Source organism: Elephas maximus, chromosome 12, assembly GCF_024166365.1.
Source record: "Elephas maximus indicus isolate mEleMax1 chromosome 12, mEleMax1 primary haplotype, whole genome shotgun sequence".
NCBI classification, from domain to species: domain Eukaryota; kingdom Metazoa; phylum Chordata; class Mammalia; order Proboscidea; family Elephantidae; genus Elephas; species Elephas maximus.
In genome coordinates, this window is record NC_064830.1 from 36,295,881 (window position 1) to 36,414,720 (window position 118,840).

The following is a 118,840-nucleotide window of genomic DNA, read 5'->3' on the forward strand; positions in this document are numbered from 1 at the left end:
TTCCTGTTTTATTCCAAAACTACTTGGGTGTCTTTTAGAAAACATGAAGATGAGAAATATGTTTGGAGGTGGTTAATACCTGCATGAAAAAGACAACAGAACAAAAATTGCGTTCTTTTTTCTACTGCTCTTATTAGATTTTAATTTTTTCATTTACACGATCACTGAAAACTAGATAGTGTATTAATGTTAAGTAAAAACATAGGACTAGGAGACTAAGATTACAGAAATAAACGTATTTCCGGTGTAGGAAAATGGACAGATTAATAGAACAAACAAAGCCAGAAATGACCCCAAATAGGCTTTATATTTAAAGGCATTTCACATATATGGGGAAAGGATAGACTATTCAAATGAGTGTTGGGAAAATTAATTATTTGGGGAATAATATAGTCAAGATCCCTACTTGACAGAATACCTTTATTCCAGGTGAATTAAAAAGTTAATATTAAAAAGTTAGACTCCAAAAAAACTATTAGAAAATGTAGGTAGTTTTCTCAGAGTGAGGCAGACCTTCCTAAGCATAAAGAAAGGGGAAAAAAATGCTAAAGTGTCTGACAATTGACTACAGTACATAAATTAAAAGGCAGAAAGAAATTTGCCACATGCCAAACAGTTATTATCCTTAACATATACAGAACTTTCTGCTCAAATGTTTACTGAGCATCACCTATGTGCCAGACACAATTTTTAAAACTGGAAGAACAGCAAAGAATAAAAAGAACCGAAACAAGAAAAGCTCCTGCACCCAGGATGCAGGAGAAAAGATCCACTGATCTAGAGAGAACAGATAGAAGTAAAAGCCATCCGCCTCTGGGGGAGGGTTAGGAAACTCTTCTGCCCCCATGGATCTGGCAAAGATCCATTGCTTCTGAAAGTAGGAGTAGAAGCAAAAGCTGCCTGCCCTTGGGGTGAGGCAGGGAACCCTCTCAGGGAGGATCTTGCACTGACACAAAGCAGAAGTCAGCTACCACCATGGGAGTTTCTCTCACTAAAGGTCACCCACAGATAAACAGTAGAGTTTGTCATGGTGTAAAGGGCAATAATGCTGAAAAAGTCCCATACCCAAGGTCTAGGCACACAAGCATAACAATGTCTGAGTCTGGACCAGAAGAAATGAGAACCCCCCACTGCTCCTACCATGCACCTAGCATTCAGTAAAAAGCAACAGCAGTCTACCCCTAGGAAAGAAGCAAGAGCAAGGAGAGAGACTTTGTTCTGTGGTGCAGATGTGTAGGTTCTGCTGAAAGCTAAGGATGGAGCCGGAGTGCGTGCACACACACTAACACAAACCACACTAAGCACAAGGTAGCAGTAGTCCATCACTGGAGCAATTTGAAGTCTTTGAGGCCTTGAAAGTAATGATAACCATGACGAAACCCAAACCCAGATCAATTACTGACTAGATTGGTTCAATTCTCCAACACTAATGGCCTGACAGAGGAAGAGGAGTGTCTATTTCTAGGTGTAAATATTATTTACAACAGTCTCTACTGTTCTTCCACACATGATGACACATATTCAGTCAAAATTTATGGGGCAAATAAAACAAGAAAAAGAGACAAAGCACTCAACAGAACCAGACCCAAAGATAACCCAGATGCTGGAATTATCAGACAGGTATTTTATATTAAAATACGTCTGATTAATATGTTAAAGGATCTAGAAGAAACATTGAACAACATGCATAAACATGGAGAATTTCAACAGATGGAAACAAAAGAAGCTAATGAAAATGCTAGAAATAAAAAGCACCATATCAGAGCTGAAGAACTCCTTCAGTGGATTAATCAGACTGAACACAGATGAGCAAAGAATCTGGACTTGAAGATAAATCAATAGAAATTATCAAATTAAAACACAAAGAGAAAAAAGTGGGGGGAAAAAACAGAAAAGAGTATCTGAGAACTGGAAGGCAATAGCAAATAATCTACCAGGTGCGCAACTGGAGTCTTACGAGAATAAGAGAATAAGGCAGAAGAAATATTTAAAGAGATAATGGTTACAAATTTTCCAAAATTAATAAAAGACATACAAACCACAAATCCAAGAAATTCAGATAACCCCAACCAGGATAAATACAGCACACTCAAGACACACACATAACACTCCTAGATACAACATAGTTGCACTGCTGAAAACTAAAGACAAAGAGAAAATCTTGAAGACAGCCAACAAACACAAGAAGGGGATTACAGAGAAAAATAAGTGATAGCATATTTCTCATTAGAACCTATGTAAGTCAGAAGCAATAGAACATCTGTAAAATACTGAAAGAAAAAAAAAAAACTAAACCCAAACTTCTATACCCAGTGAAATATTCAAAAATGAAGGTGAATAAAATACTTTTTTGAACAAAAGCTGAGAGAATTTTTTGCATTCAAATGTATACAAACATTCTGGGCTGAGCTAGCGTCTTCAACAACAAATTCTACCAAATATTGCAATAAGAAGTTCCTATTTTACACAAACAAAGACAAAACAGATGTTTTATGAGGCTAGCATTACCTTGTTTCCAAAACCCAGCAAGGAGAGTAATGAAAAAAAAAAAAAAATGGCAAACCAAACTCTCTCAAAACATGTATATGAAAATTCCAAACAAAATATTACTAAGTTGAAACCAACAAAATGTAAAAAGGACAATACATTGTGACCAGGTTAATTTTGTTCCAGGAATACAAGGTGAGTTTAACATTAGAAAAAAATGTAATTCACTACACCAGAAAGTTAAGAAAAAAAACTCTCAATAGATGTAAAAAAATCATTTAATAAAATTCAACTCCCACTCTTGATAAAAATCCCTAGTACAAGGGGAACTAATTTTTTTTATTATCATAAAAATATATATAACATTTGCCAATTTAATGTTTTTCATATGTACAATTTGGTGAAATCAATTATATTAATCATGGTGTGCAACCATCACTAATATCTATTGCCAAATTTTCCATCACCATAGAAGAAACTCAACACTTCCTAAACAATGACTCTCCCTGGTAACCACTAATAAACTTTGGTCTCTACACATTTGCCTAGTCTATTTATTTTATATAAGTGAGATCATGCAATATTTATCCTTCCATAATTTACTTCACTCAGCATAATGTTTTCAAGGTCCATCCATGTTGTGTCAGGACTTCACTTCTCTTTACGGCTGAGCAGTATTCCACTGAATGTATACACCACATTTTGTTTATTCATCTGTTGATGGGTCATTTGGGTTGTTTCCACTTTTGGCTATTGTGAATAGTGCTGCAATGAACATTGGTGTACATGTATCTGCTTGCATCACTGCTTCCAAGTCTTTTGACTACATATCTAGGAGTAGAACTGCGGGGTCAAACGGTAGTTCTATGTTTAACTTTTTGAGGAACTGCCCAAGCTGTTAGCTTTCTTATCTTTACCTCCTTAAAAGGTGTCTCTTACAAAGAGGGTCTTATTTTTAACCCAGTCTGACAATCTCTGACTTTTGAGTGTTTAGTTCAGTCACATTTAATGTCATTAGTGATATAGCTGGGCTTAAGTCTGCTCTTACTATTTCTATTCTCATCAAGATGTCACCTTGAACACTAAGGTGCACCTGACCCAAGCCATGGTATTTTCAATCACATCATGTGCATGTGAAAGCTGGACAGTGAATAAGGAAGACCAAAGAAGAATTGATGCCTTTGAATTGTGGTGTTGGTGAACATTATTGAATATACCACGGACTGCCAAAAAAACAAACAAATCTGCCTTGGAAGAAGTGCAAGCAGACTGCTCCTTAGAAGCAAGGATTCCAAGACTGTGTCTTAAATACTTTGGACATGTTGTCAGGAGGGATCAGACCCTGGAGATGAACATCATGCTTGGCAAAGTACAGGGTCGGTGAAAAAGAGGAAGACCGTCAACGAGGTGGACTGACACAGTGGCTGCAACAATGAGCTCAAGCATAACGACTGTAAGGATGGCACAGGACCAGGCAGTGTTTCATTCTGTTGTACACAGAGTCGCTGTGAGTTGGAACCGACTCAACGGCACCTAACGACAACATCTATGCTTTATTCCTCTTTTTTCCTGTCTTCTTTTAACTTAACCAAATAATTGGGTTTTTTTCTCTATTAGTTTTCTTATTTGTTTTTTAAATAAGCTTTACTGAGGTGTGATTTAATGATTTACTTTTTTTAACTTTAAAGAAATTTCTTAGGAACTGATATCTCTTGATATAAAGACACATAATATAGCAATTTCTTCAGTTCCACTGTTTTTCTTCTGTTAAGTGAACTAAAGTAGAAATTAATGCCTTATTTTTTTTTTTAAATTTCATCATTGTGAAGAACATAAGGAGTTTTGACAAATGTAATCATCACCAAGATCAAGATATAGAACATTTCTATCACCCCCCCAAATTTCCTTTGTATTCCTTTAAAGGCAATGCCCTCCCCTCTTTCTGACCTAAGGCAACCATTGATCAACTATTATTATAATTTTGCCTTTTCTAGAATTTCATTTAAATAATACCACACAGTATGTTGTCTTGGTGTTTGCTTTTGAGGTTATTCATGTTGACATGTATCAATAGTTCAATTCCTTTTTATTGTTGAGCAGTATTTCACTGTACGGATTTGTTTATACATTCACTTGTTAGCTTCTTTCTGTTTTAGGCTATTATGAATAAAACTTTCACGCACATTTGCATGCAAGTCTTTGTGTAATATATGTTTTGGCTTCTGTTGGGTAAGTTCCTAACAGTGGGATTTTTTTTTTTTTGTTTTATGGTAAGTGTATGTTTAAATTTCCAAAAACTTCAAAACTTTTCCAAAGTGGATATGCCATTTTGCATTTTCACCAGTAATGTATGAGAATTTCAGTTGCCCCATATCTTCACCAACACTTGTTTTGTCAGCTTTAGCCCTTCTAGTGGGTGTATGGTGTATCTCATTTTTCTCTATGCCCATTGCCATCGAGTCAATTCGGACTCATAGTGACCCTATAGGACAGGGTAGAACTATATTCTAAAATTTTACGAACTAGAAAATTTAACTTTTCCAAAACAAGAAATGAGTAGCTAACTAAAATAATAACCCTAAGCCTCTTAAGTGTACTTTTTTTAAAATAGAGAAAGCTATTAAGAACTGATAGCTCTGGTTATGAATGGTTATTTATGGTACAGCCATTTCTTTAGTTTCCTCAATTTGTTCTGTTAATTCAACTAAAATATAAATTAATGCTTTTTATTTTAAAAAAGTTATTGACACTATTTTTTTTTGTTCTATACGCTTAGGCATTTTTGAAATTTTATACCATGAACATATGTTACCTTTATACTCAGAAAAAAAAAAAAAAGTTAATTTCCTAAAGGAAAAAAAAAAAAAAAACTGATAGAATAGTCATAAAATTAGACAGTAGGGGGCAACATAATACTGCTATTTTCATTTTAGAAACAGTATCTTCGGGCTAAAATATCATCAAATTCCATACTCTTGATTTTCTCTGAAAGGTTTGGGAACAATTTTTACCCTCATTTTTAAATGAAAACCCTGCGTGACTTCTAAGGAATAATTCACTGAAACCACCAGTAGTTTAACTTTTCTTTTTTTCCTATTTGGTATCAAAAGTCCTGATACCTTTGTAACTTTTTTTTTAATCCTATTTGGTAGCAAAAGTGGTATTCTGCATCTATTTTACCTTCTGCTCCCTTCTTCCCTCACCCCCTCTGGAGCCCAACACCCTCCCATCCAACTCCCACCAAAACATGTAAATCAATAAATCAATACAAAACAAAACTCCATATCATCATCCATAAAATAAGATAAAGGAAACTTGGAATAAATGCAATATTTAGTCCAATATTTATTATTTTTTTCACCCAATGCACATAAAACTTAGAATCTCACCTCTAGGGATATATTTCAAAGTGTATGCTACCAAAACAATTTCTAATGAAATTAGCATTTATATATGATAGCAGGTCAACTATGCTATGCTGCTTGGTAGGCACACTGCTTATTTGTATAGCTTTATCATTGGGTTCTACTGTTTCAATACTTTTACTTACTATACTTTAAAATATAACAATTCAGGGCAAGTTATGTGATAAAGAACAACTCAGCATTACCCAAAAGGATTCAGTTAATGTTTAATGCAAGAAAAAACATTCTAACTGTTTCATTATACTGTCTTCAATATACTGCCCAATTCTGTCTATCCAACTTCCCTCTGAGTATTTGTTTTATCCGGACAATTTTGATATTCTTTTCCTCTTTCACCAGGGAGGATGTGTTGGTGTCTTTATCTTGACATTTCCTTCATGTTAAATAAAACCAGTTGGGTCAACTCATACCATGGGGTTCTCTCTCTAGTATCATGTTTGAGCAAGATAAAGGTCCCCAAGACATAATGGCAGACCATTAAACCTTCCACTGATAAAGACCCAGTCATAAGCTTTTATACTAGTAGAAATGATGTGACTATCATATATATATATATATATATATATATATATATATATATATATATACATGATGTTTAAGAGGTTGTTTTTAAGGATTTTGGTTTCTGCATCAAAATAAGGAGTAGGGACAGCAACTCAGAATCTACCTCTAAATAATTAGTTAGATGAAAAATTCTAGGGCTCAGACAACATGGAATTAGCGGCAAATGAGAAGGCTCCAGGATAGAGATCACAAAAGATACTTAGGAAAGGTGTGAGGTGTCAACAGCTGATTTTGGAATAGAAACAAATGGGAGTGTAATCAAGAAGTCACAATAAGGGCTAAAGGCAAGACAATCTAACTGAGTTCTCAGCTGATCTTGGACAGCCAAGGGAAAGGGAAAGAAGAGGTATTCAGGCATCAGACCACAGACGAAGAATCACAGCTCTGCACATGCGGTCCTGTGGGAACCCTTCACACTGATGGAGCCATCCCTACAACCCTGAGAAATTTTTTTTTTCATTGATGAAGCAGGGAATGTTGTCATTCCTGAGAACAGAAAGCCTAGAGAAAGATGTAATTTAAGTTCGGCAAGAGATATATTCCCTTGGGTAGACCCATTTCTTAGGATATGATTTGCTGATTTGGGGAACAGCATTCCATTCTGCTACAGAAGAAAACAAATCAGGTAGATGAAACTTACTGTGTTAAGCATAGACAAATAATTCAGTGACTTGTAAGACATGTTAGACAAAGTGTATAAAGCATATCATGTGTGACCATAGATAGAAGGAAGGACCAAGAGATACCTACTATTCACGAGGTACTGAAAATACAAAAGGCACCCCAGGCACTAAATATTCATAACATACTAAGTATGCAGGAGGCATAAGAGGCCCTCAATATTTGTGAGCTCTTCATTCAGTTACCTATTGGTGATACTTATTCTGACCTGCCCTCTGCCCAAGAAGTATAAATAAAATCCATGGTTCCTTAGCAGGGTAACTGGCAAGCTACAGCTGTGGCTGAGACTCTTCTATAGAGCAAGTGTGTACTGCTGGCCCCAGGCATGTTCCACCTGACTGAGTCCCCTGGTGCAAACTCCAACCCTAGTCCTCTTCATAAACACACATCAAGGGCAGGCTGATGCAAGGCATAGTGAGAATCAGGCATAAGAATATTTTATAATCCAAGATTCAGATACTGTGGTCTTTCCACCCCAGTAGCAATGGGCTCAAGCACAGCAACGTCTGTAAGGATGGCGCAGAGCCGGGCAATGTTTCGTTCCATTTTATATAGGATTGCTGTGAGTTGGAACTGACTAGACAGCACCTAATAACAATCACAACAACAATATCTATTCCGAGTTCACGTGGGCTCTAAATCTCTTTTCATAGCTCATTATTCCCAGTCTCTAACAGGCTTAACTTGTCTCTAAAGGAAATAAACAAACATCATATTCAGACAGTGAAATAACCTAAGTATTGTAGCTGCAATAACAATGCTGCATATTTTTCTTTATTCATTATCTCACTAAACATCAGCTAAACCTCAGCAGTCTTGATGAAATAATGTCAAACTCTAGTGTTTAATCACAAAATGAAACAACATAAGTTCAGGAGAATTAAATGGAGGACAACATCAGCAATGTAGAATAGGTAAGAAATTACTCATTATTAATTACAATTTTTTCCCTTTAAAGTAATGATAATGAATAAAAAAAAGCACACACATACATATACCAAGAAAGAATCATTCCCCACAGCACAAGAGTTGTTTAAATGAAGGGTACAGCTTACTGGCAGTGCTTCAACTCTAATTATAACCCAAAACAGACATTTCTATATAAATTGATATCATTACAAATAGAGAAAATTTTTCTGCACAATAATATGAAGAGTAGATACCATCTCTGGGACGATACTAAAGGGTAGATTAAAAAAGGACAAATAAGACTGTTAGAGGCAATTCAATTTGTAAAACTATTTAAAGGGCCTTCTCCTTCCTTCTGAAAACAAATTAGAGAAAGTATTCAACACTATAGCTAGAGATAGGGCTCATTTCAGTATTAAAATTGTTCAATCTTTTTTTAATACAGGTTGTGTCATTCCCTAATTTCAACTTTGCCCCACTTCCATGCTTCCCCTCTCATTCCCCAAAGTGTTTTATGAATTAGTAACCTTGAGCTGTGCAAAAAAATTTTTTTCTTATTTGGAATATTTCTGTACTATCATGTAATGAACCCCAAGATAGATTAGATACACAGATAATTAGATAAACAGATATAAAATAAGGCAGATTACCATAAATTGTATATTAAAACCAACCTCATTATTTCATAATTATACTTTTGTACAAAAATTAATATTATCTTGTTATTAATAGATAATTTTATATAAAAATACAACCATGAAATAATGAGATTATTTCCATATAATGCTTATAGGAATCAACCTTATTATACATGAGACTAAGATTATGTATATATGTAGTCTTATATATACAGACTGATCAACACTAGCTATGCATATATGTTACATATATTTACAGTTATATGCAATTGTATGTTTCTTTATCCAACTGGACTATGGCATAAGGGACAGAAGGTGTAGTTACTTATTTCCTGAGCCAGAACACAGTGCTTACACACACTGCACATCCAGAATTGGTATTCCGTAATTGGGCTCCCAGTGGCAACACAGGTTGGCAGTTTTCCTTCTCCACTGTAAAAATAAAAGGAAAAACAATGAATTATACTTTCAAACTTACAATTAGCCCAATTTAATTTACTTATCACACTTAAAAGTTGGAGAACAAAGAAAGTTTCAAGATAAACTTCAAATAAAAAATTGTCTTACAACGAGAAAATAAAGCACTAGTACACTTGTAAGACTAAATAAAATAGGGTATAACGTTAAGGTAAATTATTTCAAAATTTAATGCTTTAATTATTATATCACACTATTATAAATACATACATATATTGGACATTAGAAGTCCATGCTTCTAATGAGGTAGAAAGACGTCTACTGGTTACAATTAGCCTACCCTTCAAGAAGGCTGTCCAGTTCAGATTTTCTGTTATCTTTTGGAGTATGTTTGGTGAAGATTTCTAGAGCAAGATCTTCATATTGGTGTTTCTGTTCTGAACTGAGGGAATCTAAAGATTCCAGTTTAATAAAAGCTTTTGAACAGGTACCAAAAGCTCTACCAGCACAGGCACAGAGTGCTAACAGGGAGTAGATCTCAACAGCAGGAATAATATCTTCATAGTCTCTCAGGTGAAGAGCTAGGAAAGAGATGACAATTCGGATTTTTAAAGGTAATCACAATTTCGTGAACATGCATGGGCAAGAATCCACATTAAGGTATTTTAGTTTAACCGGCATGAACTTTAACAAACTAAAACGATGGGAGACAGGGGACTAGTAAGAGGAAGTAAGCTACATGATCTCCAAGTTTCCTTAAAGCCCGTTTACAGCTCAAATCCTACAAAAATAACAATGACCAAATGATTCTCATGGCTGTGCCACTTAGAAATATATACACAGAGCAAAAAATTCTGATGTCAAAATACATATCTTTTCTTCCCTCTAAGTTAGAAATTCCTGTGGCATTCCAGAAAAAGTAAATTAACATTGTACTATGTCATAATTCTCAAGATATCATGCTTCTTTTTGTTAAAAAAAAAAAAAGGCAGAGAGGTATAAAATTGTTTCCTCTTTGTATTTCTTTGAACAGATTATTGTTTTTTTGTTTGTTTTATGGCAACGAGAGAACTTTGGGAAAAGAGAGGTGAAGATGTACCTCTAAATTGCTGGTTCAGACTATTTTGACAGCTGCAACATCTTATTTTCAGCTTTTCTATACTGAAGCTATAATCTCTTTCTTAAAAATGCACTATAGAGTTAATATCAAATTCGTAACCAAATTATATCTTTTTCTTCTCTAGACCTTACAATCTTAAAATTATCTTCCCATAGTTTAAGTAGTGGAAATTTCATAAAATGACTAAGGTTAAAACAATATACTCATGTATTTTACAATTAGATTTCTATACATTGGTTTGGGGGTCAAGTGCTTAAAATAAAGCTTAATGGAAGAAATTTTAAAAAATATCTTCAATCAGTTACTATAAAGAATACCCTCCAATCTTACATGTGGATATAACAGGTTCACAGACAATAATGTACAGAGCAAACATTAATTCAGATCATTTTATCACTGAAAGATAAACATAATAAAGCATATATGGATATCTTCTTCTACCAGTAAGCATAGAATCTCAAATTAAAAGTCTAATCTTTCAACATAAATTTAAAAATTATACATAAATTGTATAAATACTATTTTAAGTACTACATAATGTATTATGAATATTATATTAACCAGTTAAAATTAAATAGAAAAAAATTTCAGTCCCTTTGCTACTAATAACAAAAAATAGGGATAAACTAAAAGAGAAATGTCCATAGAATACAAGAAGAAAACTAGGGAACTTTTTAGAGAAACATACATAAACAAAAGATTTTTTAAAAAGATGTTTCTGAATGAGAAAACTCAATATTATAAACACGTCAACTGCCCCAATATTAACATATTTAATTAATGGAATTTCAATCCAAAATCCAATGGAACTTCATTGAGGCTCTCCTTACCCTCGAAAAGATTCTAAAATTAATCTGGATGAATAAATACAAGAGAATACCCAAAAAGTTTTTCAAAAAGAAGAGTAAGAAAAGCAAGCTTAACTATCAGATATTAAAATACAAAAGTAAAGTAAATGAAAGGAAGTATTGGCAGCAAAAAAGAGGAATAGAAATTAGTATTCTAGGAAGGGATTAAGAGTATGTATAAATTTAATTCATGAAGGTAGAATTTCAAATCTGTGAGGAAAGAATACATTTTAAATAAATGGTTTTAGGATAAGTAAGAAGCTATAATAAAATATAACATTTAATAACCTTGAAATGAAGGATTTCCTAAGCTTGAATCCTAAGTGAAAAACATAAAGGAAAAGATTGATAGATAGAACTATATCAAAAAACACTATTAATACGATCATCATGGCTACCACTTATTGAGGGCTCACTATATCCAGGCACTATAATAAATGAATTTTCTTTTCATGAATTTTCTCACTTAATCTTCAAAACAACTCTTTAAAGGATAGAGTATTAGTATCCCCACTTTACACAAAAACAAACAGAAACTTAGAGAGGTCAACTAATGAAAACTTTTAAATGCTAGGGGAAAATCAATATATATGACAGAAGATTACTATATATAATCTATGAAGAGTCCTTATAAAACAATAAAAACACAAACAATCTCTACAGAATTCCAGAAATATTCAAACAAAAGAATTACTCTAGAAGGGTTTTTTTTTTAAATCATACCAGTATAATATAGATTAATGACATACTAGGACTTTTTTTTTTTTTTTTTTTAGGACATAGGGTTGCTATGAGTCAGAATCGACTCAATGGCAATGGGTTTGGTTTTTGGGGGGGGATGTGCCTCTCATGATGATATGAGTTGCCGATTGATGATTTCATTGTGGCCTAGCCAATGTGATACAAGGAGGAGAGGTGAGTCGTAGCAATGCTTGCAGCACTGTCATGGCCAATCTGAAGGAGCTGTGATGGCTTAGTCATTCATAGGCTTTGGCTTATAACATAATTTTCATAATAATGCTATTTTTAGGGTTAATATAGCTAAACTCTAGGATATTATTAATCCAGAAGAAATCAAGATCTTGATACCACAAATGGGCCGATAAGTACATGAAAAGATGCTCAACATCATTAACCATTAGGACAGAGTAGAACTGCCCAAAAGCGTTTCCAAGAAGCAGCTGGTGGATTCGAACTTCGACCTTTTGGTTAGCAGCCAAGCTCTTAACCACTGCACCACCATGGCTCCCATTAGTCATTAGGGAAATGCAAATCAAAACAACAATGAGATACCACTTCACACCCACTTACCTTACCTTACCCGTTGCCATCAAGTCAATTCCAACTCATTCCTATAGAACAGGGTAGATGTTGCCCCATAGAGTTTCCAAGGAGCACCTGGTGGATTCGAACTGCTGACCCTTTGGTTAGCAGCTATAGCAATTAACCACTACACCACCAGGGTTTCCTTCACGCCCACTAGGATAGCTATTATTAAAAAAAAAAATTGAAAACAACAAGTGCTGGTGAAGATGTGGAGAAATTAGAACCCTCAAGGTTCGTCAAATGGTGCAGCTGCTACAGAAAAGAGTTTGGTGGTTCCTCAAAATGTTAAATATAGGATTACCACATGACACAACAATCTCACTCCTGGAACTGAAAGCAGGAATGCAAACAGATACTTGTCACGAATGTTCGTTGCAGCACCATTCACAATAGCCAAAAGGTGGAAACATTTCAAGTGTCCATTAACAGATAAATGCGTAAACAAAATGTGATATATATATATATATATATATAATTTATCTAGTCATAAAAAGGAATGACGTCTTGATACATGCTACAACATGGATGAACCTTGAAAACATTATGCTAAGAGAAATAAGCTAGACACAAAAGAACAAATATTGTATGATTCCACTTCTATGAACTATCTGAACTATCTAGAACAGGCAAATTCATAGAGGCAGAAAGTAGATCAGAGGTTACCAGTGCCTCAGGGAGGAGGGAGTAAAGACTTATTGTTTAATGGGTCTAGAATTTCTGCTTGAGGTGATGAAAAGTTTTGTAAGTAGACAATGGTGAAGGCTGCACAACACTGTCAATGTAATTAATGCCACTGAACTGTATACTTAAAAATGATTAAAAAGACGTATTTTATGTTGCATATATTTTACCACAATTTTTTTTTAAAATCCTGATACTGCATGGAAACCCTGGTGGCATAGTGGTTAAGAATTCAGCTGCTAACCAAAAGGTCGGCAATTCAAGTCCACCAGGCGCTTCTTGGAAACCCTATGGGCAGTTCTACTATGTCCTACAGTGTCGGTATGAGTGGGAATTGACTCTACAGCAACAGGTTTTTTTTTTTCTTGACACTGCATGTAAATAATCTTCTGATATAAACTGTAGTACATAAATACCATGGGATATTACGTGGCTAATAAAAATGATGACATGGATCTATATTTACCAATGTGCAAAGATAAACTACAGCATGCCGCTGGGGAAAAATACAAGCTCCTGAACAACATGCATTGTAAGATACTATTTTAAGTAAACTATATATAATTATATAGGCATGCAGAGATGTCTAAAGGAAGTTCGCCCCAATGGTAACTGTGATTATCTCTGAGTAGCTAGGTTTTAAGTTATTTTACTTTTTTCTTTGTATTTTTCTGTTATGTTTGAAATTGTTAGATAAGTATCATTTTTTTTTTAAATTAAAGGCTATAAAAATATATCTACATATGGGAAGATTTTACAACATACTATCATGTTTTTTTAAAAAAAGAACACAAAATTATGTCCTGTTATACTCCCAATATTGCAAAAAAATAATAATAATAATTTAAATGTATGTGTGTGTGTATTCAAAAAGATACGGACTAGGCTATTGAAAGTGTTTGAATGGATAGAATAACGAATGCTTTAAATATTCTTTTTTTGCTTATCTCAAACTTCTGATTTTTCTGTGAACTGTAGGTAGAGCCAAGTATTAAGAAAAAGAATTTCAAAAACAGAAATGCACAAAGCAAGATACATATAGCATAATCTCAAACATGTAAGAAGAAATCCCTAAGAAAAAAATGTTAAAACTAATTTAAAGGCAAACTGAAAGAGTTTATCCTTCATATTCCGTTGATAATTTTTCAGACATACTGTACTCATTATGTAATAGGCCCACCTGTCTTCAGTGCAGTGTCAACGTATCCCTCATAGAGCTGCCTCTGCGCAAGGATAAAGAAGTGGTAAGCCTCAGCCCCTCTCCAAGCGTTGTCTGTGAAACGACCAGCTGTAGACAGAACTTCCTCTTCCAGCAATCCAGCCAAAGCAGAAGTGGCCTACAAGTAAAGACCACCCACATTCTCTGTCAGCACAAACACATACACAGGATCAACTACCACATAAAATCATAACAATGAAGATAACGTCTGAAATTGTTATACACCGAAACACCTACCTGAGCAGATGTTATCATTACAAAAAATGTCATTAAAGAGTTAATTTTTCCACTGTAATTCATTGTGTTAAATTAGAATTATCAGATTTTATGACGGAATTTTAATAAGAGATTCATCTATATATTAAAATAATATATTCTAGGAAAGTTTTTAAAAACTCACTGATTAAAAAGGATTATTTACCAGGTGAGTAAAATTTTTTAACAAAAATAAATTAAAACAAAAGACAGACCAATCTTACAGAAAAAATATTTAATATTTTTAAGTAGAAATTTCTAAATTTGAGTACTAATTCTATTCATTTTCCTCATATCATTTAAGAATATAAATGTAAACATGCAAATTAAATGACATCCATAAACAGAAGTTTGATAGTTTTTTTTTTTTCCCCCCTTAAACACTTCACATGAGTCAGAATCAACTTGAAGACAACAGGTTTTAACATTATTTAATGTTCTATTTTACCTCTGAACTCTTTCCTTTCACTTTTCCTTGTTGGGCATTTTTCATCTGTTCATGGTATTGCTCTATAAGTAAAGCTGACAGTACATACAGCTTCTTAACACGTAAAGGTTTAGTTCTTTTCCTTGCTTCTTCATCTGCAATCTTGAAAAATTTTGAGGAATATACTTAATACACATTTGTACAAATATCATTTTCAAAATTAACTACATCTTGATCCTCCAAAAAGAAGAAAAGTAGTAGGGTGGAATATCGCATATTACCTATTTATAAGAAAATGTAAAAGTCCATATTTTTTTCCCTAGAACTTATTTGTACTTAGCTCTCTTCTTAGTATTTAGCCCTTAGAAATAGAACTCAAGTCAATGTTAGAAAATGACAAGTCCTGTTAAATAACTAAATCAGAACGAAAAAAGTTTTCATGGAATGGGTAATACTTTTCATAGCCCAGAGATATTTAACATAATGTTCCAAGCACACAGATACAATGAAGTTAACATGGTGCATATTCAGAAGTTTGCATTTATTTTAACAATTTTAAGGAAATTTTTTACTTTTTTATTAAATCAAATGAGAAAACAGAGTACAATGTATAATTTACATACTTTAATACTATACTAGTCTTCTTCCCTCCAAATGCATATTATGAAAACTGTAATGTTTTTAAAACTCACACATGTAAAAGAATTCAAAATTCCTTTGATTATCAGCAGGATTTAATTCCCAGTGAAGGGACTTTGCACTTTGTGGTCCCTGCAAATTCCATAATGCTTTGTTAACTTCAGTATTAAGTAAATACACAATTGTTTAGGTATCAATAAGATGCTAGTAAAAATAATACCAAGAAAACATTCGATTATGTTGTTGTTAGGTTCCGTCGAGTCAATTCGGACTCATAGCGACACCACGTAAAATAGAACAAAACACTGCCTGGTCCTGCGCCATCCTCACAATCATTGATGTGTTTGAGCCTGTTGTTGCAGCCACAGTGTCAATCCATCTTACTGAGGGTCTTCCTCTTTTTCACTGATGCTCTACCTTACTAAACATGATGTCCTTCTGCAGGGACTGGTCTCTCCTGATAACATGTCCAAAGTACGTGAGATGAAGTCTCGTCATCCTCACTTTCAAGGAGCACTCTGGCTGTACTTCTTCCAAGACAGACTTGTTTGTTCTTCTGGCAGTCCATTTTCAATATTCTTTATTGAAATGTTCTATAATATTCAATGTTGCTGGCCAACACCATAATTCAAAGCAACAATTCTTCAGTTTTCCTTTATTCATTGTCCAGCTTTCACATGCATATGAGGCAATTGAAAATATCACGGCTTAGGTCAGGCGCACCTTAGTCCTCAAACTGATATTTATGGTTTTCAACACATTAAACAGGTATTTTGTAGCAGATTTGCTCAGCGTAACACATTGTTTGATTTCCTAACTGCTGCTTAAATAAATAAATAAATAAACAAACAAATAAATAAATTTTATTTTTTGCTTCCATGGGCATTGATTATGGATCCAAGTAAAATGAAATCCTTGACAACTTCAATCTTTTCCCCATTTATCATGATGTTGCTTATTGGTCCAGTTGTGATGATTTTTGTTCTCTTTTATGTTGAGGTGTAATCCATACTGAAGGCTGTAGTCTTTGATCTTCTTCCATAAGTGCTTCAAGTCCTCTTCATTTTCAACAAGCAAGGTTGTGTCATCTGTATATTGCAGGTTGTTAATGAGTCTTCCACCAATCCTGATGCTACATTCTTCTTCATCTAGTCCAGCTTTTCAGATTATTCACCTGGCATACAGACTGAATAAGTACGGTGAAAGGATGCAACACTGATGTATACCTTTCCTGATTTTAAACTGCACAGTACCCCCTTGTTCTGTTCGAGCAGCTGCCTCTTGGTATACATACAGGTCCCACACAAGCACAATGAAATGTTCTGGAATTCCCATTCTTCGCAATATTATCCATAGTTTGTTATGATTCACACAGACAAATGCCTTTGCATAGTCAACAAAACACAGGTAAACATCTTTCTGGTATTCTCAGCTTTCAACCAAGATCCATGACATCAGCAACGATATCCCTCATTCCACGTCCTCCTCTGAAGCCGGCTTGAATGTCTGGCAATTCCCTGTCAATGTACTGCTGCAACCATTTTTTAATTATCTTCCACAAAATTTTACTTGTGTGTGATATTAATGATATTGTTTGATAATTTCCGCATTCTGTTGAATCACCTTTCTTTGGAATGGGCGCAAATATGGATTTCTTCCAATCGGTTGGCCAGGTAGCTCTCTTCCAAATTTCTTGGCATAGACAAGTGAGCACCTCCAACGCTGGAACCATTTGTTGAAACATCTCAATTGGTATTTTGTCAATTCCTGAAACCCTGATTTTTACCAACTGAAGAATGTAACTTGGACTTCTTCCTTCAGTACCATCGGTTCTTGATCATGTGTTACATCCTGAAATGGCTAAATGTTGACTGATTCTTTTTGGTACAGTGACTGTGTATGCCTTCCATCTGCTTTTGATGCTTTATGCATCATTCAATATTTTTGCCCATAGAATCCATCAAAATTGCAACTCAAGGCTTGAATTTTTCTTTCAGTTTTTTCAGCTTGAAAAATGTCAGGTGTGTTCTGGCCTTTTGGTTTTCTAACTATAGGTCTTTGCACATTTCATTATAATATCTTACTTTGTCTTCTCAAGCTGCCCTTTGAAATCTTACGTTCAGCCCTTTTACTTAATTTCTTCCATTCCCGGTAATTACTCTACACTCAAGAGCAAGAGCAAGTTTCAGAGTTTCTTCTGACATCCATTTTGGTCTTTTCTTTCTTTCTTGTCCTTTTAATGACCTTTTGCTTTCTTCATGTATGATGTCTTTGATGTCTTCTCACAACTCATCTGGTCTTTGGTTATTAGTGTTCAATGCATCAAATTTAGTCTTGAGATGGTCTCTAAGTTCAGGTGGGATATATACAAGGTTCTATTTTGGCTCTTGTCGGCTTGTTTTATTTTCTTCAGCTTCAACTTGAACTTGCATATGTGCAATTCATACTCTGTTCCGCCGTTGGCCCCTGGCCTTCTGAGTGATGATACTGAGCTTTTCCATTGTCTCTTTCCACAGATGTAGTCAATTTGATTCCTGTGTTTTACACCTGGTAAGGTCCACGTGTGCAATCGCTGTTTAAGTTGCTGAAAAATGGTATTTGCAATGAAGAAGTCGTTGGTATTGCAAAATTTTACTATGTGATCTCTGGTATCCTTTCTATCACCAAGGCCATATTTTCCAACTACCAATCCTTCTTCTTCATTTCCAACTCTTACATCCCAATCACCAGTAATAATGAATGCATCTTGACTGCATGTTTGATCAATTTCAGACTGCAGAAGTTGGTAAAAATCTTCAGTTTCCTCATCTTTGGCATTAGTGGTTGGTGTGTAAACTTGAATAATAGTTGTATTACCTGGTCTTCCTTGTAGGTGTATGGATATTATCCTATCACTGACAGTGTTGTACTTCAGGGTAGATCTTGAAATGTTCTTTTTGATGATGAACATAACACCATTCCTCTTCAATTTGTCATTCCCGGCATAGTAGGGCCATGTAATTATCTGATTCAAAATGGCCAATACCAGTCCATTTCAGCTCAGTAATGCCTAGGATATCGATCTTTATGCATTCCATAAATTCAGTTATAGTAATAATAAAACAGAGGGGTTTTGCTGTAACAAATACTTGTTTACAAAGAAAATGGAAAATGTGTCCCTTAGCATATAAGAAAACATTTGTAACTACAACAAACCAAATACCCACCAAGATTATTATATTACCTTAAACATCAGTTGAGCAGCATCAAAAAAGTAATTGGCTTTCCGATAGAGTTCTATGGCATCAAGAGTTTTATTCTTTTCCAATAAGTGAGATGCATACCTAGCTAGCAGGGATCCAATTTCTTTCATACTATGATTTTTAGCCAATTCAACAGCTTTGTTCCACTGGGGCGGGAAGGGGGACATACCATTCAGTTACTCAAATATTCCAGCCACACATGTCATAAAAATTCACACAATAAAGCTTTAAGTATATAATAATAAATAACACCATTTCCTAAAAACTGGTATGTTTTCAAATCATTTACATCAAAATCTGGCAATTATAAACTAAATGTGTCAAAATGATTAAATTATTTAAGATTTGTTTAAGAAGTGCATCTTAAAAGGAAAGCTTTAAAGTTTATATAATCACATTAATCTTATAATTCTATTTTTTCACAAACTATGAGCAAGAAGAAGATATACTTGTTTATAATAAAACAAAATACACAATTTCAGTTAAGAAAATGCCCTATCAGATTTAATGCTGAAAAGCTATTTTTATAAAACAAGTGGAGCTTTATAAAACACTTTAAGAAAAATACTTAAAAGAATACAGTACCACTTTGTGGACTGAGAGTCAATCATTTCTATTATAATTCTGCACTTTAATTTTAGTTAAATTTCAGCCCTTAAAAATATCAAATGCATGTTTTCTATAAAGAGAAAGGAAAATAGATTTGCCAAAATAAATATTAATAAAGTAACTCAATTGTTTCCTCTGGAAACAGCCATTAACAACTGGTCCTTCACTGAAGGCAAAATCCAACCCTAATAAAATGTAGAAAATTATGAAATTACTTCCAGACAACAACTTGCCAAACTAACAGCACAGGGTTTGTTCGTGTTCCCATATTGAATTAGTCTGAGTGGGTCATCATCCATAATGGTCACACTTCAAGAGGTAAGTGCAAACTCCAACACTTTCTCAGTCTTTGAGAGAATATCTAGTTCCCTTCACAAAATTCATCTCAAGCTCTCTAACCCTCACACTGGCCACCATTTTTAAAGGATAACTAGGGTGACTTTAATTTTGCTTTGACTTAAAAATTCTTCAGAGAACAATCTGCACAGGATCGTAAGCTTCAGGTCCTTACTTGGTTGAGATGTACACAGGTATCTACAGCTGCCTTTGGTTGATTACATTTTAAAAATGCCATCACAGCTTGTTCACACATTCCAACTCTCACAAACATTTGTGCTATTTCCTGTAGGAACAAAATATTACTTAAATTATTTCATAGATCAAGGGAATCACTTATATTTTAATTTGACAAAACTTTATATGATCTTAACAATCTTAAATTTACTGGTTGCTGTTGTCAGGTGCCATCAAGTCTATTTTTAATTCATAGCAACCCCCTGTGTCAGAGTGGATCACCGGGTCTTTCTCTTACAGAGCTGGGGCCCCCGCCTGTGTTCAAGTCGCCAACCTTTCAGTTAGCAGCTGAGGACTTAACCATTGTACCGCCAGGGCTCCTTACATTTACTGGTAGTTACAGTGATTTTTCTTTTAAATAGACATGGGGCAGAAGCTACAACTCAGAAAGGATGCTAAAGCATCATCTTCTACAAAACTAGCGCTTCACTGGCTCATGATGTGAACCCGATTTTTAATCAAGTCCTGAATATACTATACTCTTATTCTCTCAGTTTACTAGCTAGTTTACAGAAATGTCAAGTTCCAAAATAAGTCCCACACCAGTAGGTGGGAAAAAAACAATCCTTTAAGGCAACTGCTGGTATACTCAGCATTGATCATTAATTAGAGGCTTAAGGGAAGCCTCAAGTTCACAGATCTCTAAAACACCTCTATAAACAAATGCTCTAGAGTTTACCATCATCAGTTCAGGAAGCTGGACCCAAAACAGAACTCCCATGGAGAGTGATGGAAGGGAGGAAGAACCACACAAAAAACTGATCATATTGCTTGGTTGCATTCTCCATTTCCAGAAAAACTTTTTTTTTTTTCTTTCTGAATATCTAATTGGCTGGAGTTTTTCTCTCCCTGCCCCCACTTCTGAAATATTTTGGGAGATATCATAAAAGCACATCTTTTTTAAAGTAATGGTTATATTTTTCTGATTATAAAGTAACACATTCTTATAGTAAAAAAACTTAAGAGAACAAAAAAAAAAATTAAAGTTACTCATAATCTTGCTAGTACTTGTATATAAACCTATTGCCATCAGGTTGATTCCCACTCATAGCGACCCTACAGGACAGGGCAGAACAGCCCCATAGAGTTTCCAAGAGCACTTGGCAGATTTGAACTGCCGACCTTTTGGTTAGCAGCTGTACCACTTAACCACTACGCCACCAGGGTTTCCAGTCCTCATATACAGCCACTCTCAATATTCTGGTGTAAATTCTTATTATTCTTGTCCTACGTATGTCTGCATGCATGTATGTATGTGTGTATGCACTGTAATTATACAGCCACTCTCAATATTCTGGTGTAAATTCTTATTATTCTTGTCCTACGTATGTCTGCATGCATGTATGTATGTGTGTATGCACTGTAATTATTACATATACATAGTTACGTATCCTGCATTTCTCACTTAAAGATTATGTACATTTTCCCTCACTATTAAAAATTTTTCCAAAACTTGATTTCATATTTGCAGTACTACTTAAAGATTTGTATTATTTTAATTATTATTATACCTATAATTTTTTAGTATTTACTCAGTAATTTTTTTTTAATATTGCTATTCTGAATACTCTACAGCAATTTTATTTATTTATATATTTTGCTTTATCAGACACACCTAACAGATGATACTAATGTAGGATACACTATCACCACACCCAGGGTTATAAGGAATTTGTTTCTTTCTCATTCAAGAAAATACATAGGATTGACAATGTCAAGTGAGAATCCTGTTATTACAAAGATAACTGCTCTAATTCAGAGAAAAATGTATTATCAGAATTGTCCGGGCTCTGTAGTTAAGACTTGCTCACTCTATAGGTATTGTACAGCTCAATGATTTACATTTTGGATAAAACAAAAAAAACACAAACTCATTTACATTATTCAACAATTAATTTAAAATAAAACAAAACTCATTGCCGTGGAGTCCATTCCAATTCGTAGTGACCCTATAGGACAGAGTAGAACTGTCCCATAGGGTTTCCAAGGAGTGGCTGGTGGGTTTGAGCTGCTGACCTTTTGGTTAGCAGCCTCTCTCTTAACCACTGTGCCACCAGGGCTCCACAATTAAAGAGGCTTAAAAAATGATCTTTTTAAGCCTCTTTTAATCTTTTACAATTAATTTTAAAAAGCTTAAAAAGAACATTGAAAACAAAGTTATACAGAATTCCTTCAGTGTCTTTTTTTTTTAACATTAAATACTTTATTGTTAGTATAACCTAATAGGTCAAACTATTTTTTTAAACTTTTGTTATAGCAAATTTCAAACATACATACACACATACTACTCCCCCATGCATTTTGGATTATTTTGAAGCAAATCCTTGACAACACATCATCTCATCTGTAAATAGTTCATGTATTCGGCTAACTTTTAAAGGCAATTTTAGAAAACTGAGGAGACTATACAATACTATGATCACATTACGGTAGTAGGAATATGGCTGATTTTTCTCCCCATTTTCAAGAAGTCTCTACTATATTGTTTTAATAATTAAAATAAAAGCATCATTCCATGTCTAAGAAAGTATAAAATTATGGACTAATTAGAATATTCCCTGACTGCCACATAAGAACCTTATAAAATAACCTAACAACTCCAAAAACTAAAATTTATAATACATACTGGAAGTAATTTATTGTTTTCTGGAAGCGAGTTTGCAAGAGTCTCTAACCCCTCATAATCTTCTAACATATAGTAACATTCGGCTAAGCGTTCCTGGTTCCGGCCTTGTACATAATATTGTACAGCATTCAACCTATGCAAAGAAAAAAAGAAAACTTTTAAAACTAATGTGAATCTCCTGTAAATAAGCACTTTCACCAAAAATGTTCCTTCACTGGAATTACCAGTATTAGTATTACTCTATTCATCATCTTCAGTTACAGAATACCTTGGGGGTGGGGGGGCGGGGAACCACGATCTAAAGAATGGAGCAATGTTTAGTTGCAATGTTCTTTGAATATTCATAAGAAATTTTGTTTAATCTGGTATACAGCTGTAGTATTCCCTAACACCGACATAAACAGATAGGCATATTGATTAAAATGAAAACAATGAAAGCCAATAATTACTAAAAATAATCCATAATAAAAAAACAAATATAAAAAAACTTTTTTTTTCAGTGATAAATCGTACAGTGCTTAGAATTGTATACTATCATCTCAAAGAGTTCAAAGCTGCTCACAGTTCCAGTTAAGCACAGGTTTTGTGAGTTTGGAAACTCCAAAGTTTTACATTGCTCATCCTACAACTTTTAGGATCTCTTGCTCACCAATGTGAATCTAGGGCTATTGGTATTTTAGGATCAAGGAGGATGGTCTTCATTTTCTTTGCATGGTTTCACAGAGAGGTGCTCAGGCGGCTACAATTTAAAGTGCTGCATGAATAGAACTGGTGGTCTAGACAGCTTACATACCACTTTTGTCGATCTGCAAAGTAGTCTCCAATGGCATTATGGGCTTGCTCAAGGAGACTGTCATCTGCATCACCAGATCCAGTTTTCAGGAGTTGGAGGACTCTAAACCAATCTCCTAACTTCAGCCGGAGGCCAATAGCAAGGTCTCTACAAACAATGGCATTCATTCATTCATTCATTCATTCAACAAGTACACTTTTTATTAAGTTCTTACTATGTGCTAGGCATAGTTCTAAGTGCTGAGAATACATAGCACTGAATTAGACTGAGAAGGTAACTCTCTAAACATTTCAGAACTTTTAAATGGTCTTTAAACATGACCATAAAACTTAGCCTGACTATATATAGAGGTAACGGAAAGGACCTGGAGTGGAAAAAAGGAACAATTTTCTGCCTTTTACTTTTCCCCAACTTCTAATTTTTTTCACAAAATAACAATTTAAATAATAATCATTTATTTCCACCATTTTCTTAGATATGATCAGATTTATCTCAAAATCTAGGGCAAACACATGCTTGGTTTTATATTTCTATTCAGGGCTTTAGTGTTGTATTAGGGATCAACCGTTAAGTACAAATAATACTAATGAAAACTAGACATAATGTTTACAGCTACAATGAAGTTCTTACATTATTTTATATAAGTCAAAAATGAAATATAAAGAATAAAACAATATCTAAATACCTTTACTTTTGATTGTATGTTCCTTGAGAACTGAAAATTAAATAATGGCCTAATTCAAAAAAAGGAACCGAAATAACGAGCTGAGTAATAATGATAAAAGCCACCCAGTATCTGAAGTTCTATTGTATTTTTTTCCTACCAAATGAAAAATCTCCCAGGGTCAGTCATTAACAGGTGTACAACCTGGGGGAGAAGAAACTCGAACCTGCTGCTGTCAAGTCAATTCCAACTCATAGCAACCCTATAGGACAGAGTAGAACTGCCCCGTAGGGTTTCTGAGGAGCAGCTGGTGGATTCGAACTGCCAACATTTTGGTTAGCAGCCGAGCTCTGAACCACTACACCACCAGGGCTCCCAAATTATAAACCGTAAATTAATGAGGGGTATGTGGAATATCTAGGCTGTAATCCAAATTGAAAATAATTTTCTAAACAAAATAGTGTAATACATTTAGTCTATTTTCTGTTCCCCTAGTTGTGGAAAAAAAAAAAAAAACAGGAACTCTGGAAATGTTCCAGTATACATGGGCCTTGTTACCTTCTGTCCAGATCAAGATACATCCTTTCAGCCTCTTCAAACCTGCCAAAATAGGCAGCAACTTCAGCCTGCTTCATTGACTCACTCTGTAGATTGCCCAGGAGCTTCACAAACTTAATGCCTTGATAGTCTTTGCAGCGCACAAATGCTTGCTCTGCAGTTTGTAAGTCCAGTTTCTGAAGTGCTGCTTCAGCCAGTAGGCGCCTTTATTTAATAAAAAAAAAAAAAAAAGACACAAAAAGCCTATTGCAAATTGCTGGTAATCATGTCTTGAACCAGAATTCAACTATTTTTTCTGTTGTTTTTTAGCAAAACATGGTAAGAAGTGATTATTTTACCATATGTAGACATTTTTCATATAATAGCATTTTTTTATGCTAAGTATTTCCAACTCTAAAATGAATTTCTATATTTTAAAAAGAACAACAAAAATGAAGGTCATCCCCATCAGGAGGCTAGGATGAAGAGATGAGACTTTAAAAGCATACACTACAGGTGTATGCTTGGGGAGTTATTTTGTTTTGTTTTGTTTTTTAAATACCAAAGTCGGGGATGTGGATTGTCCTCTATGAATTGAGATGCATCTTCAATTCCAACTTTCTCAATCAACGCTCGACTATCTCGCAGGGACCGAATTTCAAAGTTAATGATATAATCCTTGTTTGGATGTTCTGGATTCTAAAAGTAAAGATGAAGAGAATGGAATTTCAAATCGTTGCCTTTAGAATATGTACTCTTTTTATAATAAAAAAAGAAACAAGGAATGCACCATATAGTGATCAAAAACAGAGAAGAAAGGAATGTCCATGTTTAGAGTCTTTTGAGTTATGTGGAAAACACCCCAAACCACAAGTAAAGGTCCTTCTGTGGCTATCGTGTTGCCTGTGGGCAATGGTAGACGGGACCCCTTACAGTTACATGTCCTAGTTTCCTTCAGTTCCAATTGTTCTTTCCCCAAAGTGCTACTCCCTTCTGTTAAAAGTGCTGCTGCCCCTCCACTGGAGCAAAAACCACCATACGCCACAGCGTCTACTCTCACTCTTTCATCAGTTGTACCCTGCCACGTCCCATTAGGTAGCAGGCAAACAAACAGATGAAAGGAAAGAAAAAGAACCAGTTCTCACCACTACTTTCCTTTTGTAATTTAGCAGGCTGACCAAATTGAAAAAAAAAAAAAAAAAGCCAGTCTTACAGAAAAGAGCTAGCTAACGGCCACAGAAAGGAAACAAGCAGTTATAAACAACTCATTGATATTCTGTATATTCCAAGTAATGAAAAAAACAAAGCATAAGAGACGATTAGTACTCCATGTATGAAACAACAGCAATGATTTCCAAAACTCAGAGTTCTCTGAGAAGATAAACTAAGCCACCCATGTCACCTTTTGACCTCCCAACTAAACCATTATAACTAGAAAATGAAGTCTTTAGGAACTCCAGGAAAATAGAGCTCATATGGGAAGAGCATGAGGTTTGGATTCTAATTCCTAATTCCATTGCTTACTAGCTCTGTGACTACTCATTCCCCTCCCTGTCGACCCAGGAACCAGGACTGCCTTCACCAAATATAAACCCAACCATGTCGCTCCCTGCTTTACTCCCCCACTGACCCAGCCCCCGGTTCCCAGTCTTATTTCTGCCAGTACTGCAGATGACACACAGCAGCTTTGAAGCCAGGCAGCTCGGAGTCAAATCATGCCTTTACCCACTCCTAACTGGGTGACACTGGCAAATGATCCTACCTCTGCAAGTCTCAGGTTCCTCATCTGAAAACATGGAGATAATAATCAAACCTACTTGCTGGAGATGTGAGGATGAAATGAGATAACATATATCAAGCATTTAGCACAATGTCTAGCTATACTGTTCACATTATTCGGTCCCAGAACTGACCTAGAGCTCTCTTGCTTCAGACTTTTGAACAGACACACCTACACTGGCAGAATCACGGGACCTCCAAACGCTTTCCTAACCAAGCTAGCAAAAGAAATTTAACTTTTTTAATTACCTTTAATATCTCATCCAAAAGAACAGATTTAATTTCTAAATCCTCAAAGTTACAAATATACCCAGAAGTCTGAATGGGTTCCTGTAAAGACAAAAACAAATGTTATGTTTAATTACAGAAGAATTTCCCTCCTTTAACATATCACGTTTAATTTTATTATCAAAATTTGCAAATGAACAGGAAAGTACAGAGAATGTTACCAACTCCCATACGCCCATCACCTACGTAATTGCTAACATTTTTGTAAAATATGCTTCATTTAATTTCTTGACTAAAGTTTTCTTTTAAGTAAGTAAATTAAAGATATCATGATATTTCAGCCCTAAATACTTCAGTACCTATCTCCAAAAGGTAAAGACATTCTCTTACATGACCACATTAATATTATTACATCTAACAATTAATATTAATTCCCTAATGACATCTAATATCCAGCCTAAATTTTCCCAATTAATCCAAAATGTCTTATATAGCTTGATAGTTTTAATTTATGGGATTCAACATTAAATTTAATTCTTAGAAAAAATCAACAAACGCTAACATTTGTATCTTAGGGAGCCCTGGTGGCGCAGTGGTTAAAATGGTCAACTGGTAATGGAAATGTCCGCGGCTGGAAATCATCAGTGGCTTTGAGGGAGGAAGATACGGCTGTCTGCTTCCATGGAGATTTACAGCCTTGGAAACCCTAGGAAGGCGCTATGAGTTGGAATCTACTCAACAGCAGTGAGTTTGGTTTTTTGGCATTTAATATTTGTATTTAAGTACCTATATCAAAGAAGTCCTATACCCTATAATAAGGTTTTATTTGGTAAAGTGTAAATACATGAGTTTGTTACATGTCTCTTATCCTAGTGTTATACACAATAGAAACTAGATTTGTAGAGATAATGTATTTGTATAACTTAAAGCAGCTGCCCTAAATTCTTGGCAGAAAAAATAGATATAAATATTATATAAATAAAAACAAACTCTCAATGTACTTACTACCTCTAAGAATGCTATAAAAGAAATATGACGATGTTGTTTGGTAACTGAAATAATACCAGAGCCTAAAAAAAAAATCTGCATTTATATCATCATAAAATAGGAAACAACCAAAATCAAAATGAAATAATATACCATATTTACATTTCTGAAAGTTAGCCCTTCATATAGAAATAACGGCAGAAACCACAGAAATTGTAATAAAAAGAATACACCAAGAAAGATTAAAGAAAGAGGTAGAAATTGAGTCACATTTAGCTTGAGCTTAGTATGTCTATGTTCAAGAATAAGGCTCTTGCATGCACAGTATATGTGTTGGTAAGGTTTTAAAATGCATATTTTCTTTTTAAAAGCACAAATTGTTAAGGGTCAAATTACATGAAAATTTTTATGAAATCTTGTTTTCTCAAAAAAAAAAGTTCATATGGCATAAAAAGAATATGCTTTTATGAGCAATAACTCTAAAAGAATCAGAACAAAATTTGATTCAAAAAGAAAGTATACGTAATGAGATATTGGTGGCATAGTGGTTAAGAAGTACAGCTGCTAACCAAAAGGTCAGCAGTTTGAATCCACCAGCTGCTCCTTGGAAGCCCTATGGGGCAGGTCTACTCTGTCCTACAGGGTCACTATGAGTCAGAATCGACTAGATGGCAACAGGTTTGGTTTTGGTTTTTCATGTGGTAGGAGCCCTGGTGGCATAGTGGTTAAGAGCTCCTCTGCTAACCAAAAGGTTGGCAGTTCGAATCCACCAGCCACTCCTTGGAAACCCTAGGGGGCAGCAGTTCTACTCTGCTCTATAGGGTTGTTGTGAATTGGAACTGACTAGGTGGGAACGGGTTTGGTTTTTTGGTTCATGTATTAATTATTTCGATACTATATGTAAACCAAATATACTTTAATAAAAATGTTTACCAGAATTTTTGGCTGGATAATGTAAACCAAGTAAGATAGTTAAAAGAAAAATAGTCATAAGAGATGATCTGTAGATTAAAAACAATACCATTTCACCTAAAGCACAATGAAATGTTCAAAAAAAAACCAGAAATAGAAATGGAGAGTGTTTGAGTGAGAGAGAGATCAAAAACTAAGAGTTTCCAAAATAAACTAACAATATTGGTACATAAGTACATATTTACAAATATCTAGGTAACTCAGATTTTAAAAAATTCAACTTCTGCTTGAATCACTTCAACCAATTTTCATTTCCAAAATTTGGTAGATAACTAGTCACATTTCATTTGAATATGAAGTTATAGACCAGCGGTCTCCAAAGCAGGGTATACTTACCCAGACAGTATGCAAGATACTTATTTTTATCAAAACAGTTTTGAAAACTTTACTAATGTATAATATAACAAGGCACACTGGTATCCTTATTCAGTATATAAGCCAGAAGTTTCCATAACTGTCATGGATTAAATTATGTCCCCCCAAAAATGTGTGTATTATGGTGGTTAGGCCATGATTCCCAGTTTTCTGTGGTTGTCTTCCAGTTTGTGATTGTAATTTTATGTTAAAGATGATTAGGGTGGAACTGTAACACCACCTTTACCCAGGTCACACCCCTGGTCCAAAGTAAAGGGAGTTTCCCTGGGATGTGGCCCGCACTACCTTTTATCTCTGAAGAGTTAAAAGGAAAGTGAGGCAAGCAGAGAGTTGGGGACCTCATGGCACCAAGAAAGCAGCACCAGAAGCAGAGCGCATCCTTTGGACATGGGGTCCCTGTGCCTGAGAAGCTCCTCAACCAGGGGATGATTGAGGACAAGGACCTTCCTCCAGAGCTGACAGAGAGAGAAAGCCTTCCCCTGGAGCCGACGCCCTGAATTTGGACTTGTAACCTACTAGACTGTGAGAAAATAAATTTCTCTTTGTTAAAGCCATCCACTTGTGGTATTTCTGTTACAGCAGCACTAGATGACTAAGACAACAACATACAATATAACAGGTATCCTGAGGTGTCCTTACTTATCCATTCAATTTTAGCATATTCTGACATACTGCTAAAGTTTGAATGGGCCTAATTAAGTGGATTTAGGGATTATATTATCTAGGTTTGGCAAACCCTCACAAAATGAAGTTAAAAAACTTCCTGCAGAGAATTTGTGAATTAAAGGTAATGTTAATAACGTAAGTGTAAGCAAGCAAGAAAAGGCAGAACTGACACCTTCGTACTCCTAACACAAATTTTTGGATCAGATACAATACATAGTAAAAACAATGACAATCTAATCAGAGCTGACAAAAGGTCACCTAAAAACTCAAAATTATCAAGCAAACTATTTGAAACATGGGAGTTGTATCCTGTAACAAAAGCTTACTCTAATAAAGTGTGTATTAAGCTTCAGACACTAGCTAATGATTATACGTAACCACAACAATTAGCATGACATTTTAAAATTAAGTTTGTTTCATTCTTTTAAAATTTATCTTTTTCTCATTGTTTTAAGATTTCTATTTGGGGACATGATTCATAAGGTACTTGTATTAATTTAGGAGGCCATGTATGTAATTTATAAACAAATAAGTATGCATGCATTGGGGCGTATTCAAAAGTTCATATATCCCTGGCTTGAAAGGGAGGAGAAAAGGTAAAAAAAAAAAAAAAATGCAAGCTAGTGGATGAAAATGTGAAATATGAAAGGAATATGAGCATGAAGTAATAGCACCAATGACAGGGAAGACAGAGTTCTTCTACTCAGAAAAGTAGAAGAACTGAATCAGTACCTTGAGTGGGTTATTGGAGATGAAAACGGTCAAGCAGGAAATTTCATCATTAGGTACTCTTTTTCTAATTCTCATGTGGTAAAAACATATTGCTATTAATCCTCAAACAATAGCTTATCTCCAGAAGAGACATACTATTCTATAGCTCTGCAGATCCAGTAAGTTCTCTATTTTGATGAGCATGTCCTTACATGATCAATGAGCAATGAAAGGAGTGAATAGGAGAGTTAACCAACCAAGCAGTGACCACAGTGAGCCAGTGTCCTCACAAAGAATGAAAGAAACAACACAGCATGGTTTATAAAGAAATCTCGTCAATGGTGAGGTTGTAAGAAATTCATCTAGCTCTAAATCTAACAGAAATTGAACTATTCACCTAACCAGAAAATAAACTCAAATGAAAAAAAGGCAGATTTTCTGTCAAAACTACTTAAAAAACACGTTCCACCAGGCAAAGATTTCACTTGGTACTAGACTGACCACGTGTGCTACACACATATTATCAACAGCCAGGGACAATACTCTCATTTCTCCAGGCATACTGATTTCTGACTTGGGGTTAGTGGGGCCAAGGATAGGGAAAAAATCCTAACATTCGAAAAGAATCTACTCTCGTCCTCAAGGTCATTCTGTGATTACTTGTCAGATTTCCACACTGTGGCAAGAGTCAATCTTCTCTTTGGCCCCTGAAAGGGGCCTGAGCTTACAGGTCAAATCGAGCATCTCTGAATGCCTTTCATTTGGACCATTACTCAAAGTCTAAGAATTACAAGAATCCCTAAAATTCCTGAAAGCTTTAACAAAGCCTTTGAGAGTAATTTATGCAGGTCATTTGCCAATTCAAAGATTCCAGTATAGCTCAAATGGGGAAATAAGAAAATAATTTACGATATTAAAGGATCATATAGTTTCCCACTAAATAAATTACTACAGAAGATCACTGGCAGCTCAGGGCCCAAAGCGTGCAATTTCTTCCCCAGAAGGAAGCAATAGGTTCAAACAGAAACTAATGACATAAAGCATTTATTAACTCATCTCTTATTATTTACACTAATTGGGGACAGCAAAAGCAAAGAAAATTCCAAATTTAAAATCCATTAATAATTCAAAAGTTGTTTAAAAGATTTATCTTCTTTTAACAATGTTTTGATTAGCCTGCCATTCAAATTATTTTGTATTTCCTAAACACAACATCTAACATTTGGTCCAGAAGCATACTAAATGACAGGGAAATGCAGAGCCCAAATATTAGCTGATGTGAGCCATGAATAGAAAATCAAAATACAACTATAAAAATGATTGAGAATGGGGCTTGACACCTGTCTTAGTTATCTAGTGCTGCTATAACAGAAATATCTCAAGTGGATGGCTTTAACAAAAAGAAATTTATTTTCTCACAGTTTACGAGGCTGGAAGTCCGAATTCAGGGTACCGGCTCTAGGGGAAAGATTTCTTTCTCTGTTGGTTCTGGAGAAAGGTCCTTGTCTCTTCTGAGCTTCTGCTCCTGGGCAATCTTCATGTGCTTGGCATCTCTCTTTCCCATCTCTCTTTGCTAGCTTGTGTTTAATCTCTCTTACATCTCAAAAGAGATGGACTGAAGATACACTCTACACTAATACTGCCTCATTAACATAACAAAGACAACCCATTCCCAAAAGAGATTAAAACCACAGGCATAAAGGCTAAGATTTACAACACACATTTTTGGAGGACACAATTCAATCCATAACATACCCAAGTGACAGTAGATTAATTACAGTTCACAAGTATATATTCCTACCAATATCTGGGTAAAAAAGAACACAGATTAGGCGGTGACAGAGCAAAGGTAAAAATAAATAGGTCACAGCGTGCACATTATAAAGTGGATAGGTAGGCAGAAGCAAATAAAAGAACAAGGTGATTTCAAAACTGCATTTTTTCTCTTTGCTAGATTGGTTTAAGAAATTTTAGTAAATAAGGCTGCTAAAAAACAAAAAACCAAACCCGCTGCCATTGAGTCGATTCCAAATCATAGGGATCCTATAGGAAGAACAGAACTGTCCCATAGGGTTTTCAAGGAGCGGCTGGTGGATTCAAACTGCCAACTTCTTGGTTAGCAGCCTGAGCTCTTAACCACTGGGCTACCAGGGCTCCAAATAAGGGCTCCAATAAGGTTATTACCATATTTTTACACAAATAACACATGCCTTCTACGTTTGTTTGCCCACCGTGCCCTCCCCCACTCCCACAAGGCACCCTCACAAGCACTGCCATGCCAATCCTCTTCCGCGTGTTTCTGTTAAAAAATTAGCATAGCTCTCTTACAAAAATACCTCATGTGGGGAGGGCGCAGCTGGCAAACAAAAGCAGACGTTTTGTTTGTATAAAAACATGATAAATTTCTTTAACTGACTTAGGCAAGGGCAAAATAAAAAAGATTATACAGTGATCATGGTTCTATCTTTAAAAAAAAACCAGATAAATGCTTAGAAAGTGGCTTTCAGAGAAAGTAGCAACTATTTTAAAGGTGAGTATTATTTCCACTTAAGACCAAATATTTAAAAATTCCACAGAAATGTTTCTATTTATTTTCAGATATTTGTGCAGCCAACACCAACAAATTCTTGAAGAAACAAAGGGAAAATATCCAGGTTTTGACATTTGGCTCATTGTTTATGTATTACTTATGCTCATTTCATGATTTTACCTCAGGGTCCAAATTTCTGAAAACATACATTCTTGTCTTCTCCATCATTGCAAACAAATCAGGATTATCTTTGGCCCACTTCATATCCCAGACATCTTTTCGCTCCAATTTTAACAACTCGCCAATTACTTGCTGTCCTGTACTGTCTGTTACCCGAGCATCCAAGTCAAAGAAAGTCAGAACTCCTGAAATGTCTATGATAGCAAGACGACTAAAAATAATAAAAATGGATAAGGGGAAAAAATGCAAAATTATTACCAGTAATTATAAACATAATTACTTACAACCATTCTTCTTCAAAATCAGTTCATCAGAAGCCTGGGAATAAGGTAGTAATGGCTTTATAATAAATATATGGTTTAAGCTTTTTTTTTTTTAATAAATTTGACAGAATTTATGGATTACTTTCCATTTTGCTTCCCTGTAAGGAAGCTGTATCCAAAGAGATTCAACCAACTGATTTACAAATATAGACTCAATATTCAAACTTTAAGAGTAAAATATTATACTAGTATTTCCATATGCTCAATCAGAGAAAGACCATGAAACTAAACTCAGGATAGTAAAACCACAATGAACTATAAGACGAGCTTAAAACAAACACATGTTTACATTTATTACATAAATTCAGCAATCTCAATTAATAACTTCTAAGTCTAACATTGATGGCACCTAACAACAAGTCTAACATCTACGTGAGGAGACATTTCAGGCTTACCTAGAGTTGCAATTCAAGGATAACTGGTAGGCTTGACAATTAAGGGAATACTTTTGAATCAAACCAACATTAGGAAGACTGTATCTCTGAATGGTGCCAGATTCACGACCCTATGGAAATTACTTTTGATTACTAAAGTATATTTTCCATAATAATATTGAGCTACAACTACAGATCTCTATGTTCACACATTTGTTTCAGAACCAAAGTGATGACAATTCTGAGTCATGTTAGTGAGTAGCATACATTAATCTCCTAATTTAATTAAAACCTTTTTAATAAAGCTGCTGAAGGTGGCCCAATTTTTTTCATGTAACGTTCAAGAAAGTAGTCAGAAACCTCACTCTTGGTACTCTACAAATTCTTGCATCACAGGGAAGAATTTATTAGGTTAATATTCAGAGTACATTAAAAGCTAAATCATAAAGCACCTGCTGAACTGAATTTTATAAATATGAAAAATCACTGTGAGAGCAACATATGAAACAGCTGTTACTGGAAGTCTAGGTTTTTAAGCGATACCTTCTATCTGATAATAGTTTTGGCAAGGGAACAAGATGCTACAATGAACATTAGCTTAAATAAGTTTAAAAAAACAGAATCCACACCCATGTTCATTGTAGCACCGTTTACAATAGCAAAAAGAAGGAAGGAATCAAGGTGCCCATCAACGGATGAATGGATAAATAGATTATGGTATATTCACACAATGGAATACTATGCATCGATAAAGAATGATGAATCTGTGAAACATTTTATAACATGGAGGAATCTGGAAAGCATTACGCTGAGTGAAATTAGTCAGTTGCAAAAGGACAAATATTGTATGAGACCACTATTATAAGAACTCAAGAAATAGTTTAAACAGAGAAGAAAATATTCTTTGATGGTTACAAGAGGGGAGAGGGAGGGAGGGAGGGAGGGAGAGGGAGATTCGCTAATTAGATAGTAGAAAGGACAACACACAATACAGGAGGGGTCAGCACAACTGGACTAAACCAAAAGCAAAGAAGTTTCCTGAATAAACCGAATGCTTCAAAGGCCAGCAGAGCAGGGGTGGGGGTTTGAGGACCATGGTTCCAGGGGACATCTAGGTCAACTGGCATAATAAAGACTATTAGAAAACATTCTGCATCCCATTTTGAAGAGTGGTGTCTGGGGTCTTAAACGCTAGCAAGCAGCCATCTAAGATGCAACAATTGGTCTCAATCCACATAAGCAAAGGAGAAATAAAAGCACCAAAGACACAAGGTAAGTATGAGCCCAGGAGTCCAAATGGGCTACATAAATCAGAGACTACATCAGCCTGAGACTAGAAGAACTAGATGGTGCCCAGCTACAACCAATGACTGCCATTACAGGGAGCACAACAGAGAATCCCTGAAGGAGCAGGAGAGCGGTGGGATGCAGACCCCAAATTGTTGTAAAAAGGCCAGACTTAATTGTCTGACTTAATTGTCTGACTGAGACTAGAGGGACCCCAGAGGTCATGGTCCCCAGACCTTCTGTTAGCCCAAGACAGGAACCATTCCTGAAGCCAACTCTTCAGACAGGGATTGGACTGGACTATAACATAAAAAATGATACTGGTGAGGAGTGGGGTTCTTGGATCAAGTAGACACATGAGACTATGTGGGCAGCTCCTGGCTGCAGGGGAGATGTGAAGGCTGAGGGGGACAGAAACTGGCTGAATGGACAGGGAAACACAGAGTGGAGAGAAGGAATGTGCTGTCTCATTAGGGGGAGAGCAACTAGAAATATACGAAAAATAGAAGTATATAGCAAGGTGTATTTAAGGTGTATTTAAGTACATAGCAAGGTGTATGAGAGACTGACTTGATTTGTAAACTTTCACTTAAAGCACAATAAAAACATAAAAAAAAAAGAAAATAACTTTCTATATAACTTAGTACAAACCATAAGGTTGAAAGATCAACAGTAAGTACAACAGACAGTACAGAGCTCTGGTTTTCAGCTCTTCTGTGCCCCAAGGCCATTGCAATGGGACAAAGTGGCAGGCTTCCCATGGCCAATCTTAACCTTTTTTTTTAATCCGAGCAGCTTTGCTTCTCTAGCATGATTCTCAAGAGGTGCCTCTCAGAAAGTGAGGAGGGAGGAGGGTTTTTAATTTATAAAAAGGAGGTGTGGGTTTTTTAAGATTTAATACATTAGGGTACTAAACAAGATTTTGTTTGGGAAAAAGCAGGGTGGGAAGTTCCTGTGGCTTAAAGCATTTGAAAAAAATAATGGTTCTAAAACCTGTTTCCATTTCAACAGTGGAAGGCAGTTTTAAATACAGAAGATAGTTTCACCATTATGTTGCTTAGAGGTAGACTCTGTCATCTAGAAATTCAATTTCTGTGATTGATTTGAGTTGCTTTTTTTTCAAATGTCAGAAATACATCTAACCTAACAAAAACCTTACCATACATCAAAGAATCAGAAAACAGGAGATTCCATAGACTTGACTATGAGACAAATTACTTAAAACACCCAACAAATTCATTTAATGATAAAAAATGAATAGTATGCTCCTAAGCTATTTTTCACCATAAGATTAGCTAATAGCAAAAGGAACGTAACTAGAACTGGGACTGTACACTATTAAGCCTCTGTTTATACAATTCAGATTCATAACTCTGCCAGCATTACTGTATTAAAGTAAACACTTGTTCCTAAAACTAATATTTTCAAATGCCAGAGCTCAAGAAAAGACACTATAACATTGATTCTATTTGAAAAACTCAGCACAAATTTACCACGGACTTGTCTGTTCTACTGGCTGGCAAACACACCACCTCTTCAGTCTAAGTCTTATAAAAGTGGCTGAGTGAAAGTACTTTCTCCAATGTAAAATAGTAGGCCACACAGAGGAAGACACTTTCCAAGACCAACTACCACCATCCAGTCCACCTCACATCCTCCAATTCTTTATAGGGCTCAGTCGATCTGATGTTACAAACTCTAAAGGTACTTTATCTTCTCAGGGGCCAACATCCTATTGCTTTTATAAACAGCTATTTTTTGTAAATGATAACCAATTTGAAGGGTATGTTTCAAACTTTTCTCATTTCTTTTGTTAGACTAGTAAAACCTGGGGTGCCAACAAGTTGATATTTAACTCCAAAACACATTATATTACCCTATTTTTATAATTTAAACAACTATTCATAAAATAATTTTTTTACAACTTACCACAATCAATGTTTTATCAGATGCAGTTATGGCACAAATTGGATCTCTTGTTCCCTAAAAAAAGGTAATCGATTGTTATTCTTCAACAAATATTTATTGAATGACTATTCCTATACAAGGCAGTAAGCTATTCATGAAGAATACTTCAACAATATATTTATTAACTGATTCATTTACTGATCTCCTACTATGGGCCAGACATTGAACTAAGCACTGGAGATACAGGGATGAAATCTTTGCCTTCAGATATTACTCAAAAGTCTCCTGGAGAAGACAGTGAATGGAATGCCTAATTACAATACAACATGATAAAAGCAGAGTCACCAAAACAACAGTTTAGCTGAAATAGTAAAAAAGTCAACCTTGAGCATTATGCTTTCTTAAGAACCATCTAAAAAAAAGAAAGAACCATCTATATGGGATCAAACTGACAACAGCAACTCAAAAGATTACATAGGAGCCATAGGGGCAGTGAGTTTATGTTAATGGAGAAGAACAGCTTAGAAAAGAGGGTAAGAATGGTTGCACAACACAAAGAATGTAATCAATATAACTAAATAGTACATGTAGAAACTGTTGAATTGGTGTATACCTTGCTGTATATGTTCCCAACAAGAGAAACCAAAAAAAATAAGTAGAGTCTCACACAAGGTGGTTATGAGAGCATCTAACTTACATTGAGGAAGGAGCATCTAACTTACACCGAGATGAGCAGGGGAGCAAGCTCTGAGCTTAGTCTTAAAAGATGAACGGATGACAGAAGGACCAGCACATGCAGAAATGAGGAAGGGTAAAACAGCGTGGCACTACAACAACCTGAACAGGTCTCAAGGCATCATGCTGAGTGAATAAAGCCAATTTCCAAAAGTGATATATGATTCCACTCACAAAATATTGTTCAAGTGACAAAGCTACAGAGATGGAGAAGAGATTAGTGGTTGCCAGGGGTCAGGGACAGGAGTGGGAAATAGATGTAAATATAAAAAGTAAGTAGCATGAGGGTGTTCACTTGTGGTAATAGACCAATACTGTAACTTGATTGTGGTGACAGTCGCAGAAATCTGCACAGGAGATAAAATTACATATATTACACGCATGCATGAACACATGTGAAAACTGAGTAAGATCTCTAGTCTAGTATTATACCAAAGTCAGTTTCCTGGTTTTGAAACTACAGTTATATAGGTGACAACTGTGAAAAGTTGGGTGAAGGCCACATGGGGTCCTATGTACCATTTTTGCAACTTCCTGAAAGCCTAAAATTATTTCAAAATCAAATGTTAAAAAGAAAAAAAAAACCATGGTCTAGTCAGGAAACAGCAACTTGCTTAGCACAGCTGATACCTGGAAATATGGCAGAGAAGAAAAAGTAGGCTGGGGAGAAAGTAGCAGCTGTGAGTATCTATATTTTATCCTGACAAATACAGGAACTTACTGAAGATTTATATTGGGGCAGGGCCTTTGTGTACCATGATCAGGTTTTTATTATAAAAAGACTGTTCTAGCTATCAGTATGATAAATAGATTGGCATGGTAGGTAGAGAAAGGGAGGAAGACTGAAAGTAGAGAGATTTTCTGTGCTACCCAATATGGTAGCCACTAACCACATGTGGCTATTTGGATTAAAATCTAATTAACATGAAATAAAACTTAAAATTCAGTTCCTTAGCCACATCAGACACATTCTGGGGGCTCAACAGCCACATGTGGCTAGTGACTACCATACTGGACAATGCAATATAGAACATTTCCAACATCACACAAAGTTCTATTGGGCAGCGCTTAATGGAAAGTATTGTATTGATCAAAGTAAGAAGTAATCACAGACTGAACTGATACAGGGATGGAAAGGAGATCAATTTGAAAGAAATTTAGAAGACTGAATCAACAGAACTTGGTAAGATACAGACAGCAAGAGAAAAAGAGAAATTCCCATGACTCTTAGGTAGATGGTGGAGCCGTGCCCTGAGATACAGAATGTATACGGAAAAAGAGATTTGTAAGGAAGAAGAATTTAGCCTCGGAAAAGTTAAATTTCGGGTTTTTTGAGCCATACAACTGAAATAGCCATAGACAATATCCATAGAAATGTATTATCTAGAGACTGAAAAAACTCAAGATTGGAAATATAGATACTGCGGTCATCATCATGTAATTGAAGGTGTAGATTTCAATCAGAATTCTAAATGAGAAAAGTAGATACACTACAAGTAGACATGAAGAAATACCACAATACGAGACGGGTAGATAAGCCCTTGACAAAAAAGAGTAAAAAGGGAAAGTCAGCTAAATATAAAATCAGGAGAGTGGTTTCATGAAAGCCAAGAAGAAAAGAGTGACCAAAATATTAAATTTATATACAGATTATGTAAGAGAAAGACAGAAAAATGCCTATCAGACTTAGCAATTCAACACCTTTCGAAACCAGAATACAATGGAGTAAAGACGGAATCAGAGGTGAGGAAAAAAAGATGAATATAGATCATTCTTTAAAGCAGCTTAGCCATGAAGGATGAAGAGATAAGGCAGTGAGTGACTGGAAGAAGATATGGGTTGACAGTGGAGGTGGCTGTTGTTATTGTTTTTAAAATGAGAAAGATTTCAATATATTTATTGATCAATTTGAAATTTTCTGAAAGTTCCCTGATCGAAAGAACTGTTCCTCATTCTTCACTGAATCCTCAGAAGCTAGCCCAGTGTCTGACACATAATAGACATTTGACAAATACTTGTTTAATAAATGGATGAACATAGAGACTATTAGATGGACTCTTACATATTCTATTAGATAGGTCACTAGGTCTGCAGTTAAAAGATCCAAGCTTGAATCCTGACTTTGCCACTTAATCACCTACTTTATGACTCTAAGTCAATCAGTTATTTTCTCTAATTATGGTTTTTCCACTTGATGAAATGGAGAGGAGACTATGTGCTCTTTTCGCCGTATAGAGTTGTGAGGCTCAGATAAGAAACTGGGCAGGAAAGAGCTTTATAAACAATAAGGCAATGATTTAAATACTCTTAAAAAATCATACCAAAAACAAAACTGTTCACTAAAGTATTTAATTACATTAGCTTATAAACAAAAGCATTTTTCCATAAAAATACACTGAATTATGTTATTTTCAAAAATATGGCTACTTGCTAATATGCCAGAAGTGACAGACCAATATACAATAAATAGATAGGTAGAGGGAAAAAGCGGAAAAAGGGAGGAAGGAGGGAGGAAGGGAAAGAGAGAACAAAGGAGAAAGGCCAGAATTATGTTCCCCAATATTTTCAGATACTACACTTCTCTAATTTTCTAATTTTCAATCACATCATATGCATGTGAAAGCTGGACAATGAATAAGGAAGACCGAAGAAGAATTGACACCTTTGAATTGTGGTGTTGGCAAAGAACACTGAATATACCACAGACTGCCAAAAGAATGAACAAATCTCTCTTGGAAGAAGTACAACCAGAATGCTCCTTGGAAGCAAGGATGGCGAGACTGTGTCTTACATACTTTGGACATGTTGTCAGGAGGGATCAGTCTCTGGAGAAGGACATCATGCTTGGCAAAGTACAGGGTCAGCAGAAAAGAGGAAGACCCTCAGTGAGGTGGATTGACACAATGGCTGCAACAATGAGCTCAAGCATAACCATGATTGTTAAGGATGGCACAGGGCCGGGCAGTGTTTTGTTCTGTTGTGCACAGGGTCGCTATGAGTAGGAACCTAACAACAAGTAACATTCTAAATAGTATCACATTGGCTACTTAATAATATTATTTTAGTCTAAGAGTTTTCAAGTTCAAGAAAAACTCTTTGAGAATAGGAATTTCTTTAAAGAATCAGTAGAGTAATATGCTAGTTACTGCAAGCAAATTCTTTTTCAGGTCTCAAAATAAACTTACAATATTTCAAAGTCTACAGGTACTAAGATTTGCTAGCAAAAATAAAATCACCTACTTGAATGGCTTTACTATAATCAAGCACCCCATCGACTGATCCAGAGGGAGTATCATCAACATGATAAATTCTGTAAAAAAGACCAGAATTTCAAAGAAAGTATAAGTGAGGATTATACTACTTCATAATCTCTAGAACAACTGAAGGTTTGGGTGACAACAATAAATATTGTTATTTAATCTAAATGTCCTGATTATTTTAAAGAGTTCTGAACACAGCTATATCTTATAAAGGGAGACACTATCAGTTGTTTGCTGGTTTTGCAAGTGATATGTTCCTGGAAGTTGTGCCAAATCTATATTTGAACATTGGATCATATTTTCCCAATGAATTTCATTAAAACTTGAGATATATCTTACCTTAATCTCAGCTAAACATCAGTCAGGAGTAACTTTTAAAACACTAAGTTTCTTTATTGTTTCTCCATAATTTCCTTGTCATCAATGTGTTCATAAAACTTAAGTATATTTGAGAAACTCTAATTAATGGAATTTTTGTTTGGGAGTAAAGACTCCTTCCCTACTGTCTCCTGTGTTATAAAGATGCACCACCTCCTACCATCTCTCTGATACCTGTGTTATAATAATATTTATTCATACTGCATTGTCACTGCTGATTTACATGTCTCCCTCACTACATGATGATTTTCTTGGAGGCAAGACTATATCTCCAGTGCCTGGCACAGTACCACATGTTGTCAAGTGCTCTACAATGTCTCTGGGTAAATATTAAAATGAATAGAGGTGAATAAGGAAGAACACTGTAGAGTAGCTGCAAGGCCCTGGGTAAGTTACTTAACTTCTCTGAGCCTCAATTCCTCCATCTGTAAAGGGTAACAATTCCTACTTTGCAGGGTCTTTGAGAAGCATAAATAAAATGATGTTTGTAAAGCACATAAGCATAGAGCCTGACATAAAAGGGGTTCAAGAAATGGTAGCCATAATATAACCCCCCCAAAATCATGTGATTTTCTATCTTAAAAATACCATCCAATTTTATCATTGTTAATTTAAAATCAAAACTGTGCTTTCATCAATGTTACATGGAGATTAAATTTTAAATAAATTTAATAGAAATATAGAGTAAAAGGAAACCCTGGTGGCATAGTGGTTAAGAGTTCAGCTGCAACCAAAATGTTGGCAGTTTGAATCCACTAGGCACTCCCTGGAAATCCTATCAGCCAGTTCTACTCTGTCCTATAGGGTTGCTATGAGTTAGAATCAACTCATTGGCAACGGGTTTGGTTTGGTTCTATACAGTAAAACCTGCAAAGCCGGAACCTGTGTAAGGTGGCAACCTGTCAGAGAAGGAAAACTCAAGTATTTTCCACTAAATAGAGAGCAAGAGAAAAGTAGTAAGACTACATCCTGTCAAAGGTAGAAAACTTCCCAGACCTAGAAAAAAAAGGCAGTCCCATCAAGCTCCAGCTCTCACGGGTTTCATTGTATTAAATATGCAGATACATGGCGTACCTCTAAATTGGTGTAACTTACATCCAGTAGCTATTTCTATTTACTTATCAAGAATAAAACAGTCAAAGATAGTTAAAATAGAAGATCCTTTGAGAGATCATTCAGTCCAACTCCCTCTCTTACAGCAAGTAAGCTACAGAGCAGCAGACCCGAGCACAGCGGTCCAGAGTCAGATAAACTTGGGTTCGTGTCCCAACTCCATTTATCAGTTGGTAATAATTTAAACTCATGTGTCCTTTCTGTAAAACGTGAATAACAAGAGTACCAACTGGACTTGGCATGATACGTGGATATAAGAGGTACTCAATAAATGATGGCTGTTATCACCATCAACAACTATATTTTATAGATGTGGAAATGAGGTCCAAGGAGACCCTGCCCAGAGTCATTAAAACTAGTAAGTATATCCCAGACAGGAATACAAGGAAATGCTGTCTTTTTTACTTAAACAAAAACCAGCATCTCTATGGAGAGGGTAGACTTTTTTGCCCCAACTTTGTCCGAAGATCCACCTTCTCCCTGCAAGTTAAAGGTCTCTTGCTTATTATTGCTACCACTGCCATATGCTGTTCTTGAAGAAGCCAAAGATTCTTTCATTCTTTGTCTTCCTGCATTATCAACAAGGCAAGATAAGCATTTACCAACTTTTTTTTTTTGCTTCTACATGAATTCACATAGCAAAAATACTTTTACTGGGGACATAACTCCTATCTTAGTTTTAGTACATAAATGAGTCTTAAAGGGAAGGGGAGGTTGCATTAAGATCTCAGGTGAATGTGTAGAAAGAAGGTGATGTGAAAAAGCAACCTGGAATTTCTGCCATGATCCCCACCCACACACACATACATATCTCCCCTCATTAAGAAATCATTAGATTAAAATACCTGAAAAAATACTTTACACTTAGGGTAACAACAAAAGGGCAACAAACACAATATTAATAACATAATATGGCTCACAAAACACAGTAAATGCATCTTCACCTTGAGACTTACTACAGGGACTCTCTCCATCCTGGCTCCTCACCTCCCTATGTGACAGCCCTTTTTACCCCACTTACAGAAGTAACTCTAAGCCCAGGCTCCATGGAATCCAAGGCAAAAGAGAGAGAAGCCAAGACCCCAGTTCATCCCACCTAAAGACTTCTCCCAGAGCTGGTCTAAACACCTGCCTCTCCTACAGTGATTGATGCTAACACGATCTCACTCTCTATTTATAGAGACCTCTATCCGTAACCCATAAGCAAAATCTTTAGTTAGACATCCAGACTTAACCAAGAAATCGTTTCAATATAGCATAATAACTCTAATATGGTAGGAGTGGGTGATTTCCTTATAAAACCTCAGATTTCCACTCTTTATCTGTAAGGGCTTCTTTTATTTTTTTTACTATCTCTCCTATTAACGAGCCCTGGTGGAGCAATGGTTAACCATTTAGCTGCTAACCAAGAGGTCAGTGCTTTGTTTGAATCCACAAGCCGTTCCATGGGAGAAGAGACCTGGCAATCTGCTCCCACAAAGATTACAGTCTAGAAAACCCTACAGAGCAGTTCTACTCTGTTATACAGGGTCACTGTGAATCAGAATCAACTCGATGGCATACAACAACATGTCTCTTTTGATAAATTTAAACAGATAAATTTGAAAGACCTTCAAATTAATGGAGAAATGTTATTGCATATAATCAAAACAATTTATAGTTCACAAACATAATCCATAATTAACTATGTCTTAAAAACATGATATGGTTGAGCTACTAAAAAATACGTATCAAGACATATACCTTTCTCTCCCTTCTTTTCGAGATCGCACGATCTGATTAATTTCCAATGCTGTGAGCTTCTTTGCCACACGATATTGCCAGATATAAAATGCTTCTTTTGAAGCTGCTATCACATGCGTTTTGGTCATTGCAACAAATAATGGTACTATTAAAGAGAACATTAAGACAATTAAGTAATAGTCACATAAAATCACAGAATGTTTGTGCTATAAAGGCCCTCAGTGATCACTGACTCCAATCCCTCATCTTACAGACAATACACTCACACATAGTCTCAAAATACTCACAGTCTGTGAAATAAGAAAAGAAGCAAGAGCTGGTCAGCCCATTCATAAAAATTAACTCAAAATGGATTATAGACCTAAATATCGGAGCTAAAACTCCTCTATAATACTTAAGAGAAAATCTTTGTGAACTTAGGTTAGGCAATGGTTTCTTAGATACGACACCAAAAGCACAAGTGAAAAAAGTAAACACAAACTGTACTTCATCAAAATTACAAACATCTGTACTTCAAAGGACACCATCAAAAAAGTGGAAAGACAACCCACAGAAAATATTTCCAAATTATATACCTGATAAAGGACAAAATCTAGAATATATAAATAACTCTTATTAACTCAATAATAAAAAAGACAAATAACCCAATTAAAAAATGGGTAAAGGAGATATACCAATAAGCCATATGCCAATAAGCACATAAAAAGATGTTCAACATCATTAGCCATCAGGGAAATTCAAGTCAAAACCACAATGAGATACTACTTCACACCCATTTAATAAGTGTTGGGGAGGCTATGGAAAAATCAGAACCCTCAGACATTGCTGATGGAAAAGTAAAATGGTATAGCCTTTTGAAAAACAATTTGTCAATTCTTCAAAATGTTAAATATAGAGTAATCATATGGCTGAGAAATTACACTCATATGTCCACACAAAAACTCATACACAAACGTTTATACTGGCATTAATTATAGTAGCCAAAAAGTAGAACCAACCCAAAAGACCATCAACTGATAAATGAATAATCCAAACGTGATATACCTATGCAAGAGAGTATAATTCGGCCACATAAGGAAGAACGTACACTTTACAACATGGATAAACCTTGAAAACATTATGCTAAGTGAGAGAAACCAGATACAAAAGACCACATATTGTATGATATCATTTAAATGAAAAGTTGAGAACAGACAAATCTATAGAGATAGAAAGATTACTAGTTGCCTAGAGCTGGGGGTGACGACAGGGGAGTGACTGCTAATGGGTACAGAGTTTCTTTGGGGGACAAAGATGTTCTAAAATTAGGTTGTGGTGATGGTTCCACAACCCAGTGAATATATTTTAAAAAACTGAATTGCAAATTGCATAGTGTATGAATTATATCTCAATAAAACTGTTTTTTAAAAAAAGCTTGTCGGTTTTTATCTCAATTCCAAGCTTAACTCTACTGTAAAAATTATGACATCCAGAATATAGCAAAATTTATGTTTAATCTTTGAAAGTGTTAAAGTACACAGTTTTCCCCAAAGTAGGTATATAACTAAAGAAGAAAATGAAGTGTGAGTTATCCTATCTGGTTTTCTTCATAAACAGCCCTTTGTGACAGTTTTTCATGCCTATATTCCTCCTTCTTACAACAGATTTGCTCTGTCTTGATCATAAAATTTGAAGCAGGTTATGAAATTATGCATTTCCTTAGTAGGACTTCAAAGGCAAAAGATCTAATATTTATTCACTTTCATTCCAGCCTTAATAAATTTCAAAGTATTTTTAGTTCTATATTTTAGTATTTTCCAGCATCTTATACAAGGTGGGCAATCCACATATGTGGAAGTATTTCATACTTAAAGACCACAAATAAGAATTTATAAAATATCTTGTGCTCAGTAGTTACTACTTTCCCATACTAACTAAAGATTTACTATATTTTTAATATAAATATTTAAATCTAACAGCAAGAATATAATAAAGAGAAGGGAAAGCACCAACACCTAGAAAACATTCTGTGATTATAACAGATGCTACCACCGGTAGGCCTGAAGGCATGAGAGAAACCAAGAGGACAGAGTGACGTAGAGGAGGCTGTCATTGAGAAGAATAGTGACCTCCCATTACATTAAAAAAAAAAAAAAAACAGCGTCAGCTCCACAGGGAATGAGCCAGAGGAATAAATAGCCCCACTCTCCTATGGCCACTGGCCAATCAAAAGCCATGGAATGGAATGAAGCAGGATGAAGAAGGGTGGTAGGGTTTGGAGGGACAGATGGAAAGTATCTGTGAGATAAGAAAGTATAAGATACAAGATTCTCTTAATCAAGTCAGTTAGCCTTTGTGGGTCCTTACGATGACGTGCCTCTTTGGTAAAATAAATCTGATAACAAACACTTCATAGAGTAATTTAGAAATTTAAAAAATATAATCAATGAGAAAATGGTGGGTAATTATAAACTTAAAACTTTAGAAACTGCTACCACCTGGTTTTTAAATATTTAAAAGTAAACTATTTGAAATAGAATACAAAAAGTACACTGTAAGTAGAGATTTGAGTTAATCCTAATAAGAAAAATATCTATATTACATTGCTTTTGAACTGTTAATAATTTATTGAGAACAACTGAAATTTATTCAATGACATCTTAGCATAATTAAAAAGAAAAAAAATATAATGCCACAGAATAAAATGTAGAAATCAGTAGTCTAATTGCAAAACTGCTCAAAAATTGACAGAGAAAGTTCAATAATAAGAATGTTTCAAAGCAAGAAATAGATTTGAAACCTTCTTGTGTCACTCTGGGTCAGAGTGAGGAAAACTCTTTGGCCCACCACTGCTAAACCGTCAAGGCTATTAGTGTATCCAAAGCCCTGACTTCCAACTTCTTACTGAACACCTCCAGGTAGGTGGCTCACAAGAACCTCAAGTTTAACGTGTTGACCCCAACCTCCTTTCCTGAAACATTCTCATTCCTGAAATCATCTCCTTCAAAAAAAGAAAAATGTTCCTTTCTTCTACTAAAAAAAAAAAAAAAGAAAGTTAAAACCCTTGCCAATGAGTTGATTCTATTCCCTATCAAAATAAATGATACTACCATTTAACAGTCATACACATGCAAAGCCTGGGGTCATTCTAGACTCTACCCTAAAAGTTGCCCCCACATGTAATAAAGTCACAAAGCCTATTATTTCTATTTTCATACTATCTCTTGACTCTCCCACCCCTCCTCCCCATCACCCCTACCATTGCTGCTTTGTTCAGGCCTTTCTCATTTCTCACCTAGAATACTGCAATCCCCTCCCTCCTGGTCTCCTTTCCTCTGATCTCATATGTGTTATAATTCTACCTTTAGAAAATTCTCCCAAGTTCTTTCCTAATTTAGGAATATATTCTTCTAAACAAATAACTTTTCTTTGTTCATTTCTTAGAGAATATTTAATTGTTCCTCTATTGTGTGCCGGGTGCTGTGCTAATTACTTCACATACATTAATCCAACATCCTTTTATGAAGTAGATAGTCTCATCAAATCCATCTTATAGACGAAGAAACGAAGAATTACAGAAACAAAATAACTAACTTGCCCAAGGTCACAAAACACAGAATAAGCAATATAAAATTAAGCACACATACAAAACATTAAAGAACTCATGAAGGTTTGTTCTAGTATCTGTTTTCTAAATTTATAATTTAAAAATTATAAAACATAATTTTCCTATGTATAAGTATCATGCAAAATAATCACTAATATGGCCAGAATAAAGGAATGATTGTTAATATAAGCTATCATTTATGGAGTTTTTGCCACAGTCCAAATAAAGGACATTTAAAGCAGCAAGAGACTTTAGCAACTAAACAAATAATTAGAAGATGATCTAATGGTATGATGTCAGTTTCGTAGATTAACAGCTCAGGGATCCAAATTCAAAAATGTTTATATGCTGGACAACTCAGTACGATTGAATCATATTTTAAAAATTTATTTGTCATTACAATAATGAAGATTTTTCTACTCAAAATGTGTTCCATCACTGAGCTCCGGAGGGAGCTAGAAGCCTTTCCTTTGGGCAACAATTCACAGCCAGTCCTGGAGAATGGCAGCAAAGCCTAAGGGAACGCACGTTCAGCTGGATGATTAACACACCAGGCCCAGGTTTCACTCATCATTCTCTGAGCCTGTCCTCACTAAATCATTAAGCATCTGCTAAATATCTAGTAAATACTACCATCAATACTCTGATGCTGGTAACTATTACGCCCTTAAAAAAAAAAAAACCATTGCCATGGAGTTGATTCTGACTCATAGCAACCCTATAGAAACCACAGGGTTTCCAAAGAACACTTGGTGCCAACCTTTTGATTAGCAGCTCTAGCTCTTAGCTACTATGCCACTAGGGTTTCCGTTATGCCCTTAGCATAATTTTAAAGTAAGTTCACAACTTGGGCCAAGTTATTTAACCATTCTGTGCCTCAGTTTCTCAGTGAGGGTAATAATAGTGCCTGCCTCATAGGCTAGTTGTAAATTAAAATGTGTTTAGAAGAGTACCAGGCATATATTAAAAAAATAAATATTGGCTATTATTATTATATGCCAGGCAGGCACTATGTCACGCTTTATATTTATTATCTTTTTTAGTTTCTCAAAACAGCTCTATAAGGTTGTTATTGCTATTATATTCAAATTAGAGTAAGTAAACTGAGGTTCAGGAGAATAAGCAATTTATTTTTTTTTTTACAGAATTAGCAAGTAGGTTAGCCTGGGATTCAATTCTGATAAGTCTGACTCTTACCTTAACTATCTTACCTTGACCCACTAATATTTTAACTTTGATTTAGTCAGGCTAATGAAAAACCCTTGTGATTATTTAGGATGTTTCAAAAAGAAAGGAGAATGAATATAATTTACAATTGCAGGTAAATATTGACTAGATAAATAGTTTTAGATGCTTAGGAAAAATTTTATTAGAAAGCAGTTAAAGTTTGTAAACTTGTAAGGTAGAAGGTAAGAGTCAGACTTCTCAGAATCGAGTCCCAGGCTAACCTACTTGCTAATTCTGTGGTCCTGGATAAATTGCTTATTCTCTCTGAACCTCAGTTTCCTTACTCTAATTTGAACATAATATCAATAACAACCTTATAGAGCTGTTTCGAGAAACTAAAGAATAAATACAAAGCATAACAGTGCCTGGCACATAATAATAGTAATAGCCAATATTTATTTATTTTTTAAATATATGTCAGGTACTATCCTAAACACATAACAAATGTTAATTTACAACCAGCCTATGAGCCAGGCACTATGATTACCCTCAATAAGAAACTGAGGTACAGAGTGGTTAAATAATGCACCCAAGTGGCACAGCTAGAAACAAGTGGAAAATAGCTGTGATAAGATAAGACAGTACAAGATGTAAGATTCTCTTAACCAGTCAATCTGGCTCCAGAATCTGCACTCTCGACCAGCCATGGCGCATTGGGTCTCATTAATGGTTGATCAGTGTTAGGTGTGGCTGCCGTGGTTTTTACTTCTATCATCAATGTAGGTTTTAACAATCAAACCACATACAATCCTCTAGTCATTTCTAAAAGCAAAAACACTCTTGATTTTTTTGGTTTAATACAAATGTATCTGAAATACATGTTGTTTTGAATTCACACGGTAGTTATTTCAGCAAATTCACAGGGTAGATAATCCTATCTACATAAATTATGCTAGATTTTTATTAAGAGAGCCATCTCACCCAGACCAAGCTCCTAGGAAGAAATAAGATCACTGTCCAAAAGAAGAGTGGGAAAAAAAAAGAAGTTTAAAATTTTCTTTTAAGAGAAATTAAAAAAGAAAAATGTCACTTCAAATAAATTTTAACAGATAGAATGTTTTAGGAAAAGAATATAACCAGGATAAAAGTTAAAAAAAAAAACCTCATGCCCTTCTCAACTACTCAATATGGGCGGGGGGGGGGGGGGCGGGAATCTAAATAACTAGGAAGATTATTAGAAAATAATTAAAAAGAAAATAATTATGCTTCTACTAATTGAAATTTGTAACATTAATAGATAGTAGTTATGAGCCAAGCAAGGATGTAAAATAACTTAAAACAACTTAGGAACTGACATATAAGCAAACCCTGCTTGTAATACTTGAATGCCGAAGCCTGAAATAAATGCCCACATTCATATCTCTACGGTTTTACCCTCTGCCTTTCCTATGTATTCATTTCCCAGCCTTTTCAACAACTGGCAAGCTGAGATTGCACTGAAATGTCTTCATCAAAATAACTTTCTTTGGGATATGTAGAAAACTTAGTGCACATATCATTTGAAAGCTGCCTACAACACTACTGCCAAAATGACTGCTGCACAGGCAACCTTGACTTCCCAGCTACTTTTCATGTTTTCATTCACCTGCAAATGCTGTTTGCTCTCCTTAAAAACGCTATGCCAAGAAATACTTATCTTTCAAAACTCAGCTCAAAAGAAACCTTTAAGTAGAAGAAATTGTCATCATTAATTTTTTATCAGCTCTGGCACCCAGTATGGAACCTGAAACAGTATAGAATCTGAATATTTATTGGTGATTCATTAAATAAATTATCATTTTCTATTTACATGATAGAAAATAAACATTTTCCATGCATTCGACAGATATTTCGGTATTAGATAGTGTTAGGCAGTGGGAATACAGAAATGAATAAGACACAGATACTGCTTTAAGAAGCTCAAAATCTAGTGGGGAAGACAGATAAGAAATATTAATAGTCACAGTGCAGAGTAAGCAGTACACTGATAGAAGTATACCAAAGGAATTATGAGGGCTCAAAGGAAGAACACTAAAACAGGGTGCCTAATTCCTATGTGTATAGTACAGTGGGGATCTACAAACTGAATTTCCTGTAATAATACATAGAGTTCTTTTAAATGTTCCTACAGGGATTGTCAGGATGAAGAGTAAAGCAAAACAAAAATAATACTTTCCAGGACAATACGTCACAATAATTTTTTTTGTTTGTTTTAGCCTGTGGTCCTCATCAAAATTTGGCACAGAAACTTAAAAAAGGAATTTTACAGGATATGTAGAAACAAAAACATTGAGTTTTTGGCTGTGTTTACAGCAGACCAACGAAAGATCTGTTTGTTAAAATTTCAGCCAGTGAGACTGCAAAAAAAAAAAGTTTCAAGACTCAAGAATACAAATAATCATATCCTCAAGTTTTTGCCATTTTACGAAGGTAAAGAAATTTACATCTATTTTATTAAACAACAGACTACATGTAATAAAATTACTTTGAGCCTAATCCTATCATCATTATGATTCTGTTAAAACTTTAATATTCAAAGAGAAAGCATATAATCTAAAGATTGACAGAATTTACTTTTGAGATTAAGGACTGTTATGTTTTTAATAAATAGAACAAATTCATGTGATGTTAAGATAAAAATAAAATAGTATAAAACCACAGGAATCAATTTATTTCAATTATTTATAAGATTCTGTAATAATTTTAACCTATGCCTTTTACCAAGGATCACTAACATATGTATACCTGCACGTGAGGGTATACCTACGTACAGAAGCATATAAACATGCTTTGTAATATCAATTAAAAATAAATGAACATAAGGCATGAAGTTGAAGAGTGTCATTATATAAAAGTGAGTGAGTTACCACGACCCTAGACGTAAGAGTAAAACATCTGAGTCCAGTAAGTTTTTTATCACTTTGCTCATATTGCCCAAAGCACTTAACAAAATGAAAACACTTAGAAGGTAGACACTAAAATCTCGCTAAGATTGAGTTTCTAATATTAAAAAAAAAAAAAAAAAAACTGGTTCTTGGGTCCAAGAAATAATTAAGTGGGACTTCAACTTTTGAAATCTAATCATTTTTCAATTACCGTATCCACTAAACTACCATATGCTTTAAGAGAAAACCGTTACTTTTGGAAGTTATAGTGAAATGGCAACAAAATATCTATCAATGATTTTTTACAAAACACTTACAATAAGATTTGGAACTTTTTAATGGTTACTTTCACAGCTATTGGATAGAAGGAATGATAACGCTAAAGTAAAGTGTGTCCTGAAAATACAAAGTCAGGAATTTGTTAAAGCTGTCCCTGTTAACAGACTGATTTCATTAGAAAATCTGGAAAGAACATAAATACGTAAATACGAGAGGTATTTATAAGTACTTTATTAATTTAAAAAAATGGCTTAAAGGCAAAAAATCCTTTCTATAATCCTCAGTTTACTGCATACTAACCACTGCATTGCATATCTATTTGTGTAAAATTATATTTCTCATTTAAACAGAAAACGGCAGTGTAGCAATTATGAAATTATTGTGGATTCTAGATAGAGTGATCTTAAAATTTATTGTCAAAATCAGGACACTTTTGAGAGTTAAAGGGAACATTTTTATAATTCCATCAGGACAAAAGGCATAAACTGATACTAGATCCAGCAAACAAGAAAGTATGGTCATCCTAGTTTTAGAGAATATTGCTCTAATTAATAATACCATCGTGAAGCTTTTAAATTAATGTTACAAATAAAACCTGACTAGAGAGGGAATAAACATTAACATTTCCTTACCAATATCAATGTATTTGGGATCCATAGGAGTGCCAATAGAATTACAAAGAACAAGCACAAACTGCAAATGAATAAAACAAAGAGTTATCAGTACCCCTGCTCATGTGCAATAAAGGAAATAATACTTAATGTATACCATGCTTATCCCTTTTTCAAGTATGGCTAACTGGGAAATTGACAAAAATTATTAGGTGCAAAGAATAACAAACAAAAACAAAGATAATCTAGAGCATTAGAAATAAAGGTGAATTAAAATTAAACCAAGGCTCATTTCTCAATATAATTGAACACTGTAGTTTTTAAGAGTACACTTAAGAAACTCAAGTGCCCTGGCTACTTTTCATTATTTATACTTCTGAAATTCCCAATCAGCTATAATTTCAAAATTCATTTCTATCTACAATCAGCTATTTAAGAGCTAACTTAATTTGTTACCGTTGCACCAAATGTTTCCATCTCGTTCTCTTCCTTTGAAGCAATATATAAATAACATGAGAAATTGAGAAAAAAAAAATCTGTTAATTGAGAAAAGACACAGTCCAACCTAGTGAAAAATGACATACAATGTCCATTAGTTAACAACACAAATAATTACCAATGATTAATATTAGGAAAAATAATCAAGCAAAATTCACAGTTTACATCATATTATTCTAAAGTGATAATCTAATCCTTCTTAGTATTACTCTTTCTGTATGTTGTACTAAGAATAATATTTTACTTAGATGTTTTCCTGACTAGAATAACAATTTCAAATAAACCAACTATTCATATATAAATACAGACTTTGTCTCTCAAGTAAAACTCGTTTTATTTCACAAACATAAACTAAATGATAAACATTCTTTTCCATGTTTCAGCTAAGTAACTAATTCGTTCATAAAATAAACAATATCAACTGTGAGTACTATGCTCCTTTAAAAAATCACCTATATGAGACCAGTCAACATACGCTAAAGCGAAGATGAGAAGGTAATAGCAGAAAGGGAAACCAGATTAATGAAAATGGAAAAACCAGAACGGAAATAATGAGAATGTTGTCACACTGTGAAAAATGTAACCAATGTCACTGAATAATTTGTATAAAAAAAAAAAAAAATTTTTTTTATTGTTAAATGGGACCCTAATTTGCTGTGTAAATGTTCACTAAAAACACAATAAAGTATTATTTAAAAATTAACTCTTTTCATTTTTATCATAGTTATATATTCCATGGTTTAATGACTCAAAGAGTTCCTAAGACTTCTTCAAAAACGGCAGTCCCCCCAACTTCCCGTTTCCTGCTCCCCATTGAAAAATATTTTCAGATCATTTAACTCATCGTTTTGGTATTAACTTCCACAAATCGAAGTAACATGTGCATTGCTCTACTTCTTAGGTGGTTTTTGTTTGTTTTTTTTAAGTTGGGAACATTATCTATTAACTGCCCACTAGGAAAATATTTACCGGTCTTTCACTCCCCCTTCCCCAGACCCCACCACACAAGAGCAAACTTCCATCCTTCCATCTTTTCACTCATAATGTAATCTTGTTAAATATTTACTTTCATATGTATATTATACTTTAATTAAGTTTTTTTTAATTAAAAAAATTCACTGCTTACATCATTATGACTACGCAAATGCTCTTCACAGCTAAGCCATGATGTACGTCACAATTTCTTTCCCTTTCAAGCACATTTTGTTCTCTCTGTAGTTGAAAACTGTCTTTAGTTTTTCTCTTCACTTAGTTTTCCATCTACTTATTACTAACTCAAGACCTCAATTATCCCTGAGTTATTGCTCCTCTCAATGGGTTCAAACATATTAGATATTCCATTAATTTCATCTTCTAGAAATTTCTTTTGGAGCCTTCTGACCTGCTGTCATCTTATCTGATGACTAAGTAAGCATAGTACACAACTGTCAGCGGATATTGCTCTTCACCATTGTTGGAAGCCCCTTCTCCTCTCTCTTGTGTTTCTGGAGTCCTGTTTCCTTCTCTGTATTGGTTTATTCCTCATTTTGGTAGGCCATATCCTAAAGTAACTTCCTAAGAAAAGGAAGCTTGGGAAGTAAATTTTGGTGACCCTGCACATATAAAAATGTTTTTATTCTACCCTTATACTTAATGTATAGTTTGCTAAAGGTATGGAACTCTAGCTGGGAAATCATTTTCCTTCAGAATTTAGAAGGCAATTCTCTGAAGTATTGCTGTTGACAAGTCTAATGCCACTATGATTCCTGGTCCTATGAAACCTGTTTTTCCTCTCTGAAAGCCTGTAGGGTCTTTTTGTCATCCCCCATGTTCTGAAATTTCACAGTGATGCGCCTTGTTGTGGGTCTATTTCTACTCATGGTGCTAGGTATTCAGTGAGCCCTTTCAATCTAGAAACTCAAGGGAAATATTCTTGACTTCTGTTTTCAAATTTACTTCCTTCCATTTTGCCTGTTCACTCTTTTTAGAAACATTATTCCAGTGCTGAGCTTCCAGGACTCATCCTCTGATTTTCTTATCTTTTCACTCCTAATTTCTATTTCCTTGTCTTTTTGCTCTACTGTATAGTTTTCCTTCATTTATCTTCCAATGTTTCTACCAAGTTTTCATTTTTATTATCTTACTTGTAATTTCTAAAAACTTTCTTTTTATAGCATCCTTTTCTTATTTTACGAATATGATATCTCTTCTTAAAAAGCTGAGGATAACAATACTGTTTTTTGAAATGACAGCTCTTTTGAAGTCTTCTTCAGGTATGTCTGCTTCCTCCAACTTGTATTTATTTTGGTCTTTTCCTGTTAGACGCTTTCCTCAAATGCCCCATAATCTGTGTCTATCTGCTTATATTTAAGAGTAGATACTAAAAAGCTGTTTGGAAGCCATTTGCCTATGGCTAAGCCTCCTTGACTGTGGTCTTCAATGCAAAGTGTCTGGGCAGGGCTGTTTCCTTGGGGTTTCTCAATATCAGTATCTTCAGAGGTTTTTTCTCTTGAACTGGTCAGAATCTCCAGAGAAGACTCTTCCAATCGCATATGAGAAAGCTGTATGTTTGGCTGCCAGTATTCTGGGAACCAAGTGGGACAACAAGGCTGGAAGTAACATTGAGGAGTAAAATTTTAAGATAATTGCTGGTTTAAGCAAAGTTTCTCCACCCTCAGCTGTGACTGGTGTCCCTCAGTCCAGCATAAATGCTAGTCTTCTGAGGTGGTAGAAAGACAGTTGCCTATGGGTTCAGTACATGGGAGAGGACCTGGAAATTTGCTTCTTTATATGTCTTTTTTTTTTTTTTTTTTTAAGTTTCCTCCTTCCTGCATAATATCTGGTAGTTCTAAATTGCTTTTCTGTTTGCTTCTCTCTCCCACCAGGTACCACTTTCTATAATGTAAACTGCTTGCTTCTTTGCTTTCTCCACCAATGGCTTAAGATTCAGCTTTCTTAGGTCAGTTAAGGTAATTACCACTAATCCATCTATTCTCTAACCTCCAAAATTTTGTTGCCGTTTTCTCTCTTTTTGGTCCCTAGGGGCTCATGGCTTTTTTTTTTTTTAAATACCTTTACTGTTGTTTTAGTGAGCTACAGGAGAGAACTGAGCCAAATGTGGCTGTTCAAACTGCCACCTTTAACCAAAATCTCTATAGTTTTTAATGAAACAAAATAATTTATAACATAGCCAAAGAAATTAGTAGTCCTTTTCTGAAAAATTTACATACCTTTGAAACTAAGTCGCTAGTATACTTTTTATAAAAGACACTCTTTACATTATTCATTTTATGCTATGAGACACTGATTTTTAAAGCAATAGAACTGCAAATAAAGTACATTTCTCATTGTCAAAAGCAATCAAAACTGTCAGAAATGGTCACTGTTACATAATTTCTTGAGCATTTATACCAGATATCTGGTTATTCATTTTTTCTTACGAAATTTTAACTTAGAATAGGATTTTGGTATTTTAGGTATGTTTCAGAGACAAAAAGCTTAAGAACTATGCTAGTTAGTATGAACTACCAACGGATTAGCTAATTGAAGAAAAATGTCAGGAGACACAGAACCAATGAAGACACATAGTTGTCCAAAACAGATGTCGAGAGAGACATGATGAATAGACCGCATAATGTAGTTGGCCATATAGAGGCTGTGCTAGAGAAAACAGATAATTATAGCTCAACTCTGCTAAGTAGTTAACCCACCTATGTTTTAAGATAATCATGAACACCTACCTGAGGATGATTTTCATCAGCTTTCGTAGCCAAAATGCAGAAATCTCCACAGGTAGTAACAGAAATGAGACTCTTCACGTATTTAACATATTTCTCATTGTTTTTTGTATCCCAAAAGACCACACAGTACTCTGGACGATCAGGTCTGGTATATGCATAAACTACAGTATTCGCGCAATAGCCCCACTAGGAAGAAAAGAAGAAGGAAAAAAGGGACGGGAGAGAGAGAAGGGAAGGAGAAAGGAAGGAAGAGAGAGAAAGATATTTAGTATCAGGAAAGAAAAATCATATTATATTTTTACTGTAGAAATACTATAACGTATGGTTTACCAGTCCTAACAAATGTATTATATTCTTCAGAAGACAGAGGACTGAACATTCTGGTTAATACTGTTATTCATAAAAATTATTTAAAAAGTGTAAAATAAAGATATTTATAAAACAAAGAATGTGCCAAATAATTTAGTCTGTAACTCTAATTTGCAATTTTTAAGCTTCAGTGGTGAAAAGTTCAGATTTTTCAATGGTCAGTAATTGGTGGTTGCGGGAAGAGCAATTCCTGTCAAAAGTTTTAAGTCTTGGTTCCCAAGCCAAAATTCAAAAGTAGTTGCTCTGCCTTTTTATTCTCGCATTTTTTATATTTGTTTTCATCAGAGTAACATACTTACATAATTTATAGTCAAATAATTCTACATGGCTTATTTAAAACAAACAAAAACAAAATGCAAACATCCCTCCTCCAATTTCCCCTCCAAGGTAACCATTTCTAACTCTTTTAACTGAACTTGTTTTGGTCATTATCTCCATGTCCATATTTGGTATTAATCTATTGATTATGGTACTGTTTATAGAAGAGAATTTAGCTCTCATGTACCACCCTTCCCCATCATACACTTAATGTTTTCCTTTCCATTTAAATTTCCCAATTTACTTATATTGCAATTTTGAATAAATCAATATTCAATGTTAACATTATTATGATCGTATATACTATTCAAGGAGCCCTGGTGGGGTTCAGCTGCTAACCAAAAGGTCGGAAGTTTGAATCCACCAGCCACTCCTTGGAAACCCTACAAGGCAGTTCTACTCTGTCCAATAGGGTCACTACAAGTCAAAACTGACTTGACACCAATGGGCTTTTTTTTTTACAGGTTTTTTACTACTGAAAGCTAAGCCACGTTTAGCTGTTTGTACTACAGTTAACTTTTTTAAAATAAACTTTTTACTTTAAAATAGTTTACAATAATTCACAAGGAAATTGCAAAGGTAGTACAGAGTTCCCATACAACCCTCACAGAATTTCCCCTATAGTTAACAACTTGCATTTTCGTGGTTTATTTGTCACAACTAAGAAACCAACATTGATACATTACTACTAACTAAACTCCACACTTCATTTGGATTTCATTAGCTTTCCCCTAATGTCTTTTTTCAAGCTCAGAACCCAATCCAGGACATATTACATTTAATCATCATGTCTCCTTAGGCTTTTCTGTGCTAGGACAGTTTCTCAGTCTTTCCTTGTTCTTCATGACCTTGACATTTTGAGGGGTGCTGGTCAGGTATTTTGTAGAATGTCTCTCAATTTGGGTTTGTCTGATGTTTTTCTCACAGGTAGACTGGGTTTTTAGGAAGAATATCACAGAAGTGAAGTGTTCTTCTCATCATGTCCTATCATGTCACTAGAATAGCCTCCTTTCTACTAGTTTCTAAAACAAACGAGGATACAAATATAAGCTAGAAACCAGTATTTTGAGTTAGAACAAAATTATTTTGTAAAAAACACTTTTTAAACTAGGTCTTAATACTCACCTTGTAATCAGGTCGAATATTTGCAAAATATATAAAAGAATCAACAGCTAGGGCAATTTTCAGTCCACTTCCTTCCCAAGATAGTGCAGACATCTGCTTTCCAGGAACTTTCAAAGTACCAAGATGCTGAAAGAAAAAAAAAAAGTTTAACCTAAAGTATCACAATTAACTCAAATACAATCACTTCACAGATGAAAACTGGTATGGAAATTATTATTTTTTTTTTATACTTTAGATGGAGGTATAGAGAACAAACTAGCTTCTCATTACACAATTAGTACATATATTGCTTTGTGACATTGGTTGCCAATACCACAACATGTCAACACTCTCCCCTCCTTGACCTTGGGTTTCCTATTACCAGCTTTCCTGTTCCCTCCTGCCGTCTCGTCCTTGCCCCTGGGCTGGTGTGCCCCTTTAGTCTCATTTTATTTTATGAACCTGTTTAATCTTTGGTTGAAGAGTGAACTCATTACTGAGATAAAAGGGTGTCTGGGGCCATACTCGGGGTTTCTCCATTCTCTGTCAGACCAGTAAGCCTGGTCTTTGTGTTTGTGTGCGTGTATGAGTTAGAATTTTGATCTACATATTTCTCCAGCTCTGACCCTCTATTGTGATCCCTATCACAGCAGTCAGTGGTGGTAGCCCGGTACCATGTAGTTGTGCGGGACTCTGTCTGATGGAGGCTGTAGTACTTGTGGTCTATTAGTTCTTTGGCCTAATCGTTCCCTTGTGTCTTTGGTTTTCTTCATTCTCCCTTGTTCCAGACGGGGTAAGACCAGTGAAATATCTTAGATGGCTGCTCCCAAGCTTTTAAGACCCCAGAAGCTACTCACTGAAGTAGAACGTAGAACATTTGGTATAAAAATTATTTTGTAAAAGATAATTACTTCAATATCATTTTCCTTTAATCTTCATAGTGAAAATCATGCATATGATAGAAAAAATTTACAAATTATATCCAAAGAATTTAATACCAAATTTCATCAAATCTAAGATGTCATTGATTTAAATATGCATTTTTACTTTTATGAGTAACAAGGAGAGAAAAAAACACATTGCTAATTAAAATATGACAGATTTGATTATAAGATACATCCCAGTTTTAGAGGTTATAAAACATTAAAATCATGCTTCTTCAAATCAGTGAAATATCGTACCAGTGGTGTAGTGGTTAGGAGCTACAGCTGCTAACCAAAAGATCAGTAGTTCAAATTCACCAGGAGCTCCTTGGAAAGCCTATGGGGCAGTTCTGCTCTGTCCTCTAGGGTTGCTATAAGTCAGAATTGATTCCACAGCAATGGGTTTTAAGCTCAATCCTAAAGTCTTGCCTCCCTCTTTCATTCCCCACCAGCAAGGTGTCACCAAGTCCTATTGCTTTTACTCCTTTCTATCTTCCATTACAATAGCCTCATTTCTTAACTGACTCATCATAATACCCTCCTAATTACAATTCTGATCATTCGTTCCTTTCCTTATTCCCATCCTCTATCCCAAATCCAATCTCTACTTTAGTGTCACAATTATCTTCCTAGAGCACAAACCTGATCATTTTCTATACTGTAGTATAAAAACATACAGTAATAAAAAAAAAAAATTTAATAGCTTTTTTTCACCATCACATTCTTTAGTACGGTGTCATGGATTGAATTGTGTCCTCCAAAAACATGTGTCCACTTGGTTAGACCATGATTCCCAGTATTGTGTGGTTGTCCTCCATTTTGTGATTTTCCTGTGTGTTATAAATCGTAATCTCTGCCAGTGGTCAAAGAGGATCCGGGGTATATAACACCCTTGCTCAGGTGACATTCCTGATCTAGCATAAAGGGAGTTTCCTGGGGTGTGGCCTGCACCACCTTTTATCTTAAGAGAGAAAAAAGGAAAAGAAGGCAAATAGAGAGTTGGGGACCTCCACCAAGAAAGCAGTGTCAGGAGTACAGCACATCCTTTGGACCTGGGGTTCCTGAGCAGAGAAGCTCCTAGTCCAGGGTAAGATTGATGGGAAGGGCCTTCCTCCAGAGCCAAAAGAGAGAAAAAGCTTTCCCCTGGGCTGACACCCTGAATTTGGACTTCTAGCCTACTAGACTGTGAGAAAATAAATTTCTCTTTGTTAAAGCCATCTACCTGTGGTATTGAGACAGATGGGGTTAACTGTGCTGGCAGAACAAAAGAGCTGTTAAAAGATTACCATCTAGAAGTTGGGTAAACAGGAACCACACCCTGTCAAAATGAGAGAGGTTGAAACAATCCGTGAATTACTATCTCCTTCTTAGTGTTTTTCTAGTCCCTGCCCCCTTTACAGGCTCCTGCATGTACAGAAGAACAAAGGATGACCACTGTTTAACCTTCCTTAGCCCTCCGAAGATGGCGATACAGTGCCAAAGATCAGTGTGCTTGCACTATATCCCATAATAAGTGATACCAAGGGCTGCCAAGAGGACTCCATCTTGAATATCAGTGGGTTCCATCTTGGATTCCAGACGCGCGCACAACCTAATTAACATGCACCACCATTCTGAGAAGTACCCGCCCCTTGAAAAAAAGTCCACTAAACATTCATTACTCTCTTGTCTCCACCGAACCCACGTAAGCCCTATCCTTGCTTCCCTTTTCAAGTCAGTATTTTGGAGAAGCTTAGTCCCCCGCTGACTCCTTTTGCTTGAGTCAGCAAGATAAAGCTTACTGAAGATAAGTTTGACTTTCATGTGTATTCTTACCCAGGAAAAGACAAGGACCCTTTGTATCAGATTGGAGATTGGTAACAATATTTGTTATAGCAGCACTAGATAAATAAGATACATAGTATACATGCCTTTTTCCATTTGGTCCTAAACTTCATTCTTTGGCTTAATGTTCTACTATTTAACCATAATTACTGTGCATTCACTCACAAGGAACTACTGTGTCTCCATACTTTTGGGACCATATAATACTCTTTTTGCCTGAAATCTCCTCTCCTTCCCTCTACACCTGTCCTGTCTTTACTGTTCCTTGTCCTCCTGCAGTATCCTATTCATCCATCAAGATAAAATTCAAATATTGCTTCCTCAATGAGTCCTGCCTTCTTCCCTCCCTATATGGTTTTAGAGAATCTAGACAGCGAGACCCCTGAGAGCACTAACTTTATCACAATCCCATTTATTTCCCTATCCCTTAACAGATTACTCAGTAAACAGATTTTCATAAATATCTCTTAAGTAAGTAAATGTTTCATGGATTCAAATTAATTTCTTCATATATTAACGTAAAAGAAAAATAAAAAACCCAAACCCATTGCCACTGAGTCAGTTCCAACTTACAACAATGCTATAGGACAGAGTAGAATTGTCCCATAGGGTTTCGAAGAAGGGGCTGCTGGATTCAAACTGCCAACCTTTTGCTTAGCAGCCAAGCTCTTAACCACTGCGTCACCAGGGGACAGCACATTTTATTACTGAATTAATGAGTGAATAAATGGATGCAATAACTTTTTTAATGTGGTCATAAAAAGACAAACACTTTTATAATCTATACGTCTTTCACAGAGCAGTATAATGCCAAGAATTTCAATAATTTGTATTGATATCCCTTATTCTAAACATGTTCTAAAGTCTGATTTATTGAACTCCATTTGGCCAGGGAAACCAAGGGGGAAAAAAAAGTTTTAGCCTGGAGTAGAGGGAGGGACAGTCCAATAAATCTGTCTTGCTGCCTGTATGGAACCAAAGGAGGACAAGCAAGCTCTGAGGATACAATTCTTGGTTTTGACACATTCACAATGGGAGAATAGGCCAACTTCTAACTGTGTAACATAGCCAGATGGTGGCAGTAGCAAGAAAAGGAAATCTAGTCTTAGTAAGTATTTAGTGTCCTATTTTTTTAGTCATCTAGTGCTGCTATAACAGAAATACCACAAGCGGATCGCTTTAACAAACAGAAATTTATTTTCTCACAGTTTAGAAGGCTAGAAGTCAGAAGTCAGAATTCAGAGTGCGAGCTTGTCGTGGATTGAGTTACGTCCCCCAGAAAATGTGTGTATTAACTTGGTTAGGCCATGATTCTCAGTATTCTGTGGTTGTCCTCCATTTTGTGATTGTAATTTTATGTTAAAGAGGATTAGGGTGGGATTGTAACACCCTTCCCCAGGTCACATTCTTGATCCAATGTAAAGGGAGTTTCCCTGGGGTGTGGCCTGCACCACCTTTTATCTCTCAAGAGATGAAAAGGAAAGGGGAGCAAGCAGAGAGTTGGGGACTTCATGCCACCAAGAAAGAAGCACCAGAAACAGAGCGATTCTTTAGACCCAGGGTTCCTTTTCCTATGCAGAGAAGCTCCTAGTGAGTGGAAGACTGACAAGAAAGACCTTCCTCCAGAGCCGACAGAGAGAGAAAGCCTTCCCCTGGAGGTGACACCCTAAATTTGAACTTTTAGCCTACTTTATTATGAGAAAATAAACTTTGTCAAAGCCACCCACTTGTGGTATTTCTATTATAGCAGCACTAGATAACTAAGACACAGCTCTAGGGGAAGTCCTTCTCTCTCCGTAGGCTTAGGAGGAAGGTCCCTGTCTCTTGAGTTTCTGCTTCCTGGTTCCTTAGAGATCTCCATGTGTCTTGGCATCTATCTTACCCCATATCTCTGTTTCTCTCACTTGCTTGTTTAATTTCTTTTTATATTTCAAAAGAGACTTAACATGTATCCTAAACTAATCCTGTCTCATTAACATAATAAAGACATCCCATTCCCAAATGGGATTATAACCACTGGGATAACCCATAAACCCACTGCCATAGAGTCGATTCCAACTCATAGCCACCCTATAGGTCAGAGCAGAGCTGCCCCATAAGGTTTCCATGGAGCGGCTGGTGAATTCAAACTGCCAATCTTTTTGGTTAGCAATCAAACGCTTAACCACTGGACTACCAGAGCCAACCACAGGCATACAGGTTAGGATTTACAACACAAAATTTGGGGGGACACAATTCAATCCATAACACTGTGATAGGCATTTTCTCATTGTTATCTCATTTAATCTTTATAACAGCAACACAAGGTATTAGCTTTCTCTCAGAAATTGAGTAAACGGAGTCTTAGAAGTTAAATAACTTCTCTAAGATCAAACTACACTGTAGAATTCAAAAGCCAGGTCATTCAGGCTACAAACCCCAGGCTCTCTATGATACCCTACAAGGGCTAAGACCACAGTGCAAAAAGATGAAGACCCTAATCCTCATATTAAAAACTAAATTCTTACCTGAAGTTTTCCTTAAGTTTAAATCTTCAGATAACTTTCTTCTAAGTTATCTTCTCTCTTAACAATAACATAAATCCAAAAATAAATTCCCCATTTATTCATCTATTCAAAAAATATTAAAACCAAAAAACCAAACATGTTGCCATCGAGTTGATTCCAACTCATAGCAACCCTAAAGGACGGAGTAGAATTGCCCCACAGGATTTCCAAGGAGTGGCTAGTAGATTCGAACTGCCGACCTTCTTATTAGCAGCTGGGCTCTTAACCACTGCACCACCAGGGCTCCTCAAAAAATATTAAATGACTATAATGCCCTGAAAAACTATGTTAGGTATTTTCAATTGCAGTTGTACCAAAAACCGCTTAGGTCTCAATTTAATGAATAACATTGTATTTCAAGACGAAGCAAACAGGCCTTAGAACCCATGTTTTTCCACTTGGGAGAGGCTGAAGAAATAAAAATAGATAAAATGACATAATGAAAAGTAAGCCAATGGTGAATAGCAAAAATAAACAATATGAATTTGAATTAAGGAAGGTGTAGGAATATAAATAATTCAGATTTTTAAGTATTTAGGAACCTTGAAAACTACACTCTTGATTTTCCTTAGTGTTTACATCTACCAAAAATATTGTTAGCTGACAATGTACACAGAGCATCTATTCCTTATAGTGCATTTTATTGGATATTTTGAGATACTCATTCAAAAGTGTTATGGATTGAATTCAGTCCCCCAAAAATATGTGTTGTAAATCCTAGCCTCTACATCTGTGGTTATAATCCCATTTGGGAATGGGTTGTTTTTGTTGCGTTAATGAGATGGATTAGTGTGGGGTATATTTTGAGTCAATCTCTTTTGAAATATAGAAGAGATTAAATGAGCAAGTGAGAGAAGCAGAGATGGGGGGAGACTGATGCCCAGCCACATGAAGATTGCCCAGGAGCAGAAGCTCAGAAGAGACAGGGCCCTTCCTCTAAAGCTGACAGACAGAGGAAGCCTTTCCCTAGAAACAGCACCCTGAATTCAGACTTCTAGTCTCCTAGAATGTGAGAAAATAAATTTGTTTGTTAAAGCCATCCACTTGTGGTACTTCTGTTATAGCAGCACTAGATAACTGGACAGAATTTGGTACCAAAAGTACGGTGCTGCTCTAACAGATACCTACAATGTGGAAGTGGTTTTTGAATTGTGTAACAGGTAGAGGCTGGAAGAGTTTTAAGGTTTTTTAATAGTAAAAGCCTAGATTGCCTTGAACAGACTGTTGGTAGAATTATGGATGTCAAAGGCAGTTTTGGTAAGGGCTCAGAAGGAAGTGAGGAGAGCCTTAGAGAAAGTCTGTAGAGTCTCAGAGAATATATATGGCACCAGCAATAGAATGTTGCTAGATATGTGGATGTTAAACACGCTTCTGGGAGCTTTAAGAGAAAATGATGAACATAAGATTGCACAATGGAGGAAGGGCAATACTTTTTATGTAGTGGCAAAGAACTTGTCTGAATTATGTTCAAATGCTTGGTGGGAGGTAAAACCTGTAAGTGATGAATTTGGATATCTGGCTGGGGAGATTTTTAAGCAAGATCTTAAATGGAACATAAGGTTTCTCCTTGCCACTAATAGGAAAGAGACAGACTTAAAAATGAACTATGTAAAATGAAAAACAGACTTAAATATTTGGCCTAGAATGTTCATGAAGGACATGGCTACACAAACTTTTGTTAAAGAGTGACTGATGGATCTAACCAACTACCGAAGCAGAAAACCCATCCATTGAGACTGAAGAGGACTGAGAAAGAATGAAATAGCGCTGTCTGCCTCTTGGAATTCTACAGGCAGGAAACATGTCAAAGGTGCTACTTCTGTTGTCCTTCAAGAAATGAAAAGGACCATCTCTGGAGCAGCTCAGAGTTCTGCAGAACTGTTGGAACGAGGACGGGAATAGGGCCTTCTCAGTTTCAAAGGGTGGGGCCATAGACTTCTGGTTTCAAAGAGTCAGATCTTTGCCAACTTGGTTCCAGAGTGAGAGACTTCAGCTGAGGTGTGCCACAAGGATAGAGCCACCACCCAAAGCCGAGTGAGTGGGAATGCCATGCCCAGGGGGTAGAAGAATGGGGACTGCCGGGGCCAAGGGGATGGGGTTGCCACTCAGATGGACTGGGAGAATGGGGCCTCCCAAAGCTGAGGGAACAGAGTTGCCATCCCAGTGAGCCTGGAAGGTAGAGCTGAAGCCCAGGGCCAATGGGCCTCCACCCAGAATCCAGAAGGTGTGGCTAACGCCTACAGTCTGCAGGGCCAGGCATTGCCCAGATGGTCTCAGAAAAGACAGGATTATTTTCAAGACTTGAGAGCTGATGTAATTTGTTCTGCTGGGTTTTGAAGTTGCCTGGTGCCTGTTCTCCTTTCTTTTCCTCCAGTTTCTCCCATTTGTAATGGAAATGTCTATCCTGTGCCCATTCTACCATTGTAATTTGGAAGCAGATAACTTGTATTCTAGATTTCACAGGTTCACAGATGAAGACGAATTTTGATACACCTAAAGTCTCACTGATATTTGATTTTAGATGATTCAGAAGATGAAATTTTGAACTTGGAGTTGATTTAAGACTTTGGGATGATGTGATGGGATGAACATGTTTTGCACGTGGCAAGGACATGAATTTTGAGGGGCCAAAGGGTGAAATGTTATGGATTGAATTGTGTCACAAAAAAAATTTGTATTGTAAATTCTAGCCTCTATACCTGTGGAATGGGTTGTGTTTGTTATGTTAATAAGAAAGGCTTAGTATAGGGTGTACCTTGAGTTAATCTCTTTTGAGATAGAAGAGATTAAAGAAGCAAGTGAGAAAAGCAGAGATGGCAGAAGAAAGATGCCAAGCCACATGCAGACTGTCTAGGAGCAGAAGCTCAGAAGAAACAGAGACCTTCCTCCAGAGCTGACAGAGAAAAGAAAGCCTTACTTGAGAGCAGATACCATGAATTTAGACTTCTAGCCTCCTCAACTGTGAGAAAATAAATTTTTGTTTGTTAAAGCCATCCACTTTCGGTATTTCTGTTATAGCAGCACTAGATACTAAGACAAAAACATCAGATGACACCATTTCTTACCCTTACGGAAATTATGCTCCACTCCGGGAAGAAAACATTAAGTATAGTAACAAAATAACTAGGAAAGGCTTTTGTACAGCTAAAAATACATATTATTGTAGTCTGCGGTGAATGTACAAAAACTCATAGAATATCTAAAAGGAACTGAACACAGTCTAGAGCCAGAAAATAAAATAGGTAAAAATAGTCTAGTTATTAAGTTCTAATTTTCTAAATCTTTTAACATTCACCATTTATTACTTCTCCTACTTGATATTTTCCAATGCTATTTCAAAGAAATTCTCTTTAGAAATTAAACTCATTAATAATAGCATTGAAAAAGATAATACATGCATTTATGGAACTAAATATATTTTAATATAGTATAATATAAGATTAATTATTAAGACAGGTTTTCTTAAAATAATTGATTATTTCACAACATTAGAAGCTGAGTTAGGGACAGACAGATACATATGCTTAATATCTAAGCACATTTAAAATATCACATTTAAAATCAGGAAAATTAATATGAAAACTAAGTTACACTAAAAACTACCCAAAAGCAGTCTGTGAAGAGATTTAAGATCCCAGAGAAAATATTCTAACTCCATAGTGATTTCTTATGCTGAAGAAATTTTCCGAATGGTGAGATTATAAAATAAATTCCATGATAAAATGCAAATGTGAAGACCTGTAATATGAAGACATTAATCAAAGACCTACACCTAAGAGCGCATCATTTGTACTCACGATATTCCTAAAAGAAAAATATGAAAAGTATTTACCTTTTCTTCCACTCTTTTTTCCCCTACCAGGTTCACTGCCCATTTAAATGGAAAGAAAGAAGATAAAATCTTCAATACTTTTACCTCACCAAATGGAGTGTAAAATTGCACAGTGTTTACATCTTTATCCTGAGCGACTGCCTTCTGGGATCCTGCCACAGCCAACACAGTGCCAACGTGGTTCCACTGGATACTTACTACATACATGCCAGTATCAATTAAAACAGGATCTAGTCAAAAAGAAAAAAATTACCTAACTGTTGGTAAAACACTTAGCTTAGAGAACTTTAAAACCTTACGAATAATTCTTAAACTTATTCTTAATTCTCCATATCAAAAAAAAAATTACCTACTTGGGTCATTCTCATGTCTCATTATTTGGCATCTTCCATTATCAAAACAAATAGCAAGACAAGGACAATCTGGCTCCATGTAGCCTTCTGTGCCATGGTACCAATGTATTCCAGCAATGCTGATTGCTCCAGTGACATTCACCAAACAGCTCAGTTTCATTTTCATCTAAATAAAATTGGCTAGGTTAATATATTACATTTTAAAACAGATCACTATGAATACAGTATTGTAGAAAGACTACTGAAAATAGAATTTTAAAATCTGGCTTCAAATGCAAGCTCCATCACTTTCTGGTTTACTGGACCTAGACAAATGACTTCACCTGAGTCTCAGTTTTCTCCATTTGTCAAATGAAAATTAAAGAAAAACTTACAGAATTTTTGAGTCTCAAATGAGATGAAGTACATGAAAGTATTGTGAAAATAGCCAACTATCATAGAGGTTAGCTATTACTACTCCCACCAATGAGTAGATCGATGTAATGTCTTAGCCCTCACTAAAAACAAAACTGCCCATGAGTAAGATCAGAGATCTATCACAGTGAAATCTTGAAAAGCCAGAATTTTTCTTGAGATTATACCACCAGAGCCTATACTATTTGGCCTTCTTTCCAGGTCTGCGTTTTTCTCCCCTACTGTTTAAATCTCCCATTCTTTTTACATTCTCGCTACAAAATTGTCTTTTATATCTGCATGTAAACTTTAGCTTTGGGTATGAAAAACACTTGCAAAAATTAAACTTCACATCATCCTACTCATTAACCTTCTGCTTCAATACACTGAAATCATGTCCTTCACAGCTACCAGAAAATCTGAACTAAAAGCTATACTCTTAACATGTTGCGTTAATTTACCTTGAATCACCCAAGAAGTTTTTTTTTTTTTTAATAAAAAAAAGTATTAGACCATTGGGGAAAAAAACCCTGAATTAAAGACTTGCTTAATTTCACAAATCATCATAATAAATAATTGTGTATGCACATATGAATAATATATAAAATCATGATACAAAATTGTATATATAAAACTAATGGATATATGAGCATAATATACTTACCATAAAATTCCCTTGATTATCATAAATGTGTATTTCCCCATTGGCCATTCCAAATAGTAAGACTTTACTGTCTGCAGACCATGCTACATGACATAGCTGTATACCCTTCAAGTCTTTTCCCCAAATACGATTCCCTAAAGCAAAACATACAGCATAATTATTTTTAAATTTCAAGGTCATGATCTTCCAACATTGATCTCAAAGTCTTTGTCTCCCTAAACAGTTCTTGTATTGTTCACAGAACTCATGTATTCATTCAATTTATTTAGTCAATAAATATTTATTAACCTCCTACTATGTGCCAAATGGAGCCCTGGTAACCAAAAGAAAACCAAACCCAGTGCCGTCAAGTAAAGTCGGTTCCGACTCATAGCGACCCTACAGGACAGAGTAGAATTGCCCCATAGAGTTTCCAAGGAGCACTTGGCAGATTCGAACTGCCAGCCCTTTGGTTAGCAGCCATAGCACGTAACCACTACGCCACCAGGGGAGCCCTACTTTAGAAAGAAAATAAAAGCTTTCAAAAACGAAATTCCTCATTCCAGCTTCAAACATTCAGAACATCACTGAGTTCACACTCATCCTCTCTTCTTTGCCTCCTGATAAAAAGGAAGAGGTATCCCCCTACCTTGACTCCCTCGAAGGCTAATCCTTCCACATAGTCTCTGATTCTACCCCTTCCTAGCTTTGCAAAGATCTCCTTTAATTGATTACTCCCCTTCTCTCTTTTGCTTTAAACGTTCTCTCCTGGGCCCTTCTTATCAGCATTTAAGCATACTCAGGTCTATTCCTCTTCAAAACCACCACCTCAACTAAAAAACAAACAAACACAAAAAATACTTTCCACAACCCTAAATTGTGCTACTGGTTACCACCCATCTCTACCATTCCTTTTTCAACCAAACTTCTTGGAAGAGTTATCTACACCTGCAGCCTCTACTTCCTAACCTCCTACTCAACCCTCACTCATCCCAACCTGGATAAAATTGCTTTCATATAGGTTTCTAATGCCTGTTGTTAAATCCAACGGATGCTTCTCCGTTGTTTTTTGTTTTTTTCCTCTTGCACCCCTTCCTTCTTGCTACTCTGTTGCCTTCCATGAGTCCACGTACCCCTTTATCTCCGAGACTGGTATTTTTCAGCATCCTTTATGAAATTCTTTTCTTCTGCCCATTCTTTAAATGTTGCTGGTTCTTATACCACAAATTGTCCTTTGGTTTTTCCATCTATTCCAATGGTTTCAATTAACATCCTTATACTAGTGATTCCCAAAATTATTCCTTCAGTCCTGATATTTCTGAGCTGAAAATTTATATATCTAACTATGGACTGGGCATATTTACTCGGCTGTCCTCAGGCATGACAAAAATCAACATATTCAAAAACAAAATCTTCCCTCAAAACCAGTGTTTCTCCCATGCTTTTCAATTTCAGTGAAAGGCACCACCATCCAAAGTCTACATTTTTATACAGTCTAACAATCATAAAGATAAGTTATATAATTACATAGACATATTTAAAATAATCGTGAAAAATTAATTCAACTTTTTTAAGTACCATGTAGGAAATAAAAAAAGAATAGATACTTTTCTTAAATATACTTAAAAACAAATGGCTAAGAACTAAAAGGTAGTTCTCGAATGGCATCAAAATGGAAATCAACTTTTTTTTTAATTTTTTTATCAGTATACTAACATATAATAATTAACTTAAATGTCTAAAGATAAAAAATAACAGCTAAATCCTGATCTTAATGTCCAGTCAATGCTTACCATCCACCGAACCAACAATCACAGCCCCATCTTCATATACGATGCAGATCTTTTGTCCGTCAGCATTCCAGCTCATACTGCGAACCACTGATTTATTTCTATTGTTGATCATTTCCTCATACCAAGAGCCTGTTTACACATACACACACACACACAAAAGAGTTGTAAGTCAAAGTTTTTACATTACATCCATTAAATGGTACTTAAGAGTTGAAAACATTTTTTAAGAATTGAAAACATGCCATAAAATACACTGCGGGCCAAATAATTGTAAAGTTTTCTATAACCTGGGACAAGAAATTATAAAACCTCAAATTCAACATAAACAAAATGAAAAATTAACTTGAACCTTGACTAAGGATTGCTTCAAAGACTGTCACAGAAAACACAATAAATGCCTAGTACGTTTCTTTCTCTTGCTTTCCTCCTCTCTTTCTGTCAATTGGAAATTAAAATTGCATTTGCTTCTATGGGCCAAAACAACTGATTCTGTACAAAGCCTAACTTTTTCCACCTGAACAACACATTTCAGATAACTAAGAAGAAAAGACAGGATAACCACAATAACTTTATATGCATGCCCAAACCCTCCAATATTAATTATAAGCATATTAAATATAAGCATATTAGATAAAGCTCTATGGCTATATGAAAAAATTCTTAAACAGTTCACATAAAATTAGTGATGTGACATTACTAACGCTGATGACAAAAACATTCCTGTACACAGGGTTGGAGTAAGATGTAACTTGTCTTGTAGTTTCACCAAATTTGAGTCATACAGCAAGGCTTTTTTTTCTATTTTTTGTTTTGTCTTTTCAAGGTTTTACTACATTCTTGAGTAGGGAACTCTGGCCTGCAGCCAAGCATTTAATCATGTAATTTGAAATTGCTAGTCAAAGCAGAATATTAACAGAGTTAGGACCGAGGCCCAAAGAAGACCTACCTCAGAAAAAGACCAAGTTTACTCCAACCTTCTGTGCTTTACTTTTGACCCCAAAGGTCGGCAGTTTGAATCCACCAGTCACTCCTTGGGAACCCTACGGGACAGTTCTACTCTGTCCTATAGGGTCACTATGAGTCAGAATCAGCTCAATAGCAACAAGTTTTGACACACACATACAAAGGCACAATAAGCTTTATAAATTTAAGCTATTCAAGCACTACAGCATATTTTTTAATGAAGAATTTTTAAATGATATACCCTGAAACTTTTCAAAATAGCACACGTGAACTAAGGTACCCTCCACATTTGAAGATGATAGCTACAACCCTCAAGAGATAAGTATTACAAGTTGTTTTCTGGTAATCATGATGTACCAAAGTTAATCCCTCTCACATTCTTCTCTTGTGAACAAAAGGCACAAATAGTAAACCACTAGTCATAAAATATATATATATATATATATATATTTTTTTTTAGCTGAGATAAAATCCCTAACCATGAAAGGAAGCTAACTGGCCCAAGAAAGACAATGAGTTCTTGCCTTTGATTTCTTAATAACTGCATTTTTATCTCCTGAGCTAACTCTAGCTACTGAACACATAGGAACCATTCTTATTAGAAACCTGGAAAAAAAGGAACTATCTCAAACAGAAACTATTCTAAGTTCATTTTCGGGATAGCCAACAGTCATCCAGTTTATTAATACAGGGTCACATTTCAAAGGAAATAAAGTCAAAAGAAGAGGAAGCAGCAATAAATCCAAAAACACTACCACTATGAGGTTAGAATGAACTCCTGTCGCTGGTTAAAAGCCAAGGGTCTACTTAGGGCACGTTATTTCCCCATAGAAATAGTGTGATCCAAACTCCAATTTGTGAAAGATTAAATAAGCTCTCCTAATATACCTTTATATAACATCCATACAATGATAAGCCCATTTTGATCACTGGTAGTCAATTTTTGATATTGTTCATTCCATGTTACAACTTGAACAGAACCTAGAAAATTATAAAACAATATAATTGTTTAAATTATATAAAAACATTATAATAACTTTCAAATGCATTTTTATGTAAATAAGCATCAAAAGTATGTTAAAATTAGTACACTTCCTCTTTAACTTCTTGTTGTTAGTTGCTATCAAGTCAACTCTTATCTCACGGTAACTGCATGTACGACAGAACAAAAAGTTTCCCAGTCTTACGCCATTGTTGGTTTGCTCAAGTCTACTGTTGTGACCACTGTATATTTTGAGTACCTTCCAACATGGGGGGCTCATCCTCCAGCACTATGTCAGATGATATTCTGTTGTGATCTATGAGGTTCTCACTGGCTAATTTTTTAAGTAGATTGCCAGGCCTTTCATCCTTGTCTGTGTTAGTGTAGAAGCCCTGCTGAAACCTGTTTACCATGGATGACCCTGCTGGTATTTGAAATAATGGTGTCTGCCTCCCAGCGTAATAACAACATGTATGCCACCAGAGAATGACAAACTGATAGATGGGCGGTAGCAGTGAAACTTACCAATCTTCCTTGGTGGCTCACTGATTAAGATTTCAGCTGCTAACCAAAAGGTCGGCAGTTTTAACCCACCTTGCGGCTCCACAGGAAAAAAGTCCTGGCAATCTGCTCCTATAAAGATTACAGCCTAGAAAACCATATGGGGCAGTTCTACTTTGTCACATGGGGTCATTATGAGTTGGAATCGACTTGACAGTACCTAACAACATTACTTTTAAAATATCCATAAGACGTAGTTACTGATATTACTAATTTTCTACAATACGATAATGCATGATACTATTTTTCATGTTTGGCCCTATTTCATGCCAGCAAATGCACCTATGATGGCCAGTTAAAAGAGTTGCCTTATAAATGATGACAGAAACGAATGTGAGCATGATTTACCCATTTGCCTTACTCCGAATAGTTAGGATGCCCAAAGAACACCATGGCAAGTTTTTCTGGTTTTTTGGTTATGTCTCATAACCTCTCTTTTTCTACCTTTTTTTCCATTCCATTAATAACATACTCTTGAGCATATTTTAACCTCTGGGTTATACAAACAATTAATTTCTTCTAATTTTTTTTATCTCTAAATACTTTAGCATTTATTTTCTATGACTAAGGACTTTCTCTTTTATAACTACTGTAGAAATTAGGAAATTTAACATTTAAACAGTATTTTATCTAGCCCACAGTCCATATTCAAATTTCATCAGCTGTTCTAATAATGTCCTTTATAGCTATTTATTTTTCTCATTCCAAGATCCAATCCAAGATCAGACAGTCCTTTCAATTATTATGTCTCTTTAGTCTCCTTTAACCTGGAATCATAGGTATATTCTAAAAAGGGATTATATATTCACAACAGAAACGTTATTTTTGAATATATAAAATAACAGCCTTTTTTTCAGATTTATTGAGGATATTGTTTAATCATATAAAAGTTGATGAATGACTCTAAGTTATATTAATTATGATTCAACAGAAATGATTTAAATATTGCAACTATTTAAAATGTTGATATTTCTGCATTAAGTATATGGATGCTAAATGCCTAAAGATAATACTATCCAAACATGATTAGAAATATGTGTGTGTGTGTATTTTTTTTTTTTTTTTTTAGAGATGATAGAGATAGAGATATATAGCATGACTTACCACTGTGGCCTTCGAGAGTCTGATTCATAGAAAGATTACTAGGGGCTGCAAGACCTCTCAATCTTGCATCATCTAAAAAAAAAAAAAACTATAATAAATATAATAAAGTGATAGATTACAAGATTTTGACTTTTTTTTTTTTTAAGAGTTTCTATTCCTGGAAGATATTAGAATGATCTTTTCAGGAGTAGGCCTCATTTTGATCTATTTTTCTCATGATTTAAACATGGACAATAACATATACTCCTTACAAAGACATTATCCTGGTAAAATAAAGTAAAATGTTTTAAAAAAACATTGTTTACTTAGAATATTAAATATATTAAAAATTATTATTGCTGCTTATTACTCTCTAAATGATCACAAATAGAAATATTTATGACATATTGATTGATAACTGTAAAAGAATAAGGGGGATCAAACAGTAAAGACTTTGGAAAGAAGTTTTTACTGCATTTTGCAGAATCCTATTCATTCACCCATTTACTTATACCTTCAACAAATAAGCCATCTGATGTTTACATTAAATATTCTCTGAACTTTGTTGCAAAAATACTCTAGAAGCACACTATAAAATGTTTGGATTTTTCCCCCTCTTTTTAAAGAATTAGAATTGTCTGCCACAGTGGTTAAGAGCTACCGCTGCTAACCAAAAGGCAGGCAGTTCGAATCCACCAGCCCCTCCTTGGAAACCCTGTGGGGCAGTTCTTCTCTGTTTCTATAGGGTCGCTATGAGTCAGAATCGACTGAACAGCAATGGGTTTGGTTTTTGGTTTTTTAATACCAAATACCACGAGCAAATCTCACTGAACAAATGATACTAGCCAATTTTCCATCAATCTCAAACATTTTGGCCTACATTCATTTACCTGTCTGTGTCTCTAATTTCAAAACTTTCAATAATCCATCTTCACCACCACAAGCTATGAAGCCTTGGTCCTTGTTCCAAGATATACATTTCAGCTTCACGTTATTGGGAATGGCAATCTGAAAAGCAACCACAGCCACTCTAGCAAAACTTCGCACAAAGGGACTGGAAAGTCAATCTATAAGCCAGAGGGGGGAAAAAAAAAAAAAAGCCAGAGGACGCTGAAGAAAACCCCTTAATAAGAAAAATGGACGAGGCTGCAGAAGTATGAGCTGTTATGAAAATGGGCATAGTCCCCTACCATTTGGGAAAGGGGAAAGAGGTGCACACAGGACAACAGTGACTACAGATGAACGGGGGAGTCACCCGGCAGACAAAGGGGAGGGGGGGAAAGGACAGAGGTATAAATCCACACAGCAAGTCCATATTACCCTTCCACACACAACACTTAGGGTACCCTTTTGTTATCACGGTGGCCAGTGACGATACAACGAATTTAAGTCACCAGGATCAGCAACAAGTGGAGAATGAAAGGTAGAACAGCACTTAGTGCTCTGCCCTGCTGCTCGCCCCCCACCCCACCCCACCGCCCAACGACCTAGCGAAGTGGGGGAAAGAAGTCCTGCGAGAAGGCTTCTGGCTCTGTTAAGGATACCGGTAAGAGGAGGTCCGAGGCTGAACCAGACAGGAAGGCTGGAAGCTGGATGATGAAGCCGGGTCAAGACTCCTAGCTTCTACAGAAGGATGCGGGAATCGCCCGCAGGATGCAGGTATGGAGCGGGAGCAAGGGCGCTCGCTGGAAAACTTACTTTCTTACTCAGGTAGAAGAACATCCTGGGAACTCCGAGAGAACGGATCCAGTCGTCAAGGTCTAAGACAGGCAACTCGTTCTAAGTCTTCAAACGAGAGTACAAGCAGCACTGGCAAGCTCCCGTTTCCCTGGCAACCGCCGCCTCACGGTCGCATCCGGGGCGCCGAGGGACACTTCCGGTGTCGGCCTCGCACTGGGCACTTGGGCGTCGTGCGCCTGCGCAGACGTCGGTAAATTGTAGGGGTTGGGGGTTGCGGGACGGAACCAGTAGTTGAGCATGGTCACTTTTTCTCGAGGATATTCTACATTCCGCCTGGACTGGACTGGCGACCTGCTACTGCCAGCTGCGCACTCCTGGGGCAGCTGCCCTGCCTCGTCGCCTTAGCTGCCCTCCGCCCCAGCGAGCTCTGAGGAGACGCCACACCTTCGACGATCGCGTTTGAACTGCGCCTGAGGTGTTAATATAAACTAAGGAGTAAAAAAAAACAAAAAAAAAGTAAAGGCGCCCATTAAAATGAGGTCACAATGATTTGGTTTTTTGTAAGCCCATAGTCCCAACATTCTTCAAAGGGGAAAATCATTTACTGTATTTGGTAGGCTGGCGCCGTCTGTCAAATGAAAGTGCAAAAAGCGTGTTTCCACATCTTGCCTGACTTTCCTTGTGCTTTCGGGGATTTGAGAATCCTGTGGAGCAGTTTGGGGCCCTGGTGGCGCGGTAATTCAGAGCTTGACTGCTAACCAAAAGGTCAGTTCAAATCCGCCAGCAGTTCCTTGGAAACCTGTTGGGAGTAGTTGTACTCTGTCTTATAGGGTCTCTGTGAGTCGGAATCGACTTCATGGCAACCGGTGGAGCAATTTGGGCGTAGGGGATTTTTACTGTATTTTTTAATAGCTTATTTTAAACTGCGGAAACCCTGATGGCGTAGTGGTTCAGTGCTACGGCTAACCAAAACGTCGGCAGTTCCAATCCGCAAGGCGCTCCTTGGAAACTCTTTGGGGCAGTTCTACTCTGTAATGTAGGCTCACTATGAGTCAGAATCGACTCATGGGCAGTGGGTTTTGGGTTTGGTATTTAAACTGCTACTGCAGACGGGCGCCCTTGTAAGAGGAATATGTGTGAGCTTTGAGCTTTTACACCATAGAATTGCCACTGGGGTGGTGGTTGTTACTGTTGTTAGGTGCCATCGTGTTGGTCCCGACTCATAGCGAGCTATGCTCAACAGAACGAAACACTGCCAGGTCCTGCGCAATCCTCACAACTGTTGCTATGCTTGAGCACATTGTTGCAGCCACTGTGTCAATCCAGGTCATTGAGGGTCTTCCTCTTTTTCCTTGACCCTCTACTTTATACCAGGCATCATGTCCTCCAGGGAATGGTCCCTCTTGATAACATGCCCAAAGTATGAAATGAAGTCTCACCATCCTTCCTTGTAAGGAGCATTCTGATTGTACTTCTTCCAAGACAGGTTTGTTCATTTCTTTTGCAGTCCATCAATATTCTTAGCCAAAACCACAATTCAAAGGCATCGATTCTTCTTCAGTCTTCCTTATACATTGTCCAGCTTTCACATGCAACTGTGGGTGTAGCCTCCTATTTTATGATATACTAACTACACATTTGGTATTTTCTCACCTAGAGTTCTACATTCTCTTTTTCTACTTCCTTTGTATGTTCATTCTTCTTTGTCTTTTTTGAATTCCTGGAGAGTTACCAGAAAGCATCCAAGTAGAACCATTCCCATGAAGTTATTTAGTTTCATTGGGTAAATCTGGTACAAAAGATATCTTTAAAGTGTTAAAAAGCAGAGGTCACTTTTAAGGACTCAGGTGCACCTGACCCACTCCATGGTGTTTTCAGTCATCTCATATGCATGTGAAGGCTGGACAATGAATAACGAAGACCAAAGAAGAATTGACACCTTTGAATTATGGTGTTGGTGAAGAATATTGAATATACCATGGACTGCCAGAAGAACAAACAAATGTGTCTTGGAAGAAGTAGAGCCAGAATGCTCCTTAGATGCAAGGATGGCGAGGCTTCATCTCACATACTTTGGACATGCTATGAGGAGGGACCAGTCCCTGGAGAACGACGTCATGCTTGGTAAAGTAGGGGGTCATCAAAAAATAGGAAGACCTTTGAGATGAATTGACACAGTGGCAGCAAAAGTGTGCTCAAACATAGCAACAATCGTGAGGAAAGTGCAGCACCAGGCAGTTTCATTCTATTGTACAAGGGTCGCTGTGAGTCAGAACTCACTGGATGGCACAACAACAACAACATCTCAGCATTTCACTGGGCTCCCAAAGCCATTTTTTAATATACTATGATGTTTGTACCCCCTTGACAGATTGTGCTTAACCAAACTGGCACAGATCAGGGCTCTCTAAGGTTTATTCCCAAACTTAACCCCCACCCCTTTCAGATAATATGTTTGTTTTCAGTTGTATGTATATCCATTTTTTTTTATCACCAAACTATTAATTTCTAAGAGATAAGATCAGTTGGCCCCTGCTCACATATTCCCTATACTGGATTCATGAAACAAATCAGTATTATCTAAGCCAGGGGTTTCTAATCAATAGGTCAAGTTTAAAACATGATTAGTGTAATTGAAAGGAGCCCTGATGGCGCTATGGTTAAGCACTCTGCTGCTAACCTAAAGGTTGGTGGCTTGAACTCACCACTGGCTTAGGAGGAGAAAGACCTGGTGATCTGTTCCCAAAAAGATTACAGCCAAGAAAACCCTATAGGGCCATTCTACTCTGTTCTATAGGGTTGCTATGAGTTGGACTCTACTCCAAGGCACACAGCAACAATTTAGTTGAAGCTGTTCACTATTGGGAAACCCTGGTGGTGTAGTGGTTAAGTGCTGTGGCTGCTAACCAAAGGGTCGGCAGTTGGAATCTGCCAGGCGCTCCTTGGAAACTATGGGGCAGTTCTACTCTGTCCTATAGGGTCACTATGAGTCGGAATCATCTCGATGGCACTGGGTTCGGTTTTGGTTTGGTTAGTTACTATTGGTCACAGTCTGGAAAAATTCTCTGAATACATTTTCCTAGTTCTTGCAAATGAGCTGGCATTTATTCCTTCTATAGCACCGTTTTTCTGATATATTAATATGTATTACTGATTTTGTGACCAGATAAGTTTGGAAAAAAATATTGCTTTGTCATGTCCTTTCAGAAATTTTGAGAAAGTAACAATATGTTTCATGTAATGTGTACTGTCATGGCACAGTAAAAAAAAAAAAATTTTTTTCCCTTTAAAGTTTATATATTAGATTTTTGGCTCTTTCTGGGTTATTTAAAAAAAATTTTATGTAGGTTATATTTACTTTTTGGGAGCTTATATTGATGTAACGCTCATCATTGTTTTATCTAAGTTTAGATGACTTTGTATTATTATTCCGTCTCCCACAACATAGTAGATTAAAGCCTTTCTATTTAACCTGAGTTCACAGTTTCAGCCTCAAGAGTGTGAGCTTAAATTATAGGAAAACTCTCAGTATTCTGCTCTTTGACAAGAAACTTACACGTTCAAATTAACTGTTAATTCAATCAGTTTAAGGAAATATGCTTAGTAGACAGAATTGATTCAATAATCAGACAAAAAAAAAGCAGGCATGAGAATAATATATAAAGATAATAATCTGTTTATTATACTGAAGATAATACAAACCAAAAGAAGAACTTAGCAGTACACAATTTAAAGGACTGGTTTGTTAGTTCTGAAAGTTATAAGCTTTAAGACAGAAAAAAATTATATGTATTAAATATGAGTGAAAAAAAAGCTATGCTTATCATTAACATTAAAAAAGACAACGTGAGGTTTTGTTGCTTGTTATAACAGTATTTATAAATAGACAATTTTATTGGTTGGTTCCTAAAGCAAAACCATAAAGTAAATTTAGGAGTCTTTAATCCTTGGTAAAAAGTTATAGCACCTTTAATTCACAGCTAAACTAGTGCTCTTTAGTTGTGCATGTCTTTCTAACATCAGAATGTATTTAAAATTACATGTAATGTTCACTTAATCTGTGTTAACGGTTTTTAGCTATCTATCTGTATTGCAATCCCCTGACCACAGCTTCAGTAATACTCCAGCAAAAGTAAGCAAAAAAAACAAAAAGCATTAAAAGATACAGTTCTAAATTTCATTTTCACTTCTGTTTAATTATATGAACTTTTTTATGTGTAAATACTTTGCACAGTTTACACTCCTAGTAATAAAATTGGTTTATATTATGAATACTATCAAAAGAAAATAAATCAAAGTTTCCGTTGTGAATATGGTTATCTTACTAATACAAACATTTAAAAATTAAATGGCTCAATTAGTAGATTAAAAAAAAAAAAGGAAACATTAAACTTTTCATTCTGTTTCCTACCAGCCATTTCACAGTCATAGTTTAGAGACACTAAATGCTCTTAATAAGGATCTGGACGTTTATTTCCTTGGAAAAAAAAAGAAACTGATCCGACTGAAGATCCTCTATTTATCCAGTAATATTCGAGCATTTGTAATGACAAATTATTATCAGGCACATTGGAGGTACTCATTAAATGTGAAAAAAAATGAATGAGTATTCAACAGACCAGGCTGTCCACATCTCTAAGTGAAAAAGTTGAGCGATTTAACGATGTACTTGTCCATATTCATTTACTTGCAACTTCTTCAAGATGTCATCAAGTGGGTAGTTGTTAAGGCCAAGACCATTTCTTTTTTACGCATTTAAAAAGTTTTATAAATTTGTTATCACTTGGTAATGAATATCTGCCTTGACAAGCCCTTGAAAACCCTATGGAGCACAGTTCTACTCTGACACACGCAAGGTTGTCATGAGTTGGAATTGACTTGATAGCAACTGGCTTTTGGTTTTTTTTTTAATCATTCATTTAAAATAAAATATTTAATTTTTTTTAACTTCCTTTCTGCTTTCCCCACAAAATCTTATTGTACTTTGCATCTTGGAGATCTTTTTATAATCATTCTATTATATTCCTCAAATAAACTTATATAAATAACAAGCGTATACCAAAACCAAAACACACCCATTGCCGTCGAGTCAATTTCGACTCATAGTGACTCTATAGGACAGAGTAGAACTGCCCCACAGGATTTCCAGGGAGCACCTGATGGATTTGAACTGCCGACCTTTTGGTTACCAGCCATGGCACTTAACCACTATGCCCCCAGGGTTTCCAATAAGTATATACACATATTGAGATAAACCTTTAATTTTCTGTGACCATAGGGCCCTTAATTAAAGCAAAACCTGAATTGAGTTATCATTATAATTATGATGAGCATATAATTGACCTAAACAACAAATAAATTACAAATTTTAACAAAAAAGTCATTAAAAGGTAAAATTTAATTGGAAAGGCATCTTTTTAATGGAATGGATTGGGGAGCTGGGTTTATGAAGTCTTGATTAAAGAAATTGTTTAATTGTCCCTTTGGCTCTCTGGTGATTCACTTTTCTGGGAAGTGTACTTTAGTTAGATTTGGGGTAAGTAGGAGGGATGCCTTTCTATAAAGTTAGGAGAATGGCAACACTGAGATGGGAGATGGGAGATGGTAGAAGAGAGTGCCAACTGACCCCAAGTACTGTATTAGATCGATTTAAGGAAGTGGAGGATTTGGAAATAGAATCTTTCAAAACTGTGCCCCCATACTCCTTGAAAGTCCTTGCATACTTGTAGGGCATGCCTACCACTATTTAATACCACTTCTGTGAGGTGGTACGGTGGTTAAGAGCTACAGCAAACTATGGCTGCTAGCCAAAACGTAGGCAGTTCGAATTCATCAGCCACTCCTTGGAAACTCTATGGGGTAGTTCTACTCTGTCCTCTAGAGTTGCTATGAGTTGGAATCAGCTCGACAGCAACAGGTTAACTTGAGCTATGGTGATAAAACATACTTTTCCTGAGCTACTCCTTTGGCTTTGAAAGTTTATTAGACTGAAGTTTGCTTTTTCTTTACTTGGCTAGCCAAAGTGTACAACTATGTCTAATCTGGGATATCACACCCCATTAATCAGCCAACTTATTCTGAATGTGTACAGATTCTTAACTAAGAAAGCCATATTAAGGAATCAGCATGATAGCTCCATCTATTATATAAGAGCTCAGTTAGGAGGACATATTGCTATGGAAAAGCACAAGGAAAAGAAATAGTTGGGCAGCTTTTATATGCAGATATTAAATGAGTGAAATGGTCTATTTAAAACCATAAAAAGGAGCTCAATTAAAAAAAAAAACTGTATTAAAATTTAAGGGATAAGGCGCGTGTCCCATGGAGATCCTAATGTTTGGACAATGTTTGGCTCAACCTAAAATGACCTCAAACAGAAGCAGCAAAACTACCAAAAAGGATATGTTTTGTGTTCAGTCTCTGAAGATACGAGCTGACCTTGTCCTGGAATGCCAGTGTGGCTTCACACCCACAAGCGTCTTCAGTGGAAATGAGTCTTCGTGCCTCTTCAATGGCTGAAGATAATGACAATACACAGTATTATAGCTAACAATGAATTATAGCAAATCAGGAAATCTACAATTCAGTATTTCCATTTTTAAGATTTACCTAAGTGAATTTTTCAGGAGATAAAAAGATAAAAGCAAACAAAAAGAGGAGAAAATACTTTGGAAAGTTAATGTCACAGAAAAAGTATACACTGAGAATATGTTTACAATGGTCAAAACTGAGTGATGAATACACGAGGGTTCATTATATCACTCAATACTTTTACAGATATCAGGTGGATCATGGCTGAAAGAGAGAATATCAGAAAGATAATTACATGTGCTTTACTGACTATGCAAAGGCACTCTACTGTGTGGATCATAACAAATTATGGATAACCTTGCAAAGAATAGGAATTCCAAAACAATTATGCTCGTGAGGAATGAGTACTTAAGACAAAGAGGCAGTCATTCAAATAGAACAAAGGGGATACTGCGTGATTTAAAGTCAAGAAAGGTGTGCATCAGGGTTGTATTCTTTCACCACACTTATTCAATCTGTATGCTGAGCAAATAATTTGATAGCTGAACTGTATGAAGAAAAATGAGGGGGCATCAGAATTGGAGGAAGACTCATTAACAACCTGCATTATGCAGATGACACAAACTTGTTGCTGAAAGTGAAGAGGACTTGAAGCACTTAATGATGAAGATCAAAGACTACAGCCTTCAGTATGGATTACACTTCAACATAAACAAAAATTCTCATAACTGGACCAATAAGCAACATTACGATAGAGAAAAGATTGAAGTTCTTAAGGATTTCATTTTACTTCAATCCACAATCAACGCCCGTGGAAGCGGCAGTCAAGAAATCATGTGATGCGTTGCTTTGGGCAAATCTGCAAAAGACCTTTTTAAAGTGTTCAAAAGCAAAGATGTCACTTTAAGGGGAAACCCTGGTGGCGTAGTGGTTAAGTGCTATGGCTGCTAACCAAAAGGTCAGCAGCTCAAATCCACGAGGCGCTCCTTGGAAACTCAATGGGGCAGTTCTACTGTGTCTTACAGGGTCGCTGAGTCGGAATCGACTCAATGGCAATGGGTTTGGGTTTGGTCACTTTAAGGACTAAGGTGCGCCTGACCCAAGCTATTGTGTTTTCAATCACTGCATATGCTTGTGAAAGCTGGGCAATGAATAAGGAAGACCAAAGAAGAATTGACGCCTTTGAATTATGGTGTTGGCAAAAAATATTGAATATACCATGGACTGCCAAAAGAGTGAACAAAATTGTCTTGGAGGAAGTACAGCCAGAATTCTCATAAGCAAGGATGGTAAGATATCATGTAACATACTTTGGACATGTTATAAGGAGGGACCAGTCCCTGAAGAAAGACATCATGCTTGGTAAAGTAGAGGGTCAGTGAAAAAAGGGAAGACCCTCAATGAGATGGATTGACACAGTGGCTGCTACAGTGAGCTTAAGCATAACGATTATGAGGATGTTGCAGGACCAGTGTTTCGTACTGTTGTACATAGGGTTGCTGTGAGTCGGAACAGACTTGACAGCATCTAGCAGCAATACTTTTATGATTGTCTGAAATTTTCCATGGTAAAATTAAGAAAAAGATAATTGGTGTAGGGGGAACCAAGGATACAGACATAAAACAATCTTTTGTGATACTGTGTCCTCATTAAAAAAGACAATGAGAAAAATAGTCCTCTATTTGTATGGCCAAAATATTTTTGCAACAATTTTGTTGTTGTTATTAGGTGCTATGGAGTCAGTTCTGATTCATAGCAACCCTATGTACAACAGACTGAAACACTGTCCAGTCTTGCATCATCCTCATAATCATTGCTATGCTTGAGTTTATCATTGCAGCCACTGTGTCAATTCATCTCCTTGAGGGTCTTCCTCTCTTTTGCTGACCCTCTACTATACCAAGGATGATGTCCTTCTCCAGGGATTGGTCCCTCCTGATAACATGTCCGAAGTACGTGAAACGAAGTCTTACCATCTTCACTTCTAAGGAGCATTCTGGCTGTACTCCTTCCAAGACAGATTTGTTCTTCTGGCAGTCCATGGTATATTCAATATTCTTCACCAATACCATAATTCAAAGGCATCAATTCTTTTTTGGTCTTCCTTATTCACTGTCCAGCTTTCACATGCATATGAGGCAATTGAAAACACCATGGCTTGGGTCAGGAGCACTTTAGTCCTTAATGGGACACTTTTGCTTTTAAAACCTTTAAGAGGTCTTTTGCAGCAGATTTGCCCAATGCAATGCATCATTTGATTTCTTGACTGCTGCTTCCACGGGCGTTGATTGTGGAACCTTGACAACTTCAATATTTTCTCCATTTATCATGATGTTGCTGATTGGTCCAGTTATGAGGATTTTTGTTTTCTTTATGTTGAGGTATAATCCATACTGAAGGCTGTGGTCTTTGATCTTCATTAGTAAGTGCTTCAAGTCCTCTTCACTTTTGGCAAGCTAAGTTGTGTCATCTGCATATCGAAGGCTGTTAAGTAGTTCTCCTCCAATTCCAATGCCCTGTTCTTCATATAGTCTGGCTTCTTGGAGAGTTTGCTTAGCATACAGATTGAATAAATATGGTGAAAGGATACAACCTTGATACACACTTTTTCTGATTTTACACCACACGCAATATCCCCTTTGTTCTGTTTGAACAACTACCTCTCGTTCTATGTGCAGATTCCTCATGAGCATAATTAGGTGTTCTAGTATTCCCATTCTTCACAATGTTATCCCTGATTTGTTATGATCTACACAGTTGAATGTCTTTGCAGTCAATAAATATCTTTCTAGTATTCTTTGCTTTCAGCCAAGAGCCATCTGACATCAGCATTGATATCCCTCATTCCATGTCCTCTGCTGAATCCAGCTTTAACTTCTGGCAGGTCCCTGTTGATGTACTGCTGCCACTGCTTTTGAATTATGTTCACCAAAATTTTACTTGTGTATGATATTAATGATATTGTTAAATACAATATAAGGCCAGGGAGGCATATATTCACTTGATTAAATATCATCTAGCTACCTGTCCAAATCCTACTGAACCTTTTAGGAAGAGCCAGCCAAAATCCCATCCTAATCAGTCAATAAACCAGAAAGTACCTATTGAATACCAACTACACACCCATCATTCCTGTACAGAGTATAAGTACTTATAATACTTTTCCAGGGTCTAACTTGCCTGATAAGCTCTAAAGTCAGTGAGCGCACAGACTCTGATGCAATTTGACAAGTCTGTTATTTTGAAAGAAATTATTTTGATTTTCATTTAAAACGTGCTTGGTTTGAGTTGACTTAGTGGAATATCCTAATTAAAATGCTCCATAGAAAGTTGGAAAACTGGGATGGAGCACATTTGAAAGTTGAGAGATGGATCCATTCACAACAATTTATAAGAATAAAATACCTATAAATAAACTTAACAAAAGAAGAGCAGGATGTGTACACTGAAAACTACAAAACATTGTTGAAAGAAATTAAAACTTAAATAAATGGAAAGACATTCCATATTAGATTGGAAGAGTGTTAAAACAGTGTTGTGTGTTGTCGAGTCGATTCCTACTCACAGTGACCCTATATATCAGAGTAGAACTGCCCCATAGGGTTTCCTAGGCTGTAATCTTTACAGGAGAGATAACCAAGTCTTTTCTCCCAAGGAGCCACTGGTGGGTTCTAACCGTCAACCTTTTGGTTAGCAGCCAAGTGCTTAACCATTACACCACCAGGGTTCCTTGTTAAAATGATAGTGCTCCCCAAATTTATCTATAGGTTAACACAATCCCTATGAGAACCCTAACTGCCCTTTTTTTCAGAAATTTCCAATCTGATTCCCAAATGTATATGAAAATACAAGGGATCCAGAATAGCCAAACAATCTTAACAAAGTTGGAGCATTTACACTTCTTGATTCCAAAACTTACTACAAAACTATAGTAATCAAGACAGTGTAGTATTGGCACAAGGATATATGTATGGATCAATGGAATAGAATTGAAAATCTTGAAATAAACTCTTACATTTCTAACTCAATAATAAAAAGAGAGAAACACCAAACATTGACAACACCAAATGCTAGTGAGGATAGGGAGCAACAGGAACCCTCATTCATTGCTGGTGAAATGCAAAATTGTACACCCACTTTGGAAGACAGTCTGGTAGCTAAACATAGACTTACCATATGATCCAGCAATCATGCTTCTAGGCATTTACCCAAATGAGTTGAAAATTTATTTCCGCATAAAAACCTGTACACAAATGTTTATAACAGCTTTATTCTTAATTGCCAAAAATTGGAATCAACCAAGACGTCCTTCAGTAGATTAATGGATAAACTGGTAACCCATACAATGGAGTCTATTCAGTATATATGTGTGTGTGTGTGTGTGTGTGTGTATCTCAAGCTATGGAAAAACCTTACATCCAAATTGCTAAGAGATAGTCGCCTGTCTGAAAAAGCTACATACTGTCTCATTCCAATTATATGGCAATCAAACTCATCTAGCATCTCCATGCAAGAAAGACTAGGAAATCTCATGGTGCAATTCTACTCTGTGGCATGGGGTTGCTATGAGTTGGAATTGACTCTATGGCACCCAACAACAACATATGACATTCTGGAAAAGGCAAAACTATAGAGACAATAAAAAGATACGTGGTTGCCAGGGGTTTGGGGGAGGGGTGAAGGGATGAATAGGTGGAACATAGGATGTTTAGGGCAGTGAAAACTTCTGTATGATGCTGTAATGGGAAACACGTAACATGCATTTGTCAAAACCTATAGGACTGGACAACACAAAGCATGAACCCTAATATAAACTATTGACTTTAGATAATAATACTGTATCAATACTGATTCATCAGTTGTAACAAATGTACCACAGAAATGTGAGATGTTAATAAAAGGAGAAACTGTGCATCAGGGAGAGAAACTATATAGAAACTCATATGTGATAACACTCTACTATCCAGAATATATAAAGACCTCCTAACTTAAAAAAAAATAAGACAAAAAAAAAAACAATTTAAAAATAAGCAAGGGACTTGACTAGATATTCCTCCAAAGAAACTATACAAGTGTTCAATAATCACAGGAAAAGATGTTCACCATCACTAGTCATTAGGGAAATGCAAATCAAAACCACAGTGAGATTTCACCTCACACCCACTAAAAAAAAAATAGGATGGCGAAAATAAAAAATACGTACTACGTGAAAGAAATCAGTCACCAAAGACTACATATTATATGCTCCATTTATATTAAATAGGCATATCTAAGGAAGCAGAAAGTAAATTAGTGGTTGCCAGTGGCTGGGGAGTAGGGTGGAGGAGTGACTATAAATGGTTCCTGGTTTCTTTTTGGGGTGGTGAAACGTTCTAAGATTAGACAGTGGTTGTAGTTGCACAACTGTGAATATCCTAAAAACCACCAAATTGTACACTTTAAAAGAGCAATTTTTTATTTGTAAATTACATAGCAATAAAGCTACTATTTTTAAAAAGTTAAAAGCTGTAGATGCAGACTTAGGAGTCCTATACCTAGAAGTGATGAACCTATTTGTACTCAATTTTTCTGACCCTCAATGATCTGCTTTTTCTGAACACCCACAGCACTTACCTTCTGCCACAAAGAAATGCACCTAACATGAACATAAGTTATGAAGCATAATAAAAATAAACACTAATAAACCTATACCCAACTTAAGAATTAAAACATTACTAATGCTGTTGAAAGAAGTGAAAAAATAGAAACTATATTTGGGAGCCCTGGTGGTGCAGTGGCTGAAAGTTCAGCTGCTAACCAAAAGGTTGATGGTTCAAACCCACCAGTGGTTCCTTGGGAGAAAAGACTTGGCTATCTCTCCTGTAAAGAAGAGAAGCCTTGGAAACCCTATGGGTCAGTTCTACTCTGTTCTATAGGGTCTCTATGAGTTGGAATCAACTTGATGGCAGCAGGTACCCCTATTTGAAGATGACACGATCCAAAGAATCTACAATAAAGGCTCTAAAACTAATAGAAAAAGCCAGTGAATTTGCAGGGTACAAGATCAACACACAAAAATGAGTTGGGTTTCTATATACCAACAAGGAAAAATTTGAGAAGGAAATCAACAATTCTATTTACAAGAAATAAAATATCTAGGAATAAACTAACCAGGGATAATAAGGACTTATACAATGAAACTATAAAACACTGCTGCAAGGACTTATATAATGAAAACTATAAAACACTGAAAAGACACTCTGTGCTCATGGACAATATTGTGAAAATGTTAATACTACCCAAAGTGTTCTATAGATTGAACTTAATCCCAGTCAAAATTCCAATGACATTTTTCACAGAAATGGAAAAACTAACTCTCAATTTTTTATGGAAAAGCAAGAGGTCCCGAATAGCCAAAGCAATTTTGAAGAAGAACGATGAAGTAGGAGGCTTCACACTTTCCTATTTCAAAACATACTGTACAGCTACAGTAATCAAAACATCCCGGTACTGGTTTAATAATATACATATAGATCAATGGGATAGAATTGAGAGCCCAGAAATAACATCACACATCTGTGGTCAACTGATTTTTGACAAGGGCACTAAGTCAATTCAATGGGAAAGGAAGAGTCTCTACAACAAAGGGTGCTGGTAAAACTAGACCTCCAAATGTGAAAAAATGAAACAAGATCCATACTTCCCACCTTACGCAAAAACTAATTCAAAATGGATCAAGGACCTAAAAGTTAAATCTAAAACCATTAAGTTTTTGGAAGAATATATAGGAGTGAAGCCATGGGACCTAGTGATTTTGTTTTGTTTTGTTTTTAATAATAGACTTTCAAATACAACAACAAATACACAAGCAACAGAAGATAAAATAGATAATTGAGACCTCATAAAAATTAAAGAATTACAGACTCATAAATCCTTGGGAACCATATATCCAATAAGAGTTTAATATTCAAAATATTGTAAAACTGCTATAACCTAAACTGCTATAACTTACATATATATGTATATATATATCTGCTACAAAAAAGCAACGTAATCAAAAAATGGGCAAAGAACATAAACAGACACTTCACCAGAGAGAATATCCAAGTTACCAACAAACAAAAGAAACGATGCTCATCATCATTAGTCATTAAAGAGAAGCAAATCAAAACTACGATGAGATTTCACCTCACTCCTACTAGAATGGCAATGGTCAAAAAAACAGAAAAAAACAAATATTGGTGAGGATGTGAGGTGATCAGAACACTTATCCATTGCTGGTGGGAATGTAAAATGGTACAACCATTGTGGAAAACAGTATGAAAAAAATTAAAAATAGAACTACCATGTGATCCAGAAATTCCACTCCTAGTACATACCCTGGGGACCTAAATGCACTGACATGAACAGACATATGTACACCTATGTTCATAGAACCACTATTCACAATAGCAGAAAGGTGGAAATAACCTAAGTGCATATCAATGGATAAATGAATTAAAAATGTGGTACATACATACAGTAGACTACTACTCAGCCATAAAGGGAAATGATTTCCTGATGCATGCTACAACATGAATAAACCTCAAAGACATTATGCTGAGCAAAATAAGTCAATCACCAAAGGACAAATACTGCATGACCTCACTTACATGGAATGACGAGAATAGGTAAATATATAGATACCAATGATAATAAGTGGTTACCTGGGGTGGGGGTGGGGAGAGGGTTTCATTCTCTGGGAAGTAGTGAGTTTATGTTTATGGTGATAGGAAAAATTAGCATTGAATAAGGGTAATGGTTATATGCCAATATCAGGTATAAAGGTAACTGATATCACTAAGATGTACATCAGAAAAATGGCAAACTGGCAAATGTGTTATATATTGTCACGAATTGGATTATGGCCCCCCAAAAATGTGTGTATCAACTCAGGCCATAATTCCCAATATTCTGTGGTTGTCCCCCATTTTGTGATTGCAATTTTTTATGTTAAAGAGGATTAGGGTGAGATTGTAACACCCTTACCAGGTCACATCCCTGATCCAATGTAAAGGGAGTTTCCCTGGGGTGTGGTCTGTACCACCTTTTATCTCTCAAGAGATAAAAAGGAAAGGGAAGCAAGCAGAGGGGAGAGACCTCATACCACAAAGAAAGCAGTGCCAAGATTAGACAGGCCCATAAAACAAAATGAGACCAAAGGGGCACACCACCCCAGAGGCAAGGACTAGAAGGCAGGAGGAGACAGGTAATGGGGAACCCAAGGTCGAGAAGGGGTGAGTGTTGACGTGTCATGGGGTTGGCAATCAATGTCACAAAACAATACGTGTACTAATTGTTTAATGAGAAGCTAGTTTGTTCTGTAAACCTTCATCTAAAGTACAATTAAAAAAAAAAAAAACTTGAGTGGCCATCCAAGATACAATTGGTCTCTATTCATCTGGAGCAACAGAGGAAGAAGGAGACCCAAGAACTGGAGAAGGAATTGGACTACAGGTCTAGTTACCTCCATGAACTACTGCTTCCTTTGTCATGAGAACACAAGAACTGGATGGTGCCAGCTACCATTACTGAACGTTTTGATCAAGGACTCAATAGATGAGTCCTAATCAAAGAGGGGAAAATATGGAACAGAATTTTTAATTTCTGATAGAATCCAGACTTACTGGACCCACTGCTGGAGGAGCCCCCAAATCTGTTGCCCTGAGAAGATTTTTGAATTTTGAACTGAAGCTATTCCCTGAAGTTATCTTCAAATTAAACAACACTTTAGCTGAATTAGTAAAGAATGTTAGACTTGAGCACTGCACTCTTTTAAAGAATTGTCTGTATGAGATGAAATTGACAATAGTAACTGTAAACCATAGATGAGTACTTTATGGGGCAGTAAGTCTAAGTCAAGGGTAGTGAAATAATATGGGGAGAGAGAGCAAGAATGATGACATGACATGAAGAATGTAACCAATTTCATTGAACTGTACATGTAGAAAGAATTGAAGGAGTGTAAGATCAGTTGTGTGTATTTTCACCAAAAAAAAATTTAAAAAAAGAAGTGAAAAGATACCATAATCTAGGTGAAGATATTTTTATACATAAAAAGAATGAAGAATTTATTTCCAAGTATTTGAAAAGTTCCTGCAAACCAATAAGAAAAATATAAATAATTCCATAGAAAAATAGAAAAAGGGCATAAATAACATTTCTAAAAAGGAAATGCAAATGACCAGTAAACATAGGATGAGATGCTTAACCTCATTAATAACCAGGAAATGGAAGAATTAAGACCACAGTGAGATATTTCTTTACATCTTCTAGATTGGCAAAAATTTAATCCAATAGTACCAAATGTTGACAAGGATGTGGTTTTGGATTTTGACAAGCAAATTAATGACGGAAGTGGATCTCAGCACAGGATGGAGAAAGGAGAGTGCAGGACATGTTCCTGGAATATCAAATAGTCCACTGTATCTGGACAATAGGATTAGGGGAGAAGGAATAAGTCTGGGGAAAAATATAAAAAAGTTATAAAAGGCAGAATGGACAACCAATGGGTCAAAAAAGAAATTATAAGGGAAATTAAAAAATACTTACACATGAATGAAAAGGAAAACAAACATACCAAAACTTACGGGATTTAATGAAGGCAGTGCTCAAATCGAAAATTTATAGCTGTAAATGCCTACATTAAAAAAGAAGATCTCACACCCCAAGGAACTAGAAAAAGAAGAGCAAACTAAAGCCAAAGCTAGCAGAAGAATGGAAATAATAAAGATTAGAGCAGAGATAAATGAAAGAACCAACAAAATCAAAAGTTGGTTCTTAGAAAATATCAATAAAATTGACAAACAGAAAAAGAGAAGACACAAATAACTAAAACAGGAAATCAATATGGAGATATTACTACTGATAATACAGATATAAAAAGAATTATAAGAGAATACTATGAACAATTATATATCAAACAATTAGATTATCTACACGAAATGGACAAATTCCTAAAAACACACAAATTACCTAAATTGATTCCAGAAGAAATAGGATCTCTCAATAAAATATTAACAAATGAAGAGACTGAATCAGTAATCAAAAACTTCCCAACAAAAAGTCCAGGACCAGATGGCTTCACTGGGGAATTCTACCAGACATTTAAAGAATTAACACCAATCCTTCTCAAACTCTTCCAAAAAGCAGAAGACGAGGGAAGACATCCTCACTCATTCTAAGATCCCACCATTACACTTATAGCAAGGTCAGATGAAGAAACCACAAGAAAAAAAAAAAAACTAGAGACCAATATCCCTTATGAATATAGATGCAAAAATACTCAAAAAAAAAAAACCTAGCAAGCTGAATCCAACGGCATATTAAAAGAATGATACACCATGACCAAGTGAGACCTATTTTAGGAATGTGAGAGTGGTTCAACATAAGAAGATCAATCAATGCAATATACCACATTAATAGAACAAATTTAAAAACTCACATGATCATCTCAATCGACACAGAAAAGGTATATGGCAAAATGCAGTACCCTTTCACGATAAAAACACTGAACAAACTAGGAATAGAAGTAAAATTCCTCACATGATACAGGACATTGGTGAAAAACCCACAGCTAGCATCATGCTCTACCGCTTGTTAGTCAATTTGTCATACTGCGGTAGTTTATGTGCTGCTGTGATGCTGGAGGAAACCCTGGTGGCGTAGGGGTTAAGTGCTATGGCTGTTAACCAAAGGGTTGGCAGTTTGAATGCACCAGGTGCTCCTTGGAAACTCTATGGGGCAGTTCTACTCTGTCCTATAGGGTCGCTATGAGTCAGAATCAACTCAACGGCACTGGGTTTGGTTTGGTGGTTTTGGTGATGCTGGAAGCTATACCACTGGTATTTCAAATACCAGCAGGGTCACTCATGGTGGAGAGGTTCCTGCGAAGCTTCCAGACTAAGACAAACTAGGAAGAAGGACCTGATGATCTACTTCTAAAAAAAATTAGCCAGTGAAAACCTTATAAATACCAATGGAACATTAATTGAGCTACTGCCAAAAGATGAACCCCTAGGTTGGAAGGCACTCAAAATACAATTGGGAAAGAGCTGCCTCCTCAAAGTAGAGTTAACCTTAATGACATGGATGGAATAAAGCTTTTCGGACCTTCATTTGCTGATGTGGCACAACTCAGAATGAGAAGAAATAGCTGTAAACCTCCATTAGTAATCGGAATGTGGAATGTACGAAGTATGAATCTAGGAATATTAGAAGTCAAAAATGAAGTGAAACACTTGAAGATTGATATCCTAGGCATTAGTGAGCTAAAATGGACTAGTACTGGCCATTTTAATTGGACAATAATATGGTCTACTATGCCATTAAAGACATTGAAGAGGAATTGGGTCCCATTCAGCATCAAAGAGAACATTTCAAGTTCTATCCCGAAGTACAATGCTGTCAGTGATAGGATAATATTCATACACCTACACGGAAGACCAGTTAATAGGACTACTATTCAAATTTATGCACGAACCACTAATGCTAAAGATGAAGAAATTGAAGGTTTTTACCAACTCCTGCATTCTGAAATTGATCAAACATGCATTCAAGATGCATTGATAATTGGAATGCAAAAGTCAGAAACAAGAAGGATCGGTAGATGGAAATTATGGCCTCGGCAACAGAAACAATGTGGAAGATAGCATGATAGAATTTTACAAAACCAATGACTTATTCATTGCAAATATTTTTTTTTCAACGACATAAACGGTGACTATACGGTGGACCTCACCAGACAGAATACACAGGGATCAAATTGACTATATCTGTTGAAAGAGATGATGGAGAAGCTCAATATCATCAGTCAGAACAAGGCCAGGGGCTGACTGTGAAACAGACCTTCAGTTGCTCATATGTAAGTTCAAGCAGAAGCTGAGAAAAATTAAAACAAGTTCGCAAGAGCCAAAGTACGAACTTGAATATATTCCACTTGAATTTAGAGACCACCTCAAAAACAGATAGATTTGATGCATTGAACACTAATGACCGAAGACCAGATGAGTTGTAGGATGCCATCAAGGACATCATACATAAAGAAAGCAAGAAGAGGTCGTTAAAAAGACAGGAAAGAGCACAACATAGTTCATAAAGAAACTGTGCTACATCCTACTTTAGTGAGCAGTGTCTGGAGTCTTAAAACTTACAAGCAGCCACCTAAGATACATCTATTAGTCCCATTCTGTCTGGAGCAAAGGAGAATGAAGAAAACCAGAACATGGAAAATATTAGTCCAAAGGAATAATGGACCACATGAACTACAGACTCCACCAGCCTGAGCCCAGAACTAAATGGTGCCTGGCTACCACTATCAATGGCTCTGACACAGATCACATAGAGGGTCTCAGACAGAGTAGGAGAAAAATGTAGAACACAATTCAAATTCACAAAAAAAGACCAGATTTACTGGTCTGAGAGAGACCGGAGGAACCCTAAGACCATGGCCCCTGGACATCCTGATAACTCAGAACTGAAGCTACCTTTCAGTCGAAGATTAGACAGGCCTATATAAAACAAACAAATAACACACATGAGGATCTTGCTTTTTAGGTCAATCAAGTATACTAGACCAAATGGGCAACACCTGCCCAAAAGCAAAGGTGAAAAGGTGGGAAGGGACAGGAAAACTGGACAAATGGACACAGGGAATCCAGGGTGTAAAGGGAAAGGGGGAGAGTGCTGACACATTGCGAGGATTGCAACCAATGTCACAAAATAATTTGTGTATAAATTCTTAATAAGAATTAATTTTCACTGTAAACTTTCACCCAAAGCAAAATGAAATTAAAAAAAAAATGGAAAGATAAAAGGCAAATATGGATGTCAGAAGAGACTCTGAAACTTGTTCTTGAACACAGAGCAACTAAAGTGAATGGAAGAAACGATGAAGTAAAAGAGATGAAGAGAAGATTTCAAAGGGTGGCTCAGGAAGAAATGTAAAGTATTATAATGAAAAGTGCAAAGAGCTGGAGTTATAAAACCAAAAGTGAAGAACACCCTCGGCATTTATCAAGCTGAAAGAACTGAAGAAAAAACTCAGGCCTTGAGATGCAATATTAAAGGATTTTATGGGCAAAATATTGAATGATGTAGGAAGCATCAAAAGAAGATGGAAGGAATATACAAAATTACTGTACCAGAAAGAATTGGTCAATGTTCAACCACTTCAGAAGGTAGCGTATGATCAAGAACTGATGATATCAAAGGAAGGAGTCCAAACTGCACTGAAGGCATTGGAAAAAAACAATGCTCCAGGAGTTGATGGGATATCAATTAAGATGTTCCCACAAACAAAAGAAATTCTGGAAGTGCTCACTTGTCTATGCCAAGAAATTTGGAAGACAGTTACCTGGCCAGCCAAGTAGAAGAGATCCATAGTTGTGCCTATCCCAAAGAAAGGTGATCCAACAGAATGCAGAAATTATCAAACAATATCATTAATATCATATGCAAGTAAAATTTTGCTGAAGGTACTTCAAAAATGGTTGCAGCAGTACTTTGACAAGGAACTGCCAGAGATTCAAGCTGGATTCAGAAGAGGACCTGGAACGAGGGATATCATTGCTGATGTCAGATGGATTTTGGCTGAAAGCAGAAAATACCACAAAGATGTTTAGCTGTGTTTTATTGACTATGCGAAGGTATTTGACTGTGTGGATCATAACAAATTATGGATAACATTGCAAAGAATGGGAATTCCAGAACTCTAACTTTGCTCATGAGGAATCTGTACATAGACCAAGAGGCAGTCATTTGAACACAACAAGCGAACACTGTGTGGTTTAAAGTCAGGAAAGGTGTGTATCAGGCTTGTATCCTTTCACCGTACTTATTCAATCTCTATGCTGAGCAAATAGTCCGAGAAGCTGGACTATATGAAAAAGAATGTGGCATTATTATCAGAGGTAGACTCATTAACAGCCTGCAATATGCAGATGACACAACCTTGCTTGCTGAAAGTGAAGAGGACTTGAAGCACTTACCACTGAAGATCAAAGACCAGAGCCTTCAGTATGGATTACACCTCAGCATAAAGAAAACAAAAATCCTCACAACTGGACCCATAAGCAATGTCATGATAAAAGAGCAAATATCAAAGTTGTCAAGGATTTCAATTTACTTTGATTCACAATCAACACCCATGGATGCAGCAGTCAAGAAATCAAACAATGCATTGCATTGGGCAAATCTGCTGCAAAAGATCTCTTGAAAGTGTTCAAAAGCAAAGATGTCACTTTGAGGACAAAGGTGCGCCTGACCCGAGCCATGGTATTTTCAATCGCCTCATATACATTGGAAAGCTGGGCAGTGAATAAGGAAGATTGAAGAAAAACAATGCCTTTGAATTATGGTGTTGGAAAAGAATATTGAATATATCATGGACAGCCAGAAGAAAAAAAAAGTGTCCTGGAAGAAGTACAGCCAGAATGCTCCTTAGAAGCAAGGATGGCAAGAATTTGTCTCACATACTTTGGACACACTATCGGGAGGGACCAGTCTCTGGAGAAGGACATCATACTTGGTATTGAAGGTCAGGGAAAGAAAGAATGAACCTAGATGAGATGGACTGACACAGTGGTGGCAACAATGGGATCAAACATAGTAACAATTGTGAGGATGGCACAGGAGCAGGCAATGTTTTTTTCTGTTTTACATGGCATGTTTAAGAGTCAGAACTGACTCAATGGCACCTAACAACAACATCATACTCAGTGGTACAAAACTGAAAGATTTCCACCTAAGATCAGAAACAAGAGAAGGATGCCCACTCTCACCACTGCTTTTGAACATTGCACTGGAAGTTCTAGCCAGAGCAATTAGCCAAGAAAAAAGATAAAGGCATTGGAATTGGAAATGTAGACGTAAAACTATTTCCATTTGCAGATGACATGATTCTATATACAGAAAATCCCAAAGACTTCACAAAATAGGTTACTAGAGCTGATAAATGAATTTGGCGAAGTTACAGGATGTAAGATCAACATACAAAAATCACTGGGGTTTTATACATCAGCAATAAATAATCTGAAAAGGAAATTAAGAAAACAATTCCATTTACAATAATATCTGAAAGAATAAGATACCTAGGAATAAGTCTAAACCAAGGAGATAAAAAACTTGTATACCAAAAACTGTAAAATACTAGTGAAAGAAATTGAATAAATTTATTTAATAAATTTAGAATCAAAATAGACTTAAATAAATGGAAGACATCCTGTGTTTATGGACTGGAAGGAATACAGTTTCTATCAATACTCTAATAGCATATTTTGTAGAAATGGAAAAGCCAAATCTCAGATTTATATAGAATTGCAAGGGCTCTGAATAGCCAAAGCAACCTTGAAAAAGATGAACAAATTGAGGAAGTCTCAGAATCTCCAATTTCAAAACATACTATAAATCTACAGTAATCAAACCAATGTGTAACTGGTATAAAGACAGACATATAGACCAGTGGAATAGAATTGAGATTCCAGAAATGAATGCATAAATCTAAGATCAATTGATTTTTGACAAGAGTGCCAAGTACATTGAATGAGGAAATAACAATCTCTTCAACAAATGGTGCTGGGACAACTGGATCTCCACAGGCAAAATAATGAAGTTGGACCCCTACCTCACACCATACGTAAAAACTAATTCAAACTGGATCAACGACCTAAATATAAGAGTTAAACCATAAAACTCTGAGAAGAAAGCATAGGGCAAAGTTTCAGGATCTTGTACTTGCCAGTGAATTCTTAGGTACAACACCAAAAGTACAAGCAACAAAAGAAAAAACAGATAAACTGGACTTTATAATAAAAAAAAAAAACTCGTGCATCAGAGGTTATCATCAAGGAAGTAAAAAGCCAACATATAAAATTATATAAAATATTTGGAAATAATATATATTTGATAAAGGTTTAATATCCAGAATACATAAAGAATCCCTACAACTCAACAACAAAAAGACAAACAACACAATCAAAAATTAGCGAAGGACTTGAATAGGCATTTCACCAGAGAAGATATACAAATGGCTAATAAGCTCAGCATCGTTAGTCATTAAGCTAACCCCGTTACTGTCAAGTCAATTATGATTCATAGCAACCCTATAGGACAGAATAGAACTTCCCTATAGGGTTTCCAAAGAGTAGCTGGTAGATTCAAACTGCCAACCTTCTGGTTAGCAGCCAAGCTCTTTAATCACTGCACCACCAGGGGTAAAAAAAAAAAAAATGTAGGTAAATGCAAATACCACTTCACCCCTACTAGGATGACTATGCTCAGAAAAAATGGAAAAAAAACAAGTTTTGTCAAAGATATGGAGAAACTGAAACCCTTTACATTGCTGGTGGGTATGTAAAATGGTACAGCCACTGTGGAAAACAGTTTGGCGGTTCTGCAAAAAGTTAAATATAGAATTAACATATGACTCAGCAATTTCATTTTAGGTATTATTATGAATTGAAATATGTCTCCCAAAAACATGTGTTATAAATCCTAACGTCTATACCTGTGGTTATAATCCCATTTGGGAATGGTTGTCTTTGTTATGTTTATGAGGCAGGATTAGTGCAGTGTGCGTCTTGAGTCAATCTCTTTAGAGATACAAAAGAGATTAAACTAGCAAGCAAGAGAAGCATATATGAGGAAAGAGAGATGCCAAGCCACATGAAGATTGTCCAGGAGCTGAAGCTCAGAAGAGACAGGCACCTTTCTCCAAAGGTGATGGAGAGAAAGCCTTCCCCTAAAGCTGGCATCCTGAATTCAAACTTCTAGCCTCCAAAACTGTGAGAAAACAGATTTGTTTGTTAAAGCCAACCACTTGTGTTATTTCAGTAATAGCAGCACTAGATAACTAACACAGGATTTGGTAACAAAAATGGTGTGCTACTCTAACAAATGGCTACAATGTGGAAGTGGTTTTGGAATTGGGTAATGGGTGGGGGCTTGAAGAGTTTTAAGGTGTCTAATAGTAAAAGCCTAGATTGCCTTGAAAAGACTGTCAGTAGAATTATAGATGTCAAATGCAATTCTGGTAGCAAATGAGGAGAGCCATAGAGGAAGTATCATCTCAGAGAATACATATGGTGCCAGCAACAGAACAGTGCTAGAAATGTGGACGTTAAATGTGCTTCTGGGGAGGCTTTAAAAGAAAATGATGAACATGTGATTGGACAGTGGAGGAAGAGCTTTTAATGCTGTGGCAAAGAACTTGTCTGAATTATGTTCAAATGTCTGGTGGAAGTTAAAATTTGCAAGTGATGAACATGGATATCTAGCTGAAGAGATTTCTAAGCAAAATCTTAGGTGAACCTGGTGGTTTCTTCTTGCTGCTTATAGTAAAATGCAAGCAGAAAGGGCAGAACTTAAAAATGACTGGTGCAAAATGAAAACAAAATTTAAAGATTTGGCCTAGAATTTTCACCAAGGACATGGCTACACAAACTTTTATTAAATATATGAAGCCTGCGACTGATGTATCTAACCAACTACCACAGCAGAAAACCCCTCCACTTAGACTGAAGGGGACAGAAAAAGAACAAAAAGAGAGAACACTGTCTCCTGGAATTCCACAGACAGGAAACAGGCCAAAGGAGCCACATCTGTTGTTCTCTAAGAAAAGAATACATGTGGCAAGGACATGAATTTTGGGGGACCAAAGGGTGGAATGTCATGGATTGAATTGTGTCCTCTAAAAATATGTGTCAACTTGGCTAGGTTATGAATCCCAGTATTGTGTTACTTGCTGTCTTAGTTATCTAGTGCTGCTATAATAGAAATACCACAAAGAAATTCATTCTCTCATAGTCTAGGAGGCTAGAAGTCTGATTTCAGGGTGCCAGCTCCAGGAGAAGGCTTTCTCTGTCTCTGTTGACTCTAGGGGGAAGGTCCTTGTCATTAATCTTCTCCTAAAGTCCTAAGGATGCACTCTGCTCCCAGCGTTGCTTTCTTGGTGGTGTGAGGTCCCCCATATCTCTCTGCTCAATTATCTCTTTTATATCTCAAAAGAGATTGATTTAAGACACAACCTAATCTTGAAGATTGAGTCCTGCCTCATTAACACAACTGCCGCTAATCCCACCTCATGACATCATAGAGGTAGGATTTACAACACAGGAAAATCACATCAGATGACAAAATGGTGAACAATCACACAATACTGGGACTCATGGTCTAGCCAAGTTGACACACATATTTTTTGGGGACACAATTCAATGCATGACACTTGTCCTCCATGTTGTAATCTGATACAACTGTCCTCCATTTTGTGGCATTGTATAAATATGTGTTGTAAATCCTAAATCTCTATATGTTAATGAGGCAGGATTGGTATGGAGTGTACCTTGAGTCATGCCCTTTAGTAAGCCTCAAGTCACTGCCTTACTTAAGTCATACTCTTACTCAAGTCACACCCTTGCTTGAGTCACATTTTTTATCTTACAAGAGATAAAAGGAGAGAGAAGTGAGCAGAGAGGAGAGGAACCTCACTACTGCCAAGAAAGAAGAACCAGGAGCAGAACGTGTCCTTTGGACCCAGGGTCCCTGAGTTGAGAACCTCCTAGACCCAAGGGAGGACAGATGCCAAGACACATGGAGATCTCCTAGGAACTAGGAAGCAGAAGCTGAAGAGACAAGGACTTTCCTCCAGAGCCAACAGAGAGAGCAAACCTTCTCCTAGAACCAGGGCTCTGAATTTGGACTTTTAGCCTCCTAAACTGTGGGGAAAAAAGTTTGTTTGTTAAAGCCACCCATTTATGGTATTTCTGTTATAGCAGCACTAGATAACTAAGACAGATATATACCCAAAAGACTTGAAAGCAGGGACTCAGGTATTTGTACACCAACGTTCACTGCAGCACTATTCACAATAGCCAAGCAGTGGAAACAACTCAAGTGTCCATCAACATATAAATTGATAAAGTATGGTATACACATACAATGGAATATTATCCAGCCATAAAAAGTAATGAAGTTCTAATACATGCTACAACATTGAAGAAACTTGAAATCATTATGCTAAGTAAAATAAGTTAGACACAAAAGGGCAAATATCATATGATCCCACTTACATAAAATATGGAGAATAGACAAATGCATAGAGACAGAAAGTAGATCAGTGACAATGATAGGCTGGGAGAAAGGAGGAGCAGGAAGTTAATGCTTAATGGATACAGAGCTTTTGTTTGGAATTATGAAAAGGTTTTGGACACAAATACTGGTGATGGTTTCACAGCATTGGAAATATAACTAATGTCACCAAATAATGGTAAATTTTACGTCATATATATTTACCGCAATAAAATAAAAAGACAGGATGGAATTAGATTATGGAAGGTAGAATGTCTGGCTGAGGAGTGTAATTGTTTTATTCCATAGACAACTAGGAACCACTGGAGAATTCTGACAAGGAGAAAGGCTCAATCACAGCCATGCTTCAAACACGGAGAGGAAAGCTTACTCCTAGGCAATTTTTCTACAAAATAAAATAGGTATAAAGGGATGACCTTTACCTGAACATGTCTTCTTATCTTCATTCAGTGTGTGGCCAGGGTAACAATCACAGTGGTAGGACGCTTCCCCGTCACTCACACAAATGTGCTGGCAGCCATGAGTACCCAGAGCACACTTGTCACGTACTGACCAAAAGTGTTGCGGAAAAGAAAATATTCACAAATTAAAATAGAAAACGACATGCAAACTTCTGGGAGGAAAAAAAGCTTCCATCTGATACCAAATAAAAGCTAAGAATGATCCCTTCAGCAGTCAGCAGCAAGTCTCTCAAGTTTCAGAAATACAAAGCCTATTTTCTGTTTCTATAGCTCACATCCCTTAAACCTCACCTTTAATTGCACACGTCCCTTTCCTTTTTATTTCTTGCAAATATCTGAGGGTAGCTTCTCTTTTTTTTCCACCCACAGCACTGAGGCTGCACTGAGCCATGATCATATTCCAGAACTTACCTCTGCCCTTTCCTGATGTCTAGTACCACCCATCACCATCTCCAGTTATTTCTGGAGCATCAGCCCTGTCACCAAAAACAATTCATTAGGGACCTACCTGCACGTGGAACTGAGTTTGGAGCTGCACAAAAAGGGACTACTTTGGCCATGGGCCTCCCCTGAATAGTTTACAAAGTGGGACAGAAAATACTGACCCAGAGACACACACACACGTAGGTAGAAAACAAAATAATAAAAATAATTATTACAACATCAACAAGGCAGTGTACGATTGGAAGTGAAGCACTCATTATCTGTCACAGGTAAATGCATTTCAGGGATGAGAACAGTTTGCCCAAATTTGGGTGGAAGGCAGAGGAAAATGCTGTACTAAGACCCTGTCCAGGACAAATGAAAACAGCAATTCTCCTTTAATACCCAGAAAGGCATGCTGGGAGATATAGGTTCTTCCCTTGCCAATGCAGGGGCGAAACCATTCTACTTGTTCCCTTCTAACTAAATGTTATTCCATGCTCAAAAACCTTCAGTGGCTCACTAATGCCTATACAACATCTTTACCTGAAGTGCAAGGCCCTGTATAATCTATCCATAAAGTACCCTTCCAACCTTAACACTGATAATTCCCCCTTCATCTCCACAATTGAGATTTTTCCAGCAAAAACGCCTAAGAGCAGAATGTTTCTTTTTTCATCTCATCCCAGCTCAGCACCCACTCTAAAGATAACAACCAGACCTGCTATCACCCCGGCCCCTTATCTGGGCCTACTCACGGGGGCGGATTAACCAGTAAGCACAGTTGGTATGCACTGGCTTATAGTAAGCAACGTACACATGGGCTTAATTGTGTTTACTTACTAACCTGTAGTGCACAACTTCATATGGGTTTCACCATATCTTTGCTCTGTCGGTGCCTCAGTTTCCTCACAAAATTGTGAGAATTAAATGAATTATTGTGTCTAAAATGCCTAGTCCAGGCACAGCAGACAGTAGGAAATGAAGAATGTTAGTGATCAGTATCTGGCGCATTGCCTGAAGTAATCTGCCTTAACTGAAAATTTTGTTTTATGTTTTTTATAATAAAAGGCTTCATTTATATTCCCTAATATCTCTTTGTTTAAATGTAAATTTCTTTCATTTGGTTTTCCCAGGTCTTCAATGTTCCTGACCACTTAAAGCACCAACTGGGATACTTTTCTGTTTGAGAAGTGCGGCCATCCATGAGTCCTCTCCACCCCAGTTGACTTAGTCCTGCTACACTGAACAAACCCACGAAAGCCATTCCCCTTCCCCATGCTGTTCTTCACTTCTCTCTATCTAAACCTTCATGATCCCTCAAGACCCAACCCCAGTCCCACCTCTCTATGTGCTTTCCTAGACATCCTGTCTTCCTCAGGCTCCTACAGCCCTTAGTTACGGCAGTTCCTTTCACTGGCTACTCATTCTCTCCTTTCTTGAGGTATTGGAACTCTTTCCACCCAGGCTATAAGTTGTTTGGAGGCAGAAACACATGCTTCTTTATATCCCCACAGTGCTTAGCACGGGCCTGGGAACAAAATAGGTGCTCAGCACTCTTTAATTGATTTCATTTTATAAAAAAGAGAATTGGTGATATGCCATTTCCCTTAATCTATCTTGAAAAAAATCACATAATGTATTTCCGCAAGGGAGAAGAAAATATACGTAAATCTGAAACATATGGAATAAGCTAAAACTAAACACCACTTTGAGAGCTAGGAATATCTCTTAAAGGTGTTTTTCATTAGAGAAACTCCCTGTTCTGCCAGGGAATTTAAATCAAATTAATGAGGATCAGTAGTACTGGTGCGGGCTCATTAGCCAAGTCCCTCATAAGGCTCAGATTCACTGAGGACTGATCATCTAGAAACTGTCAAAGAACGACTTACTTCAAACTTACTGGAAGATATGTGTGGGTCTAATTCAGTCACTGACAAAGTCCCCTTTACTAAACACTTCAGTTGTAAGATTAACACTACAGAAAAGTTTCAGGCCAAGTTTTAACTGGAAAAAGATCAGTTCAGCCTATCACACCAGTTACTGCCCAACTGACTTCTATGAAGTTTCCTATTTGCTTTAAAAGTCCCCAGGGGACAGAGCTATAAAAATTTCCTGGATAAGGATACTCCTTCCAATTAGCTTTTCTCATACCCCTCATTCCCTACTCATTTCCAGTAATTTTCCAGAATGATCTATATTTGCAAAACCTAGTTAGTTCATTGCTCTCTGAGCAATCTATGGCTTAGCCTATGAGTGTGGCAGAATGTCTGAACCCTGTGTCTAAATTTTACCTTTAAGGATCTCTTTTCTAGTGAATTGAAAGTTGATTTCACTGCAATAGAAAAAGCCAAGTATGAAATAATTTGTTAAGTGGACCTTACCTGAACATGTCTTTTTGTCTTCATTCAGAGTGTAGCCCTCATAGCACTCACAGTGATGGGACCCAGCTCTGTCACTCACACAAATGTGCTGACACTCATGTGTACCAGAAGCGCATTTATCTTGAACTATCAAACAGAAGTCCAGGAGAAAAGAAACAGAGAGTGGAAAAGTGTTTTATTACACTTACAGAAATCTTATTTGCCACTGGAAATGCATGAGAGGAAAACCTACTTGAAACTATTAAGTCCATTGGTACAATTTTCACTACAGGTTAGCTAGAGCTGTCTGTGTGGCACAAATGGTTAAGTGCTCAACTATGAGCCGAAATGTTGATGATTCAAAACCACCCAGAGGCATCTGGGAAAAGAAACCTGGCAATCTGCTTCTGAAAAGTCACAGCCTTGACACCCTACGGGGCAGTTCTACTCTTCACACATGGAGTCACCACGAGTCAGAATTGACTCGACAGCAACTGACAACAACAGAGGTTAGCTAAGTCAAAATTCTACACACACTATAAACAGTCTTTTGCTTTCTCCAACTTCTTTTGAAAATTATCGGTGTTGAGTTTTTATGATATAACTATCTCAGAAGTACTTTTGAAAAGATTCTTTTTAGATTTATTCAAAATCAGAAGGATATCAATAGTTGTGTGACTAATTACACTAGATTCAGAAAAACATAGAGTTAGAGTTTGAAGTAATTATCATTCAACCCTCTCCTATTACAAATGAGGAAAATGAGTCCAAAGGAGACCAACTGACTCAGAACCAGCATCAGAGCTCAAGACTTAAATTTTCACTCAGTCACTTCCTTCTGTATGGCAATAACATTTTTAAACTTTTTATTTTGAAATAATTTCAGACTTATGAAAAGGTTGCAAAAATAATACAATAACTTCCTGTGCTTCAGCCAGTTTCTTAATCAAATCTTGCCTAACCATGGCATAAAATATCAGAACCGGAAATTAGCAATAATACACTATGATTAATTAATCTATAGGCCTTATTCAAATTTTGCCAATTATCCCACTAGTGTCCATTTTCTGGTCCATGGTCCAATCTACAACCACACATTGCATTAAAGTTGTCATGTTTCTTTAGTCTCTTTTAAATTAGGAAAGACTTTTCCTTAGTTTTTTTTGTGAGTTTGGCACACTATTTTGTAGTGCGTCTATCAGTTTGGGTTTGTCTGATGTTTCCTCATGATTCAATTCAGGTTATACATTTTTCGTCTTGTCAATCACACCATTTAACTTGGTCTGTAAAGTGCTATTTTATCCTCAGTACATCATGTTAGTAGATACATGATGTCATTATGTCTCATTATTGGTGATGTTAACTTTGATGGCTTGGTTAAGGTGGTGTCTGCAAGATTGCCCCACTATAAAGCTACTGTTTTTCCTGTTGTAATAAATATCTCATGGAGTGTTATTTGGTTTTAACTTACCATATTGTTATTAGCATTTGGGAAGGACTTTTAGGGCTGAGTACAGAGAATGAACAACACATTGATACGTGTGAGGCATGATACATACATGCCACCATTTCTACGTTTTCTAATTAGACTTAAGAAATAGGAAAAGCTAAGTATGGCAAGAGAGGAAAATAGATCATTTTCAGTCAATGTGACCTGCCCGGTCACACTGGATAGGCAGTTACATAGACAGATAGTAATAGTAAAGACTCCTCCTCACTTACCTGAACAAGTTTTCTTGTCTTCATTCAAGGTATAACCTTCGTAGCACTCACAATGATAAGAGCCATTTCTGTTATTCACACAAATGTGTTCACAGCCGTGAGTGCCAAGAGCACACTTGTCAATAGCTATCAAAAGATGATCAGGATAAATGCGAGCACATGGAGAACACACAGTAAGTAATTATTGGCCTCACTGCTTACACACTGACTCACACATACACAAAAACTGCTAATGACACGTGGGGCAGTGCAGCACAAGAGGAAGGTACTGGACTCGGAGCTGGCAATCAACTTTCTTGTCTTGGCTCTATCACTAAAGACTCAGTGACATGGTGTGATGGTTAAGATTGTATGCCAACTTGGCTGGGCCATGATTCATAGTGTTTTGGCACTTGTATGATGTGATCATTTTCCTGTTGAAATTTGATATGTGATCACCTCCATGATGGAATCTGCTGAGTGGTACCAGTGGGGGTGGGGCCTGTGGCAGCTCCCCGCCCCCTCAGCCTTCATCTCTCCATCTTCCACCGTCTACTTCCTTTTCCTGCTCACCTTGCAAAGGTTGTTGGCTTGTTCTGGATCCAGCAACTGTCTCTTGTCTGACCTCTGGTTCTTGGGACTTGCGCTAGCATTTTACCTGTCCATCTTGGGATTCGCTGATCATCACGGCCTTGGAGCAAGAGTCCTGCTCCCTGACCTACCTATCTTGGGTTCGCCAGCCCCTGCTGCTGACTCGGGAAAAACCTTGTGGTCTTGCCTGCCGACCTTGGGGACTCCTCAACTGTTGCAACCTGTGAGCAGGATCCCTGCTCTCCAACCTGCTCATCTTGGGTTCACCAGCTTCTGCAGTTCCGTGAATTGGGAAAGGATTCTATCTTGATCCAAGGACTTGGGGCGTTCCAACCCCTATAATCCCCTGAGCTGTTTCCTTAATATAATCTCTCTCTATATATGTATATGCATTACTGGTTTTGCTTCTCTAGAGAACCCAGCCAAAACACATGGGTAAGATGTTTCCTCTCTTTGCGTCTTAATTTCATTATCTATAAAATGAGTGGGTTGGAGTAAATGATCTCTAAATTTTCTTCCTCTCAAATTTTTTTTCTAGGATTTGAAAAAATGAATGTAATCTCATTGATTCCATGTGGATATTCATATACTAAATGAATAAAGACCTTCTTAAATTTTCTTCTAGAATCCGTGAGCAACTATGGTAACAGAGGAAGGGATAGCTTGTATTTAATTAAATAAAATTCATGTAAAAGGTCAAAGAGTTTTGACCAATCCTCTCCCTTAAGACTAGTAATAAGTGACATACCAGATTGAGTTATGTGTTATTTTCACTTTTCTCCCCATGTTCCTTTTCCAGAAGAATTGTTGATGAACAACAGAAAACCAGCCAAATGGAATTAGGTGAAAAGGGATTCAAGAGTCAAAGCACAAGCCCACTCCAAAACCTGAAGAACAGACCTCCCAAATAACTTCTAGTCAACCACCATTTCCTAAGCAAGGTCTCACCTGAGCATGTTTTTTTGTCAGCATTCAAGGTATATCCTTGGCTACACTCACAATGGTGATTGCCGTCTCCATCACTGATACACACATGCTGGCACTGGTGTGTGCCAAGCATACATGGGTCCAGAGCTATGCAAAGGAAGTTTAGAGCAGTCACTACTAACATATAAGAAATATTTCAGATAAAGAAAAAAAAATTCTCTCCAGGTTCCTTTCCAACTCTATCTTTAGTTCACTATAAAAATTGTCTATTTGTTTTATGCCTCTGGCTTATTAGAAATACCATGCAAACTAGAAATGTTACTAACTTAAAATTGCAGATCTTGTTGTAGACTTTCTTAAACGAGAAAGGGAATTTTAAATTTGGAGCTGAAATCAAACACTTACATAGATCAGACAACTTAATGTTTTATTCAGCTTATCTACCAGCCCATGAAAAATATTTTTGTTTCCCAACCACAAGAAATGAGAATAATACTTCCTGAAGTTCTATGAGCTAGTCATCCCACTACAACAAGAATCTGGTCTCCAAAGATTCTAGAGTTGGTCTAAGCAGAATTCGCACACGGGCATTCCTCTGGGCCTGGACCTTACACATACTTGGGTAGTGATACATACTTGAACATCCAAATGGTAGAGGGCAATGAAGGTAACTGCCTTATAAATATACAGCATGGGTTCTTGAATCCAAGTGTATATATGTATAAAAAACATATGTATATGTATATGTATATGTATATGTATATGTATATGTATATGTATATGTATATGTATATGTATATGTATATGTATATGTATATGTATATGTATATGTATATGTATATGTATATGTATATGTATATGTATATGTATATGTATATGTATATGTATATGTATATGTATATGTATATGTATATGTATATGTATATGTATATGTATATGTGTGTATAATAAAAAAAATATATATATAGGCAACTAAAAAAATCAAACTCCTCACTGAGTTGATTCCAACTCATAGTGACCCTATAGGGGAGAGTAGAACTGGTATAGGGTTCCTAAAGAGCAGCTGCTGAATTCAAACTGCCAACCTTTTGGTTAGCAGCTGAGCTCTTAACCACTGTACCACCAGGGCTCTCCTTTGCAGCTACTGAGTCTATAATGTCTTCAAGGAAAATGAACTCATACGCTATACACAAACAAGTAAAAATAAAAGGAAGAGAGAACAAAATTAATGAGAATATACTAGCTAAACTGTATCTCCATCTTTTTGTCACTGGGCCCATTTATATCTCATTGGATTTTCTTTTTTTTTTTTTTTTTTTTGTAGTGACTTATTTTGAAAATAAACCAATCAATTTAGTTACTTCTGAGAAACTGAGGAAGCCTGTTAGAGGAGGAGGCTGGCACTTCTGTGGTGAGTAACTTGCCCCCATTGCCCTTGGCCACAGGACAAGGCTAATATTTTCCCAAGAAGGGCTTTTTCATGGAATGATCTTTCTAACCCATTGACTACAACAAGCTGCTCCTCAGTCTTTTTTCTATAGAGAGGACATTTTTCCCCCAGAACAAGCAGACCTTTTGTTCCAAAAGGAAAAGATTGTCACTCACCACTTGTTACTTGATGGCCCTCAGGCCCAACCCCAGGTGCTGACTTTGAGACCTAACTTTGCCACAAAACAACACTTTTATGGAAAAGCTCTCACCCGCAAGCCGAGGGGCTTTTCCTGGGAGAAAGAAAGCCATTTTCTTTTTGAGAAACCAATGAATTCCAAGTAGATGCCACCAAAGCCAAAGAAGTCTTGTAAAGGTCCAATGTGCTGGGACAGGAAAGACAAGGAGAGGGGGAGGGGGGGTCTAGGCCAGGTCTGTCTGAGACCAGGCTTCACCCCAGGCCAAGACTTCATGTTCCATTTCCTGGCAAACCCATGGATGCTGAGTTTTGCATTAATTTAAATATAAAATCTCCTTGAAATTGACAGTTTAAATTATTGGTTCACTTGTTTGTCTCACCCCTCACCCTCAGGTTTGATGACAAAGAGGGACTTTGTCTTTATCTTTGCATCATCAGTGATCAAGAAAGGCATATTGAATAAATAACTGTGGAATAAACTATATATCCAAAAGGTATCTATGTGTTAAAATACACCTGAGCTATCATGTCTCAGCCTTTTAGCTAACATCAAGTGTAAAATTCACCTGTACTAGAAATGTGTCCATACCTGCTTGGATAATTCCATAAAGGGCTTTGAAAAGATATCTCTAAACGATAAAAAATAAAGTCCGAGCTCCAAAAATTCACAGTTTTGATGAGTGACTAAAAATAAACCCCAGCCTTGAATGGATTAATATTAACCCAGTTGGCTAATTCATGCTAAAAACTAATTAACATGTGCACAAACTCCTTTCTAAAGGAGTAGGAGAGTAACAGAATTATTATTATTACTATTTAATATCTGTTTCTTGCTACCTCTCAAGTGAGCTGAAACCCTAACCTCCTTGGTCCCTAACCCTGTCCCTCCACAGAGGATAGCCAGAGACAGAGCGGAATCTGAGAACTAGAGTATGCGTTAAATGTACACGCGTACTGACAGTTCCACTGGGATATGGGCCAGCTGACCCTTCCATGGACAGTCTCTGCTGTCTGACTCCTGTAGGAGAACAAGCAGACTTCTGTTAAACCTAGAGATGGTAAAGCTAAATTTAAAAAAATATATACCTGGAAAAAAAAAAGTAGTGTGGGGCAGAGGGGAAAGAGAGGTGTCTTGAGTTATTTTTTTTTCCTTTTTCTGACCCTGTCAGGGAACAGATAAACAGTATTTATCCTGGATATTTCCAGACTTTAGCATCTCTAATGCAAACTTGAAGATTTTATGAGCAAACCAAATTATATATAATGCAACTCTATATTCCTAAACCAAGAAAGTGTGTTTAAGTTAGTAAAAACATACCAAAAAAGCCTTGCTTATATTTTAAGTTTTCCATTAAAAAAAAAAAAAAGAATAAATCTTTTTTTCTATGGATACACAATGTCTGAATATAACACTCTTTCTTGTTGAAAGCACGGACTTACCGCAAAAAGTTTCCTGGAATCTAGAGGAAAGTTTCTCAATGACCCCATAAGTCTCCACGTAGAAAATGTGATCATCTAGGGGTTCATTGGCAATCATCTTGAGGGACTCCATGTCCGCCCTATCCACACCTACAGCATAGAGCTCAATACCAGAAGCCCGAGCTCGAGCGGCCACCTCGTTCACCTGGTCCTGGGGTCTCCCATCTGTCACAATGATGGCCACTTTAGGGATGTTGAAGTTGGGCCCCCGAGCTCCTGCCTCTACTGTGAAGACTTCATCCATGGCCGTCTGGATGGCCAGGCCCGACATGGTGCCTGTTGATAAGGGTGTGAGTCGAGCCACGGCCTGTTTCAGGGACTGCTTGTCTGAGTAGGTCTGGAGGTTGAACTCGATCTTCACAGTGCTAGCATAGTTCACCACCGCCACCCGTGTGTCCGCCTCCCCGATGTCCAGAGTGTCAATTATCCGGGAGACGAAAGTTTTCACTTTGGTGAACTCCGGCGGCCGAACACTACGAGAACTATCGATAATAAACACCAAGTCCAAGGGCCTGCTCTTGCAAACACCTGCAAAGAAGGGTGTGGGGAGCAGAAAAGACTAAGCAATGATCAGGCCACACCAGAAATTAAACAGTCCTCTAACCCAGCAACCCACTGCCTGCTATCTTCCCCAAGATCATCTCCCTTTGAGTGTTGAACGCACCAAAGCCTTCAGAATTCCCTAATAAGAATTCAAATAAAGGGATGAAATTTCCCCCAAACGCTTCAGTTATGGGCTGGTTGAATCCTGAAATTTCACTTAGAACCTTATTCCTCTGCGTAAGGTTTTGCTCCCAAGGTTCCTCTTGATTCCCAAGAATAAATGTATTCCAGATATTTCTTGGACATGTTGGCCATCTGAGGCAATGGGACAAAGTGTTCCCAAATAGTGTAAAAGGCCCTGGACTCCCAGGGCCAACCTCACTGCAGACCACCCTGCCCAGGTCTTCTCAGGCCCCTCAGTCAATGGCAGAGTTTGATGCAAGGCACTCTGATGCTCTTCTGGCAGCTGCCTTCTTTTATTCCACTTCCAAGGGGGTGAAAACTGCTCCAGGATAGGCCTCGATTTTCCCTCCTCTTGTCATTCATTCATGCTTAGTGAACTTCTGGATCTAACAAGCCCTGAGCTAGGTACTTGGGAGAGAGGGATGACAATCTGATAGATGTTTATTCCACTTCCAACTCTGTAAGCCTGTCTTGTTTTCAGAAACAGAGACTGTGACCTGGTATCTATGCTACTGCCTCATCAAACTGTCTTGGTCAACTCTTTTCCATTTATTCATTCACCAAATATTTTTTGAGGACCTATTGTTGTTTTTAAGGAGCCTGGTGGTGCACTACAATTAGTTCAGGTGGTGCAGTGGTTAAAGCAGTTTTCTTTTAAAAGCTCAAAATTATCCTCTTGGGTTTATTCTGCTGCCTGGAGGTATTCAATTAAGAAAATAAATGATTCTGACATGGATTAGGCTGGACAATGGGTTGGAGAGGGATGCTGGTGAGGAGTGAGCTTCTTGGATCAGGTGGACACTTGAGACTATGTTCACCTCTCCTGCCTGGAGGGGAGATAAGACGATAGAGGGGGTTAGAAGCTGGCGAAATGGACACGAAAAGAGAGAGTGGAGGGAGGGAGCAGATTGTCTCATTAGGGGGAGAGTAATTAGGAGCATGTTGCAAGGTGTATATAAATTTTGTGTGACAGACTGACTTGATTTGTAAACTTTCACTTAAAAAAATTAAAGCACAATAAAAATTATAAAAAAAAAAAGGAAAAGAAAAATGATATCTTACTTCAAATGACATTTTAGGGATCACAGGGCACCAAAACCACAACGTGTGAAGTTGGAGGTGCAGAGCTTGATTTTATGCCCATTTTACAGATGAGGAACCTAAGGCTCAGGGAGATGCAATAGCTAGAAAGTGGTAGAGCATGGATTGGAGTCCAGGTTTCCTGACTCCTGGCCTAGGGGCTTTCCATGGTACCACAGTTGCCTTCTCTGTGGTAACATTTTTCCACCACAAAAATAACATTATCTCATGGACCTGGTAAACATCTTGCTTGTTAACTTTGAGCCACCACCTAGACATATGCTAGATGTCATATATTTAGTTAAGTCAAAAGGAATTAAAAATATTTTTTAAACGACTACAAAATTTCACTTCATCCCTTGATATTATCATGGGTCAGGAGCAAGGAGGAAGAATTATTGAAAATCCTTCCTGGAGATGGATTTAGGGGTTTTTGTTTTGTTTTGCATAATTGGAGTAAACAGAAAAATCCATGATGATATGAATCCTATAATTGACAATGCTTTCACACATACCCAAAAAATGACCTTATAAATATCATAATTACATTCTTAGAACTAAACAGGCATGATCTCTTCCTTCTCCCCTTGGTTTTTCACACTGGCTTTACAGGGGGCATGGTAGACAGAATAACAGCCCCCAAAGATGCCCACATCCTAATCCCTGCAATCTGTGTATATATTATTTTACATGGCAAAAGAGACTTTGCAGGTGGGATTAAAGACTTTGAGATGGGGGGATTATCCTGGATTATTCGGGCAGGTTCAGTGTAATTGCAAAGGTTCTTAACAAGTGGAAGAGAGGAGAGAAGGGGAGGTCCGAATGATGAGATATGAGAAGGACCCAACCTGGCTTTGCTGACTTTGAAGATGGAGGAGGAAGGCCAGGAGCCAAGGAATGCGGGCAGCCTCTAGAATCTGGAAAAGGCAAGGAAATGGATTCTCCCCTACAGCCTCCAAAAAGGAACACAACCCTGTTGATACCTTGGATTTAGCCCAGTGAGACCTATGTCATGGATATGTGTCATTTTAAACCACTAAGTTTATGGTGATTTGTTATAGCAGTAACAGAAAACTAACACAGAGGCTTGGGTGGTGGGGAATTCTGTGAGCATCTGGTTTCCTCCTGATTTGGATCCCCTTGACAACCATCATGGAAGCCCTGGTGGCATAGTGGTTAAGAGCTACGGTTGGCAGTTTGAATCTACCAGGTGGTTCCTTGGAAACCCTATAGGGCAGTTCTACTCTGTCCTTTAGGGTACCTATGAGTTGAAATTGACTCAGCAGCTACAGGTTTGGGTTTTTTTTGTTTGTTTGTTTGTTTTGGTAACCATTGTTAATTTTTTCTTTTCTTAACTCTTACTCCCATTTACTAGAGAGCAGCAAATTAATTCTCAGGAGCAAAGAAAGTGAGAATCTGAATTTCCTGCAATGTTTTCATACTCACAATATTACCAGTTCCAGATACTCCTGGTAGAAATAAAAGCCCATAGCAAAGTTTAGCAATTTCTGGTGGCTAAAAGGAGAGAATTTGGAAAAGGCTGGAATGTGATGTTCATTAAAGAATTTATCTTTTCAAGGTCAGATTGGATCCCAAGGAATGAAGAACCAGTGCAGTTTAGGGGAGAACATGGCCACCTCATCCATGCGGAATCCCTCCACTCTCTGCCAATCCCATCTCCCTTGGACCAGAGGTAGTGTTAACTTCTAGAACAAAGACTTTGTCGCTATTCCTAGCCTGGAGTCACCAGCTGATTTAAACCCTGTGAACCCTGGCATTTCCCACCTCAATGGCAATGCTGTTGCCATTTCAAATCCAGCCCACTGGGGCTGGTGTGGAAAAGGACTCATTTCATACTATCCAAAAAGGTACAGGAGGAGGTAGATAATGCAAAGCTGCCTGTGGCATGAAGCATCTCTGGCCAGGTGAGACTAGAAACCCAGAAGACAGTTTGGTACAGAGTCTCTTTAGTGAAGCCAAAGCTGGACTTTTGCTTATGAACAGAAAATTATAAGTAAACCATATTAAGAGCTTGGTAACTTGGAACAGTAAAATGAGCACTTGCTTGGGATTTCAGAGCTCTGAATTCTACTCTGGCACCCTGGTGGCACAGTGGCTAAGATTCCTGCTGCTAACTAAAAGGTCGGGAGATGGAATCCACCAGCTGCTCCTTGGAAACGGTATGGGGCAGCTCTACTCTATCCCGCAGGGTGGCTAGTAGTCGGAATCGACTGGACGCCAACAGGTTGGGTTGGGTTGGGTTTGAGTTCTGCTTTGGGCTCCGACACTAATTTCTTGGGTCCTTCCCTTTGATAAGCCTCCTTTTTCCTCCCTATATGTGCTGTTAGGAGTGTTTCAGATGACCTTCCAACTCTGCGGCTCTAGGAGCTTTTCTCTGCCTCAGGAGCCAGTTACCAAGCAAAACGTGAAACGAAATTGTCCGTCAAAGACCCCAAGTTTTGGGTCTCTGAGTATCTAAGAGAGCTCAAGTTAGGTGTGATGCCCAGTCAGTTCAAGCAAGACAACAGGGATTGAGACAAGGATGGTGACAAGACAGGCCCTCCGGCATCCAGTGCTCCTCAAAGTTCCTTCCTAGCCTCACCGCACCGCCCCCTCCCCTCCCGCCCCACTCCTGCCTTCCAGTCCGAATTCTGGCCCAGATCCCACACTGGGGGGCATCCGGTAGATTCCCGTGGGGAAGGCAGGAGGGATCACACATTAATCTGGGGCAGCATAAATGGAGGGATTTCAAGAGAACTAAAAACAAAATCTGAGGAAGGATTTGTTCAGCAGGACCGAGGGGTCCGGACTGGGACAGAGGTGAAGGCAGGCCACTGGTCCCACCGCTGCCCTATTCTCCATGCCTAAATCAGAGAAGTTGCTAGAGTTTGAGGTTGAGAAGACCCCAATTGCAGCCCTGACAATTATTGACCTTGGGCAGCTAGCTTCCCTTCTCTGGACCTCAGTTTCCCCATAGGATTCATCACGGAGGAGATTCTTTCCCGCCATCCCCGGGTGCCTCTGGCCTGATCCTCCGTTGAGAAGCCCCTGGGCTCTGCCCTCCCTCTGCTCCTGCTCCGGGTTTGCCTCCAGGCTCAGAGCAAGAAAATGAAATGTGCTCCTCACGCGAGGTTCCTTCAGGCACCAGGGCTCTGGCTCGGCTCCGCTGCGACGAAGCCTTGGTGGATGACCGACGCGTCTCCTCCTTGTTCGCTGCCCGGATTCTCCTGCCCAGCCCGCCCCAGCCCAGATCTCCCTCCTTTTCTCTTGCGGGGGTTCCCTCCCTGTGGCCCCCTCCTGTCCCTCTCAGCCTGGGTTTCCTCGCCCGCCCCAACCCAGCTGTACCTGCGCCGCGGGCCCCGCCGGGCTGGCTGGCTCCGGAATAGGGTTCGCCTGTGGGAGCGGGGCGACGCCCGGGGCTGCCCGCTGGGCCGCGGGTCCCCAGCCTCCCGGACCCCGGGAGGGCGGCCGGAGGGCGGCGGGCCAGGGAGCTGGGGGCCGCGGGGGACGGCAGCAGCAGCAGCGGCAAGAGCAGCAGGAGTCGTCCGGGGAGGCCGCGCGGCATGATGGGCTTGGCGGTCCTGCCTGTGTGTCTGTCCGTCGGGTAGTCGGTCAGTCGTTCAGTCAGTCGGGGACCTGTGTCCAGCGCAGAGGAGGCGCATTTAAAGGTCCCGCGGGCCTAGGCCCCGCCCCGCCCCGCCCCGCCCCTCCGCCCAGGGCCGCGAGGGCCGGAGCGGGGGCAGGGGGCGACGACCGCCAGGCCCAGCCGGGGAGCCCTGCCCAAGGCCAACAAGTAGCCTTGTCTGCGCATTCCAGTGGCAGAAACGGAATGTCTGGGGCTAGCGGGCCAGCGGCGCGGCGTCCCGGGCTCCGGCCCGGGTGGCCAACAGCCGGCCCCCTGCCCTGCGCCACGAACTGCCTAGTCTGGGTGGGCTAGGCTGGGGGACTCCTGATCTAGCCGCCTCTGCCTCTCTCGGAGCTTCTGCCCTGGCCTGTAAACCCCGGGGCGGGGTCCTATGCAAAGCTGCAGCCCGCCCGACCCTCCTTCCCCAGGAGAGTCTGATCCCCAGGTGCCTCTGGCCTGGTCCCAGCTGAGGAGCCCAGGCTCTGCCCTCCCGCTGCTCCTGCTCCAGGTTTCCCTTCGGGCTCAGAGCAAAGCGATGAAACGTTGCTCCTCACACTACATCCCTGTCTCCAGCCAAGTAACCAACGTTTTTCTGTGGGCTCTCAACTAAAAAAAAAGTCTCACAGAACGTAGCTGCATGAACAGAAACGCTTTCATCGCAGCTTCAAACATCCATAAACAGCTGAACTTATATTACCCGGAATAGAAAGCCAAACATACATCCCCCAGGGAGCCCCCTGTGAGCTGGAAGGACAGCCTGTACCCACAGAGTTTAAGAGGCTCTCCCTGTAACCCATTTCCCCTCCGGAAGAGTGAACATGGCAGCACAGGAGTGGAGGCTGCCCAGGGGACCCTGAAGGAACTCAGTCTACTGAAAGAGAAATATGCGTAAATGTTGTACCTACCTAAGGGAATAGGTGCATTTAGAAAAGAGACACCAGCTCTGCCTGAGGAAGCAGGTGGTATTTGAGTTGTGTCTTAAAATATGACAATGTGCATGAGTTCCAACTGATTCCATCTGGTCTCCCTAATTCCACTATTGGCCCCTACAACCCACACTACGGACAGCAGCCTTAATCACTTCTCTGTGTACACCTTTCAGCTTCACTTCCAGCAAAACCCAAACTTCTTTTTCATAGCCTACAAAGCCCAACAGGAGCTGATCCAGTCTTAACCACCACTTCTGTGACTACATCCGGAACTGTGTCCCTGCTTTCCATTCTCCAAACTACACCAGCCTTCCCCCATCCTAGAGGACAACACCAAGCTTGTTCATACCTTGTGGTCTGATGGCCCTGGTGCTGTAGTCGTTAAGAGATTGGCTGCTAACAGAAAGGTCGGCAGTACAAATCCACTAGGTGCTCCTTGGAAAAGCTCTACTTTGCCCTATAGGGTCGCTATGAGTTGGAATCGACTCAACAGTTAATAGGTTTGGTTCCCCCCGCCCTTGGAAGACTCTTCCCTCAATCGCCCCCGGCTGCCTTCATTGGATCATCCAAATCTCAGCTCCAATGTCACTTCCTCACAACACTCAATATGGTCTTCAAAGCATTTATTCCTCTCTAGAGCTATTTTATTAAATTTTTTTAGAGCTATTTTATTAATAGATTAGTTTTCTTGTTAATGGCCTACTGTTCCTCACCACGTCTTAACCCCTATATAGTTTACCATGATGTAAACTCCGTGAGAGCAGGGATCATTTTTGTCCCCTTCTTTATCACCAGTACCCAGAATAGTGCCTGGCTTAGATAGAGAATAATTTAATAAATGTTTGTTGGCTAAAAGGATGAACAAAAGAACAAATAAACCAGCTTTGCAAACCATA

The 118,840-nt window shown here is 37.1% G+C and overlaps 2 protein-coding genes across 3 annotated transcripts; both read right to left on the reverse strand.

Annotated features, from left to right (window-relative positions):
- Positions 1-8,869: 8,869 nt before the first annotated feature.
- Positions 8,870-76,564, reverse strand: WDR35 (WD repeat domain 35). Of its 2 annotated transcripts, XM_049903678.1 has the most exons (28): positions 76,399-76,564; positions 75,591-75,708; positions 74,722-74,793; positions 72,963-73,055; positions 71,112-71,240; positions 69,340-69,473; positions 68,283-68,448; positions 68,014-68,159; positions 58,826-58,951; positions 57,014-57,199; positions 53,253-53,285; positions 52,818-52,878; positions 44,230-44,374; positions 40,976-41,045; positions 37,022-37,075; positions 33,827-33,936; positions 33,109-33,319; positions 26,709-26,789; positions 25,243-25,379; positions 24,702-24,905; positions 23,480-23,626; positions 22,687-22,819; positions 19,999-20,109; positions 18,860-19,024; positions 15,019-15,159; positions 14,277-14,433; positions 9,462-9,702; positions 8,870-9,136 (listed from the first exon to the last, which is right to left on the reverse strand). In XM_049903678.1, exons 1-28 carry the CDS (start codon positions 76,420-76,422, stop codon positions 8,986-8,988), a joined length of 3,546 nt encoding a protein of 1,181 aa, XP_049759635.1. In that variant the 5' UTR covers positions 76,423-76,564; the 3' UTR covers positions 8,870-8,985. The 2 variants fall into 2 exon arrangements, with proteins under 2 accessions (XP_049759635.1, XP_049759636.1); XM_049903679.1 differs by lacking the exon at positions 53,253-53,285 and having other exon boundaries at positions 8,871-9,136.
- Positions 76,565-80,228: 3,664 nt separating this feature from the next.
- Positions 80,229-117,062, reverse strand: MATN3 (matrilin 3). Its single transcript, XM_049904618.1, has 8 exons — positions 116,736-117,062; positions 111,546-112,112; positions 108,500-108,625; positions 106,982-107,107; positions 105,281-105,406; positions 102,435-102,560; positions 82,785-82,895; positions 80,229-81,093 (listed from the first exon to the last, which is right to left on the reverse strand). Exons 1-8 carry the CDS (start codon positions 116,953-116,955, stop codon positions 81,038-81,040), a joined length of 1,458 nt encoding a protein of 485 aa, XP_049760575.1. The 5' UTR covers positions 116,956-117,062; the 3' UTR covers positions 80,229-81,037.
- Positions 117,063-118,840: the final 1,778 nt, after the last annotated feature.

Bases quoted from the DNA above. Each gene is read 5' to 3' on its own strand.
- WDR35 (XM_049903678.1), bottom strand. From the start codon at position 76,422: ATGTTCTTCTACCTGAGTAAGAAA. The intron at 69,474-71,111 runs GTAAGCATTGAC...GTTTTGCTTTAG, and splicing joins GATTGTTGGTTCGGTGGATG to GGAATCGTATTTGGGGAAAA. The intron at 52,879-53,252 runs GTAACAAATTAA...ATTCATTTGCAG, and splicing joins TGGAAACATTTGGTGCAACG to TTTGTGCTTGTTCTTTGTAA.
- MATN3 (XM_049904618.1), bottom strand. From the start codon at position 116,955: ATGCCGCGCGGCCTCCCCGGACGACTCCTGCTGCTCTTGCCGCTGCTG. The intron at 108,626-111,545 runs GTAAGTCCGTGC...TCCTTTGCATAG, and splicing joins ATTCCAGGAAACTTTTTGCG to CTCTGGACCCATGTATGCTT. The intron at 81,094-82,784 runs ATATCCTTTTTG...ACAACTACCCAC, and splicing joins TCAGAGACTGAACACAAAAC to TTGATGACATCTTGAAGAAG.